The sequence below is a fragment of the Myodes glareolus genome, chromosome 24 (assembly GCF_982192425.1).
Source record: "Myodes glareolus chromosome 24, mMyoGla1.1, whole genome shotgun sequence".
NCBI classification, from domain to species: Eukaryota; Metazoa; Chordata; class Mammalia; order Rodentia; family Cricetidae; genus Myodes; species Myodes glareolus.
In genome coordinates, this window is record NC_142049.1 from 30,463,473 (window position 1) to 30,598,563 (window position 135,091).

A 135,091-nucleotide genomic window follows, 5' to 3' on the forward strand; every position below is an offset into this window, starting at 1 on the left:
TCAGCTCCGGGGGTCTGATGCCCTCTTCTGGCCTCGGCAGGCACCTGCATTCACACACATAAAATTTCCATGGTCACAAACATTATGATTTTCCCCTATATTTATGACACCACTGAACTGCCAACCATTGTGGTGAAATCTGTTCTCTTTCAGACATTGTGTACATGTGTTCTTCGAAAGACGTAAAACACATGGTGTTGATTTGAAAGACACAATCTCATTAACAAAGATTTTGAATATTTTAGGTTTTTATTGAAGCTGAAATTACTACATACAAACAACAACAACAACAAAAACAAGGCTGGATGTCACAGGTCTCCTTGGTTTCAAATCAAGACCTTAGCAGGTCACGCTCCTCTCTAGGAGTCCTAGGTAGGAAACCACTCTCCCATCTTCCAGTCTCACGAGGATGGTCACAGTCCTCGGCTTGGGGTATCTGCCCCCATCTTCAGAGCCTTTCTCTAACCATAACAATGGAAATGTCTCTGATGTAAAGGATTTATGTGGTTACATGGGGTTCCCCTATAAAATCCAGGAGCATCTCCCCCATTTTAAATTCTTAAACTGTGATCACCCCATGAAGCCCCTTTGGTCCTGAGGCATGACAAACTCACAGGTTCTGGGCATGAGGTGGGGCAACTTTGGTGGGGCCGTCACTCCACTCACTATGATGCTAATGACTGTCATTTGTGGAGTAGATGTGAGCGCCAACAGTGAACCAAGCGCTTGACGGGATTAGCCCATTTAAATCCATTCTAAACCCCCAAGGCAGATACTCCCCTCGTCCTCATTGGGCAAATGAGAAACCAAGGGTGAGAGCCATCATTTAGAAGTTAAGGCTAACCTCCCGGAAGACGTGAGTCAGCAGCTACGAAGCCCTTTTACCTTATTTTCCCTGAAAACAACCCTGTAAACAGTGTAGATCCAGGACTCTTGCTATTTATAAACACCGAGTGGGCCAACTCTGTTCTGAATCATCAGTGGGTGTCATGTGCCCTAAAACCCTGAGGTGAGAAGCCACTCAAGCGAGCCAGGCATAGATGTCCTTGGCGGCTGAGATGGCCTGAGCTGCCATTTTGCCAAGACTGGCACATTTTCTTTTCATGGAACTGGATGTTGCTTTGTATGACTTGCGAGTTCCAAATAGTGCTTGGGTCCTCTTGAAAACATGTCCAGAAAACGGATTTTAAAGCAGATATAAGAGGCTTGTCCCATCTCGTTGGAGTGAAACATAGCGTCGTGTTTAACCCCAGAGTTTTCTGAGCAGCTCCCCTCAACAGACGTGGACATTCGGCACACTGCAAGGACACCGTGCTACACAGGACAGCACCTCTGGAATGGGTCTCACATTCTGAAGACAAGGCTGTGCCCCCATGCAGCAGGTGACAAAGGAAATATAAAGTACCAGCGTCTCCTTACTACTTCTGAGGCAGGTAGGCTGTCCCTTCCTCAGAAACAATGTGGCATTGCTGAAACGGTGTGATGTTAGTTTCTGGGGTGCAGGGCTGCCAGGGTTAGAAGGCAGAAACCAGGATGACCAGTTAAATTCGACTTGGATTGTATCTTCATATAAACCATGAATACTTTGTTTCACGTATGTGTCCCCAAAGTGGACTGGTCTCATATCCACATATAACATTGTTTTTTGTTTGTCTCACATTCAAATTTAACTGGGCAGCCTGTATTTTCTCTGGCAGTTCTCCACAGGAGGGAAGAGGCCTATTTCTAGCTCAGGCACCTAATGCTGAGAGTTCCAGCCTTGTGGTTTAACCTCTGTGACTCAGAAGGAAAAAGATTGATGTCCTCAGGGTCCCTCTCCTGGGGCTCCTTTACTTCTTTGCAGCCAATCTAAATCCTCCAATGCCACATGCACATCTTGTTACCTTCTCCAGGATGCCCTTCCTGATTTCCTTTCATCCACATAACTCAGGACGGAGGAAAGCCTCCAGTGTCCCCAAGACTGAGCACTGTCATGAACTTACACACTGACGGAAGATGTGGAGGAGAACCCAGAATCCTTCAAAGAATGTGGAATTGTTCAGAGATGTGGAGGACTGACCCTTTAAACATTAGACAAGTACATATGTGGTATCAAAACAGTGTGGTAGCCTATTAATACATGATTTTTAAACTTTTATGTGTCATCTAAAATAAATTTAAATTAAAAGAAAATCAGCCCGTTCATTTCCAGTTTTGAAGAAGATAACATTATTCTCTATTCGTGTCCCCATAAAGAAAGGAAATCGGAGTGAGATAGGGAAGAGTCATTATTTGGAGCTCTTGTTGCACCACAAGCTACCCCTAGGGGGCACCATTACTTTAGCTGAGCATCTATTAGTGTTTGAATACATAAAAGGGTCTGACCAGGATGAAGCGTGGTGAATTCTCTCTGCTCTAACAAGAAAGGGACTTGAGGGTGTCAGAACCTTCTCTCCAACTGAGATTCCAGGGAGTAGCCATCAGCAGTGGTCTCAGTTTCTAACCGAGTTTCCAGAGTATAAAATGTCCTTGGATCTACAGTTTCAGGGGACTGTAGCTAATAGCATGACTCTCCTCCTGTGAGGGGGGAGAAATCCCATGAAGTAGTCTGGCTCTCACTTCAGGGGTCACAAAGGGGAGACGAGAGGACAGGCTCCCCGGGTGATGAGAACAGTCAGGGAATTAGGGCCAGGAAACTGCAGCACGGGTCAGATCCAGTGTTTCCGGTCATGCTTTGGTATCAAATGTCTGACAGAAGTGAGACTGCGGAAACCATTTCTGTGAAACTAGGAACAGAAGCATTGAGCTGACCCTCAGGTTTCAAAGAACATACTAGATGCTTTAGCTATAAAGGAGTAAAATGTAAAACTACGTCCAAGTCTGTCGTGGACTCCACACTAGGGTCCAGAAGAGCTGAGGGGTCAGGGAAAGGAAGCTGATGGAGCTGGGGGTTGAGGAGGTGGGGGTTCAGGGGATGGACCTACACCGGGTGACAGGGGACTATGCCAGATGACAGCAGTGAGGTCTGGAGAGAGAAAGAAACGGAGAGGGAGAGGGGATGGAGAGAGGGAGCCAACGAGATCCAGGCTAAGGGGAGGGATGTGCGTCGTCGGAGAAAAACAGAGGGGTCCAACAAAAACCATGGGATCCAAGAAGCCAGGGAAGCCAGTGGGGGTTTGGAGAAGGGAGCATCACGTTCTGGGGCCTCAGGAGTCAGAGGCGGGTGTCAGGGCATCAGGACCAGGAGGGCTACTTGGTAAGGGTGAACAAGAGTGCAGGGTGTGGACAGACGGAGCTACTGTGTACCTCTGCATGTGAATGGAGGATGTGGATCCATTGGCAAAGACTTGAAGTTATAGGAAAGAGAGGTGGGAGTGTGATCAGATCTTCAAAGTCGGGTAAAAGCAATGTCTGTGAGCACCAATGGGCCGGTGAGCACCAGCCGGCCCGTGAGCACCACCCGACCCATGAGCACCCGTGGGCCTGTGAGCACAAGTTGGTCCGTGAGCACCGGTTGGCCAGTGAGCACCAACCCATCGGTGAGCATCAGAGGTCAGCAAGCACCAGCGGCTGAGGGGAGGCCACATCAGCCGTCAGGGAGAAGCCCCTCCTTTTACTCCTGGTCCTGCAGGTTTCCACACTCTTTGGAAATAAAACAGAGTAGGACTAAAATCCTTAGAGTTTTATCATTTGATTTTATATGTCATGTGACATTTTTCTCCAAGATGGGAAGTATTTATTCTTGGAAGAGAAATTCAGTCTTATATCCCAAATGCTTGTCATCCAGGAAAATGGTGAAGTGGTTTGCAGACAGGTTCTGATGTCTTTCTTCCTCCTTCTCCTGTGCTGGGGATCGAACCCAGGCCCTTGAATAGATACTCTTCCACTAAGCCGACGTTTCTCGGTTCTCAACCTGTGGGGTAGCGACCCCTTGGGGGTTCAAATGACCCCCTCACAGGGTTGCCTAAGACTATCAGAAAACACAGATATTTCCTTTATGAGTTCCTAACAGCAGCAAAATTACAGTTATGAAGTGGCAACAAAAATGATTCTATGATTGGGGGTCACCACAACATGAGGAACTATATAAAGGGTCTCAGTACTAGGAAAGCTGAGAACCACTGCTCCACGATATAATCCCAAATCCCAGTCAGGTCTTAATCAAGAGAAGCCAGTTGGGATTTCAGGGACAACCAACAATGAAATATTTCATGTGGTGACAAGGAGGGCCAAGTGTCAGAAAGAACAGAGCTGGGTGTGATATTAGTGTGGGTATTGGTTCTATACCATTAGGAGTACCCCACTGATACTCAGAATGTGAGTATTTTAAGATAATGTTTATATTTATTTTGTGCCTGTGTGTGATAACAGGCATGTGAGTACAGGTGCCATGGAGGCAAGGACCCTTGGGTCCCCAGAGCCGGAATTACAGGTAGTTATAAGCTGCCTGATGTGGGAACTAGGAATTGAACTCAGATCCCCTGAGAAAGCCATACACTGAGCCATCTCTTCAGCCTTGCGAGCGTGGTTTAAAACGATTGCTTTATGGATTCCCATGAAAGGTGTTGGTGTTGGCGCATCTGCGTACACCTCCCCAGTGATCATGGCAGGGAAGAACAGGTCAGTCGCTTCTTGTGTTCAGAATACAGAAGCGGCTTGGCAGCTCCCTGGGGAGAGACAGGTTTGGGTGGGCATCTGCTAATATGTGGGTCTCCCACTCACTTGGAGGCCTCTCGTTCTCTCTAGACAGGCAAGTGCTGCTGTTGGGGTGTCCTTTGGGAAAAGCCTTCTTAACACCCTTGAGATGCTACTACTTTCAGAGCAGGCCCCCTAATTCTAGCAAGAGTCTTGAGCAGATGAGGGACATTTGTCCTTAGCCTTGCCTTTGGGGGTTTTTGACAAGTTTCTTGAAATTATATCAGAGAAGGAATTAGTCTTGGCCAGAGCTGTTGTGTGTGCGTGTGTATTTGTGTGTGTGTGTGTGTGTGTGAATGCACACATGTGTGCATGTGTGTGTGAATTTATGTATGTCTATGTGTCTATGTCCTTTCATATTTTAAGTCGAAGAGTCTTGGTTTTGGCAGGTTTTCTCTACTCTGCAGCTTCCATGGAGAAACTGTGCTCAGATATCTTTAGCATAAAAGTGATTTCTCTGCCCTGGACAGGAAAGTCTGCTTCTCCAGGGTCATACTCTGGTGATACTTAAGATTGTTGCAAGATATTTGATTACACTGTGTAAAAATAGGTCACTGTGACTGGTTTAATAAAAAGCTAAATAGCCAATAGCCAGGCAGGAGGTATAGACAGGACTTACAGATAGAGAAAGCTCTGGGAAGAAGAAGGAGGTTGCCAGATGGATGCAGAGGAAACAGAACATGCAGGAGGAGAAGTAAAAGTCACAAGCCAAGTGGCAACATGTAGATTAATAGAAATGGGTTAATTTTAGTTATAGGAGCTAGTTAGGAATAAGCCTAAGCTAAGGCCAAGCTTTCACAATTAGTAAAAGTCTCTGTGTTGTTATTTGGGAATTGTCTAGCAGGACAGAGAAAAACTCATATAGTGTGCAAGGTGTGAGCTTAAATATCCAAACACAGGTTGTGAGAAAACTAAGAAAAGTTCTGGACAAGGAACCATATGTAGCTATCTACTCCTGTAGTCTCTCAGGTGGGCTGTTGCTCAGCAGCATACAGAGGTGTGGCTACAGGGTGCTGCCTGCAGGCTGAAGCCAGCCCCCAAGCCAGCTGCCAGTGTCATGTGTAAGCTGACAATGGCTGATATGACAGTTCGAGATTTGCTTTCTTTGTGGCAAAAACAAGCCATTTGGGCAAAAAAAAAAAAAAAAAAAAAAACAAACTGCTCTTACCTTGGCTGCTGACAGAATGCTGCCCAAATTGGACAAGCAGGACACAAAAATGACTGCTATGCTTTTCCAAGACAGGGTAGAATAGTCCTTTAAAATTCCCACTCCACAGAAAAGTCTGTCAGATATTCTAGGCCTGTGGGGTGAAGATGGATACCCCAATGTTGCAGAGGAATCTTGGGTGACTGTCCAGGTAGCCAGATGTTTCTATCATTTGTATAGTTTTGGAAATGTTTGTTCCACAATTCCTGTTTACTCAAGTAATATTATATCATTCTCAGGTCTCTGATGGAGTTGAAGACAAGGCAGTTATAGTTCCTTGTTACCAAGTTCAGGAAAAAAAGACCTCACAAAAGAGGTATAAGGATGATACATAAAAGCTTAAATTGTTTATCTAAGCATGTTTTGAGGTCTAAACATATAATTTTGGGTTGGCAATACAAGTCATGATAAAAAAAATGGTTAGATGTAAAACTTTGAACTCATCAAAGTAGGATAGATAATAGAACATTTCCTCTGAAATTGCTAAATACAAATGGACTGAATATTGCAAATATAATTCTTACCTGATAATTGTCCTTATTGTATATAGTTTCGCTATGTTAGACTTAAAACCCTTACTTTTTTAGACAAAGGGAGAAATGTTGCGAGATAGTTGATTGCATTGTAAAGCTATGTCACTGTGACTGATTTAATAAAAAGTTAAATGGCCAATAGCTAGGCAGGGGGGGTAGAGGCATGGCTTACAGACCGAGCTCTGGGAAGAAGAATGGGGGTTGCCAGCTGGACACAGAGGAAGCAGGATATACAGGAGGAGAGGTAAAAGCCATGAGCCAAGTGGCAGCGCATAGTTAATAGAAATGGGTTAATTTAAGTCATAAGAGCCAGTTAGAAACAAAACTAAGGCTGAACTTTCGTGGTTAGTAAGAAACCTCTGTGCCATCATTTGGGAGCTGGCTGGCGGACCAGAGAAAGACTCACTACAGAAGACACATCTTCCTAGGGAATATTTTCCAACAGGCTAACCAAGGTTAAGCCACTGCCAACTGTTGTTGCTGTGTTTCCAGTAGCTTCTGTTAGCTGAGGCTCTAACCCTAAGGACAATAGCAACAAAAACACCTCCCTCATTTCCAAGGGAACAAAGCAGCTAGCTACAGGAAAGTCACGGTCAGGTTTGCTGGCAAATCTAAACTGGTTTTGCAATCCCCGACCCAGTGGCACCAGTCAACCAGCAGTAGAGGATGCTGAAAGGACTGAGTTCAATGGGGCCCCAAGAGCACCTGCAGACCCCAGAGTTGTGCCTGAAACCAAGTGAAGCAGTGCCAAGAGGACATCATTAGACCTCCGTCCTCTGCAGGAAGACAGAGGGGAGCATGGGATTTCCTGACACTCCTGCCTGTTGTGCAATGAGCGTGTGATAGCTCCTGCTAAACCTTCTCAGGTGTTGTTTGCAAGTGGAGAGGATTGGAGTGTGGCACCTGCTTCCCCCTAGACACATCCAGGACTGGGCCTGCAGAATAGTCACAGGGCCAGGAGGAGGACAGGGACCAGATCGACTACATTCTGGTCATCCTGTGTCATGGGGCCAGCTGGAAACAGCATGAAGGCCCACTGTGTGAAGGGTAATATCGTCAACTTGACAGGGTCTAGAATCACTTAGAGACAGGGCTGAGGACATGCCTGCGAGGGAGTCTCTAGACTAGGTTAATTGAGTTGCGTAAACTCACCTCAATTGCAGGTGACCTCATTCTCAGGCCCGAGGACTTAGACTGAATGAAAAGTGAGCTCAGTGCAGCTTTCTGGCTGTGGAAGCAGAGCGAGCAGCTAGGTGTCTCGAGTTTTTCCGAGTTTTTCCGCCGTGACTCTCCCACCATGATGGACTTGAATTCTGAACCAAAACAAACCCTTTCTGAAGTTGAATTTGCAGACATGTTGTTCCAGCAATGCAGAAAGTGACAAAAAATGTTCTGTCTTGAGGCAGTGTGCTAGGATGATGCCTCAGAGCAGTGAGGGAGGAGTCAGTCAAGGTCCTAGAAATTCACCCTGGAAAAGATTCTTTTTTAAAAATTAATATATTGAGATAAATTTTACATTAAGTAAAATTCATTCTTTTTAGGTGTTGCATTTAATGAGCTCAGTGAAATGTCTTAGGTTCGATTCCCTACACCACCAGAAAAAAAGTTATTTCTATTTAATGAGTTTTTGCTGAAGGGTTATAGTGCTTTAACCACAGCTGTATCCTGGATACAGAACACGGAAGTCACTCCCACTCCCAAACTTGGCCCGTCCTTCTGCAGTTGCCCCTCTACTGGCCTGTCCCATTACCATGATGAGTTCTCTGTCCCCTGTTACCTTAATGAGTTCTCTGCCCTTACCGTCTTACCTTCTCAGGAATGCCATGTAAATGGAATCATGCAGTACACAGGCTTTGGGTCTGACTTCTTCCAGTCAGAGTAACCTCTTTCATGTTCATTCTTGCTATTGTGTACCTTGGCGATTTATTGGGGCTTATTGCTAGGCAACAGTGGGCTAGTCCGTGTTGCGGCCCTATGGTACTGTAGGGTGTGCCTATGTGAAGGGTGTTGTCCACTCATCTGTTGAGGGGAGTTTTGATTATATTTGACAGGAGGGTGGCTGAACAAAGTTTCCACATGCATTCACACAGGTATTTGTGGGTATATGTCTTTGTTTCCCTTAAGCACGTGGGGGTAGACATGCCAGGTCACAGAATGGCTCTGCCTTCAATGTTGTGAGCTTTTCCCATAGGGCCTGAGCCCTTTGCACCCAAGCAGGCAGCGTGGGATTCCAGTTCCTTTACATTCTCTCTGCTGACACTGTCCTGGTTCTAACCATTCTAGCCACGTGATGGCATCTTGCGAAGTATTCATTTGCATTTCCCTAATATCGAACATCTTTTCACTGATGTACAGAGCCAACGCAACCTTCATCAAATTTCCAACATGCTTCTTCAGAGAAATAGAGAACAATCTTAAAATTCACAAAGACCAAAGACATTGGACGATAAAAGAACTGTTTTTGGTGTCACCGTCCCTGACTTCCGGCGATGACACAGAGTTACAGCAAAAGATCAACACGGTACTGGCATAAAAATGAACACACTGACCAATGAGATGGAAGTGAGACCCACATGTGAACTCACACCAGCCACCTGATGGCTGATAGAGGCCGGCAGCACACACTGCCTGGGCTCCACTCTCACGGCCTCACTGACCGGCCTCTCGGTCCCTCTCGTCTCCTTCAAAAAGGGGCTCCCTGCCACACACTGCCTGGCCTCAGAAGCTCTCTGAAACCACAGAGGAAGATCCCACAACCTGTTCACTCTCCCATCCTTCATGATTTTAAAGGCAGCACCGCATGAACAGCCCTGCCAAGTCTGGCAAGCTATGTGTCGAGGTACATGCTGGTCTCCTTGCTGCAGCATTTGACTGCAATGTTCAGGGCAGAAAAGGCCTTGTACTCTCTTTGAAAACTTGGAAGCTTATCTGTGGCAGGGGAGGTCTTGCCTCAAGGTAACCCTTGCCTTTAATCCTACACTGAGCTGGAGGCCTTTCTTAAGGCACTAATCACCTTATCTCTTTCCGCACAAACCTTATGGCAGGATTAAGTTAACCAGTGTTCTTTTCCTCTCCAAAGCCGGCAGTTTGTGCTTCTTTCTGCCCCATTTGCTCTTTTCACTGTAGATCTGCATAGGAGTGATTAGTAATCACGTGACAGAGTCAATATCAGGCAATCTTGGAATTGCCTGTGCCAAAGAAATTAATCCATTACTGTTAAACTTAGCCTCAGGCAAGTTCTTGGGACACGGTCAGAAAGCAGTCACGTTTTTTAAGCAAAATATCATAGGACCGGTCTCTAGTACAAGTTGCTAAAATTGTTGCCTTCTGAAACCTCTTAGACGGATCCTCCACAGACCACACGGCTCTCAGCTCTGCTGTCTTACGAGCTCCTATTAGGATGTCCCACTAAGCTCGATTTGCCATGTTCAGTCACGTTCATCACCCAGAGTCCCAAAGCCTTCCACATTCCTACAAAGCCCAGCATGATCAGATCTGCCACCACAATAATCCAGCCCCTGGCACCCACAGACTTCCGTATTAGCTCCTCTTGTATTGTTCTGTTAAAATAACACAGCCAAGGCAACTTAGGGAAGGAAGGGTTACTCAGCTTGCAGCTCCAGGGGGACAAGAGGCCAGCATGGCCAAGGCATGCAAATGACAGCCACGGTGGCTGGGACAGAATCTGAGGGCTCACGGCTTGAACTGCTAGGGAGAAACACAGAGAGAGCTGGGGAGTGCACATGACTTTGAAACTTCAAAGTCCACCCCCGTGACACACTTCCTCCAGAACTTTTCCAAAAGATGCCAACAACTGGGGACCAAGTATTTAAACATTTGAGTCTATGGAATCCACTCGCATTTAAAGTCCCACACCTATATGCTAGAGGAGACTGGAGCCAATGTGTCCCACTGTGGGAGCCGTCCAGAGAGAGACAGAGGACACAGTGAAATAGAATATCTCCGTTCCCTAAAGTGTTCGCTGTACAGCTGAACCCGAGGCCAGATTTATGCTGCAATAAAACGTGGAAGGTTTAGCATAGTGTTTCCCCTGCCCTGTGAATGGACACCACCACAGTTCACCCGTGTAACCTCTGCCCAGGAACGAGAGGACAGAAGGCACAGGTGCACGTTTCCCAGGCTTCGTAGACACGAAGGTGTCACCCAGACCTACTGGGAACAAGACGCAGGCATTGGAGATCAGCATGTGTGAGAGATGGTCACACGTGTGTGTGGGGTGGGTGGAGTTAAGGGTGGGGGGATAGGAGACAGAGAGAGAGAGAGAGAGAGAGAGAGAGAGAGAGAGAGAGAGAGAGAGGAGTCTGCAGAGTGTCCTATAATTGATACTGTGACCTGGAAGTTTGAATGATCCTGGGTCCAGTCAGGTGTTTTCCTGACTACATGATCTAAGGTTGAGTTCATAGCGGCTTAGAAATGTGCAAACTGCCAATATCGAATCGATTCATTCCTCATAACAGATTAGAGTTCTGAGAAGCCAATAATAAGCTCCTCTTATTGATAGTTTGACTTGAGTGGCTATCATTCACACCATAGTCCTAATCAATAGATTATGACAGCCGAAGAGATGGTCCAAATTGTCTATTGGAAAAAAAAACACTCTGAAATGAGAAAAACAAGAAAACATTTTTTACTCAAACAATAAAGGTCTCCGTCATAGGCAGCTGTGGTTATAACCTGTAGGTTGAGATGCCAAGACATCCAGATTTCATCTCTGTGGAGGGACAAATGTGTGAAGGTCTCAAGTTAACTGACTCATGGGGAATGTTAAACAGCTTAAGTTTCATCAGATCAGAGATTTAAAGGAAAAATGTTCTGTCCATATAGGTAACACTATACAGACTGAGAAGATTATGCTTAGAATATATATATGTGCTTATGTGCATGCAATAATAATTAATAGAAAAAAGTCATAAATTGGAAAGAGAGCAAGGAAGGATGAATGGGAGGGTTTGGAAGGGGAAATAAAATGGAGAAATTTTATATATAATAATAATAATAAGCAGCTAAGCCAAGCATTATGGTGCATGCCTTTAATCCCAGTACTCAGAAGGCAGAAGCAGGCTGATCTACAAAGCAAGTTTCAGGACAGCAGCCAGGGTTACACAGAGAAACCTTGTCTTGAAAAACCAAAACCAGCAAACCAACCAAATAAATAATAAAAAGTATTTAAAAAGACAACTAAACTAAAAAAAAATTTAAAAAATTAGTTGTCTCGAGTCAGAAAACCTGTCCTAATGTCCCCGCTTGAGTTCTGAAGACACTGGGGCTCAGAACACTGTTGACATACTCACAGGGAATTAGTAACAGATTAGAGAGAGAAGCCCCACCTCTCACCCCGCACTCTCTCTCTGCTACAGCAGTGTCTGCAGAGGCAAGGATTTCAGAGCCGTGAGTTGACAGGAAGGAGCCAAGGAAGAAAAGAGGAGTGGGCTGCCATGGCGTGTATTCTATTTATGACCGTACTAGCGGAACCAGAAGGCAGAGGAGTGTCGCCGTGAAAGATGTAGTTTGCCAAACCCTCGTTTGCTATTCCTTTCTCTACAGCGAGCTATCAATCCAGAGCGGAGAGCATGGGTTCCCAGAACATTCTGTCTTCTACCCACATCACACGCTCTGCCCCTCCCCCACAGCTCTCCTCCACACAGATGGGTGACTGATGTGTCTAGCGGAAGCGTCACTTCTCCAAAGCCACTCACGCCACCACAGGAAAACAGAAGAAAGGAAGTGTGAGGAGCCTGTGCTGCCTGTCACAAAGATAAGCATCCTCAACAGCCAGGAAGATGGTCCTGAAAACGGCCAGACTGAAGATCTCCAGCATCAGCTTTTAGGGCTGCTTCCGTGAAGAACAGAGGTGCAGAGGAGAGAAACCTTCTTTGGGGCCCCTGACACGGTCCTATAGCAGCTTGTGTGTAAATATGGTCAGCAGCCAGCTTAGTGTAAAATCCCGTTGAACCCAGGGTTGGCTATCTAGGGGTTTGGAGTCTTTTCAAAGGTACACGAAGAACTGGATGACCAAGAACAGATGGCGTACTAGCTCAGTGAGAGAGTTTATCGAAGCAAGCAGAAACTATGGGTGGGGTCTCCAGAGCTGGGAAACCTTCAAGTGATCTCTGGGCTGCTCTTTGTAGAGCATCCCCGGGCTCTCCCTTCTTTGGGTCCCCTTTCTTCTCCCAATTCCCTCCTCCCCTCTCTCATTACTTCATCTCCTCCCTCCTGATGGTCCATGACCCGGGACAATAACAAAGGCGAGACAGGTGGCATGTCAGCTGCAGACTGGTGGTGGTGTCTCTTTTTACATCCCAGTGGCTACGTGGCAATGTTCTCTTCCCAGCCTCTGCCCTGGCTGCCTAGTCCCCGCGAACTCCTCACATTAGGAAATTGTATCTTTTTTCTTTTTTGTACAAAGGTTTAGAAAGCACACTCTGATGAGCAAACAGTAAATATCTGTTTCTTACTCAATGCATCTTCTGTAAATGGATGCTGTTTCACGGAGTCAATCAAATAGAACAGGAATCAGTGTTGGAACAAGCAGAAGCTACAAAACGGTATGCCTACTTCTTCCCAAACTGAGAAACAGTAATGATGCCAGCATCCAGGAGACGAGACTCCCTACCTACTGTGTGTTGAAGAAGAACACGGAGCCCAGCTGTCTACGAGAGAGAGCTCAGTGTAACATGAGGGCCAGCTTGTTGGGGTATCTGTTCCCACCCAGTACCCCACAGCTGGCAAACCCCAAAGAAACTCACACACAGGACTCCATAAGATTATAAACTGATTGGCCCACTAGGTCAGGCTACTTATTAGTTCTTATGACTTATCTTAACCCATTATTCTGATCTGTGTTAGCACATGGCTCCGTACCTTTTTCAGCTGGGCCAGTTACATGCTGCCTCTTCGGTGGTCTGAGCACGAGTGGCAGAGGAACCTCCCTTCTTCCCAGAATTCTCCTGTTCTCATTGCATCACCTCTACTTCCTGTCTGGTTTTCCCGCCTATACTGCCTGCCTGGCCAATCAGCGTTTTATTAAAATGTGATTGACAGAATATAGACAATTCTCCCACATCAGCTCAGAATTGAAGGCTTGGAAAGCAACAGAGCTCAAGGTTCAGTGGGTGCTGTAACGTATCTGTCTCCGTCTGAAAGACCCAGGCTTGTGGAAAGCGAGAACTTTCGAGTGTCCTTCTCAAATGGATGCCGATGCCAGTATAGGACCACTTCTCAATCATAGAAATGGAACTCCAAGAGACGTGGCAGAGGTCCAGATGACCTGCCATGGTGGGAGAGCACAGTGTGCTGCCGGAAAACCAGCACATGCCCTGAGGACAAAGGATGCAGGCTGCTCACGCCAGGCAGGCACCGAGGAGCCAGAGCAGAACACACAACGCCAGGGGTGAGGTGGCAGGGTGGTAATCAGGCTTAGGGTGGGCCAGTTAGGACAGAAGACCCACTGCGTGTGGCTAGCATAGTGTTTGCTCTTGTCAGCGCCCCCCAGTAATGGTGCGATTGGGAAGACCAGGGTGGACAAGACAACAGGGCAGTGGGAAGGGACCGGAGGGAGCACACCCGGAAAGATGCTGGATAAATAAGCTGGACCCCACCCAGCCGACATACAGCAGTAACTGGAGAAACCTACACGATGGGACGATGAGTGGATGTACCCATTTGCTAAGACCCCCTAACAAAATACTGCAGAGATGTGTTTTCTCTCAACGCGGAGGGTGAACAGGTGAGGGTATCAGCTGGGTTGGCTTTCTCTGAATGGTGTAAAGAAAGGATTTGGTGAAAGTTAGAATGTCAGTTCTATTAAAGTAAAACAAAAAGTAATGAACACACACACACACACACAGAGAGAGAGAGAGAGAGAGAGAGAGAGAGAGAGAGAGAGAGAGACAGAGAGACAGAGAGACAGAGAGAGACAGAGAGAGACAGAGAGAGACAGAGAGATTCCTAGGGGATAGAGGCAAGAGGATCATGAGTTCAAAACTATCCTGAGATAGAAAGAATGTTTGTGGTCAACCTGGTATTAAAGCAAAACCCTATCCCTCCCACAAACAAACAAAACAACACGAAACTCCCTCCCTCCCTCCTTCCCCCCCTTTCTGTGTGTGTGTGTGTGTGTGTGTGTGTTCTTCCTAACTTATGTTGTGGGAACTTTCTCTGTTAGCATGGTGTAAAGACCCAAACCAAGATGGCCCATAGAGTCTTGGACTCTCTCCATTGTGAAGGCAGCCAGTGTCAGATGTGTCACTGCAGAAGCACACAGCTGACTTATGGAGTAAAGCGCATCTAAAATGGAAAACTCGACACGCAGCAGTAGCCCCGATTACACAGAGATAAGGAGGTAAGTGGAGGAAAACCTCCTTAAAGAGCTCAGAAGTCCCTAGAGGAGTGAGAATTCGAAGTTTAACTGGAAAAGTACGAAAAGACTTTATCATGCATGAGCTTAAGTAGAGTATTTGATTTTTAAAAATACATATGTGGCATTGTTAGCAATTTCAAAACGATTCCTTGATCTCACAAAGAAATGTATAACCTCTGCTCAGGTCAAAGGCTATTTTCAAATAAAGTCCATACATCTAATTTTCAGAACACACTGCAAGAAAACATTCTAGGAGCAGAAATGGATCATGGGACAGCGTTGAATCTCAGCTGACCGAAAGGCAAAAGGCAGAAGGACATCATTTTCCTCTTGAAGAGTTCCCAACTTTTCCCAACTGAAGTGGGATTGTTGGTTGCTTGCTTGGTTTTTCAAGACAGGTTTTCTGTAGCTTTGGAGCCTGTCCTAGAACTCATTCTGTTGAGCAGGCTGGCCTCAAACTCACAGAGATTCTCCAGCCTCTGGCTTTCAAGTGCTGGGATTAAAGTTGTGTGCCACTGCTGCCTGGCCCCCAGGTGAAGCGTTTTAACTCTAGTCAACAAAGAGGGGGAAAACGTTCCTCTAACTTTAAGGTGTTGGCAGAGCTGGGCTTTCTGTGCCCTTGTCAGGGCATCAGCAGGCATGGGCATATTGGATGTGGATGAAGCTCAATTTGCCACGGCTCAGTTTCAGCACCCTTCCTGCAGGTTACACTGTGAGAATTCCTACCCCAGGAGACTTAAACAATGTCTGTCCCCTCCTTGTGAGGTTCCAGGCACAGACCAAAGTATAACTCCACCAAAGTTCAGTTTATCTCACACACAAGGTGTGAGAGGCTACGGGAGTGTGGGTGACCCAGAGCAGATACACTTGAAAGTCTTCACCCAGCATGACTGATGGTTTTCCTCACAGATGGAGCCCCTTCCCCTAGTCTTCTCCTGACACCATCCGTGTACCATAGGATGGAACTGCATACTAATGACTGGGAGGTGCGGGTGGGGGAGCAGCCGGAATCTTGGGGAGGCTCCAGTGACCCTCTCTACCCCATCCTCTATGAGAGAATGACACCAGTCAATAGGCACAGCCGATTGGATGAAGGGGGAAAGTGTTAGGGAGGGCACGCTACAACAGGACTCAGGGGTGGAGCAATAAGAATAGGAACAGCGTGGGGGTCCCCTAGTGGTGAGACATGGTTCTGCGACCATGTGTATTTTAAGACTTGGGGGTTAAGGAAGATATTTATTTTCTGTGTATCTTGAAAACAGAGACTTTTATTTAATGTGGTAACACCACAGTTTTCTTAGTAAGGGAATGGAGGGTTGGATGGAGATGTTAATGGGGATAGATTTACAAGAGGACTGGTTCTAGTGCCTAATCTACCTGTCTGGTTCTATATCCTTGCCCCGAAGAAGACCATATCTGTAGATCCACCATTACTTAAACGAACAAACTTAAAAGACACACTTCTAAATGTTCAGAACTGTTTGGCATAGCCGTAAGATGATATTGACTCACTCTCTGTTTGAAAGCACAAAAGAAACATGAAAACATTTTGACAAGACATAGCCTAGGCTCAATGGACATCTTCCTTCCTTCCTTATAACACAACCTGGACTCTTCAGTTCTCCACAGTTGTTTGTGCAGCCCAAAGCCTGGGCCTGTACTGGTCTAATCCAATCATGGCAGGTCTGGCCACAAACATGGAAGAGACTTAGAACCCAATTCTAGATGATGAGATGTCAGGAAATCCTCCCAGGAGGGATGCTGTGAGGGATTTCTGTGTCCTTAAAACAAGACATGAGGAAAAGACACTTTCCTCTTCTGCTCTGGACATTGCAAGGCAAGGGTATGGGGAGCGGGGCCCAGGAGCACTGACTGGCAGTTAGCTGAGGTTAGGAAAGGGCTAGTACCAACTGGCAGTTAGCTGAGGTTAGCAAAGGGCTGGCAGAAAAGAGGCCAGAGAGATGGCGGGGGTTGACTGTAAGACCAAAGCAGCCCAGTACTGCACTGCTATGGAGCTTGGTAGCATGTGAGCCAATCCATCCCCTTATCTTCTAAGTCGCCCCACGGTGGGTGTTCAATTACTTGCACCTGAAAGCATTCTGAGGGACACAGTGATCCCCATCTAAACACCCGTGATGGATTTTCAGAAAAGCCTGGATAAATCTTACAGAGAAAAGAAAATCCTAGAAAGCTGCCAGCAGGGAGAAGACAGATCGCCCTCAAAGGAATGAGAATCAGACAAGCAGAAGACGTACGGCGTCACCAGGAGCTGGAAACTGTGGAACAGAAACTTCAAAGACTGAAGGAAGATGGCATCAGCCCAACAATGCGGCCAAAGTGACAGCCAAGTGTGAGAGAGGATGCACATGGCGACCCCTCTGAGTAAACACCACTAGCCTAGGCTAGGGAGGTGCCTCAGCAGGTGAGGGGCCTGCTGCACAGCATGAGAATCTGAGTCTGGAGCCCCAGCATCCACAGGAGAGCAAGTATAGGGGCGCACATCTGTAATCGAGTACTGTGGGGGTACAAGTGTAGGGGCGCACATCTGTAATTGAGTACTGTGGGGGTACAAGTGTAGGGGCGCACATCTGTAATCCAGTACTGTGGGGGTACAAGAGTAGGGGTGCACATCTTGAATCCAGTACTGTGGGGGTACAAGTGTACGGGTGCACATCTGTAATCCAGTACTGTGGGGGTACAAGTATAGGGGTGCACATCTGTAATCCAGTACTGTGGAGGTAGAGACAGGTCGTTCCGGGGGGCTTCCTGGGTACACAGCAAGACTAGTCTAAATGGCAAGGCCAGGTTCCATGAGAAACCCTATCTCAAAGACCTAAGTGGAAAGAGGAAGACACTTTGTGTCAACCTCTGACTTCCATACTCATGCATGGGTAGGTGCTCCCATAAACATACAAGCATACTCCCAACCCCCACCCCCACATACATGTGCACATATACATGCATGCGCATAAATGCACAGACATAAACATAAGCATTAAATGATCATGCATTTTTCTTCTTTAAAAGAAAGAGAATATTTTAATAAAGCAAGACAAAGAAAACCACCAAAGGGAAACCAGTAACTCCTAATCTAGACAAGCAGACAGAAGCCCCAGGACTGCATCTGAGCTGCAGCCTGGTTATGAAGCACTTTAGACTGGAACCAAGGGTTGGCAAGCTCTGGGAGGGAGGATCCATAGCAAAGATGAACCACGTGCTGAAGACCTAGATGAATGGGAAGCTGTGCCAAAGGCATGGCACGTAAGAAGGGTGGGAAAAGGCACCAGTGCTCCATGAGTCACCAAAGAATGAAGGCGCATGATTATGTATGAAGCACTAGTCCAGCATCTGAGTAGGAGTGAGAACAAGAACGAAACTGGTGCTGAGTCATGTGAAATCTCAGAGATCTAGCAAGCTCATGTTGAATAAGGTCTACATTTCTTCACTCTCCAGACAGAATAGACAAGATATGATTTACATGCCAAGTTACTCAAGAAGTGTCATGGGTTTGGGTACAGCAGAAAACCCAGAGAGTCTGAAATTATTTCTTAGAATGTGCCAACGATAATGGCAGTAGACCCCCAAAGAAGGCCACGTTGACTGAACGTGATGGAGCGTATCTTTCTAACCCCAACACTAGGGAGTTAGGAGCAGGTGGGTCTCTGGGTTTGAGGTCCGCCAAGTCTACAATGCAAGTTCCAGGACAGCTAGAGCTGTATCATGAGGCCCTGTATCACAACCAAACCAAAGGAACAAGGTGAAGGAGGAGGAGGTCATATTGCCAGTCTACAGCATGACAGTTAGATGAGAGAGCTGGTGAGATACTGCTCAGTGGGGCGATGGCAGATGTCAGGAGTGCACTGTGCTCTTCAAAAGCCAGACAGAGGAGTTTGAAAGGTTTTTTAATCAAAAGAAGAGTCACAGATATTTGAGGAGGTAGCTGTGTTTATGAGCCAGACATAGTAAGACTTGTCTGCAATCCCAGCACCGAGGAATCAGAGGTGGGAAGGCCAGAAATTCAAGATCAGACTTGGATACATAACAAACTTGAACCCAATCTGAGCTACATGAGAGCCCTGTTTGACAAAATGGTGATGGTGATGACCATGATGGTGGTGGCGGCGGTTATAATGGTGGTGGTGGTGGTGGTGGTGGTGGTGGTACTGGTGGTAGTGGTGATGAAGAGCTGAGGCCAGGTTCTAGAACATGCCTTTGCTCCTTAAAGAATGGGACTTACGTGGTCAAACAGCTCTCTCTTTATTTCCCTCACCTATCAGTGTTCTCCCTTGAGCCCCAGGCTCAGATCAAGCCATGGGTCACCGTCACAGCGAGACTTGGGCTCAGAACAAGCCATGGCTCACCATCACAGCAAGCCTTGGGCTCAGATCAAGCCACGGGTCACCATCACAGCAGTGAAGGGCAGAGACTGAGTGTCTGGAAAGCAGAAGGCAGAGAGAGGGATGATCTCATGTGCAAAAGTGAAGACCTCGGGGACAGACTGTAGTTGCTGGGCAAAATACAGTAGATGTTGAAGACATGCAAATGTCACACACGTGTGACATTTTTGCAGTGATACTGGGTGTGCTGTGGCTTGTTTATTATTTGTGAGTAATTCCATCTTTTGGAAAACATTTTTAAAAAAAGTTTTCACACAGCCCCCGCCTCTCATTACTTTTCCATCTTTAACGTTTTACACCAGTGTGGGGTGTTTGTGACAAGCCAATGTTGACTCAGTAGTTTATGTATTTTGACTGAGAACATTTCTTATATTTTTGCTTATGAAGGATTTTTTATCAGGATAAGTGAAAGATTTTCAAATATAAACAGATCAGGCTGAATTTTTCCTTTTTAATATATAAGCAATATGTATTAATATTTTTTTGGGTTTTTTTGGGGTTTTTTTTTGTTTGTTTGTTTTTCGAGACAGGGTTTCTCTGTAGCTTTGGAGCCTGTCCTGGAACTAGCTCTTGTAGACCAGGCTGGCCTCGAACTCACGGAGATCCGCCTGCCTCTACCTCACAAGTGCAGGGATTAAAGGCGTGCACCACCATCGCCTGGCAGTATGTATTAATATTACTAATTTATCATGTATTGGTGATTTGGGGGAAAACAGCACCTTTGAGCCCAACCTCAGAGATCACATGCAAAAGTAAATTCCAGCTATGTTAAAGATCTAAATGTAAAACTCAGCCATGAAAGACTCAGGAGAAAATATGGGAAAATATCACTATAACTCTTTAAAACAACGTTTATAAAGAGAAACAAAGTTTGCCATGTATAGTGGGTCCAGGGTTAATGTGCATAGCATGCAAAAAAGGAGCTTCATGTCAGCAAGAGGAGAAACAGCTCACCCTGAACCCCCGGGTGGCTGAGGAAGGAGAGAACTGAGGTTGAAACCAACCTGAGTTTCAAAGTAAAACCTCAAAACAAAATAGGAAAGAAAACGAAAGAGGAAGAAATGGCCTACCAGGAAGGGAATGAAGGTCAGAAGCAGGCAGTTTACCAAAGAATTTCAAGAGTGTAGAAACCTGTACAAGTGCACTCGGTCTCAAACTACAAGTCCGAGCAACCCTTCAGAGTGGCAGAGATTGAAGAGGGTAGGGAGCTGAAGGCTCATGGGAAAGCGTGGTGGTCAGGGAGATGGCTTAGGAAATGGGGAGAAGACAGTACTACAGCCCCAGTTGAAGAGGACTGTCTGTGAAGAGACACAACAGGCCCGTGGTTGAGAGACACATGCTGACTGCTCACATCTGGGGGGCTGAGGAAAGTGGAAACCTAAGGGAGAGAAAGAGAAGTCCATGTGAGCTGCTTCGAAATAAAGATGAATGGCACAGGAGCAGATTGCCCATTACTAGCTACAGCCAGCAACTCAGTGTTGCAACGGACATGTCTTCATAGGACTCTCCCTGAATTCACGGTTGTGTAGGTGATGGTTCAGACTGGCTGTGACTAGACAGATGTCCTCAGAAGCATGGCCTTGATTGCAAGGTTAAATTCAGCAGTCTTCCTCAGGGGTTCTTCTCATCTGCAAAATACACACGAGATTCCCCCCATTTCGCGGCCTCCAAGACGCATCGAGCTTGGTTTTGGTATTGGTGACTCCATTTTAACATTGGCAACTTTCACAGATAACATCTAACCACCAGAGGATGATGGACATTTAGGACAACGGGGCCCAGCCCTTCCAAAGCCTTCTTCGCTGTCTGGCCTTCCTACATTTCAGCCCTCCCTGCATGACCCTCACCACTCCCTGCCTTCCACCCCCAGCAGAAAACTCAGTCTAGTTGCTTCCCAGTTCTCTGAGGCTCCGCCTCGATCCCATCTCTGCTAGAGCAGCGAAGACTGAACAAACAAGGTGCGAAGGATGAGCCAACCTCCGTGCTTTCCATGCATGTTGTACTGTTTAGGAATTTCCAAAAAATCAGCCAGTATCAACTCACCAGGAAAACAAAATAGGTTTGGGCTTGGTGGTATTTGTCTGCAATCCCAACCTTCAGAAGACTGAGGCAGGAGGATCATGAGTTTGAGGCTAGCCTCGGCTGCAGAGCAAGATCCTGTCTTTAAAAAAGAAAGAGAGAGCTGGGTGGAGCTGGTGCAGCTGTAATCCCAGCACTCTGGGAATTTGAAACCAGCCTGGTCTGCCGAGAGGGCTGTGGGACAGCTAGAGATACTCAGAGAACCCCTGTCTCGAAAAACCGAAGAGAAAAAGAGAAGGAAAGAAAGAAAAGGAAGTTCAAGAATAAATTGAGAGTAAATGCATCCGTTTATAAGCTGTGATTAGCCGTGGAGCACCGAGGAGAAAGCCCTCCAGCTCCCCTTCTGCTGTGGACCGACTTAGCAGGAATACCGCTACTTGCATTTGTTCCCAGCCCCAGAGCTATCTTGTTACCCAGCAACAAGGAGCGCGGATTTTAACCCTTCATCTTCTTGCTCCCACCTCTGGCTGCATCCTTGGGATTCCAGACCCACTTCTACTTACTCCCATCTCCTGTGCAGTCCTTCCACAAACCCTTCCTTGTGTCCTTGGCATATGTTGGTTATGGGCAAATCTTTCCTTCCCTCCTTCCCTCCTTCCCTCCTTCCCTCCTTCCCTCCCTCCCTCCCTCCCTCCCTTCCTCCCTCCCTCCCCCTCTCTCTCTTTCCCTCCCTCTCCATCTCTCTCTCTTTTCCTCCTTCCTTCCTTTCAATATGTATATATGTATTATGAAATTATCCTCCTTTTATTTTTAACTTTTGCTTAAGCCTTTGTCATAAACCAGATGTGCGGCCCAGGCCTGTGATTCTCAACACCCTGGAAGTGGAGGCAGGAAGATCAGTTTCAAGCGTTGTACTGCAACAGTGTAAAACTGAATAAAGGGAGAAAGAAGATGGAGTTGAAAGCGAAGCAAGCAGCAACCAGAGAAGCAAGATGTGGTGTAACAAACCACGAGCTTCGCGGTGAAATATAAACTAATAGAAATGGGTTAATTTAAATTGTGAGAGCTAATTAATAATAAGCCTGAGCTAATAGGCCAAACAGTTTTGCAGTTAATATTAAGACTCAGAGTGGTTATTTAGGAACTGGTGGGCGGGAGAGAAACTTCCAGTTACAGGATACAGTTACAATTCAATCAAAGCAAATCCCAAATGAAACAGTGTAAAAAGCCCTGTCTGATGTCTGGGACTTAAGATCTTTTGGGCTCCAAGGGGCTTGGGAGTTCCACTTCTCTGTCTGCCAACCGCAAAAGTAAGTAAGTCCTTTTAGAGCAAAGCACCTAGGACAGTCCCTGGGTGGTCTCACCATGTGTGTAGGACCAAGGATGGAAGGCAGCAGCTCTTCAAACCGCTTGAGCACTCTTTCAAGGAAGGACAGGGCGTGGAGGACAGTGGTGACATCCCGGGCACACTGGATGAACACCTGGATTTGGAGCTCAAAAGGACTCCGGTGCCATTTCTGTCATTCATAACTCTTTTCATTGCAAATAATGACACTCCAATTCAAAATGCTAATCAGTGAACCAAAAAAGGCAGGGAGCCAGGAGGGACTTACTGGCTTGTGTAATGGGAACATCCAGGGGAATATTGGGCTTCAGGCATAGCTGGGCAGCTATCAATAGCTCCAGGGTAGGCTGTGGTTGCCCCAGCTTCCGCAGTATCTTCTCATCCCAACAAAGTGAGTTCTCCAAAGGCTTGTTCTGAAGCAAATGTCAAACCCTGCAGCTAGAGTGGAGTGAGCCCCGATGAAGAGAAGGAAGAAGGGAATCTGCTGAAGAACAGGAACAGATGAAACACAGGAACCTTCCAGACGACACTATCTGAGTTCCAACTAGCTTCACGTCCTTAAAGGTCAAGAAGGACTTTTTCTGGGGTGGAAATTCTTTCATGGGGTAGATGACTCTTCTCTAGAATCATTTTTCTCCCCAGTTTGAGTGTTGGGCTCCACAAGTCTGCAGGGGCATATTAAAGCATAAAAGGCGCAGAAACAAAATTGAAAACAAAATTTATGATCCTTTTTCAGACCAATATCCCAAAGCTGACCAAAACAACCAATCAGATAGAGTTCTCTAAATTGCAGGAGAAAATTTAACGGGCACTTATATTAAACCACACACATACAGCAGAGTCCACTCGTTTCCTAGCTCCCCAGGGAAGGGATGAAGAATGTCTCAAAGACGTCACTTGAGAAGGGAGACAATATGAGATCGCCATCAGCCAGCTCATCTCTCCCTTCTTCCTGCTGATCTCACTGGTGATCATCTGTCACGGGGTCCTCAGGCCACCTTAGCAGGCTTGTGTTGCTGCAGAAAATTTCTGACGAAGCCAAAGAACTTCTTTCACTCTAGCTTAGAGGTGAGGTTGGTAGGACACTTATCTAAGGACACATAACTGGTCCATGATGTGCCATTCTTGTATGATAGGATGGCTTTTTTTTTTCTTCAGCTGTATGGAATGGGGGCAGTTGTCAGGGCTGCCCACTAACCCTACACTATTTGCACATGCATGCCCATGCACCCATGGACATGAGTGTACATGCACACACCATGAACATCCTCTCCAAGAGTGCTGAGGGAAGACTCCAAACTGCAGAGCTTTTGTCCAGAGAGCTCAAAACATTCTACAGGACTGGGGATGACTTTCTATAATGTCAAGACCCATCTTTGGTTCACCCATTAGCTGTTCTCCAACTTTCCTTGCCAACAGGACCGTGGTGTCTAGATAGCAACCTACTCAGCATGCTGGTTCATCTTCATGTGGTCTTTATTAGGGTCACTATCACTGTGATGAAACACCATGACCAAAACAACTTGAAGAGGAAAGGTTTTATGTATCCCGCCATTGAAGGAAGTCAGGGCAGGAACCTGGAAGCAGGAGCCGGTGCAGAGGCCATGGAGAGGTGCTGCTTGCTGGCTTGCTTCCCATGGCTTTCTCGGTCTGCTTTCCTACAGAACCCAGGACCACCAGCCCAGGGATGGCACAATAGCCTGGGCCCTCCCCCACCAGTCACTAATTAAGAAAATTCCCTACAGCCTTGCCTACAACCCCATCTCATGGAGGCATTTTTTAATCAAGGTTTCCTCTCAGATGAGTTTAACTTGTTTAGTTGACATAGAACTATCCAGCACAATTATCAACCTGATCATCATTAGCATCAACCTTAGCATCATTGTTGAAATGCATCTGAAAATGTCTGTGAGTGTGTTTTTAGGGAGATTCAAACAGAGAGAAGACAGACCCTGAATGTGAGAATCGGCACTCCACGGGCTTCTCCTAGACTGAATAAAAACAAAGAAGGTATGCAGAACATGAGCCTTTCTCTGTCTGCTTCCCAGTTGCAAAAGACATGTCATTCGTTGCCTCAGGCTCCGACTTGCTGGCCTCCCTGCCTCAAACTCAGATCCGTAACAAAGTTCTCCTTCCTCAAGTTCCTTTTGTCGGGTATTTTGACACAGCAAGAAGGAAAGTAAGTACTAAAATTTTCAACCTCGAAAAAATATCATGTGTTCCTCTATCAGCGATTGGGTTTGGAAACAAGCATGTGACCAGTCTGGTCAATAAAATATAAGGAATACATCTGCTAGAAAGCTGCATTCATTTCCTTTTCTAATTGGAGGGAAGGTGTTTCTATTTTGCTGCCCCCTTTCCTCCAATTGTGTATGCATGCTGTCATGCAGATCAGGAACAAGGGAAGATAACAGAGAACTATGGACAGATACAACTGAAATTACCCGGCACGGGTGAGAAGGAAACACGGAACAGACAACAAACCCACTTAGAAGCTTATTGGCAGGGCGTGTACAGGCCTGGGAAATCGGTGAACACCGAGAGAGAGAGACAGACACAGAGACAGAGACAGAGAGACAGAGGGAGACAGAGAGAGGGAGCATCCAGCTTTTCAAAAGCTGCCTACCACATGTGCACAGGGGGGTTGACGTGGCTACGTCATACGCAGATGATGCAGGTGACGCAGGTGACGCAGGTGACGCAGATGACGCAGATGACGCAGATGACGCAGATGACGCAGATGACGCAGATGACGCAGATGACGCAGATGACGCAGATGACGGACGGGGCTCACACAAACACGCAAGGGCTTAGCTGAGTCATAGTGGATGTAACCATGCCTGCGTGCACGTGGGTCACACGGGGCCCTTTAACATTCAGTCACTTCTGCCTGAGGGCTTGTCTGCACGGGCATAGCTCTAGAACCCGGAAGTGCTGCCTTATTTGTGGCTGAATAATTACAACAATGGCATATACTTATGAAAATGTCATGATGAAATTGATTATTCTGTATGCTAAATATTTTAATGAAAATTTGAAAAGTGACGTGGTGGGCATTATTCCCTACATGGTCACTTCTGCTACAAACCGAGCCCACCCCAGTGAGCATCCTGTTCCCCCTGTCCTACCCAGTAGAAAGGGCTCCAGACATGGGATGGCACTGGGCAGGAGGGAATGAGTGGAACACCTGGACAGACCCAGAAGTGGGTGGCCACTCACTGGAACACTTCTCTGCCTGTGCCTGCCTTTCCCCTGAAATGAGAAGGTGCGTTGTAATCACAGCACCTCCCAGAGATGCTCCCTGCCTGGCCTGGAGTAAGGACTCAGTAAATACAGTGTATTTAAAGTGTATTAAAGACTGTAGTTTGTCTTTCTCACCTCAGAGGTCCTGTGGTTGTAGTTTTCAGATCCAGTGTCTCCATCTGAGCTCTGCTAAGCAGACTTTAGGGACTTTAGAGACTAACTGGCGTGAGTAATGGAAAAATCAGAAGGGCTCAGAAACATCAAGTTCCATCATTTCCAAGCAGACGAGCTACACCTAGCACCTATCATAAATAAAAGATGCTATTTCCTTAAAGCCTTTTGAAAGCAGTCATCAAATCACAAAGGCAAGCATTCCAAATGCCCAGTTGAGTTAACAGCGCCTTCCTACTTTCTTCTGCTGTCTCTTTGCATTTGAAATCATTGTCTTTATTGTCTGCTGCCTGGATACCTGCCGACCCCAGGCTGGATTACAGAACCAATGTTTCTGCCGAATGCTCTTCCTGTCATCTACCGGGGCTTACATTTTGAACTGTTACTTATACTTTCTTTTTTTTCTTTTTCTTTCTTTTTTTTCCTTTTGTAGATACATATAAATTTAGAAACTGAAAGAACACTTTCATTTATATTGTGACTTCTGTAGGGGAGACAAGAAGAGGCTCTTTGTTATATATTGCACTTTTAGGTTTAAACCTCCCTTCTTCTTTGTGAATATGATGGAATGTAATATTTACCAGTAGCCGAGAATTCCTGAAGCACCATTGGCAGCAACATATTCGCTAGGCCAGTGAGGCCAGCCTGCACCTGTCCCCTCAGAATGAACCAATTAGAACATTGTCAAAGCCAGTGTTGTCCTCCCTTCCAATGAAAGACCTCAATAAATCCAGACCCCTCTAGCAGGAAAAATAGAGCCAAAGATCGAGGTTAGCCGGTTCAGTGACTCTGTTTCAGGAACTAGTTGAAGATAAAGTTAGATTATAATCTTGAGAATAATCTTGAGAAACAGGGAGTTACCCTCTTGTGATTATCACTGGTATTTTTGGAATTTTCCAATGAAACCCTCCCTACCCTCTTTGGATTACTGGGTTGTGGTTTCTTCCCTTAAATACCTCTTCTCCCAGCTCCTCGGGGTCAAACTCTCTACCCCTGTGTGGAAATGAGTTTTGGCCCCAGTGCACTGGCTCCTGTCCTGTCAATAAACCTCGTGTGATTGCTGCAAGGACGGTCTCTCATGAGTTCCTGGGGGGGTCGTGTTATCGCGAGACTTGAGTGAGAGTCTCAATGCTCTGCTCCGGAGGTCTTTCATTAAGACTGTCAGTCAAAACTGTTAAGGGTGCCTCTGGTGGGCCCATTGTGCTCTCTGAGAGTCCACGTGCTGTTTGTCTGTCCCATGCTCCCAGAAGTCCTGAGAAACCCTGCCTTATTTACTTATGTGTATAATGATCTGTTCTGTCTCTTTAAGAGACAAGCCCCACCCACTCCCCCACCCCATCTGCTGAGACAGACTGATCTTCAGCTTGCAGCCTGACTTTTTCCATCTCCTTCTCAGAGAGGCAGCTTCTACCTCTCCCACTTCTCCCCTTTCCCCCTTCTGTTTCTCCCTTTCTCTCTCTCTCCCTACTCTTCTCTTCTTCTCCCTTCCCCCTCCATAACCCATTGAATAAACATCCAACCTCACTCTGCATGGTGTGCCAATCCATGTCTCTGTCTCTTGCCCGCTGGGGACCAGCCACCGCTCGGGGACCTGCAGCCATCCCTGCCTGGGGCTGGCTGCTCTCAGGACCCCCTTCCCACTGCCTGCTGCCACGTGGCCCACTGGATCTACCACCAGGGATCTGTAACATTTTCAATAATCCATTTCAATGTGTACCCCCAAATCTAGCAGACATATATTTATGCATTATTTATATAATGTAATGGACAACCCTGAAAGCTATGGATAACTTGGGATGTCAACTTGGCTGAACTGGGGGACAGCAAGGGAGCAGGGAAAGCACACGTCAGCATGTGACAGCGAATGTTTCCAAAGAAGACTGACATGTGGGTCACCGGACCTTGTGGAGAAGGTGCCTCCTGAATTTGGGTGTGGCACCATTCAGTTTGCAGGGTTGGGGGGGGGGTCCCCTAACAAACAGAACAGCGGCAGGAAGGAGCTTCTGTGTCTATGCCTTTCTTTACAGTCCCTTCCTCCCTCCCTCCCTCCCTCCTTCCTTCTCTCCCTCTCTCCTTCCCTCCTTTCCTCTCTCTGGTTTTTCCTTCCAGAGCAGGCATGTTTCTCATGTTTCCACACTTGAACATTAGCATCCAGGTTCTTTGGCCTTTGGACTTGCTCTTGGGCCTTTGGTCTTACACTGGGGACCACACCATTGGTCTGTGCTGTTCCAAGATTTTCTGCTTCTGGAACTGAGCTCCAGCCCCAGCCTGCAGAAGATAGCTTCTCATGGGCCTTCTCAGCATTTATCAGGTTACAAAGTCTAATCCCTGCTCCCACCATACACATATATCTCCTCTTGGTTTTATTTCTCTGGAGCACCCAAGTCACAGTGAGGGCTCCCCATAATATTTTCTTAAATATCCTCTATGAGTTTTACACAGCCTCTACCTTGTGAAGTGTTGCCTTCTAAGCAAGCACTTTTCCCAGCATGCTGCTAGATCCCCCATCAGACATTGCATGGGTTTGTGACAACACTGGGATTTAAAGAGTGTCAGGCCAGGCAAGGCAAGTGTCTGCATGGAGAACGTCTGGGCCTCCGCAGTACCATGGTTCTGGAACCTCAGCCTCCTGAGTCCCAGTATATACATATTGGCTTTATTTATTTATTTTATGTTATGCGTGTGTTTTGCCTGAATGTATGTTTGTGCACCATGTGTATGCCTGGTGCCCGCAGAGGTCAGAAGGGGTGTGGGAGCCCCTGAAACTGGAGTCCTGGATGGTTTTGAGATACCTGTGAGTGCTGGGTCCTTAGCAAGAGTAACAAGTGCTCTTAACTGCTGAGCCATTTCTCCAGCCCCCAAGTCCTCTTCTTCTTCTTTCTAGCAAGGTTTATTTTCTTTCATGTGGGTGAATATTTGACTTCATGTATGTAAGTATACTGTGTGTGTGCCTGATGCTGGAGGAATCAGAAGACGGCACCGGACCCCTTGGAACTGGAGTGGCTGGTGGTTGTGAGGCGCCAAGCGGGGTGACTGGCAGTTGTGAGGTGCCATGTAGGCGCTGGGTGCAGCAGGTACTCATAAACAGCCATCTCTTTTACTATTATTTGTAGGGCTATAGTTTCTAGATTTTATAGATTTCATCAACTGATCTCCCCAACGCAAATCTAGTAGATCCCGGCAGCTCTAACTAGGCCCTTCGTTGGTACCCATGGTCCAGAAAAAAATGACTGCTGCATGAAAAGGTCCAGGTTTGTAGGACTCAAACTCATATAATTCAAAAATTATTTTATTGGCTTTACTGGAACTGCAACACTCTAATAAATACCCGAAATAATCAGCTTCACAAAGAGAAAAGCGGGGTGGAGCGATGGCTTAGCAGGTAAGAGCACTTGCCATGGAGGCCTGACAACCCGAGTTCCAGCCTTCAATGGTTCTCATTGAGCCAGCGTGGGAGGCTTCTCCTCCAAGGGAGCCTTTGGATTCCTCCACAGCCCTGGCCGACACCTAGCATGGTCTTGGGAAACAGAGAGCAGAGTCAGAAGTAAAAAGACACCTGGGTTTCCAACCTCGAGAAACTGTGGGATAATACACACTTCCTAATTTTTTTTTTTTAAAGCATTGTAGTGATTTGGGGCCTAAACGCTGTCTTGTTTAAGTTTCTAGGTTTCCCTTCCAATTCTAGGAGTTAAATGTGTTCCTCCCTTAGCAGGACCCAAGAGCATATGAGAATATCGTCTTTTTGGAGAAATGGTGCTTTTGCATGAGACATCACCTCAATTTTAAAATAGTCTCAAGAACTAAAGAGCACACTTTGAGCTAGCTAGCTCATCAGGGACAAAGAACCCATCAGCAAAAGAATGACATTTGCTAACACGTTCTTTCTCCATGCCCTAGGAAACTTGAGGCAAGGGAGGAGGTAGCTTTTCTTTATGTGCCAATGACTGACTTCCAACCCCACCCCCAAGGCCTTCAAGGGACTAAGGAAGGTCTAGGCTGACCACAGCAGATGCCCAGGAAGGTTTCTGCTTCTCACCTATCACATGGGCCATGGCTTGGCCAATCATGAGGCAAACCAGACCCGGAGTAATTTTTGCATTTCGAGCGTGCAAATGTGTTCAAGAGTGGGCAGAAACCTTCACCAAGTATGCCGAAGTTCAAGTTTATCTTTGGTGAAGAAGAGTTCTGCAGCTACTGATCAGCTAGTGATGCCTGCCTCATCTCAGGGATGAGAATTTGAGGAAGACTTTGCATTTATTTTCCAGCCATAGCTTACAAAATTATTTATGCTTCTACATTGTATAATATTGTAAGTTCTATAGAGAACATATGAAATACATGGAAGTAAATTATTATATGTTATATGTGAATACTGCATCATTTTCTAAGGAGCCATGAATTTTGGTGTCCATATGTACCTGGAAGACTCTTTCTCCAGATGCACACATACAATACACACATACAGACAGACATACACAGAGACAGACAGACAGACAGACACAAAGATAGAAACAAACAGACACACATATACAAAGAGATAGAGAGAGAAATGGTGCGAGAGAATTGTCGGTATTCTGTCAATCATATTTTAAATAAATGCTGATTGGCCAGGCAGGAAGTATAGGTGGGTCAACCAGACAGGAAGTAGAGGTGGGACAAGGAGAATAGGAGTATTCTGTCAAGAAGGAAGCCCATTCCCCCCAGTCCAGCCCAGACTACCAAAGAAGCAACATGTGACCTGCCCTGCTGTAAAAGGTACCAAGCCATGTGGCTAACATAGATAAGAATAATTGGTTAATATAAGCTACAAGAGCTAATAAGAAGACTGAACTAATGTGCCAATCAGTTTATAATTTTATGGAGACCTCTGTGTGATTTTCTTTGGGGCTTGCCAGCTGTGGGGTATCTGGTGGGACAGAAACCCCAACAAGCTGGCCCTCATGTTACAGAGAAAGACAGACAGACACACAGACACACAGAGATAGACAGACACACAGACACACACACACACACACACATAGAGAAAGAGAGACAGAGAGACAGAGACGGACAGGCACACAAAGATAGACACACACAGACATGCACATACACACACATAAAGTGACAGACAGACAACACACAGAGACAGACACACACACACGTACACACACATAGACAAAGACAGACACACACACATGTGCACACACTTCACAGCTAGTACTTCTGTTAGCTTAGTAGACAGCACGTCCATCTCCCAAAGCTCCACAGATAGTCCGTTCTCACCGATTGCTTTTGTTGAGGTTCTTACATTTTTCTTTTTGAAGACGAGCCCCAGGCTGGCCTGGAACTTCCTTCATCCTACTCTCTGACTTCTCAGTACTGGGGTTACAGGTCTGACTCACCGTGCCTCCTGGAACTTTCGTTGAGTTTTGCCAAATTCTTGTGCCCACAGCTAACCCGTGATTGCGTGTGTTTTGGATATGGGAGCCCTTTGAGGTTTTCTTTTATGTCAGTCAGAGAGACAGCGAAACGAATGTTGGACCTTCACTTACTCGTCAAGGTTGCGATGACTTCTATATTAAATCAGATCAGGTCAGTGTTCTGGAATTTTCTAACCCCCCCCCAGGCAATGGACTTCATGTTCTCAGATATTTCTGTTTGTTTATTTTTATTATGCTCATTAAAATATGTGATACGGTAGTGCTCTCCCCAAGACAGATTGCTCCTAACCCACAAACCTGTGATTGTTACTGTGTATAGTGAAGGGAATGTCAATAGATCAAAGATCAGACAGGGATTGTCTTAGTTAGGGTTTCTATTGCTGTGAAGAGACATCATGACCACGGCAACTCTTACAAAGGAAAACATTTAACTGAGGTGGCAGCTTACAGTTAGGAGGTTCAGTCCATTATCATCACGGTGGCATGCAGGGAGCTGTGGTGCTGGAGAGGGAGTTATCTCAGAGGTAACAGGAAGTACTGTCTCACACCAAGAGAAACTTGACCAAAAGAGCCCTCAAAGCCTGTCCCCACAGAGACACACGTCCTCCAACAAGACTACACCTATTTCAACAAGGCCCATTTTCCTAGGAGGGCCACAGAGATATTTGACACAGATTGAGAAGGCAGATTGAGAAGGCCAACCTGCTACTGAAAACTATGATATTACATAGATTTGGTGTGTATGTCATAGTATGAATGTGGAGGTGAGAGAAACTTTTGATTTTGAGAACCAAAGTTACCTTTTAAGTTTTAATTAATGTGCCTAAGAGATCCATGAAACAAAAATGCCTCTGATCTGCAAGCCCCCTTGCCCAAGGACAGAGAGTTCCTGAAATGCTGGAGGCTGTTGCTCATGAAAAAAGTTACTTGTTTTCACTCCCTAAGCAAGTTTGAGCCAGCTGCACCAAATGCTCTTGATCACATATGGGAGGGAGGTCCATGCAAGAAATATGTAAGGATGTGTACCTGCCCATGATTGGACCTGGTGGGAAATGCATAGCCTTTTAGGTTTCCCTGTCTGCAAAATGTGTCTCGCCATTTTCTGGGAACACTGGAGTGGTCTGGGCCAGAGTCCACCATCCTGGCCAGTATTTAATTAAAGCTTGCTTCAGATTTGACTGAAAATTGTAGTGGTCTTTTATTCTCAACCACTGGGCTTATCAATTCTCAACCCTGGGGCAATGACTGAGATGCCATTAACACATTAAAGCTGACACTGGCTGCCAGGTTCTCCCAGCATCCCTCAGTCTATCTGTTACAGGGCCCTCCTGCCTGGCATGCCTCACCATCTACCCTGAACTCTCCTGCCCAGGTATTGGGCTGGGCTTCCCTCCTGCAGCTCATTTGGCCCATTTATAGTTCAGCCATTTTGGTTATGCCAGTCTCTTGGCTCAGGGTGCCCCTTTTAGTTGGTGGCTCTTCTCCCCTCCCCACTTCTCACATGGCCAGGCTCAGGGTCATGTTCACTCTGGACTCGCCCACAGTCTCTGCCTCTCCCTTTTACTCTCTCCTTCACCATACCTAGGAACTGTCATGTCCTTTCCTTTCGTTTCTTCTTTCATTCAGAAGTCAGTTCTCTTTTGCTACCATGCGTGTCCCTGGCGTAGAACTCAGGTTGTCAGGCTTGGCAAACAAGTGCTTTTACCTACTGAGCCATCTTGTCAGCCCAGAGCTGCTACTTTTGACAATAGAAATATGACTCCAAGCTGCCTGGGGGGGGGGGCAAAGAAGTGGTTCCCTCCTAGAGCCAGAAGAGTGTTGTATATGGAAGTTTCTGTCCTGCCAGGTTCTGCAGTCGTTCAGTCCCAAAGAAACACACAGAAGTTTATATTCATTATAAACTGTTTGACCTATTAGCTCAGGTATATTATTGATTAGCTCTTACAACTTAAATTAACTCAAGATTTTTGTCTGTTTAGCCATGTGACTTGTACCTTTTCTCAGTGCAGCATTCTCATCTTGCTTCCTCTGCATCTGGCTGGTGACTGCATCTCTGCCTTTCCTCTTCCTAGAATTCTCCGAGTCTGGTTGCCCCGCCTATACTTCCTGCCTGGCTACTGGCCAATCAGTGTTTTATTAAACCAATATGAGTGACAAATCTTTACAGGGTACAAGCCCACAGCAGAGTGGCCCTTCTATTGCCTTGACGACTACAGCCAAAGTGAAATTTGAAATTTCTGATCCCCAAACTGCAAGAGAACCTATGTGAATTATTTTAAATAATCAAACCCATGATAGATTGTGGATGGGGCTCTCTGATGTTTCTGAGTGACTGGGGGAGGAGTCGGCAATGCAGATGTGAGGAGATCTGGTGGAGTCTGCTGGGGCATCCGGCTCAGCTCACTGCCCATCTGCAGCCATGATGGGTCAGCTTTCCCTGCTCAGGTACCAGTACACAGCCCCACCATGAAGCCTGGTGACTCAGGCCACAACAGTGGCAGGACCTCTGTGCAGCCTCCCCACTCAGCACCCACAGACCCCAAATTTCAACTGCTGATCACCTATTTTCAGCCTGCGCACTTTGCTCTCAGCAAAGTGAATCCCTTCTCTACCATTCTGTAGCTGAATCTCACTCTGTCCAACAAAGTCTGCATGCGTAACAGCTTTATTTCAAGTGTGGGTTCCCTAAGTCCCCTAATAAGTTGTCCTTTAACTGTGGTTAGTAATTCTAGATTGAATTCCTCCTGATTAGATCCAGGCTACCATGTATGATTTCATGACCAACTTTTAAGTTGAATCTGTATTATTATTTCCCATTACAATTTATAAAATCAACAAAGCAATAGCTAAGTCTTCACTTGTGGTGCTGGCCAATTCCCATAGTGTAAATCTCCCTTCCACTGCTAATTTCCAGCCACCAACCCATCAAGAACATGGGCTTAGAAGGGATAGATGTCTTGTGGCCATAATCTCCAGTTTCCATTGGATTGATATAGTACACAGATACAGGCCCTAAGCACAAGTAATTTTTAAAAATGTGGTCAAAATAATTAGGAAATGTTTGCTTTCATAGTGTTTGTTTTCATAAAACATATTTAATTGCAAGTTCCCATAATTAATTGCATGTGTATAACAACTGGTTCACAAAATTCCAGACCACTTGAGAGTTGGCTCTCCTTGAGCAATACAAACCAGCTGCAGGTCAGCCCTGGGACAGAGGCCGTGGGCATCATGCCAAGGGTGCCGAGTGTATTTCCAGCCAGAACTGGCCCCTTCTAATGGCCCTCTGGGGTGGAACCTGGGGCAGGAGGAACCTCCATTGGCTCCATCTGTCTCTCCTGTCTTCCACTGTGGCCTCACCTACCTTTCATCAGCCTGGAAGCAGCCGTACTCCTGAACAACAGTGTAACCGTGCCCTATGCATCTTAGAGCAATGAGTGTCTTGGTGACCACTGTTTTGTTCCCAACTGTGGTCGGCTAAGATGACCGTTATCAGGCAACCATACCTAGGTGTGCTGACTGGTTGGCAAAGGGACTCTGAGCCTATCATTCACCACTCAAGCATGCCCGATGTATCAGGGGTCCAGTGAGGGTGGGACTGAGTCATGAAAGCCAGGACAGAACCCGATAGCTGAAGCAACTCTGCTGGGGCCCACTGTGCAGTCTCTGGGAAAGCCTATTCCTGGGAACCAGCAGCGGGCCCAGATCACAGGACACTATCAGATAGCCCAGTTTCTCCCCCCTCCACGGAAAACTAAATGCAGGCTAGCCATCTGATCTTACTCTTGCATCTTTCCCAGGGACCAAAGGGCCTCTAACATAAACTCCAGATGAGCTATTTCCTCATAGAGATAGAAACATTCCCCATACCCACCCCTGTGACCTTCTAGGGCATCCTTGGTGAGGGTGTGATCACTGCTACCAAGCAGCCAGCTGCCTGGGAACAGAGCCTCGGTTGTGGTTTCTGCCTGCTGCTGGCCTGCATCCTGGGCTGTCCAGGGAATGAAATGCACTGAGCCTCACAAGCACCGACCAGGGTTCAGCTTGGGCGAGGTCAGTGAAAAGGTGGCCTCGGCCCGGCAAGGCACTAGGGAAAGGTTCTGGGAAAGTGATCCCCAAGCATGCCTGTGAGGTTAGCTCAGAGACACAGGCAGAGACCCTAGATCCTGGCTACTGCCAAGATGATCCACTTCTTCCAGCTAGGTCCTTTCCTTTCTACTCCCTGGCTCCTGGTTGCTAGGGCCCACCCTAGGTTTAGCAGTTCAAGCCTTAGCGAACTTCACACTGCGACATGTCCTCAAAGGAACAAGGTCTTTCTCTGGCAAATCCAACCCAGGAGGACCTGAAAGGGATATAGGGAAGGTCTTAAAAGAGATTCCCACACCCTAGACTCCTCCTGGCTTCTAGCCACCCCTCCCCGCCCCGCTCCTATGGCCTCTGTCTGCTGGCCTCATTCCGAGGTCCCCCTTCCCTAAAACCCCGTCTGGTTTAGTCTGAGAAAGCTGGCCTGGCAGGAGTGACTGGACTGTGGGATCCTGCTGTCCAGGAGCCTCCTGTGAATTCAATTCTTCCTCTTTTCACCTCTGCCTTTATCCCAAGTGTGGCCAAGTCACCAGCCCACAGACTTGTTGGCCAACGTGCCTTTTCTTGGTCTCATTAATGAAAGACAGATGAAAGGGTGTAAGGAAGGCTCCAAGTCACCAGAAGGTTGTTTAGAAGGGGTCACAATCATGATGGGGAAACCCACAGAAACAGCTGACCCAAGCTAGTGGGACTGATAGCTGGGGAACCTGCATAAGACTGAACTAGGCCGTCTGAACGTAGTGACAGCTATATGGCTTGGGCAATTTGTGGGGCCACTAGCAGTGGATCTAGTTTTTATCCCTAGTGCATGAACTGGCTCTTTGGAGCCCATTCCCTATGGAAGGATACTTTGCTCAGCCTAGATACAGTGGGGAGGGCCTTGGTCCTGCCTCAAGTGATGTGACAGACTTTGTTGACTCCCCATGCGAGACCTCACCCTCTCTGAGGAGTGGATGGGGGTGGGGTAGGGAGCAGGAGGATGGGAAGGAGAGGGAACTGGGATTGTAAAACAAGATTATGTTAAAAATAAAGTAAAAAATTAAAAAAGAATAAATAAAGTGATGGATAGAAAAATACCAGCACACTGATATACATCCTTACATAACTGTGCCTACGTATCTATAGTTACAGACATCCATATATGTATGTGTGTCAATGTACAGCTTTGCGTGAATACACTGAGAGGCAGGCAGATCTCTGTGAGTTTGCATTCACTTTGGTCTACAAAGCAAGTTCTAGAAACGTCAGGGTAGTTACACAGAAAAACCCTGACTGGAAACAAGAACAAAAAAACCCAACCAAACAAAGTCTGAGTTGGTGTCACTCGTCCCTCTGCTCCTGCCTCAAGACGGTGAGTGTTCTGATCTGCTTCCTATTGCTGTGATAAAACAGGGGCTGAAAACAGCTTGGGGAAAGAAAGGGTTTAGCCGACTCACAGGTTACTGTCCATCATTGAGGGAACCCAAGGTGTGTGCTGCAGCCAGGGCAAAGGTGGTCCTGCAAAGCCTTGCACAAGGTTTGGGGCTGCATAGGGACATGCTAATGGGAATAGAAAGGTGAGCCTTTCCACCAGTTTTGTCCTATTTACTACGTTCTGGTTGTCGTTGCAATCCTTGCGACCCGGCAGGGAGAGCACTGCCGTACTTTTACATGCTAACCCTGTCACCAGCCTCGTTTTTCTTAGTTTTTCACACGCGTATCATGTCATCGGCCTTATCGTCTAAGCATTTTTCTTGTGCCTGTCATATCATCAGTCTCATTTTCCTGGAAAAGGCAGTTAACTGTGGACGAGGAAACAGCCCCCAGTGAGCAGGCAGACAGGCAGCCTGGGAGGCGTTGCTCAGGAAACACTGGTGCTTTAAGAAAGGCAGTTGAGTTTGGCACTGCGCAGGGAGATAGCCTCTCTAGCTCTGCTTGGACAGTTCAGCCCATGGCTTATCCTTCTACACCTCATCAGGAGACTAGCTGTCCTCAATGTGTGTCTAGGGATTCCGAATCCTGAAGGCTGTATGAGAGACCCAGGCCCCAGAAAATCCCTGATCCGCAGCTCCTATATAGACCCTGAACCGACTCCAAGCCCCAACACAGCAGAAAAAACACACCCTGAAAATGGGACCAGAGCCAGGGAAAGAGACACTTTGTCCCCAAACCTAGGGCCAGAGAAAAGTCCCTGAACACTGAAACCAGAACCAAAGAATGAACTAAGCCCCTAGATTCAGAGCATACCAAAGATGTTCACACTGATCCCAAAACTATGGTCGAAAAGGTAAAAAGAACTAAAGAAAGAAACAGAGTTTGGCCCCAGAATGGGATCCATCTCTGCCTCTGACACAAAACCAGTCAATCCCTGAGCAGGAAAAACTGACCAATCAGTGAGCCCCTAGAGGCTTAGGCTTAGAATTCCCCTCAGGCCGTTACTGGCAGTTGGGAATTCTCCTCAGGCCTGGAAAGCCTCCTTACATGGGTGCAGCCAATCCCAAGCCTGGAAGTCTGGAATTCCCCCTCACTCCACTAGGGGCAGCCAATCACAAGTCCAGAGGCTTGGCATTCCCTAAACCTCTTCCCCTACATAAACCCCTTCTGTTTACCACCCAGGGTCTTCCTGTGTTATTCCTCTTCCTGCTGCTGCTGCTTCAGACCAACAGAGCGACCTGTGTTAACTCGCAATAAAGACTCTTTGTTTTTGCATCAGATACGGGTCTCGTGGTGATGTTTAGGGGGATCTGGACTTTGGGTGTAACATGTGGATATTGTAATCTGGGGGTGGCGAAAGGGCTTCTTGGTCTTTGGTTGAGTTCCATGAGCAGCCATATGCCCCTCTAAATGCTATGCTTCGATATGCTATTTCTCCTGCTTTGATCCTCCTAAAATTTCAATATACCAGAAACCCTTTTCCAGTCAGTCAGTCTACCTTCCACCTGCTCTCCTGTCTGGCAGAGACAGGGCCTGCCTTGGACAGCTCATCTCTTCTAAGCCCTTAGTCTGGCCTTCCTGTACCCCACCAGACCATCCTAGCAGCTCACGACAGTGTCCAGAAGAACACCCATTCCCACTCAGTCCTGGGTACTGTGCGGTCAGATAGGACTACACCCTAGTACAAAATGACACAATGAAGACAGAATATGGCCCTGGAAGACTCAAGCAGTGGGCACAGAGACCTTCAGAGGCTTCGGGAACAGAAGCACGAAGGAGGGAGTAGCCACCAACCAGCTCTATAGGGCAGAAAGGACAGTATGAGAGGAGTCTGTAATATAAACTCACATTGACATGGGTGGTGGCTGTGATGATCCCACCCACAGGGCACCTTCTCTCTATGGGATAGGAGGCTGGAGAGAGGAACCTCAAACCTGCCTGGGGCGCACCCTGACTCTGGGGTTCACTGACTGAGCACTCTGACTTTAGCCTGGAATCTTGACTGAGATCATCCAAAGCTATATAAATGAAACGAGGGGCAAAGCCAGGGTTCTAAGCACACACCGTTAGTTATGTCAATAGTGTGCCAGCATCCTTTGGCTTCTGAGTGTCCACAGATGTTAAGAAGATATAGCACTCACCAGAACCCTGTTTTCCCCCCTCCGTCTGTCTATCCACTAAGGCGATGTTCTGACCTGGTGCAGATCTCATGAAGCAAGTGTGGGGAAACAGTTTGCTTTTCGGCTTGCTTTGTCTTTGCTTTTTTTTTTTCTTTGCTCAGTCACTTAGCATTTTGAAGTATATAGTATATAGTATGAGCATATATGGTCTCATGTAATACCATAAGGATTCCATGTTGTATGTGTGACGCCGGAGCTGCACTTAAACATGCTCTGGCCACTCAGGGGACAACAATGGCACCTAACTGCCATAGGCCTCTCCTTTAAAGCCTTCTATCCGCTCTCCTCACTTCCCCTGCCCTACTCCTGCTTCACCCATTTTAAAGTTTATTTTCAGTTAGGTGTACGTGTGTGAGAGGGAATGTCCATGGGAGTACAGGCGCTCACAGAGGCATCAGATCCTCTGGAGCTAGCATTACAACTGGCTGTGGGTCACCGGATGTGGGCGTTGGGAATGGAACCCAGAGCCTCTGCAAAAGCAGTATGTGCTTTTAACCTCTGGAGCCATTTCTCCAACCACTGTCACTGAGTCACACACTGGAAATTACAAACTAGATCCTGGAAGTCACGCTTATAATGTGTATGGTTCCACCGTGGTTCCCTGATTGGCCACCGTCAGATACCCAATATCTCACTTGCCACATGGAGACACAGTGTCTGGGTGGATCCAAATGTGTGCTGAGTGTGAGCATGGGTGTGCACGTGAGTCAAGGCATATGACATCCGTGACAAGGGAGAGGTGATATCCCCTTATCCTGGATCCAAGCAGATATGTGATCAGTAGACACACAGCTGGACCCTTCAGTTTCAGGATGAATGGCTTTGGCTCTGGAGTCTGTCTCCTCAGAGTAAACACCAGGAAGAAGAACTTGACCAAAGAGGGCCCTAGTACTGCAATGGCATCTCGTTCAGTCCTGCCAGGGAATGGCAATTACCTCTGAAATCACCCTAACTTTCAAGTCAGCATTTTTATCAGAAACATGTTAACCTTAACCGAACTATTCAAAACACAATTTAACTTTCCTTCGAGACCCTGGGTCCTCCCAGTGAAAGGTGGGCTGTTCCCTGGGGTATGATGATGGTAACTTAAATGTGACCATCTGGTTCCCACAAAAAGGCTCCGGGTGACTTCATGCGTTTGTTCTCATTTTGATGGTCAGTTAGAACTGTGTGGCCACGGCAATTTACAAACACCCAGGAGGGCAGTTATAACACAATAGCCGAGGTGAGCTTTGCCATAGTCAATTGAATTGTTTTGGTGCAACTGACAGGCAATGGATCTTGTGATCCATCAGTTTAGGTTTGCTGAAGCAGTGGGAGTGACTGGAGGACCAAGGAGGCGGGGACGCTGCAGGGCTTCTTAGAAGGCGGCGTCTTCTGGCTCTGGCTGGGGCTGCACATCATTGCCTTCTAGACTACTCAGTGTCTTGGAGCTTCTGAAGTGGTATAGGAGGTTCTTCTGGTTGTATGTTGCTTTCATTGGTTGAGTAAAGAGACTGCCTTGGCCTTTTGATAGGGCATCCCTTAGGTGGGCAGAGTAGACAGAACAGAATGCTGGGAAGAAGGGAAGTGTGGCAGACGCCATGATTCTCCTGCCCAAGATGGACGCTGGTTAGACTCATGCCAGTAAGCCACGGTCAAGTGGTGATACAGATGAATAGAAATGGGTTAACCAAAATGTGAGAGTTAGCTAGTAAGAGGCTAGAACTAATGGGTCAGGCAGTGTTTAAATGAACACAATATGTGTGTTGTTATTTTGGGGTATAAGCTAGCGGGGCGGTGGGACGCAGCCCACTCCTCCATACTACAGATTGGCGCTCTCACTATAATCCACAGAAGGCTAGAGGGGCTAAATACCAGGCCTGGAGTACCTGCAACTGGCAGCTGTTCTTACCCATGGAAACCCCAACATTGTCCTGCTCTGTGGCTAGGGCCATGCCCATGAATTGGAGAACCATCTCAGGCCTCAGCCTGCTTCTCCCTTAGAATCTCAGGAATCAAGATACTATGCTGGAAGGTGCTGTGAGCCATGAGAAGAGATGGTCATCTTCTAATAAGAATGGGCAATACTTTAGTTTGGTTTATGAATGACATGTACGGGGTTTTGGCATTGTTTTATGTAGTCTTGTTGAATGAATGCATCAACCCCTGAGCTAGCTTGTTCCCAATTTGCAGAGACCAAGGTTCCAAGTAATTAAAGATCACAGTCATGCCTTTGAAGGCTCTGGAACCTCTTTGATTTCCTCCACTAGCCCTGCCTTCTGGTCAGATTGACCCATCCACTAAGTTTCTGACCTCACTTCAGGGGGTGAGGAGTAATTAGGATAAACTGCAACCTATTGTATGTGCACACTAACGCCAGCACTGAAGAGGAAGGCAGGGGGATTTCTGTGAGTTCAAGGCCAACCTGATCTATACAATGAGTTCCAGGACAACAAGGGCTAAATAGAAAGACCCTTCCTTAAAAGCAAACAAACAGAAAAACAAAACCTGCTGCCTTTTTCATCAGCATCACAGGCCGGCAAACTTTTGGAAGCAGTACCCACAATGTTTCCAACACGAGACCTCATATTAGCTGAACTATTTCCCAGGGTCCCCTTTCATGGGCTACACACCCATTGCCCCATCTCTGCTCACACTGTAGCTGATCCTGAGGGTCAGCTCAGGTAGAAACAGCTGAAGTGTGAGAAGGGGCATGCGGCCTAAACAGGGAAGGGATTTTCTTTCTGCCGTGGAAAAGATGAAGTTGGAGCTGGGGCAGGAGCGCCGCCATGTGTTCAGGGGACAGCCATCTTTCTGTTCTCTCTGAGTGAGACCTGGGGGCCAAGGTCTCCATCTCCACTGCAGCCAGAGGAAGCAGCAGGCAGCGTCCCCTCTAAAAGATGAAAGCAGGCAAACCGTAACTACACTGGGTGCGCCCAACACAACGGGGCTAATACAAGTTCAGGGAAAGTCTCCCTATCTGAAATGCTCAGGACCGGGAGTGCTTGGGAGTGTTGGATTTGGAAACATTTGCACAGCCTTTACTGGTTGGCTGTCACTATTCTGAAATGCTCCCAGCTCTGACACCCTCCATATACCGTGTGGACGCTCAGAAGACTTGGCATTTGGAGGCATTTTAGACAGCCAGCCAGAGGATGTTAATCCATACACAGAAAATGAAATGGGGGAAAGGGCAAAAGTGGGTACTTAAAGAAAACTAAGATTCAAAACTTCAGGAAGCAGCTGTGACCCCTGGGGCTGAGGGATAACTTTGGAAACAGGGACATGATAGCTCAAGGTATCCACAGTGGAAAGCAGAGCTGGTGGCCACGGCTGGCCTCTGCAGCTGGCACTGTGGGGCTCTAGGGACTCCTCTTACCCCACAGTTACCTGTAGTAAGTGGAAATTTATAACCCCCATTAAGTGTGCCACTCAGGGTTTAGCTTCACCAACATTGAAGGTTTTCCTCACTGCAGCAGCCGGAGAAAGCTTCCCTCTTTCCAGTGAAAGAGATTGCCTTGGTTCATTTTATTTTGCTAAGTATGAATACCACGGGCTGAGTAAAGGGATAGAGGTTAACCGAGCTAACAGTTCTGTAGGCTAGGAAGTCCAAGAGTGTGGTACCCATGTCTGCTAGGTGTCTGATGGGGGACATTACATGGTGAGACAGAGCAAGCATGCTAGCTCAGGTCTCTCTTTCTCCTCTGAGAAAGCCACTGATGCCATCCTGATTTCCCTACCCTCATGAACCACCCGAGTCACCTCCCAAGGGTTCCTCTTCTGAATACATCAACAGTGGACTTCAAGGTTAAGTTTCCAGTGCACACACCTGGGGGACATCCCCAGACTTCAGGAGATGTGTTCCTGGCAGTCCTGAGTCAGCAGGCTGCAGCAGGTATACAGGTGAGACCCCCGAGTCACACATACTGGGTAACTGTACCATACATGCAAAGGCTTTATGACATTGATTAACTTTATAGAATTTCTCTCCAGTATGTGTTCTTTTATCCTGACTTGAAAATCACACTCACAGTTGGTATCTGTATCAGTAACTCCTTGTTGCTGTGTCGAAACACCTGGCAACATCAACTTAAGGAAGTAGGAGTTTGTTCTGGCTTATGATGTGAGTGCACAGCCCATCATGGCAGAGAAAGCACAGTGGGAGGAGCATGAGGTGGCTGTCACACTGTCCCTGCCAGGAGCTCAGCGCATTCTTTCCTCTCACTCACTCGGGGGCCCCAGCCCATTTAATGGTGCTGCCTACAGTTGGGGTGGGTCCTCCCATCTCTGTTAACCCAGCCTAGAAACTCCCTCCCACTCACACCAAGAAGCTTGCCTCCAGGTGATTCCACATCATGTCTGTTTGATCATCAATATTCACCATCACGGGCCGCGCTGTCTGCGGCGATAAGTTTGAAGCTAAGATCCAAGGATTTCACCAAACTCATTAGTGAACTGAACGTTGTCCATTTAGACAGAGGGACAGAAGAGGCTCTCCTCAAGCCAGCTACCAGGCTGCTCCCTTTATAGATGGCCTCTTATAGGTAGCCCTGGAGGCAAGGAAAACAGATAAGGAAGAGGAGACTTCTTATGTCCAAACTTGCAACAAGGTAGTTTCTGAAGACGAGGCTTCTGGACATTCCCTCTTTACCAGGGACTGGTGTTCTCAGGGCTGGTCTTGGTCCAAGCTAAGGCTTCTTTCAGGCAGAATGCTAGCTTGCCCCACAAAGCAACTCTAACTCACGTGAATGGCATCACAGTTGGTCTGGAGGGATTGACTTCGGGAATACCTCCCTCACAATCACCCACATCAAAATACACAGGCCATCGAGTCTCTTACCTAAGTGATATCATGTCTGCATATAACCCATCACATCCTGCTATATATTTGCTATATATTTGAATTCCTCTATAGATGACGGATGATACCTGACAAAATGTAAGTTTCCCAGGAAATGATGGAAAGGGAGGAGAAGCCTGTGCATCTTGGGACAGACACAGGTGCTGTCTTTTTGTTTAATTCTTTGTTTGTGCGGTCGCCCAAGTATGACCCGGTTTCCATCTGGAATCCATTCTGACTTATAAGCCATTTGAGTTCAAGCTTGCCTGCTCCGCTCTCCCCAATAACCTGGAGGACTGTGAGAGACTTCTCATTTAGCCCACGGGAAAGAGCATTTTGTCCATGAGAAAAGAATGTTCTCTCTGGTAGAAAGGATACTGCTGACGCCAAACCTCAGGAACATCAAGATAGAAAGAAAGGTTGCTTCCGAGCAGCAAGCACGTGCTGGAGAGGAGGCTGCTCACTCAAGGACAGGAATGGTCTGTGGTTAGACACTGACTGACCATCAGTGCTGTGCTTTGTTCTGCTTTTGTGTATAAGCAAGTTCTGAAATAAACTCTGGGCTGTTTGGCTGTTTGGGCATGACCAAACAGACCTCCTGACTCCTATGTTTTCTGTCTCAGTTTCTTTCATCTGACATTTCCTTAGTCTTAATGTCCCCCCAATCCAGGAGCCCTAGCTGACTTTGTGGGAGCAGGCTCCTACAGGTGGTGGCCCAGTCGTGCGGCCTGAGGAGGGGAATCTTCGTAAGGCCACCTCAGGTTAAAAGAGCGCTTGGAAAAGTAGAAGTGCGGTAAGTAAATTTTGGGACTATTAATAGCAGTCGCGCAGTGTAAATAAAAACGAACAGCTGTACAGTCACTGTGGAAACATCAGCGGTAACCTGAGTTTAAGTGTTAATATAATTGTGGACCTAAGAAATAGTAGACAGTTGTTTGTACATTTACTTAGAGATATTTTAAAAGTTAGGCATGCCAAGGTAGGGCATCCACAAATGTGTAAGTTTTTAGAGTTTGTATATTTACTTATAGATATTTTAAAGGTTAGGGATACTAGGAAGGCCAACAGCAATTGCTCCGGTTTTTAAAATGTGTGAAGGATGTGTGTCCCTGGTTCCCTGCCGAAGGGGCCGTGAGTCTAGAGATTTAAAAAGGCGTGAGTGGACGAGCGCTCTTTGTCTTGGTCTGTGTTTTGACTGTTACTTGTTGCTATTCTGTTTTATGTGTTCCCGTCTTTGAAAAGTATAAGTGTTACCAGCACCTGTTTGTCTGGCATTGTTGTCTACTGCCTCTACCTCTCTGTACATTTTTATTGGCTCAGTTTGAAAAGTTTGGGTCCCGAAAGAAAATCTTCTCAAAAGGAGAGGCTTGGCAAAGGCCACCTCCCTCCGTTGTTCCTTCCCTCCCTTGTTCCCTGACCCACAGTTAGCCAGCAGCTCCTGCAGAGGGTGGGGGAGCACAGGCTTAGCTGGGCAGAGTAATGATTCTGGAGAGACATGTTCGTGAAAATGGAGCAGCAGGGAATCGACTGCTTGCAGTTGAAAAATTGCATGAATGTGAAACAGAAAACCTGAAATTGTGGCCGGAAAAATTAACAATTTTTTTTTCAGGAATGCTGTGCCCACCAGCGCTGCTCCCCATCCTTTCCTTCCTAGGTCAAGTTCTTCTTCGCTTGTGATGACACTCAAGGTCTCTTCTGCTGGCCAGCAGTTTCCCTTCCTAACCCTCCTCTGTCCTTATACTGCTTGAGAGAATGTCATCTGACATTTCCTTAGCCGTAACGTCCCCCCAGTCCAGGAACCCTAACTGATTTTGTGGGAGCAGACTCCTACAGTTTGTTTTGTTTTTTGGTGTTTTTTTTTTTTTTCATTTGCAGTTGACTGAATCTCTGGGTACAGACTGTGGAAGACTGGCTGTATTTCACCAGGGACATTGTACTTCACCAAGGATAATTCAAAATTGCAGTGTCCACTTTGGATAACCTGATTTAGACAATATTAATACTGGGGGCCATATCTTAAAAACAAACAGAAAGAAGAAATTTGAACAACCCACTGGTCTATGTTTTTCTCTTGATACAAGAAAACTGCTAAACTCAGTTCAGATTCTAAAATGATTTGCTGAAAAGATTTCCTAGGTTTCCATCAGCGAAGAAGCATTGCTGTGAGGAGAAGGCACTGTGCTGGGCAAGCACATGCCAGCCACCTCTGATTTCATCCACACAACTTGGATGAAGATGGATTAAGTGACCTGTCTCAAAACAGGACACTGGAGTACCAAACGCTTGAAGACAAAAATGAGCTAGGAGCTCCTAACAGGACACTGGCTGTCACAAACAAAAAAGTAAGTGAAAACCAATACATCATCTGAGTGCATTCATTCCATCATGGAGGGGTCTCTGAGAACTCACTTTGTAGACCAGGCTGGCCCTAAACTCAGAGAACAACCTGCCCCTGCTTCCTGAGTGCTGGAGTTAAAGGTGTGTGTCACCATGCCTGGCTATGGAAGGCTGTTAAGATTCAGGAAGCAAACCATTCACAGATCTCAGGAAGTTCCTGAAGTATATAGGATTCATGATCCCTTCCCAGGGTTACATAAGGACTGCTGGGTAGAAGAGACTGTCCGACCTGCCAATCTCACTGCATATGGACCAGGGAGCTCCAGGGTTGTAGCTTTCATGAGTCCTCATCACTCATGGCTGGCTTTTCAGTGATCCGGCTACCTGTAAGTTATTCATGCTCCTGATTCACTATGGTAGACTTGGGAGGAATCACTACTTTGGTCTATTGTCAATCTTTATCTGGAACGAATAGACTTTTCTTCATATCTCTCAGAAAGTCTCACAACAACAAATCATTGGGGGAAAGAACTAGAAAATTCTAATAGGTTCTGAACAGGTTCCTAGGCAACTGTAGTCATCTTTCTTTCATCTTCTCCATCTCTTACAGATTGATTATGACAAATTGTATTTTATGAAAATAGCTCTAGTTTTGTGGTGATTTTTCTCAAATCTTTTTATTTCCCTCATTGAGAGCTAGAGTTTGTCTATTTCCCCTAAATGTGGGTGGGGATTTGTGACTGGATCAACCAACGGCCTGTTAAATGACTGCTGATGATAGGATGGGCCATACAGCTGCTGCCTAGCCAACAGCAGCAGCCTGCTTCCTATTATGACAGGAATATTTGAGGTGAGGTCTATGAAAGAACGGAGCCAAACACACATTTAGTTCGTGTTTCTGAAAATCTAAGGACATGGCACTGCTCGTGGCTTTGGCTCTGATGAGGCCATTGTGGCGATGGCATCTTGGGCACATATGCCAAAGGGGGAGATCATGGTGTCAGAGAGTGACTCAGGAGTCTGGCTCACTCTTTTATAATAGCTCACTGCTGCAAGGACTGGTTTGGGATCCCACAGAAACCACCTTAGTCCCTCCAAGGACAGTACACCCCACAACCTGAGCAAATTCCACTAGAGTCCGCAGCCTGAAATTCCACCACCTCTTAACATCTGCACACTGGGATCATGTGCAATGGACAGAAACATTTAGGGGGTCAAAGTTCAACCATACTGGGGCTGAGCCAAACTACACCCACCTGAAGAGACCAATGCGGAAGACCCTCCAGCACATGACTCACAGATCGTCACATGATTAAGGCTCCAGCCTCTGAGTCTCCCTCCGTGAGGTCACACACATTCTGCTGTGCCTATCCAAATGCCAAATCCACAGGAAGCTTGGAAAATAAAGGACTGTTTTAAACCACTAAGACTTAAAGTAATTAGTTACATACTCATAGAAGTTGGAACATTGGGTAATCACAAAAACGTCTGTCTTTATGTTCATATGCCAGCACTAGCTAGGCCAGATAGACATATCTAACACACACATAATTTTTTAAAACCAAAGACAACACATTTCATGCTGTCTTATGAACCTATGGAACATGCTGCCTTGGTTGATTGCAGAAACTCCCCCCAAATTTAAATGAGACAATTTGAGGATTTCTAAAACAAAGAGGAGTGAAGTGGCCTTCCAATCACATATCAGTCCTGAGATTTGTTTTAAGGGAATAATCTTTACCCCTGGCTCTGCTGAAAACCTAGGTTGCAAAGAGAAGAAAGACAGATCATCCACAGCTTAAAAACAACTCTGTAAAATACATTCTCTCAGTCTAAAACACTGGTTCTCAAACTGTGGATATGACTTCTTCAATGGTCCAAAGACTCTGTCCCAGGGGTTGCTTAAGACCATTGGAGAACACAGATATTTACATTACAATTCATAATAGTAGCAAAATTACAGTTATGAAGTAGCAATTTTATGGTTGGGGGTCACCACTGTATTAAGGGTAGCAGCATTGGGAAGATTGAGAATCACTGCGCAAAAACAATGTAATTGAGAAACAACAAGAACACTACAATGATAGACAGACCTGCAGACAAGTTTCAGGGGTAGCAATTTTGACTTACAGCCTTCCCTTCTTGCTCCCATCCATGCAGAACAGGAAAAGCTGCAGAGATCAGTTACAAAAATGCACAGACTACACCAAAATTACACTTTGTTGTTGTTGCTGTTTTTGAACTAGCAGAGATCTGAGGATGCAAAAACATCAAGTAAGCTGAATCTCAAGCAGATCTGGCCCTACTAGGAAAATGGGTTCAAACCACTTTATCACACCCTTTGGCAGGGCATGGGAGACTCCTGTGGCCACCATCAGGTGTGAGGGCATTAGGTAAATTTTAGCAGGAAATCAGCGTCAAGTTTAGGCTGGAATGCAAGTTTGCAGCAGGGCAGAAGCTGACCTGAGGAGACTATTCACCCCGGGGTTACTAGTGGGAAATGTCTGCAGCTTAGAGAAGACTAAGGAGCTCCCAATCTCACAGGCTCTAAGTGTGCAGGTCTATCAGTCCCAGCCCTTCCCGATTCCCGATTGATTCTGCTGCAAAAGCCCTGCTCGGTTAAATTCCTTGCTTCTGAAGAAAAATAGATGCGAGCCCAAATGTCTCTGGGAGAGGCAGAAGCAGCCTTGAGCCCAAGCACACAGGGAAAGACCCAATAAGAGGACCAGAGACAAACGCGACTCATTTCAAAGAAAGGACAGGAAGCTACTTAGCAGGATCGTCCACCAATCCCAAGCAGAGGTCTGCTGTCTGCAGGTAGAGGGAAAACACCTGTACAAGAACCGCTGCAGACACAAGGCAGAAGTTAGCTTCCATGGGAGGGAGAGGCAGCAAAACCTTGAAAGCCCCACACTGAGGTTTAGGATCTGAGAACAAGTCTGTAGCAGAACAGCAGAGAAAACCACCCCTACCATAAGGTTAGCACTGAGCAACAAGCTGACATTCTTCCCTGAAGAAGAGGTAAGGGTATAAAAGCAGCCCTCTGTGACACAGACATGCGGAGCTCTGGGAAAACCATCTCCCTGTCTAGTTCCCATCTAAACACAAAGTAGAACACCCTCCACCCCTGGCAGAGACCTGTGAGGCTGTGGCTGTGCTGAGGGCAACAGTTAGCAACGACAGAAGCCAAACCCACCTCAGCCCCCAGCTAGGCTGACTCTACCTTGCACTAAAAGCGGGCTAGAACAGCGTGAGCATTTGCTGATCCGTAGTTATCCGAGTTCATACAAATGATGCTTGGTCTTTTCATCAAAGAGTCCAATTGAAGAAAAAAGGAGGAGGGGGCCATCTTGAGATGGGGTAAGTTACAGAAAGAGATGTCATGGCCCAGGGAGTTGGAACAACCAGGTAGGAATTATAAAACAACTCTGACTATGTTAATGCAGTGCTGCAAGTGGCACGGGAGCGAGTCAACAAGCACGAAGAGATGGGAATTGTGTCTGAGAGATGGGAATTGTAATAGTGAAGCAGAACACTAGGCACACATGTACACACACACACACACACACACACACACGTTACCAATGAAAATTAGATACGTAAGAAGAATAAATATAGCTTTCGGCAAATTTTAAAAAACAAAACAAAACCCTTGAAATTACAAAAATAGAAATCATTCAAATAGGAGAAGATACAATGAAAACAGCACAGACTATTCAAGAGCTATAGGGTACCATTAGATAGACCAACATATGTGTAAGTGGAGTCACAGAGAACAGAGCAAAAGCTATACGTGAAGAGATAATAGCTAAGACTGTTTCAAAACCAGCAATAAACTGGAGAGTCAAGCATCTCAGAGGACCCAAAGCCAAAATACGAAAAGGGAAAGGAATAAGATATCACAGTATATCACCACCACACTAGTCCCAAAACATGTCTACTAACTTGAAGTCAAATTGTCTAAAGCTGAAGGCAAAAATTATTAGGTCCCAAGCCCCTAAAATGACAGCCTGGGCTCAGCCCAGATTAGATGCTGATAGGACAAAAAATAAAAATTGCTGGCCAGATAGATGAAAGCTGGCATCCACCATCCTCAGAACAAGATCCACTTCCCTAGTCCCCTCCCTCAAGCAAATGGGGCATCTAGTTACACATCACAACCCCAGATAACTCAAGGCTCCTTTGAACCTGCACCTATAATGCATATCAAAGTCCCTGGGCTCTGTAGACATGAAAGTCAGTTTTCAGACTCTTCTGGTTTGCACAACTCCCTCCCTGCAGCTACCCTCACCCTGTTCTTTTCATAGCTAGCCACTCACCCCACCCTGTTGAGCATGCCTTTGCTCCTCTCTGCCTCCCAAGAGGTAGCCATGGCGGCTTTGAAGTCCTCCAAATGTCTGCAGCTATTCTCTCTCCGCCACCTGTGTGAGATTCCCCCTCTCTGTGAATGCTGTGAATAAGTTTTTATTATCATTGGTTTATAAAGAAGTTGCTTTGGCCCACAGCAGGGCAGAATATAACAATGCAGATAATCCAAGCAGAGATAGAGGAGGAAAGAGAGCAGATTCAGAGAGACGCCATGTAGCTGCTGAAGGAGAAAGACATCAGAACCTTACCGGTAAGCCACAGTCTCGTGGCAATACACAGATTAACAGAAATGTGTTAATTTAATATATAAGAGTTAGCTAGGAATACGCCTAAGCCATTGGTCGAACACTGTTGTAATTAATATAGTTTCTGTGTGATTATTTGGGTCTGGGTGTCTGGGAAATGGAAACATAGTCTCTGTTTATACACCTGAGTGACAGTCACACAGCAATGTCATATTTACACTAAACTTTCTCCCCCATGGAGCTGTCCGGTCTGGTGGTTTCACTACACTGTTGCTTGCAAAGAATAAACCTTGAAGGTTGTCAAAGAAAAGGCACACCTCATGCAGAACAACAAAGGTAAACGCCCAAGCAAAAAAGCTCATCACCCAGAATAACACATTCAACAAAACCATCTTCCAGAAAGGAAGGCAAAATAAAGGTGTTCTCGGGCGAAGGAAATGGAAGAAAATGTGTTTTTCTACTCTAAAACAAAGCATGCTCAGGTGATTTTTTTTTCAAACAGAAAGGATGTTGATAGCAGAAGGGGCCTCAGAACAATGGGAATGAAGGGATATGTATTAATTAGGGTCCTCTGAAGAATCACTAGAAAAAAAGATAGATAAATAGACAGATAGATAGGTAGATAGACCGTGATGAGAGATTGGATAGACTGGCTCACATCATCAGGGGCAGAACGCTCCTCCAGTGGCCCTGTGCAGGCAGGAAAACCAGGGAAACCATGGTGTGCTTGGTCCACAGGAATGGAAGCCACAGGAGAGAGATCAATGATGCTGTCCATTCCAAGGCTGAAGGTCTGGAAGCCCTCTAGGGAGGACCTCGGGCATAGACTCAAGAAGCTGGGGTGGTGGTTTGAATCGGTATGTCCCCCATAGATTCATGTGTTTGAATGTTTGGTCCATAGGGAATGATACTATTAGGAGGTGTGGTCTTGGTGAAGTCGGTGTGGCCTTGTGGGAGAAAGCATGTCATGGTTGGGGCAGGCTTTGAGGTCTCGGGTGCTCAAGGTATGCGCAGAATGGTGCACAGTCTCCTTCTGGTGCCTTTGGATCAAGAGGTAAAACTCTCAGTTGCTTCTCTAGCACCATATCTGTCTGCACACCACCATGTCCAACCGTGATGATCAAGGACTAAACCTCTGAAACTGTCAGCCAGTTCCAATTATAGATTGTCCTTTATAAGAGTTTCCATGGCCATAGTGTCTCTTCACAGCAAAAGAAACCCTAACTCAGATACCTGGAGTCTGATGTATACAGGTGAGGGTAGCAGAAATGCACTCACACCAGCGAGATACACACCTGTATCACGTTCCCAGGGTCTCAAGGCCTTCAGCCTCTTAGGTGGTACCTTCTACATTCAGGGCTGGTCTTCCCCCTTAGCTAAGCCTCTCTGGGAACATCTTCACACACACACATCCAAGGGTGCATTTAATTAACTTACTAGGGACCTATAAATCTAATCAAGTCAGTAATCGAGACCGATCATCTCATAAGTCTAGAAACGGACAACATGGTTGCTCTATAGTATAGCTAAGATTTTTATTGTAGATACTAGAGAGAACTGTCAGAGGTATCTGGAAAAATCTAGAGTAGAGAACCTGGCCATGAGAGACGCAGGAACAGAACTAGGAGAATGGGAATGGGGGTGAGACAAAGATAAAGGAACATAGAGAGGGTGAGAGAGTGTGTATAGAAAATAGCAGGGTGATAGGGAGAATGAGCTGGGGAGGGAAGCCCGTGAGCGGGAGGGAGTTTAGGACAGGGTGAGGTGAGCATGCTAGGATGCTCCTAGCATGGACTTTGGAATGTGTAATAGGGATTCAGATACTGAAGAAGACTGGAGGCCAGCATGAACTCTGATATTCTGATGGTCATCACAGGTAGCCATTTGTCCAGCCAGAGCTAAGGAAATGACTTCTTTTGGTAGAGGGAAACTCCTTTTGGTAGTAGTTGCTGGGAATGCTGGCTTTTATTTAACCAATAGAAATCCACTTAGATCCCAGGATGAGCAATTTCTGGATATTTAGACTGCCTTTTGGGGTTTGGAGCATTGGGAGTCTCCTTTGGACCTGACAATAAGTAAAGGGATTTAAAATAGCCCTTTATTTTATTAATTTATGAATCTTATTAACTTAATGGGTATCAAACTCAAGGCCTTGAGCATGCTAAAAGAAAATACATTTTGAAAAAATATATGTGTTAAATATTATATATAAATAATAAATATATATTTATAATATAAACATGAGTTCATACTTGGTGCTACAAGGTGTCAAAAGGTAGGGGCTACATATTCATAACCAGAGTGTTTATTCCAGTGAGTTCAAATTCATGTCCCCTCCATGTTGGAAGGGCTCCATGAAATCAGTATCTTTATGCCAAATATAGATTTTTGGCACAAGAGTACATGATCCCAAGGGGATGGAGATATGGCTCAGTGGTAGAGTGCCTTACTATCACAGGCAATATCCTAAGCATGACCCCTACGACCACAAAACCTTTCATTTTTTAATTTTCAGGTTTTTTTGTTGTTTTTCTGTTTTCTCTCATATATTACATCCTGACCACAGTTTCCCCTCCTTCCTCCCCTCTCCCCCATTCCAATCCACTCCTCCTCCTTTCTCTTCAGAAGAGGGCAGGCCTCCCAGGGACATCAACCAAACATGGCATACAAAGTTGCAGTAAAATTAGGCACCTCCCCTCCTATTGAGCCTAGACAAGGCAACCTAGGATGAGGAAGAGGGTCCCGAAACCAGGCAAAGAGTCAGAGACAGCCCTGTTCCCACTGTTAGGAGGCCTGCAAGGAGACCAAACAACCATATCATATATGCAGAGGGCCTAGGTCAGACCCATGCAGGCTCCTTGATTGTCAGTTCGTCTTTTTTGTTTTGTTTTTGAGACAGGGTTTTGCTGTGTAGTCCTGGCTGTCCTGGAACTCAGTCTGACTTCGAACTCACAGAGATCTGCCTACCTCTGCCTTCCGGGGTTAAAGGCATATGTTGCCACTGACCTGCCCCCCCCCCACCCAATGCAAAATTTAAAAAAATATTTTAATTATTCTTCAAAATATCACACAATATATGAATATTTTATCATATTCATCCCTCCCCAGCTGCCCCCCTTCCTATCCAGCTTCATATGTGTTCTCCTCTCCACCTGACTCTTTCTAAAACACACAAATAATCCAGAGTCCCAGTATACATTGGCTGACCATTCAGGTACAGGAGTGGTTGCTATACCAGGTATCACCCCACTGAAGGGAACTGCCTTTCCGTTCCCAGCAACAGTCAAGTGTCAATGACTGCTAGGCTAGGCCTGAGATCTGTGGGTTGTTTCTGCACGGCTGCCATTAGGAACGATGTCATGATGAATAGGGTTGTGAGTGTATGCAGTTTCACTTCTGGACTTGCATCTCAAAGTATAATTCCCCAGTCACATGGTTATTCTATTTAACACACCTAAGAACCATCATGTTGTTTTCCAAGATGGTTGATTCATTTTATAACCACAAGAACAGTATCTGAGGGTTGTAATTTCTCCACATTTTTGCCAATACTCATTATTTTTCTTTTCTATAATTATTCTTGTTCTTGGGTGATGCCGACAACTTCACAATTATATGAATAAAGTCATCTCTCTCTCTTTTTGTGTTCCACTCAGCATCCTGTGGGCTAACAGCTAGAGGTGATGGAGAAACGGAAGCAGTATTTTACCCTAATGTATGGACCCTGGCTCACCTGCTAGAATTTTCTCACTATCCTGAACCAAGGTTCCCTGGCTTGTGTTGGGAGGTTCTCGCAGTGTTCACCCCAGGCTTTGTTTCTGCCTCTGATCCCGCATGGAGACTCCACAGGTTTCAGCATCTCCATCCTGGAGACTCCACATGCTTCAGAGTCTCCATCCTGATGGTCACCAGCCCTCTCCCCAGCAGGAAGAGAGAAAAGATAAAGCCATTGTCTCTCTTCTGCAAATCAATCTATTCCTCCTTGCCAGTGAGCCCCTGAATTCTACTGAGCAGCGCCATTTCTAGTAGTTTTAAATTCCTGATCATTTCCCCTCTTCCTTCACCATTATTTTTTTGGTCATTTTGTTGTCTTTTTCTTGTTTGCTGATCTTTGTCTGTTTGTTTGCCTGTTTGGGGAATAATGTGCTGGTTCCCACGATTTTCTCTGTCTTTTAAAATTTTTTTTAATAGAGAGATGTTAAGTTCTAACTGTTCTCTACCAATATTTAAAAATCTCTTAAAAAAGATTTAATGTTAATTTTGTGTATGTGTGTATACATGCATCTGTGTATGTGCCTAGGTATTCGGGTGCCTGCAGAGTCCAGAAGAGGGTGTCAGATTGTCCCGAGCTTGAAGTTACAGACGGTTCTGGGCCAGCCAACATGGCTGCTGGCAACCTTCCTCAGGACCTCCGCAACGGTTGTGTGCATTAACTTCTGTGACATCTCTCCAGCCCCTCTATCACCTTTTCCAAAAATTTTAGAAATGCTTGCAGGTATCCAGAGGACTCTCGAACACATGCAATTGTTCACCCATTGTTAGGCACCGTTCTGCACGTGGGCTTTAGCAGAGAGCCAGTCTTCTGTTCTCACAGCACATCAGCATGAATTGTGCTCACATGAAGCAAGACTTCATTATCTTATAAGCAAACACTGTGCTTGTAGAAGGTAAGTTCAGTACCTCTAATTCAAGAATGTCTGCTAAACTTCTGTAGATTATCAAGTCCATATACAAGGTGTTCTGGATTGAATCCGAACTGTCCCTTAGAGGCACATGTTTTGAATCCTCATTCCCTAACTTGTATACTGTTTTGAAGATTGCATAGATTTTAGAGTGTAAAGGACAAACCTAGCTGGGGTTCTATGTTCTCCACTTCCTGTTTGTAGGTTATGTATAGCAACTGCCTCATGCTCCTGCATCTATTCACGTCGCTACTCTGGAGGCTACATCTTCCTGATGGACTGAAACTTCTGTGGAACCAGGAACCAAAACAGGTCTTTCATTCCCAAAGTTGTTGCTGTTGGGCGTTTGGTCACAGAAAGGATAAAAGTAGCTGCTGTAGAAAATTGGTCCAGGAGAAATGGGGCTGCTGGTTTGATGACCTAACCGTATGATGGCCTTTGGAATTGGTTTGCAGGAAAAACTTGGAAGAGTTTGGATCTGTGGGGTAGAGAGACCTTTGGATGCTACAAGCCCCACTCAGTGGGTAATTATGGGTAGACCAGAAGGCTAATCCAAATGCAGCCGGCGGAGAATGTGCTCATAATGTTTTAGATGGAAACAAGGCCTCAACGGGGAATGTGGTTAGAGGCCAGTTATGGTACCTAGTAACAAAAAATATTGCTATAGAAATGTGTGCTGAAAATTAGAATGAAGTTGATTTTAAAAATAATGAGCAAACTTACTTGGAAAACTGGAAGGTGGCATAGTCTCCAGGCTGGAATATGGTGAACGCGAGGTACTTTTCAATGGACTACAGCGCTTTGATCTTGGATCACCTAGGCCTCCAACTGGACAAACTATGAGCATATAAAGCAAGTTACACCTTTCATGAGACCAGCCCAGTGAGTATGGGAGAGTCAGAAAGTCAAAACCTGGCACCTTGCTGCCAGCAGGCTCCCATGGCTCTGTGCCGAACTGTGCGGTCTCTGGTAGCCTCTGCAAGTGCGGGTGTTCCTGTGGGTTCTCTCGGGGGTCAGGCATGAGTTTATCACTGTTTAAAGTTCTTTGTTAACATATTTAAAGGATTTGAAAGACTTTATCTCAGATCTCACCGAGTAAGCCTCTGAGCACACCATGGACTAATGCTCTACTGGTGTCAAAAGCTTTCCCTTCCGGCAAACTTTATAGTATTTGGGGAGGAAGTTCACTCGGGACTCCTTTTCTCAATGTTTGCATTTTCCCCTTTTAAAACAGCCGCTTTGTTACCTGAGACCCCTGAGGCCATAAGGATGGCCAACTGTCCAGCAAGTTGTTAATTATTTCTTTCATGATCACGTTTCAGTCAGTCACATCCAAAGAAGTCATTTTCCTTGCTTCACCTCAGGCGGCTGTTCAAATGAAAACGCTTACAGTCATTTTCACAGAGCTAAGGGGAGGAAGAGATCATTGGCAAAAGGCTGCTTCTAGGGGAAAAAAAAAGTTATTTTCTACATAAATACCTGCTCAACCAAGTCTCACAGTGAAGTAATCACTGATCCTTAGAAAGAAAAGTCCACACAGCTGCAAGCGCCAGCTCCTGGGTGGAAACGCAAAATTTAGCATTATCAGCAAACAGCATTGGAACATAAAAATAAGGGGGAGGCGCCTTCTAGTGGCTAGAACTGGAACTGCTCCCAGTTACACCCACATGCCTAATCAGAGATCAGAGAAGTATTGCCTCCTGGATTATTTTTCTTTTGAGACGGTTTGTCTCTGCAGATGGTCTGGCTGGAAATGTACTACACAATCCAGGCTATCCTCAAAGTCACTGCAAACACCAGGATGATAGGCACAAGGCACCATGGCTGGCTGCCCCATGAGATTTGTGGACATAGTCCCCAGAGATATTATATGGCTTCTAGATCTGGCAAGTTGGCTAACGTCTTGTGCCGATACGAAGAGGAGAACTAATGTTAATGTTTCAAAACCAACATTCAGCAAGGCTCCTTCTGGACTAAAGTGTTATTATTTTCTCTTCCGTGAAAGGCCTCCAATAGATCTGCAAACATTCAAAACTCCTTGCCACAGAGAAGTCCATGTTTAAAAAAAAACACTTCCACTGTGTCAGTGATCCAGATAACTACGACCACCTGTTAGAATGAAGGGGTGTGCTGGGGGGAAAACCAACGCTATACTTCTACAAGCAAGCTAAGATACTAATTCAACATTTCAGCACAGGAAGCACACAGAAAGCTGTTCTGGATATAAAGTGGTCTGCATTTTCATTAATTTTCAGTACTTTTGCAACTGTTCATGACGCTGACAGAATCCAACATGACAAACTCAACATAACTATTTCTCTGCAGTCAGGTCACACTCGATGGCGCTCCATTAGTGACTTACAGATGATGGAAGTCTGTGGGAAGATCTTTAGCTGACAGAATAACCCACCCCACTCCTGATGGATGAAGCTGAAGGACTGAAGGTGAGAGATAAAGGGACACAGTATGACTTTCAACAGTGGGTTTCCACCATTTTGTTTCCACTGGCTTTAAGAGGAAGGTTTTTGTTTTGTTTTGTTTTTCCACAGAAACAAAACAAAACAAAAAAGGATTTCAGGCAAATAAAAAAATAGACTCTAGGTAGTCATGGTTCAGTATTCCATTTCTTTATTTTACCTTCATCAAGGCAAGCCAAGTACAGATGCTGTACATTAAAAACATAAATATACCTCTCACACCACGTCCATTTCCACACAAAGGACTTGTCCATCTGCTGCTCTCTGAAGTGCAGATCCACAGTTAAATGTACAAAGAGCCATCCGCCGGTCCCACATAGCCAACTCCAATCAGCAAGACATCGATTAGCGTCCATATTCCCAGGCCACCGAAGCTGAAGAGCTTGCCGAGGCCTTCACGCCACTGGCCCAGGTAGAAGCGATCTGCTCCAAATCCCCCAAGGGTGATGCTGCAGAGAAAAACAGAACAGTCCTGACTCCGTAGGTGCAGTCAGGTAGTTAGCACCACGGTAGGAAAGGGTCCGAGAGGATCTCCCTCATGATTACACATATACAACACCAAATAATCACGGACAAGAAGGCAAAAATAAACAAAGAATTCAGCATGTGTGACACCCTGGGCTCGATTCTTGGTAGCAGAGGAACATCAGGAAACACACAATTTTTAGCTTTGTTGAAATCCAATGCTTCCTCACTGTGGGGACCCAGCTTGCAGTGCTGGTGTGGAGTCAGAAACTGAGTCTCGAGGCACTTGACATACCTAGCAGACTGGGATCAAGTCACCTGACCTTAGTTACTTCTCCCTAGAGAGGGAGTCTTAAAGTTCCTTTACATTCTAAGATCTAACAAGCTGGAATACAAGGGAGAAGCTCAAGCACACAGAACAGTGCAAAGGAGGGGAGCCCGTGGGCCAGCCCCAGCAGGCACCCACCCATGGCCAACTCTGCTGGGGTCCTACACCCTCCCCCGGTGCAGAGCAGCCTGTATCCAAAGGAAGCTTCTGCATCTCAGCCAACTGAATGGAATACTTAAGAGAAAAAGTCTGCATCTGGACTGAGCAAGCACAACCTTGTCCTGTCATTACACCCTAAACGGCAAATGACAGCATTTACACTGGATGGCACGGGCCATCTCAGGATGGGAGGTGCATGCGCCTGGACAAGTACTATACTACTTGATAAAGGGGACCTGGAGTGCCCATGACTTTGGTATCTGAGGGGTTGAGGAACCAAGAGCATTCTGGAGCAAAACTGCAGACATCTTATCTTCAGGGTGAACATTCTGAAAAGCCTATGCTGAGCTGTGACAAAAAGCGCTGACAATTCCAGTCAGCTGTTCAGTGCAGCGTGCGGTGTGAATGCTGACAGTGGAAGGGACCCCAGGTGAGGGTGTCGTGGGAATGCTGTCACTGCAATCTTTCTGTCAGACCACACTGCTTCAAATTAAGATGAGATCTGGTTTGTTGTTTCACCAGGCCTGGTGGCTCACACCTGTAACTCCAGTGCTTAGAGGCTGAGATAGGATCATTGTGAGGTTGAGGCCTGTCTGGATGACATCTAAGTTCCAGGCCAGCCAGAACTACATGGTAAGAACCTATCTCAAAAAGCAAAATGAATGAACAGAGCAATTTGAAAGTCAGCCATGAATTTTAATTTCAGCCACTGCAGACAAAGCCGACGGACAAGACAGTTACTGGATCGTACTCGTGTTTCTGAGCTCCACCATGGAGTCTTCTTTTAGTTTTCAATTATCCCCTTTCCCAGACAGGGTCCTTCTCTTTCCTAGATCCTAAAACAGAGGCACTGTTGCCACCAAGGGGGACCTTCGGCAACATCTGCAGAGATTCTGATTACCAAAACTGACAATTAGTAGTAGCCTATCAGTAGGCCAGCAGGCATCCCAGTAGGCACAGGACAGCCCCAAGACAAAGAATTTGGCCCAAAATGTCAACAGCAGATGGAAGGGGAACCCTGCCTAGTGTCACACACTACAGGCCTTGGGGTCTCGGGCCTAAGACTTCAGATGTTCAGGGTCTAACTTTCCAACATCACTTCACTGAAGTCCCTCCTGGTTTCTCCTTCCATGGGAAGAGCCGGTATACTTCTTTCAGACACTGTTGAAAGTTTAATAATACACAAGTGTATTTCCTTTCCTTCTGTGCATGCAGTGTGTGGTATATGTGCGTGTGCAGAGTGGGGCCATTGGCTCACCCGAGCTGCCTTGCTCTCTTATTAATCACCTCATCACCTGACTATAGGCGGGCAACCAGGCAGGAAGTAGAGGCAGGGTGATGAGAATTCTGGGAAGAGGAAAGAGTCAGTCTGCAGTCATCACCCAGACACAGAGCAAGTAAGATCTAACTGCCTTGCCATAAAGGTACCAAGCCATGTGGCTAACATACACAAGAATTATGGGTTAATATAAGTTATAAGAGTTAATAAGAAGCCTGAGTTAATAGGCCAACCAGTTTATAATTAAGGTAGATCTCTGTGTATTTCTTTGGAACTGAATGACTACAGGACCGGGTGGGACAGAGACCTCAGTCAACAAAATGGTGTGCCAACATGGGGCTGACCAAATCCACTTAAAAGCCTGAGAGAGCGTGGGAAGTTACTCTAGTAGAAAAGAATAGAGTTAAGCCCAGCTTCTTGACAGCAGCACTTTCCCAGGTGGGCTCTGCTTCCTAGAGGCAAGAGCTCTCATTTAAGAGAGGCCTCCTGACTCAGCTTTAGCTGCCACGAAACACTTAAATGGTGTTGATGAAAAGCTGACCGCATGCTTTTTGGTGGTGGCAGGGACCTGGAAACGCCATAGAGTTGTAGCAATAAACATGGCTCCGGCCAGTACCTCCACCATGATGCTAGATGCTCAGAAAGCTAAGGAATGGGATGGATCCAGCCATCAAACCCATGGCTTTAATTCTAGCCATATTGTTTATCAAATTAAAGACTCATGTGGTCAGAAAATAAGATATATACAGTAAAGATAGATTCAGACCAAAAAAAAAAAAAAACTCTAAATGATTTACAGTATGTTTAAAAGTATATATGTGGGCTTGGGAGAGAAAAGAAAAAGGTTAAAGTTCTTAAAATAAAAAAAGAAAAAAAAGAGAGTACTTGGGTGTGGTGGCACACACCTTTAATCCCAACACTTGGGAGGCAGAGGCAGGCAGATCTCTGTGAGTTCAAGGACAGCCTGGTCTACAAGACTTAGTTCCAGGACAGCCAGAGATACAGAGAAACCCTGTCTCAAAAAGCCAAAAATTATAAAATAAAAGTAAAAGAAATAGAGTTTAAAATAAAACCACATAAAGATGAAAAATACACAGAGAGTCTGGATGCTGTTGTGTTGTCTTTGAATTGCATGACTGCTAAGGAAGGAGCAACAGCTGCTAAAAGACATTTGACTACAAATGCTGCTGAATTAATCCAACATACATATTTTGAAAATGAATTGACCATAAAGTTGAAGTCGAAAGATATGCTACTTTGGAGAAGAGGTTTTTGTTTTCACAAGAAATGAGGGACTGTGGATTCCTTCTGCATTAAGAAAAATCAGGTTAGACCAAGGAAGATCCCCTGAGGAATCTTCAGTAGGAGGAGTGGCCTCCATGTCTCAGTTCTACATCCAGAACAGATTCAAGACTGCTGCCTGAGATGATCAAGCCTCACAGGACACTCCAGTTAGGACTTGATCATAATTCTAAATTTTCTTTAGATCCCCGAAAGATTATCAGTGCCCCCAAGCAGCAGAAAGCATCCTGGAAAACTATGCTCACATTCCCAAAAGTGGATTATGTATGCTTGTCTTTGTTTAGAATACTGGTTACAAGTTGTTATGGATAATGGTCAGTAGAAAAGCTAAACAAACGAGATCAGATTCAGAGTTCTTGCTTAAAAAAAACAGGGTGGGGGGGTAAGTACTGTGGGACAATGGTCTGTACCCTGTCACTTGTATTTTAAATAAATGCTGATTGGCCAGTAGCCAGGCAGAAGTAGAGGTGGGGCGACGAGAATTCTGGGACGAGGAAAGAGTCAGTCTGCAGCTGTCACCCAGACACAGAGCAAGCAAGATGTGACCACCTTGCCATAAAGTTACAGCCATGTGGCTAACACAGCCAAGAATTATGGGCTAATATAAGTTATAAGAGTTAATAAGAAGTCTGAGCTAATAGGCCAACCAGTTTATAATTAATGTAGGCCACTGTGTGTTTCTTTGGGACTGAATGACTGCAGGACTGGGTGGGACAGAAACCTCGGTCAACACCTGACTGCACCCAAAGCTCACCCAGCCTCTGGGAACCACTGGACCCAGCATGCACTGCTGCAGGGGCTGCTGGGATCTGAACTCAGGCTCTCATGCCTGTGCAGCAAGCACTCCACATACTGAATCATCCATCTCTCCCGAATACCCACTCATTTTTATGCAAGAGTTATAGGTATACAATTTCTAGACAGGAAAATTATAGGTAATTTAAAATATTTTTTGTTTTGGGCCAATTAGATGGCTTAGTAGGTATAGGTGCTTGCATCAAAAGCCTGGTCCCAGGTCTCACCCCCAGAACCAAAGCAGACGGGGAAGGAGAGAATCAACTCCACAAGATTGTTTGCTGGCCTCCATACGTATGCTGGGCAAGCACTCATACACACTTACTCATGTATATATACACACACACAGCAAAACAAAAATGTTCAAATTAAAAGTTTTTTCTTTATTTTTCTAGTTTTCAGTTTGGGCACACTTCTACTGTCTATAGTAAATCACTGACAATACGCATTACAGACCTGTATCAAACAGTCTGCAGCATTTTAGGGACTCAGGTGGCTGCAGGCTGTGAAACCCTGGTTGTCTCTAAGAGCGTGTAACAGTAGTTCCAGCAAATCACATTTCGGGGGGTGGGAGGCAAGTGGAGGGCGGGCAGCCAACGCTGCTCAGGTCCACAGAGCTCCAGCGACTGTTCCACTCTGGTCTCTTAGCATCTACCTACCCTAAGTGGGAGGCTCAGGTGAAGACCAGACTGGCTGAGTATGATGTTTAGAAGATTCCACAGACCCCAAAGACACCCTAGGAGCATTTAAACTCAGCAGGACCAAAGCGTACCTCAGAGCCAGAGCAGTTGACCACTTATAGCCTCCGGTCCAGTTGCAATACAGCAGTTTTGGGAAAGTCCGGTTACCTTACACAAAAACAAAAACAAAACAAAACCATGGGTACATAAAATACCACTCTCACAGAGACTTATGAACATTGGTATTGTAATTTAGAATATGAAAGAAGTTAAAATCTTTTTACAAAAATATTTACTATGTCAAACAATATAACGACATAAAACAAAATTCTTGTCATTTAATGAAAAAATGCAGTGCCTACATTAGTTAACTTAGGGCTAACCATGTGGAGATAAATATAAAACTGAATCCATCTTAAATCATCTATCAAATGAATTCCAGAAGGATCATAGACCTAAATATGAAAAGCCAAACTTGGGTTTTAAAAGAAAATGCCTTTGTCTATATGAATCCAGAATAGAAAAACAATAAAAACACAGGCAGAACGGGCTGGTTCTGAAAGGAACTCCCACTCTGACTCGAGTGCATGTTAGAAGTGCATGCGTGCAAGCATGGGAACCAGGGTTTGCATCTCCAGAGCTCACAGATAAGCTGGGCAGGCACACAATTCTAGCACTGAGGAGTCAGGGACAGGAAAGGCCTGGGTCAGCTGACCAGTCAGGGCTGGAATTGGTGCACTCTGGACTCAGTGAGGGACCCCCCCTCAACAGAGTGGAGAGCAATCACGAAAGGCACACAATACCAATTCCAATTCCAGGCCTCCAGGTGACCCCCGCCCCCCAACACACACACACACACACACACACACACACACACACACACACACACACACAAGGTTACGAGGCAGACACTCTCCTGAAAGGAAGCAGGGTATAAGTTCAGAAGATGAGTCATCTCTGCAAAGGTGGAGCAAAGGGAGAACCTGTTACCTCAGGCAGATAACAGTCCATCTGCACTGATGGCAGCTAATGCCAGTGAGCTTCAATTTGTCTTAGACCTGAGAAAGTTTGCTCACAGTTCCCTCAGACTCTGCTCCTTACCCAAGCAATGAATGTGGTCTCGCACCGTGCAGTTAGCAAGATAGCGCTGCCGAGGACAGGCCACTGTCATGCAGCTGGTGGAATTGGTACACTCATAGTCTGTTTCGGGAAGCTGCCAGCAAAACCTGCAAGTCATGTTGATGATAAAGTTCCTCTGGGGTTTGAGGTCTTGATCCTAAGGACCAGAGCACAAAGTGAATCTGTTACAATATGGGGCTGTTAGAACATCAACAGACTACAGTCACATGACACCAAATTTCTAAAACATTTATATTTAGGACCTAGCAGTAAGTAAAGGAAACAGGTTAAGTAGCATCAAGGGGGGAAAAATCTATATAGGTTACTTATAGGAAAATGGCTATGGACTGGGTGTGGTGGTGCCTATTTTTAACCCCGCACTTAGGAGGCAGAGGCAGGTGGATCTCTGTGACTTCAGGGCCAGCCTGGTCTACATAGTGAATTCCAGGATAGCCAGAGTTATATAGTGAGACCCTCCTTCTTGAAAACAAAACAAAACAAAAACAATAAAAGAAAGAAAAAAGGAAAACCCCTTTTAACCCCAATAAATACCTCGGAGGCAGAGGCAGGTAGATCTCTGAGTTTAAGGCCAGCCTCGTCTATGCAGTGAGTTCTAATACAACTAAGGCCACCCTGTCTCAACATCCAGAAAGTGTTATTTCAGTGTGGTATTTCACCACTTTTGTTAACCTTTAAATAATGTATATTCATATTTTTATATAAGAGTCTGAAGAAATGGCTTAGTGGTTAAGAATGACTGCAAACAGGGTTCCAATGCTGAGAGTGGGGAGTGGACGGCTCCCACCCCTAACCAAGAAACTATCTATAACTGGTACCCATCTTCAAAGGAAAAATTACTCCTCTCCAACGGCATCTCCTTGGGCACATTAACTACAATACAGGGTAGGTACCAGGTCCAGGAGTAGATGTTGGCCAACACAAAATCACAAAACAGACTCAATGGTATTTTTGTAGACTTTTTGTCTCAGATAGCTTGGTTTGGACATTTTTTTGTCTTATTGGTCTTTTGTTTGTATATTCTGGTTTCTAATTTTGTATGTGTGCATTGTGTGTGTATGTATGTAAGCTTCTTGAGTTTCTGTTTGCTTGTGTTTATAAGACAGGAAAAAAAGGGTGTGGAGTTGGGTGGGTACAGAGTTGGGAAGAATCTGAGAGAGAGCATGATCAGAATATATTGTAAGAAAACTTTTTCTTTTTCCAATTAAAAAAGACACCCCCCCAAGAACACTGACTGTTCTTCCAGAGAACCCAGGTTTCATTCCCAGAACCCACATGGCGGCTCACAACCATCTCTAATTCCAGTTCTAGAGGATTCCTTGCCCTCTTCTGGTTCCGAGGGTATCAGAGGCATGTGGCTGCACAGATATGCATGCAGGCAAAACACCCATACGCTGGAAAAAAAATTGAAGAAAGAAAGAGGAGGAAGAGCAAGAGGAGGAGGAAGAGCAAGAGGAGGAGGAGGAAGAGCAAAAGGAGGAGGAAGAGCAAGAGGAGAAGGAGCATGACGAGGAGGAGGAGCAAGAGGAGGAGGAAGAGCAAGAGGAGGAGGAAGGGCACGACGAGGAGGAGGAAGAGGAGGAGGAAGAGCAAGAGGAGGAGCAAGAGGAGGAGGAGGAGCAAGAGGAGGAGGAAGAGCAAGAGGAAGAAGAGCAAGAGAAGGAGGAGGAGCAAGAGGAGGAGGAGGAGCAAGAGGAGGAGCAAGAGGAGGAGGAGGAGCAAGAGGAAGAGGAGGAAGAGCAAGAGGAGATGAAGGAGCAAGAGGAGGAGGAGGAGGAGCTAGAGGAGGAGAGGAGGAGGAGCTGTGTGCTTTCTATCATACTGTAGCACCTCAGGCTCAGAAGAAACAGGATACAGAGAGCTCTGCGTGACTGCCACCATGTGGCTCTCAGGTGAACTGCATTCTGGTTGACATGACAAGTGCTCATGGAGCATAAGTAACAACCCCAGAAAGACTGAGTCAGGAGAGAGTGAGGACACCTTAGCACTGAGGAGGGGCCATGTGCTTTGCTTACATAAGGACCAGACTGGGCCCAGAGCTCGGTGTCTCTCAACAAAGACCACACCTGATCTTTCCATCTACCTGGAAGGTTTGCTCCCTTACTTGCCCAGGGAGCTACCAGGTATGCCATGCACCTACTCAACCCCTCTCTATACCACCAAGAAAGAGACCGGATAGAAAGAAGGAAAACATACGAGAACACGGGAAGGGAATGAAGTTCCGTGCTCTGAAATCTAGTTTATGTTTCCCGCAGGCTGATAGTTAAAAATGTCAAGACAACTCATAAAACCAAAACTGTCCACAGGGGCAATGCTTCCTTCTCTAAGACAAGGCCAGTACTCACTCCGGGCCAGAACGTCTGGAGCCTTGGCTGCACCTGTATTAGGGCTCCTCTTTCACCTCGAGCCCTAAACAGCACCTTCCACGAAACCTCTGCAATTTCATTTCTAAGGTTGTGCTTTAGGAAAACTAAGTAAACCAGGTCATACTTTTCATTTAAATTTTAAGCAGGAGATCCTTTAAATTTTTTAAATTACAGCCTTTAAATAACATAACTTAGAAAGTTACAGCCACTGTGAAGACACCTGAGCTCAGCTCTTTCCTGAGAAACCAGGAGTCTGACTTGGAGTATGCAGTGTCCTTTTCTTCTCTCTCTCTCTCTCTCTCTCTCTCTCTCTCTCCCCTTCTCCTCATTCTTAAGTCTAAATTACGCACATCACATATTTCTACTTTAATAAACTTTGCTTCGCTCTGACTTGGCCTAGTCATGGATATGGCTTTATCTAAGTGGGAAGTCCCTAACAGGGCACTGGTCACAGTACTGTGCTGCATCCCCATCACTGACGAGAGAAATCCCTTTGCAAGTTCACCTGGGGTAAAAAAGACATTACCATCCCTCTGTACACTAGTTCTCACTACACACTACACATGAGCTCGTGAAGGACTTAGGCTAGGAAACTAACACTCCCAATCCCATAGAGCAACGCTGCCCCCCAAGAACACCCAGTCCACCTGTTAACATAACCCAAACAGGGAAACCCAGTATGGAAGGAAGTGGAAGGTTTTATTTATAATCATGCTTCTTTCAGTGTGTGTGCGCTATGTATGTGCTCTCATGTGTGTGCGTATGTGCATCTGCATGTGGAAGACAGACTGACATCCATCCAGTGTCTTCCCTGATAGCTCTTTACTGAACTAGAGTTCCGTACTCAGGTCCTTAGGTAGGCACAGCAACCGCTTTACTGACCAAGTCAACATCCAGTGCTAGTTCAGCTAAAAGGAACAGTCAGCCCTCAAGGTCCTGTCTGTCTCTCCAGCGCACACAGATTGTGGGATTATGGGTGCGTACAGCCATTCCTAGACTTTTACAGTGGCGGTAGGTACCAAACTCCAGTCTTCATCCTTGCACAGCCAGTACCGTACCAACTGAGCTAGCCTCTAGCCTCTCAGCCCAAGATCTTCATATTTTGGAAAAAAAAAATGGCAGTAGGTCAGGGATTGTTGAGGGCAGGGCCTCATGCATACTAAAGATATGTTCTACCACTGAGATATACTCCTAGAACCAAATGCAAGACTTAAAAAAAACTTTGCACTGCAGTCACAAAAGACCATAATCCAATCATTTCTAGATATCCCCGGCCCGCGTCTGACCAGTGTAAGCCACATTTTTAATGCGATACTCCACGCAGTTGGAATAAGTAAACTGCAATACTTACAATGCAGGTAACAGAAGGTCTCACGGTACAGTCAAAAGTGACAGGCTTCCCGTAAGTACAGGAGAAATTGGTCGCACAGTCTATACAGTCTGCAGGAAGGCGGCTACACAAACCATTGCTTGGACACTTCATCATGTAAGGGGGGATTTCAGTACTTTCTGTGAGGTGAGAGAACATCTTATTCTCTAGGAATAGTGATGAGAAGAATAGCGAAAAACAGTGGAGAGACTAATCATTAGCCAGGACACATGTACTGGAATTCAAACAGCACAGACTTCGGGTCTGGGACACCCACCAATCTAGGAGGGGTTCTGTCACCAGCTAGCTAGGACCTGGTACCCTGGTTGGTGATATTAGCAAAAAGCACTCCATCCCTGCCTCCCAAGTGGCTATGAAAACCGAAAGTGCTCATTGATATACAATGCCAGCAAAGTGCTGGGTCCAAGTTTGACTCAGCAGCTACAGGCACAGGGGAAAAACTAAAGCTTGGACAAGGCAGAGTCTGTGCAAAACCCCAGAGGAAGTATTTGACAGAACCGGAATCAGAACACACATCTCTTCAATGTCCTTTTCATCAGAATTTACTGATAGAAAAATGAAGCCACTGACACTCAATTCTAGAAAATACTGTTATTAGTATGTATGCCCAAATAAGAATCGCTGAAATACCTCTGTCAGCTTCAAGGCTGAGTCATTGAAATAATGGAACTCCAAAGAGAAGAACCTACAGAGCCAGCATCTATTTAGCAAAACAGAAGCACTTGAAAGCTGGCCTAAAGTGGCCAATTCTATAAAATTATCATTACCCCTCATGTTTCTACCTCCATGTGACTGGCTGGTTCAAATAACAAAACTGAAATGGCCATAGGTCTGGCTAGCTACAGTGGCTGCCAGAGAAACTGAGGAAAGAAAGGCCCTAAGGGGGTAACTTCCTCAAGCTCCCGATAGCACGACCCCACCAAGTTTATAACCACGGATTTATCCGACCCTTCTAATCGCTGTGTATCGCACAGCATTAAGGAGGCATTGTAGACTCTTTTTTCATTCAAGGGAAAACAACAGTGGTAAGGAATTGGGAAATAATAATAGGCAATAATAAATAAATAATAGGCAATAATAAATAAACGGAAATGAGGAGTGTGGTGCTGGATTAAGAGGTGAGTCAGGCTTCAAAAAGGAATCAAACAGCAAACCTGTCTAACTGAAAGCAGCCCTCTGCCCTTCATTTACATATCTAAACAACAACAACAACACATCAAATAGCCAAAACCAAAAGGTGACTTCGTAGAGTAAAGAAATGCTTATCGGAAACAGAGAGAGTGGGGAAAACCTACTCCAGGGAAATATGCACATTTACTAGAATAGAAAATGTCTAGTACCTGCTGCCCTGGGAACTACTGTGAATATGCCTGTTGGGCCCGGATCCTTTACTGCCTGAGCCAGCGGCTGCGAATGCTCTAAATTTAAGGATCCTACAATTAGAGAAACATGTTATCCTGGGATATGGTAGCCTTGGTTTATGTGCTTAACAGGTAGGGGCTGCGCAGGGCACATAATGGTTCATGAAACGGAAACGACCGGGACGACTTGGGTTTTGGGTTACCGCGGCCCGGAGGGCTGTGGCGCCCGGTCGTCTGTCGCCGGCCTTCCGCGCTACTGGTGCCACCAGGTTGCCCGCTGCGGTCCCCGACCTTGAACTCACCGTCGCCCGACAGAACGTAGCACTGGGACAGGAAGAGCAGCACGCGGGACAGGAGACGGACAGACCTCAGCGGCTCCGCCGCAGCCTCCATCTTGCCGGTGCGCGTGCGCACTTCCGGGCCAGTAGGCGGGACTGGGGGGGTGCGCCGAAGGGGGCGTGGCAGGGCGTGGCCCGCAGGCGCATTGCTGCTGGGCTCCGCCTGTGGCCATTGCCCGGTCCCAACTCTGAAGTTGGGTAGCCAGCGGCTGGAGGTGGCTAGGAGCTGAGCCGCCCTCACACCCTTTGAGGAGACGTCCCTCTCTTTCCACTGGGAGTCTGGGAGAGGGCGGTGATGATGTTAACTCATTTTATTTCAGTTGATCCATGCAGCTAGGAAAGTAGCTCCAAGAGGGTCAGGTGGCTGGGGTCCCAGGCTCCAGGACCCAGGACTCCTGCGTTGGGTTTCACCCAGTCTAACTTTGGGGGGAACATGCGGTTCTTACAACAGTTCCTCTGAGACTGGGAAAAGCAGGTCAAGCCTCAGGGGTCTGGGACAAGAGCCAAGGGTGTGGGATTTTCATGCAAGAGGAGAGTCCCAACGCTGTCCAATCAAGAGACCACCAACAGTGAGGAGGGGAGCTGACCTTGGCGATCTGCACTGTTTCCATCATGCAAATCACAGGATAAGCTGTTGACATGCCTCTCTTTTCTATGCCTGTATTTTGTTGACATGCACTTTGGGGTCCTCAAACACCCCATTCCCCCACTTGTACATTTGATAAGTGAAAACGTACATAAAATGGTGTCTGGCATTCGACAAATGCACTCTACATCGTCACACTGGTCTCATCTATGACACTAACTGATGGTTCATTCTTAGTTTTCCCAGGAAGTTAAATGACTACTATGTCAAAGACAGATTTCTTTCTGCATCTAATTTGAATTCTGCAGCACCTACTGAAATAAATCCTTAACTAAATTCTCTTTGGCATAAAGCTATTTTAATTAGGTTCCAAGACAGTAAAGTTTGGAACCTAATTAAGTTCTTTCAGTTAAAATCAGAAATATGGGGGTGGAGCGATGATTTGGCATTCAAGAGCACTGGCAACTCTTACAGAAGACCTAGGTTCGATTCTCTGCACCCACACATCACCAGGGACCTGGTACCCTCTCCTTGCCTCTGTAGTGCACAGACATACAGGCAGACAAAACAGTCATAAACACAGAATAATAATAATTTTAAAAATATCAGATACAGTCCAGGGGTACAGACAGGTAAATCTCTGTGAGTTCCAGACCAGCCAGGACTAGATAGTTGAGACCCTATCTCATTAAAAAATAAAAAAGTCAGCAATACACTTGATTCAGCAAAGCAGTGAAACACCCCATGAAAGCAGTAATTCAGCCCTAGGAAAGCAATGTAACCGGCACACACACTGCAGAGGTTCTCGAAACACCATGTGATGTATTTTATTTGGGACTTTATTTTTTTCTAATGATAAAGAATTATGATTTAGAAGCATTAAAATTGCAGCTCTTAATCTACAATGCAAATAACAAATTCCACGAAATTTGAGGTCCATAGTCCTTTGCCACTAACACAATATTAGTGCTTCTCCTGCCATTGCTGGCTAAATGATCTAATGATTCTGACTTTGGACGTGAAGTTTCAGTGTGAACTTTAGTAAAAGAGCCCTAAAAATACCTGAGACGTGTGTATTAGAAAATAAGACCCCCTCCCCATGGGCTTTTATTTAAAATCTATTTTCGTTGTTTGGTAAGAGGCGGTAGCTGCTGGGGACTGAGCCCAGGGCTTCATACATGCAAGGCAGATGCTCTAGTTATAAACTACAGCCCCCCAGCCTGGAAGTGTGTCTTTTGAAAAAAAAAAAAAGAAAGAAAACTTTTGATAATTCTCACTAGTGTTTTCCTCTTTGAATGAATACCATTTTACCAGTGAGGTCTCTGAAGTTTTGATCTCTTTGAGTTTTTCCAACTTCTTCTGTTTAGTCTCAGAACACAATGAATTAAAAATTTGTATATATCAAATAATCATTGCCCATTAGGTGAATTCATTAGTGGCCTACCAGTGACCCCAAGGTTCTGAGAAGTACTAATATCTTAAGTGGTTAGGAAAATGTAGAAGTACAAGGAACAGACTTCAAAAGTCTTCCTCAGCATTTAAAGTGCGTGATTTTTTTAGGTTCTTCAATTTTTCAATGACAGAAGCTAGTGAAATTTCTCCATGAATTTTGTTGTCTCTTGTTCGAACATTTACTGCGTTATTTATCTTTTCTTTTTCACCAACCACTGTAGAAAAGAAAATGAAATAAACATTTTTAAAATTAATGATTCACCTACAGTTAACAGTCATTTTGATACATACCTGAGTTTCCCCTCAATATTACTTACTAAATTACAGTCTAGGGAACATTAGGGTCTCCCTCAATAGTTAAGTGTCTTGAAGGGAGGGGATGGTGTCTAAGCCCTTCTCCTGTCTACTTGAGGACACAAATGGGAAGGGAGCTTTTACCAACATCTGGTTCTTCCTACCCTATTTGATGATGCCAAGGAAACACGGAGTGGTTGGATCCAGGCAAGTCAACCAGAATTTTCTAGAATGTAGGGGAAAGCCTGCTCTCTCTAGTGACCAATATAGTGAGTGGATGCAGGAACATGCATTCAAGTTTCCTGCCACATAGAAAGAAGAGACTGGTAAGTGGAATAAAGTGTAAAGGATCAGAGCAAAGCAGGAAACAGAAATGGAGAGACACGGTCCTAGTGAGGGCTGCGTTCCCAGTTACTCTTTCCACAGCGTGGTTATTAATTCCACCTTTCTGGTCATTAGTTACTCTGGTACCTTTCCAATCTGCTAATATGAGATTTACAATACAAGGCAAACATTGCCAGTGAACAACTGTTGGCAGAACAACTCTGGGCACTTTTTTTTCTTTCTGCTACACAACCTTTTAGCTTTCAGTCACATCCATACTATGCCTATATGAATAGGCATAGCAATTTCAGTTTCTCTTGATATCATTGCTAATTTTCATTTATTTCTTTTTTTAAAGCCATATTTTGGATTACACCCAATTACATATCTCTCGGAATGCTACTTATTCATCTTTTCTTTTGATAATTTAAAATTTGAGTCTTTTCTACACATAACTTAACTCAAGCTTTCTAATAAACCAGAAAACCAAGGGGGAGCATCTGGGCTTTGTGTTGGGGTCGGGTAGAAGTAGTGCAATTCCACTGAAGAAATAATCTGGGTGCCTATCTCCATTTGGGCTTAAACATTAACTGTCGCTAGCAACGCCACGCCACGGACCCCACGTGGAGCGAGTGACGCTGCACCATGGGCTCGGCGTGAAGCTGCAGGACACTTCCTTGTGCACTACCATCAACAGTCAACTTGTGATAAGTAGTTACACCATTTCCCTCCTTTTTATTTTCCTTAAGTAAAACCCCAAGCAGAGTATCTGAAAAAGTGGACTTAAATTACCCAAAATAAAATTATACTGAGCCAGTTGTGCGTTCCGTATCTTCTTATTTAATGTACAGCTGTCATCTAAGTCCACATCGGCCATAAAGCCTTCTTCAAAACATTCCTTGGACACCTAGAAGAAGGAGGGTATTTCTGTCATTACATCATAGCCAGACACCACAGCAGCCCCGTTTCCCATCTCCTCATACCCTGCACAGCGACTGCCACTTTGTTCAGACTTTGTCTGTGACTCAGAAAGGCTTGGAAGGGAGGGCGTGTTACTACTGAATCTAGGTTGTCAAAGCCTGCCACTTCACTCTCAGACCCCTTGCTCTGGAGGGCATTCCAACAGCCTGAGATCATACAGGCTCATGGTGCCTGTGTCCTTAGCTGCAGCCTCACAAGATGCCACACTAGAAACAACCAGCTAGGGGCTCAGCAGTCAAAAGTAAGAATTGCTCTTGCAGAGGATGTGGGCTTGGTTCTCAGAACATACATCATGGCTCAGCCCCCATCCCCGCTAGTTCCAGGGGCTCTGGGAGCCTCTTCTAAACTTTTTAGGCACCAGACACAAATATGGTGCACATACAGACAGGCAGGGAAACACTCATACATAGAAAATAAATGAGCCAGGTGTGATGGTATATGACTTTAATCCCAGCACTCAGGAGGCAGAGGCAGGAGGATCTCTGTGAGTTCGAGGCTAGCCTTGTCTATGTTTCAGGACAGCAAGGGCTACATAGAGAGATCCTGTCTTTAAAAAAAAAGTTCAAATAACCATTTTTTAAAAATTTAAAAGCTGCTCCCAGACCTCTACCCTAAATAAGATGAGGAATATCCGTTGTTGTGAACCGCAGATAATAAGGTTTCTTTTCCCAATAAAGACATGTAGGAAAGAGCAAGTGTCAAGGGCTCAAAAACATAAGAAGAGGACTGATGCAGCTCCACAGACATAATTCACACATTGCTCCCCACAACTGAGAGCTCAGGCTGTTAGAAACATGCTAGGTAGGCATTATCTTCAATCACCAACCTACACGGTACATGGCAAGTTATTATACACTTTGAAGTCTGTCATTCTGTCATCGTACCTGAAGTGCGTAATCTTCACAAGTTGGACCTACAGGGATGACCATTACCTGGCGAGGAGACAACCAGAGAGGCCTGAAAAACACATAAAACAAGTATGTTTAAAGGTATTTAAAAGTGATCACTTATGTGGTTAAAAGTAATCAACACTTTCTCAAGGTGAGCTTCATGAGACAGTGGTATTGGTAAAATGGCAAAGAAGCAAACAAAACTTTAAGCTGGGAGGCATCAGAGTAGACAGAAAAGGAATTTTGAGAGGAAAAGAAGGAGGACACATTCTTGTACTCCTAGGCCTTTATCCCAGTAGCCTTGTGACTACACAGCACCTCACACTGCACACTGTAGCATTGTGACTACACAGCACCTCACACTGTACACTGTAGCCTTCTGACTACACAGCGACTCACACTGTAGCCTTCTGACTACACAGCGCCTCACACTGACAGCCACAGCAGCCTTGTGACTACACAGTGACTCACACTGTAGCCTTGTGACTACACAGCGCCTCACACTGTAGCCTTCTGACTACACAGCGCCTCACACTGTAGCCTTCTGACTACACAGCGCCTCACACTGACAGTCTTGTGACTACACAGCGCCTCACACTGACAGTCTTGTGACTACACAGCACCTCACACTGACAGCCACAGCAGCCTTGTGACTACACAGCACCTCACACTGTACACTGTAGCCTTGTGACTACACAGCATTTCACACTGTAGCCTTGTGACTACACAGCGCCTCACACTGACAGTCTTGTGACTACACAGCGCCTCACACTGACAGCCTTGTGACTACACAACACCTCACACTGACAGTCTTGTGACTACACAGCACCTCACACTGTAGCCTTGTGACTACACAGCACCTCACACTGTAGCCTTGTGACTACACAGCACCTCCACACTGTAGCCTTGTGACTACACAGCACCTCACACTGACAGCCTTGTGACTACACAGCGCCTCACACTGTAGCCTTGTGACTACACAGCACCTCCACACTGTAGCCTTGTGACTACACAGCACCTCACACTGTAGCCTTGTGACTACAAAGCACCTCACACTGTAGCCTTGTGACTACATAGAACCTCACACTGACAGCCTTGTGACTACACAGCACCTCACACTGTAGCCTTGTGACTACACAGGACCTCACACTGTAGCCTTGTGACTACACAGCACCTCACACTGCACACTGTAGCCTTGTGACTACACAGCGCCTCACACTGACAGCCTTGTGACTACAAAGCACCTCACACTGTAGTCTTGTGACTACACAGCACCTCACACTGACAGTCTTGTGACTACACAGCGCCTCACACTGACAGCCTTGTGACTACACAGTGCCTCACACTGACAGCCTTGTGACTACACAGCGCCTCACACTGACAGCCTTGTGACTACAAAGCACCTCACACTGTAGTCTTGTGACTACACAGCACCTCACACTGACAGTCTTGTGACTACACAGCGCCTCACACTGACAGCCTTGTGACTACACAGTGCCTCACACTGACAGTCTTGTGACTACACAGCACCTCACACTGTAGCCTTGTGACTACACAGCACCTCACACTGTAGCCTTGTGACTACACAGCACCTCACACTGTAGCCTTGTGACTACACAGCACCTCACACTGTAGCCTTGTGACTACACAGCACCTCACACTGTAGCCTTGTGACTACACAGCACCTCACACTGTAGCCTTGTGACTACAAAGCACCTCACACTGTAGCCTTGTGACTACATAGAACCTCACACTGACAGCCTTGTGACTACACAGCACCTCACACTGTAGCCTTGTGACTACAAAGCACCTCACACTGTAGCCTTGTGACTACATAGAACCTCACACTGACAGCCTTGTGACTACACAGCACCTCACACTGTAGCCTTGTGACTACACAGGACCTCACACTGTAGCCTTGTGACTACACAGCACCTCACACTGCACACTGTAGCCTTGTGACTACACAGCGCCTCACACTGACAGCCTTGTGACTACACAGTGCCTCACACTGACAGCCTTGTGACTACACAGCACCTCACACTGTAGCCTTGTGACTACATAGCACCTCACACTGTAGCCTTGTGACTACACAGCACCTCACACTGACAGTCTTGTGACTACACAGCGCCTCACACTGACAGCCTTGTGACTACACAGTGCCTCACACTGACAGTCTTGTGACTACACAGCACCTCACACTGTAGCCTTGTGACTACACAGCACCTCACACTGTAGCCTTGTGACTACACAGCACCTCACACTGTAGCCTTGTGACTACACAGCACCTCACACTGTAGCCTTGTGACTACACAGCACCTCACACTGTAGCCTTGTGACTACACAGCACCTCACACTGTAGTCTTGTGACTACACAGCACCTCACACTGCAGCCTTGTGACTACACAGCACCTCACACTGACAGTCTTGTGACTACACAGCGCCTCACACTGCACACTGTATCCTTGTGACTACACAGTGCCTCACACTGAGTCTTGTGACTACATAGAACCTCACACTGACAGCCTTGTGATTACACAGCGCCTCACACTGACAGCCTTGTGACTACACAACGCCTCACACTGTAGCCTTGTGATTACACAGTGCCTCCACACTGTAACCTTGTGACTACACAGTGCCTCACACTGCACACTGTAGCCTTGTGACTACACAGTGCCTCACACTGTCAGCCACAGCAGCTTTACTTAGTACAGCTCTGACTGAAAGTCCCAATTGTTCTTCAGTGGGTGAACCGTCCAACATGGTCAACCACACTTTGGAACACCTAGAACAATCCCAGTGAACCGACAGAATAAAGACGGCTCTTACTTCTAGCAAATGAAAAATAACCAGTCATAAAATGATATATTACACGACCCATTTATGTGACATTCTTGAACTGACAGAATTGTGGAGAAAAAAATGGTGTACGGTTGCTGGATTAGTAGATTGCTGTGGGATAGAGCATGTGTATCCATAAAAGGTCAGCATGAGTGTTTGTTACAAACGATGGCATCTTCAGGACCATGACTGGTGGTGATGACTTCATGTTTACATGCGATACAATCTTATGGAACAAAACACAGCCATGCATTGAACTGACCACACAAGAAATGGTAATATCAGGACAGGGCTGGCAGCATTGATGCATGGTTGTGATTACTGTATAATTCTGCAACACGAAACCACTGGGGGAAAGTGGGTAAATTATACATCTCTCTGCACTCCCTCTTACAACCACATGCAAACCTATGAATGTGTCCAAATACAATGCTGTTTTAAAAAATACAGAGGGCGATGTTTGCTGTGAGACACAGTTACCTTTTTCTTCATCATGGTGTGGTGGGGACACTTCCCAGCCACTACTTTATTAATATTCAGTCACATACTTCTATGCTCTGGTCTCACCCTACCCCATCCTACTGCCCCAGAGAATCTCATTTTCTGAGACATTTTCATCAAAATCTGGCAGGTATTTGAAGCTGATACACAAAGTGTGGGGAGTGTGGCTGTCCCTGACAGAGACCAGCCACTCCATAGAATCACCTCTGTCCCCTTCTGCACGTCCTCATCCCACCAGCTTCCCTTAGCTTTTGACCCACTTCACTATTCCATTCTAATCAAGACACATCACTTTACCTATTTCTACCTGTTTAAACCAGAGCCAACCATTTAGAAATATAAACATGCTAATTCGTGTGTATTCCTCCCTGCGCTTTGGCTTCTGTAGAGCTGTAATAGTTTATAAGCTCTGGGAGATCACAGTACATTGCTCTGGATGAGTTATTGGGGACACATAGACTTTCTAGGTACGCAGGACCTTTGCAAGATGCTCAGTTCAGGAATGTCCCACTTACTTATACTGCTCAGTCAGATGAGCACAGCATGTTGCCTGGGGACCGTGTCACCAAGAAGGCAGCATCGCCTGGCAAGGCTGATGCAATGACACAGAACTTTTGGAGGAAACAGAGGCAGGGGCCCTGGCAATGGCACCCAACATCTACTGCAGTGGCTGCAGGGACAAGAGCTCTGGAGACAGCAGATTCTGAAGGCAGAACTAAGCTATTAGTAGACAGGAGCTAGCGTTCTGCTGGTGCCTTCTGGATTGCAGCATCCCAGGGTGTGTTATATTAGTACCAGCTCTTACCGTGGCTGTTGGCAAGGCAGCTGCCTCTAAGCATGGGGTTTAGTGAGTCCCATGATGCTGGCTCACTCCCTCACTTCTCTAAGAAGTTGCTCCATGGCACTGCTGGCAGAACAGAACAAAGCAACACCCAGAGCTGCCGTCTTTTCTAAGGAAATCGCTATCCTCGTCACTGGCCTTGCATAAAGAAAGGGACACAGAACAACCACTTGCCCCAATGTAGCTTGTTGCTCCCCTGGATTAGGACTGCTGAGAGTCGATTCCTCAGAAGAGTTTAGCAATGCGGAACCTAGTGAGGTCACATTCATGTGGTAGAGTCCATGACTCTCCTGTTGGCCACAGTTCATGAACCAATGATTGGGTCCTCTTGAACATTCAAAAGCTCAGCAGTGCAGGCCTTCTGCTGGGCAATACCAGAGCTGTCCTAGTTCTGCTGCTGAGATGGAAACCATGGCGAAAGCAGCCTGAGGAGGAGGGTTTATGTGGCTCACACCCACATCACGTTCATCACTGAAGGACAGGAACTCAAACAGGGCAGGAACTTAGGGGCAGGAGCTGATGCAGAGGCCATGAAGGGGAGCTGCCTACTGGCTTGCTCAACTCAATCTGCTTTATTATAGAACCCAGGATCACCACAATGGGCTGGGTCCTTCCCCACCAATCACTAATTAAGAAAATGCCCTACGACCAGATCCTACAGAGGCACTTTCTCCTCTCAGATGACTCTAGCTTGTGTCTAGCTGGCATGAGGCCATCCAGCACAGTGCCCCATGGTGACACATCCTGCAAACCTGTCGCCTATTTTCAATCTGACTACTTCTCCAGATTTGGCCTTGAGGTCAGAATGGCACTCACTCACCACACCTGTGGCCAGCTTGCCTTCCAGGAGACCCCAAGCTGCAGCACGTGAAAACATTTCCTTTTCTTACTGGGCCTGTACCGCTGGGGTGGCTTCTCTACCCTGGTGCTGGTGTACTGTGTGTGTCATATGAGGGCCAGATGCACATGCTGTCCTCTGCGGTCACTGGCCACAGGGATCCCCCACGGGAACAGGCGGGTGAACACGGGACAGTGGGAGACAGGACATGTTTCCCAGATGGAACTGACGCTCTGGTGGGCTTGGGAAAGCTGAAAGGACAGCTCTTCGACACCCAACTTCACGGGCCTTAAAAGGCAATGGTGCAGTTTTATGTCAGTCTGCCTGTGCTCTTCCATTTCCCAATATGGAAAATGGAACAAGACTTCTGCATTCGTGGTGTGGATACTTGCTAATTATGAGGCAGAAACGTAATCCGCTCAGACCTAAGATGGAGGAGAGCCGCCAGCTTTCCCTCCACGTCACCTACCATTTCCCGCCGTAGTTCTCTGAGAGAATGGCTATCATCCTCTCCACAGAGCCCAGGATGGCGCGGTGAATGATCACAGGCCTATTCTTCTCATCTCCATCCTTACTAAAGAAATGAAAAATGCACATTAGGTATTTCCCTAAGGCCAGCAATAAGTTTATCTCCTAATCCTATATTTAGTGTTGTCTGTTATTATTATTATTATTTTTTGGTATATTCATTAGGAAATTGCTTTTATTGGCAGCTTTCCTCAAGACTTTATCTTACTCACTAACCTTCTTCATTTATTTTTAAGTCACTTTATCAGAGAACACCACAAATACACAAAAGCTGAGCAGCACTGACCCCACATGCCCTTTCTGAGCTTCACAAATACCCTCACAGACAATTCTCCCCGCATCCACTCCCCCACTGTAAGCCTTATTTTTCCAAAATACTTCTGATACTTTAAAAGTCCACCAGTCAACTTTTCCTCACAGACCAACACACTATCATGACATGGACTTTACAGTTCATCATTGCCCAATAGGAAAAAAACTATGACTGCCAACTTCAATGAAGCAAGACTCACCAAGACCTGTGTGCACACCCTCAGAATGCAAAGCTCGGTTCATTCAGCACGCAAAATCCATGACACAGAAGTTCTTTTGAGAAACTTTTTTCTCAAAATTATACCAGTTAGCACTTCTAAACCACACTCGAGACAAACAAACACAGAGAGATCCTCACTTAACCCCAGTGCACATGTGTCAAAGCTGGACACGGTCACTGCTGAACACTTCTGCTGATGGGCACTGCATGCTCAGGCAGAAGTCTGCGCAGATCCCAGAGAGCAGTGTGGGCAGGGGACACTCAGAAGCAGCCTGAGCTCACTCTGTGTGGACCTATGCAGATGTCACATACGCCACATATGGAACATAATGGAATATTCCTAGATGTTCTTGGCTGTTCTGTGTGGGAAATGGAAGAGACGTAGGCTAGCCTCAGTGAAGGCTTCCGTGTGTCCAACATTCTCTGTCTCATCAACTAGTGACAGAAAGTTATGCTCACACAGTTACATTATCCCACAAACCTAGAAATGCTGAGTCCCTCCAAACAATCGCAGTGAATTAGACTTTGTATGTAAATTAGGAGAGAACCAGTACCTCTGCCATGTTGATTCTTCCCATTCCAATAAAGTGGTTCAAACCTTCTCATAAGTACCTGTCTTGCCTTTGATACAATCTCATGATGGAAGCACCATATAAATATCACACACTCTATCCTCCTTGACACTCCATGCAACTGCTTCTGAAATGCTTTTGTCTTGTTTCTCCCAGCAGATGATCGCTGACATGCATGGAGGTGGACTGGACATTGCGCTCTGGAGTCACTGGTTCTGAGGCCTAGACACCTGATTTGCAGGATTTTGGACATGAGAGCTTGTACAAAACTTTAACTGTCTGTACTCCTGGGACAATTCTGGGCAGTAATAAAACAGATAATATATTCACTGCCTTCCTGGTTCTGGGGAGATGCTGTTGTTTGCTGATAAATGTTCCTTATCATAATTAGGAGATTTATTTGCATCATTTCATAGGATGACTGCTGAGTTTTACAGAAACCCCTTCCTCCAGGCTGTGTGCAAGAGGTTAACATGTATTCCCGTAGTAAGCCCCCTTGATATCTTAAGATAAAAAGTCATGGTGATCCGTCGCTCTCCTGCTCCCTACACTTCAAAAATCACATCAGTCCCTTCTCCAAAATTCACAAAACATTGCCATTTGGTTCATCTCTCTGATGCCACTTGCTTCTAACCATCACCACCCTGATCTGTCTACGGACCAATGCTCCCCTAGTTTTACCCTCCACACACTCCTAGAACGATGGCTTACCTGGATGATTGAATTCCCCTCCACTCCTCCCTCAAGTGAAACCCTGATAGGAAAATTATGGGATTTGAAATGTGACAGTAATTTCCCCCTAAAGGGAAACATATAACTGTGGGCAGTTTCAGTGGGAACTCCACCAATTATCTATAAGAGAAATAACACCAAATTTACCTCGTCCTTTCCAGAAAACAGAACAGAACAGAACACTTCCCCACTTGTTTTAAAAGACCAGCATTCTTAGATACTGAGATTGAACAAGGCTGCTACAAAAAAAACAAAGCTACAGACCAATTTCCTGTAAGAATACACATTCAAATATTCTCAACAAACTAATGGCAGGTCAAGATCCAAGTAGATCTTATCCTAGAAGTGGGTTAGGGTTAGAGTTCTAAATAAACACTGTTCACCACAGAAATAAGCTAAAGAAAAAAACAACAGAATTCTTGATTAAAACAACTCTTCGGCCATTAGAAATATTGGGAAACAATTAGGGGGGAGAGTGATGAATCCAAGGCCTGGCAAAGGCTGAGCAAACACTCTATCACTGAAGTCCATCCCCAGCCAGGGAGGAGGCAGATTGAAAAGGTCTGGCAAGCGGTTAAGTCAAGCAGGATACCCCAGGAAGGGACTACCATAGGTCTCACACAGCTAGCTTAGCTCTCAAGAGAGCAGGGCCACCACATGTACTTGATGTTGTCCACACAAAGCTACTTCCTCTTCCACGTCTCTGCCACATTGAGAAGCAGTGAGAGACCTGTGATGGAAGCCTGTGCCAGGCAGAAGCCTGTGCCAGACTGTCTGCACTTTAGAACTGCCAGAATTTTAGCCAAATAAATCTCATTCCTTTATAAAGTATCCAGGCTTAACTATTTTGACCTAGCAATATAAATAGATGAAGAAAATCCCCATATTACATAGAAGTCAACAAATGTATAGTGCATAACATAGACACTAGAACTCAATAGTGCTTATTTGTGTATTGCCCATGATCTTATGAAAAATAATGAAGATACTAGAATCACTCACCTAACATAAGTAAGATTAAACCTAATGGGCAGTTGGAAGTCCAGCTGAATTGTAGCACACTGATGGTATCTGCCAATAGCATCTTTAATTTTTATGTCGATCTGTAAATTAAGAAATGCTTGCTTAGAGACAGTTTTCATGTTTTGTTTTATTTTTTTACCTTCTCTCTTTTTTTTTTCAGGCATATGTTCTACTTACTTTAGGGCCATAGAATGCTCCATCTCCTGGGTTTATTTTCCATGGTTTTCCAAATTCCATCAAGCTATTCTGCAGTTGCTATTTTATTTTTTTAAAAAAAGAGATCATTAGAAACTTCTGCTTTATTTCATATTCATCTTTTTGGCTATATAGCTTACAAGTATCTATACATATTAATCACACCCTACCTTCATTCAGTGCACACTACTCAAGCATCGTTTGCATTCAACAAACTGCTGAGTGAGAGCAATGCAGAGATGACCACAGTGGTTCTGTCTCTGAAGTGTATGTCCCTCTTGGCTGGGGAAAACACACTATTTCCTAAGTTGTTCCTTCCAGAGCAGGCCCTGTGTCCTACACACTGACAGCAGTGGCTCCTAGTTGCCTTCTCTGCTGCTGTGAGGAGACCATGACCACAACCAACTCGGGGAACAGAACAGTTTCTGTCATCCTACAAGTCCCTGGCCACAGCCATCACGGAGTGAGGTCAGGGTAGGAGCCAAGAGACAGGAATTGAAGCAGAGGCCTTTGGGGACACTGCTCACTGGCTTGCTCCCGGGCTCGGATTCAGATGCTTTTCTTGTACCTTCCAGGCCCTCCTGCCCAAGGATGGCACCATGCTCAGTGGGCTGGGTCCTCCTCCCTCCCACATCAGCCAGCAATCACGAAAATGTCCCACAGACATGAGACATGCCTACAGGTCAATCTGATGGAGGTGATTCCTCAACTGCGACTCTCTCTTCCAAGACAAGCTGACAAAACAAAGCAGAACACTATGTCTCCTAGTAGTGCGCCTGAGACCTATGTCTTCTTGGAGGTGGGTGAGCCTGACAGCTTTGGTCCTGCTTCCCTTTCTTACTGTGGATGGTGGGTAGGAAGGCGGAGCCAGAAGACTTTGCCACTGCTTCCCTTTGTGTTTCTTTGAGTTCTGCTTCGGTTGGGGGGGGGGACGCTTATGAGTTACTGGGTATGAGGATGGAACCTCACTTTTGTCTTCAGCCTAAGCCAGTTCAGGCTTTGGATGCAGCCTATGAAGATTGCTTGGTACTTACTTATGGTGAATAAGTGTCCAGATAAACACTAATAGAAGAAGCCTTGGGCCAGTTTCTCTGGAGAGCATGAAACAAAATATATCAAATCTCCACCCAGGTTCCTGTTATAACCCCATACACTGGTGCTTAGGAGGGGGTTTGACAATTGGTAATACAGGGGGTCTTTGGGAAGTCAAGGCAACAATAGTACTTCTGAGCTCCAGCTGGAATCACCGAGCAATGGATTCCTGGGGTCACGGTGGGCTTTTCCAGGGTCTCAGTCATGACATACTCTTGACAGAGAGAATTTCATTCCTAAGATGCCGGCAACACCCCTAGGGGACCTAACTCTACAGGAACAACCTCTCCTTGCTTAGCACCAAGAAAAGCCACCTGCATAGAGGTACTTCACAGGCTTGGGAGGTCCCTCCTTGACTGTACTGTTTCAGTAGGAGGAGGGATACTAGATGGAGAAACTGAGGCCCTGTGACAACAATTGGAGGGTTCCAGCGTTCCTCAGGCAGGCCACGGTTTTGGAGAAGACTATGAAGTGGAGGTCACCGAACTGTTACCAGGGTCCGGGACGAGGATGAGGCAGGCAAGGGGAGCAGAGCTGCTATGGAGAGGGCTGGGAAAGCTCCGGCAGTTTTTAAGTCATCACACAGACTTGTGAGGATGGCAGGGAAGACATCTCACTGGCTCCCAGACCATCCAAGGTGCTCACTTGGGAGAAAGGCCCCAAAGCAGAGGAAGAGGCCCATCCTGTAACTGCCATGCTCCTGGGAGACTTCAGGCTTCTCTGCTAAACTTTAGCCATGCCAATCAAAAGGAGTAAAACTGGCAAGACCTCTGCCTCATTCTTCCCATGCCAGGTCCATCCCTTCTTTAGTCCCTGTAACCCACCCCATCCTGATGGCTGGAGTGAGGCAGATGGTGATGACGGCCCAGGGCCCACCATTAGTTCATATACATGAATTCACTTAAGGTCCCGAGCACAGCCGTATGCAGCAGGTACTGTCCCCTGTGCGTAGCCACCACTGTCACATCTCATGTTCAGTCCTGATCCTTAGAGAGATGCAGTTCCCCAGAGAACTGACTGGGAGAAAGCAGAGCCACCGAGCCACCCTCTTTTTTTTCTCTTTCGACTTCCATGTGACTTTTAGGTAAACCAAGTCAGCACCCTTCCCAGGTGAGGAGACCTCAGTGGACTTTGATCCTCCACTCAGTAGGTAGGGAAGAAGAGTTAGGGCACGGGGCAGGAGTATGTGTGAGGAGGAGACCCTATTACAGCTCATGCCTAGCCTGTGGCTGTGCACCTCTACCTGCACCCATCTTCTCCCTAAGTGAAAGTAACCGTTACACTCTTCATACAGTGTTCCCCATTTCCCTGCCTCCTGGTGCATGCTTAGCACCTGTGAGTGTCTAGGAAAGGCTGACTAGGACTGAAGACTATAAGCAAAATCCCGCGTGAGCTTCAGAGGGTGGGGCAGATGGTTACTGCAGCGGTAAGAACTGGCTAGCCCCAGCCATTGTCCACACACTCACACCCCAGGGAAGTGCATTCCCTCAGGCATGTGGGACTCGCCACATGCTTACCCTTTCAGCTTCATCCCACATCTCGGTCTCTCCTAGGAAGTGCTCGGGCCGTGTTGACAGGTTTAATTGAAAGGAGAAGCCGAACGTTGAGTAAACAGACTGCAAAAAGTGCAAGCACCCCTTTATCTCTTCTTCAATCTGAAATTAAAGCAGTTGAAACACTCAAACAGAATGCCAATTTAAATTAATTCATGATAGTTTTAACAATACGTTATTTGTGTTAAATAGTAATAGTCAAATCAGTAGTCAAACTGATTTGAAAAGCTTTTTAAACTTTTTATGTGAAAATGAGTGTTTGCCTGTATGTATGGGCACCACATGCATGCTTGATGTCTGCAGAGGCCGGAAGGTATCAGATCCCTTAGCAATGGAATTACAGATAGTTGTGAGCTATGCGGTAGGTGCTGGGAACTGAATCTGGGTCCTCTGCAGGAACGGCAGTGTTCTTAACCAATGAGCCATCTCTCTAGCCCCACATCCCGCAGACGGAAGACGGCACCTTCCATTTCTAACACTGGCTAGAATTTCTTTTAGACTTACACGTAGGCATCTTAGTGTATCTCTGCATATATGTTTTTAGTGTTTCTTTGGGTTCCTCATAGTATTGTATCCTGCAGGTGTCAGGATTTACAAGTTCAAATGGGTGTAGAAGCCCCACTTCCTCTATTAATAGTGACATTTGCTTAAGCATCTCTTCTCTGCATTGTGGGACCAAATCAGGCAAGGGTATATTTTTCTTCAACCGTTGACTATAACTTGGAAAACTTATAAGGAAAAGAGAATGTTTGCCTATTTTTACTTTCACAGCTTTAAAGTCATTCATGTTCCAAGCCTCTGCCTACCACTGCCTACCCATAGCCGTCCTTCTGAAGGAGGGCTTATGTCTTGACTTCTCCTTCACTCCTGAAGGATATTTTCTCTAGAATGGGAATTCTAGTTGGCAATGCTATCTTTTAGTGCTTGAAAAAGACTGGACCACTGCTGACCCTGTGCAAAAAGCCATCATTGAAGTTGGGATTTTATTCTGAGATAACTCTTCATTTCCTCCGCTCTGCCTTCCATTTTCTGTCTTTTTATTTTTTTCACGTTTAACTCATACCTTAGTACAGATTCTCTGGGTATGTCCTGCTTGGAGCTCACTTGACTTCCCAACTCTGGGGGTTTGTATCTTTTAATGGATTTGACAAGTCCTCAGCCATCATCTAATACCCCTCCCACCTCCCTGTGGAGGGTGATGGCATGGGGGTCAGGAGGAGGTCAGTTATGGCCAGTCCCTGCCCCAGTTTCACTTCCTGCTTTTCAGATTCTACCTTTATTTTTATATCTATAGATTCTTCCCGTCTCCTCTGTTCCGCTCATGAACTCAATTACTAAGTTTTTATTTTGGTTTTTAATTACATATTTCATTAAATTTCTCTACTATGATCTCTATTTCTTCCTTAGAATATTCCCTTTTCTGAGTCTTGAAATGGTTCTCATTGATTTGAAATGGTTTTGTAACTGTTCCCAAAAATATTCTTACGATGACTGCTTTGGTATCTTTGTCATGGAGCTGGAGAGACCACTCAAGTTGAATTCCCAATACCCACACCAGGAAGTTTACTACTGCCTATAACTTCTAGCAGGGGTGGGGGTCTGACACCTTCTACTGGCCTCTGTGGGCACCTGAATCTCTCTCTCTCTCTCTCTCTCTCTCTCTCTCTCTCTCTCTCTCTCTTTCTCTCTCTCATACACACACACACACACACACACACACACACACACACACACACGAGAGAGAGAGAGAGAGAGAGAGAGAGAGAGAGAGAGAGAGAGGGAAGAAGCAATCTTGAAAACCTTCATCAGATAGTGCTAACATGGCAGTTATCTCTTCAGAAGGAAGAGAACTTCCTCAACCTAATGGCAGTCGCTTCTGAAAAAACCTAAACAGGAGCAAGATAAAGGTGTCACCTCTCATGGTTTTGTTAGTGATGACTGTCCTGGGGACCCTCTTGATGAAGAGCGATAACAGTGTTGGACAGCATTGTTGGTCAAGGGCTGTCCTTTTTCACTCAAGGTGAGATTCTCCTCATTGTTGGCACAATGAATGTTTTTAATTCTGAGTCCTGGGCGTTTAGGATAAGGTTCTAGATCAGAAAATTGTTCTGGCTGTTCTTACTAACATTGTTTCAGTCTGGTTACTGCCGGGTGGGAGTGGAGTTCTTTCTTCAGGATTCCCAAGGATGAATGGGCTCATCCTTGATGCTCAATGACTAGGTAGCTCTGACTCTAGACCTGAGAGTACATGGCCTCAAAGGTACTGGGCATGGTCATACAATATGCAAGAAAAACATTTCAATTTTTCTTTCTAATGTGGATGTTTGCTTACTTGCCTATTTATCTCTCTTGCATCAAGAGATTCCCCAGGGTAATAATTACCAGTAGAATCAATGAGAGGTAACATATTTATCTTGTTCCTGTTTAGGTTTTTCAAAAATGCTCACCATTGGGTTGAGGAAATTCTCTTCTCTTCCTTCTTTCTTAAGGGTTTTCAATGAGAAGAGAATGCTGGGTTTTGCTTTTCCAGCATCCATTGATAGAATAATATTGAGATATGCCGTCTTTCTGTTTTAAAATTAGTTTTATGTGCATGAATGTTTTATTTGCATGAATGTCTTACAACATATGCATGCAGTGTCTATGGAGGTCATATAGATGCTGGGGACAAATGTGGGCTCTCAGCATGAACAAGAATAGCAAATGTTCTTCAGCTTCAAGATAAATTTTTTTTCAGGTGGATAATATGGTAAATTACAATGGTTTATTTTGTAATATTAAACCTGTATAAATCTAGCATTATATATCTTCCATTTTTGGGACAGAGTCTACTTGGTTAAGATGCATTGTTCTTTGTGTGCCACACCCAGATCAGTCTTTTCTAGAAATGTCTGTGTCAGGTGTTTTTTCAGAGCACTGAAATCCTCCTAGGATGAGCTGGTAACGACTTCTTCCTCTTCAGGTTTCTTTAAGATTCTGTCTAGAATTTCCTTTAGTGTTTGGAGTCAGTGAAACAAACATGCACTGTTAATTTAATTTCTGGGACGGCCTCAAGGCTACTCATTGACTTCTACTTGAGTAAAGGCTGACAGTTTGCAGAGATTTGTCTACTTTCTGAGTTGCCACATTCACTGGCATAAGGTTATTCATAGATTTGCCTGAATTATGTGACTTTGGACTTTGGTGGCTTTCAAAGGCTTGGTGGCTTTCTAACTAAATCTTTAGTCTATTTATTTGTTGATTAATGAAGTCTTTCTGCACTGATAAGCACATAAGCCTTATGTCCTGAGCATCTGCAGAGTCTGCACATTTTTCCTTAAGTCTTACAAATTTTATTGATCCTCTCAGGTAACCAGCTTTTGGGTTTTGTTGATGTTCTCTTATATTTCTTTGTTTTCAGTTGGCTCTGCTGTTTCTGGAACTATGTCAGTTCGAGCATCCTGGCAAGGAGCCTGTATCAGAGGCCAGCTGTGGAAGGGGGTGTAAGGCTGCTCGGGCCTGGCTTTCCAGGGCCTGTACTGTACTATCCTGGGGAGGCCATCTGTGTAAGAATGGGGAGCAGATTCTCTGGCTTGTTTTCCCAGGACCTTTCCTGTTCTGGGGAGGCCAGCCATGGAAGAAGGGGGTGTAGTTTTCCCATTAGGACTCAAGATCCTTTCAGGGTGTACCCCATGACCTAACTTCCTCCAATAAGGTTCTAATTCCTAAGGTTTTCACCAACAGCCGGGGGCCACACCTTCAGTAATAAAGTTGAAGAGGAATTTAAAAACCAAACAAGTCTCTTGTTTGCCCATTGTCTTAGATAAGGCTTCCATTGTAAGGAAACACCTTGACTGACAACACCTTGGGGAGGAAAGGGTTTAGTTTGCTTATACTTCCATATCTCAGTCCATCACTGAGGGAAGCAATGGAGGAACCTAGAGGCGGCAAGTGAAGTAGAGGATGTGAAGGGGTTCTGCTTACTGGCTTGCTCCTCATGGTGTGCTCAGTTTCTTATAGAATACAGAACCATCATCCTAGGGGTGGCTCTGCCCACAGTGACCTGGGCCCTACCATATCAGTCATGTACTAAGAAAATTAACCACGGGTTTGTCACAAGCCAGCTAGTAGAGGCATTTCTTCAACTGAGGTTCCTTCATCCAAACTAACCCTGGCTTGCATCGAGTGGCCATGAAAACTAGCCAGCACACTCATTATCTCTTTGTTTTTTTTCTTTGTCTTACACTGGATGTAATTGGCTCTTTTTCTTTTCCTGGTTTCTTAAGTGGAAGCTGGGGTTCTGTATATGTCCCTGTAGATATCATACTAATGGCATCCCATAATTTGTGATACATTTGTTTTCGTTTTATTACATAGATCACATTTTCTAATTTTATTTTATATTTTTCCTTTGATCTATGGAACATTTAGAAGTGTGTTATTCAGTTTCCAAATAGGTTTCTGATATTGGTTTTTATAATAATTTCAGTAGTTGGAAAACATTATATTTATCAAATCCTTTAAGTTTCCCAAGACTTGCTGTACAGTGTAGCATCTCTTGGCAGACTTTCCATGTGCTGTTGTTCTATGCCAGGTCAAACTGACAGTGTTTATCAGTGATCTTTGCATGACAATTTCAAAGTTTGAACTGAAAATATAAAACCAAGTTGCAGGCAATACATTGAAAACAAACACCCCAAGTTTCCCTAAGATACCCAGGTGTGGGGCTGGAGTTAATAAAGTGGAGGAAAGCAACAGAGTTCACTCTGGGAAACGACCAGAGGACCAGTAAAGGTCTTGCTCAGTGGATGGGCAGGGACAGGGGCACACCTCGCACTGCACAGCAGCTGGAGGAGACCGAGCTGTGGGTGTGCGAGCCAGCCCTCCCTGGTTGGTGTCTTTGCCTACCTGCTCCACCATGCAGAAGATGTGAGCGTCATCTTGCTGGAAGCGCCTGACTCTGGTTAAGCCACTTAAAGTTCCCGAGAGTTCATTTCTGTGAAGAACTCCAAAATCAGCAAACCGGACAGGCATTTCCCTCCAGGATCGTGGGCGATGCGCAAACATCAGACTAGAAAAGGCATGGAATGAACAGACTTTACATGATGGAGAGAAAAGTGATCATCTTACATGCTGAAGCTAAGTCTCTAGATGTGCAAATGCCTCGTGCTAGCTCTTAGATCAACAGGCAGTTTTTCCCCTATGACTATTTTTTATTTATCTTTTTGGCCCAGAGATGGAACCCTGTGCCTCACATACTAGGGATGTGCCACACAACTGACTGACAGCCCTAGCTCTCTTCTAGGAAAGACAAAACTGAGCTGCCATCACTGCAGCACTGAGAAAGAATCCTGTCCACACCATCTCTTCCTGAAATGCTGCCCCTGTCAGATCATCTGCTGAGGAAGGTTTTGTGCATCTTATTATAATCAGCCAAACAGTGTGTAAGAATTAAATAGCCGGTGAACATGTATATTTGACGTATAATAATTCGGAAGACAAATATAACGATCTGTAATATCAGTGCACACTATTACCCTCTGAGAAGTGCAGAAAATGAGAGTTCCCAGCTAACATTTCATGCCTGCCAAAGACCAGCACACTTTAACAAGGAACTCCATTCTCTAGGATGAAGTGATGAGGTACGACGATTAACGGCCTCCACTCTCCCCATGACAGGAAATCCCTTTAAAGAGCAAAGGAATAAAATGCAAAGCTAACTCCAATGAGGTGCTATGTCCACGTGCAGGGTCCCCTTCATATCCAGTACTCACCAGTGCCCTGGACAGTTCATGGGTTTGAGGGCAAAGGTGTCCTTTTCAATATCAAAGGTGAACATGTTGTTACTGTAATGCTGCCAGTGGCCCGAGGTTTCCCAGAGTTTGCTGTTGTACATGTTAGGAGAGAGTACTTCCGTGAAGTTGCGCCTGTGATACTCCTCCTTGAAGACAAACAAGGTTGATGTTAAAATCTGCCAAGCTAAAGCACAATGCCAAGCAGAGAAATACTGTGAGTAGCTATTGCAAAACTGCAGGCCCCGTCTTCCGTTAATTCTTGTTTCCTCAGGCTCAGGTGTGACTGGTTTAAGGGTGGCAGCTTCATGGAGTATGAACACAGAGTCTGCACATTTCAGTAAGCTTTTCATTAGTCTAGTTCTTTCACAGCACACCATAGTACTGCCTTTGGACATGAAGTATCCCCTAGAAGGCTCGTGTGTTGAAGGTTTGGTCCACAACTGGCGGACTCAAGCATTGAGATGACTGAGCTATGAGAACTCTGACTTCATTGGTGGATTCCTGATTTGATGACATCGCTCTCGGATTCCTGATCTGATGACATTCTTGGGGGTGATGGAAACTTTCAGAGGTGGGGCCTATTTGGAAGACATACATCCCTAGGATATCTCCTTGGGGTCTGTGTCTTCTGAAACTGGTCCCCTGCACCTCTCTTTCCTCTGTTCCTGGCTGTCAGGAGGTGAGTTGCTTTGTTCCTCCAAGCCCTTCTACCATGATGCCCTACTTCAGCACAGCCCCCAGATGGCAGAGCCAGCCAACAATGCTGGGAGTCAAAATGAGTCCTTCCTCTTTTAAACTGTTTCAGGTATCTTACAGAAGAAAATTCAACCAGATACAAATAGTATAGACGCAAATGTTTCAGTGCTTTCAAACTTAGTAACTGTAATTCCATATACAGTTACTTATATTTATTTATAGTTCTTTCACTATAACTAAAAACTTAAGTCCTATGTTCTTAATAAATTCTAACACTTTCCCCCTATGATTTAGAAAACGTAATAATTTTATAACTTGTAAATCTGAATGTCAATATCCCTGTTATAGTACTGGCCCATTTAGAGTTAAGAAGAAATAAAACTGAGAATTTTAATTTGCAATACATCAAGTAGTTGGTGTCTACTAAGCCATAGATGTTTCTCTCACCTCTTAGCAGCTTCCTTTATTAAATCCATGAGACTAAGAGAGAAGAATCCCCAAATATTTTTAAAGTTTTATTTCTATTTTTAAATTTTAACATATCAGTTTGGTTGATTATTCCTTAGATACTTTTAAATAATTTGTAAATAATTTAGTGAACACATGACACAAATCTAAACCACCATACTTCAGACAAACTAAAAAACATTTCTCACATATTTTTTTAAAAAGTATACTTTTATGACGTAGAGAGCTTCCCCTGGTGTTTTTCATCAGAATACATTTCCCAGTGCCATGGCAGACATGCTGGCCCTCAGCTATCCAGCAAGGCGCTTACCCACCTTTCATGTTTGTCCAGATTAGAAACTCTTGACAAAGCTCCATGTCATGTAAATGGCAGTGAATATTTGGTGGTTATGACAGAGACTCTCTACACTCAGATAAAGATGGTCTTGGAAACCAAGGGTGTGTGAACATGCACATGTGAGGGTACTGTGTTTATTAAGAGACATCTTCTAAGGTTGGTCTAAGGAGATGTTCAAAAAAAGTTATCCATGTTGAATACACTCACATTAGAGATCAATATTTTATCAAGGTGTTTAGAAATTATGTCAGACTATTCTTGAATAAAGTTTTGTGTTCTCTCTTCAAATTCATATGCCGAAAACTTAACCCTAAATGATGACATTAGGAGGTGAGGCCTCAAGCAGCCGATTGGGCCACAAAGGTACTAAAGGATTAGTACTTTTATCAAAGGGACCTCTGGGGGTCTTTCTGTCTTATGGAGCTACCAGAAGAAGGCAGTAGCCTGTATCCCAGAGCAGGCCTCAACAGACCTCACTTTGTTGGGATCCTGATCTGAGTCTGTGAGAAATACTTGTGTACTATTTATAAGCCATTAAATCCCTAGAACTTTGTTATGGCACACAGGACCAACTAAGACAATTTTCTATGACACAAAGCATCAGTATTTATGAATTTTTATTATTTATAAATGAACCTTTTGTTGCTGTTTAGACAGGGCTTCACCATTAGCCCAGGCTGGCCCTCAAACTCATCATCTTCCTTGCCTTGGCCTCCCAGGCATACCCCACTATGCCTGGAAGTCAACAGATGCTACATTCTTAATATAAAATACACACACAAAGGCAATATCTATCTCTCTGTAATGCATAATATAAAACCACATATAGCATAGCATAATCCATAATGCTACCAACTGATACATCCCAAAGAAAGTAATGCTTGTTCACTGCACCTTTTTCTATGGATTTGAACTTTTCAAAAGAAAAAGTTGAGGGAAAATATGTCTGACACTGTGCTGTCAATTTCTCAAGAGCAAAGAAAGATAATAGCTGAGAAAGAGCAAGCTCTTGGACCCCGCCATCTCAGGTGCTGTTTTTATTGCTGTGATGAAACACAGCCAAAAAGAGTTGGGAGGGAAAGGTTCATTTGCCTTACTCTTCCACATTGTAGCCCATTACTGAAGGAAGGCAGGACAGGAACTCAGACAGGGCAGGAACCTGTGCAGGAGCTGATGCAGAGGCCATGGAGGGGTGTTGCTTACTGGCTTGCTCAATATGGCTTGCTTCACTATGACTTGTTCAGCCTGCTTTCTTACAGAATCCAGGACCACCAGCCCAGGGATAGCTCCGCCAATGATGGTCTGGGCCCTCTCTCACCAATCATTAATTAAGAAAATGCCTACAGTGCCATGTTAATGCCATTAAGGCATTTTCTTAATTGAGAGGTTCCCTTCTCTCAGATGAGAGCCTGTGTGTCAAGTTGACTTAAAACTAGACACCACGCCAGCACTGTCCATGATCAGCAGCATGCACCTCCATCTAGTCTCCTGCAGAATCTTGACGGCTGAGTGCTGAGAATCACATCTCCCCCTGAAGTAACAGTTTCCTGCCCTATCTCTCTACCTGTGCCTAGTGACCTGAACACTCAGAATCATCTCAGTGGGCTCCTAATTATCAGTACTGTTGAAAAAGTTCTCACGTATCTTCTCATTATGAAAGCTAAAGCAATTCCACATCAATAACCCTTTCACTAAGCCCCACCAAAATATTGCAGTTTGTGTAGTGTGTGTGTGTGTGTGTGGCGCCAATGCCCACTCGTGTGTATCCCACGCCAGTGGCTGACCTGCAGCTGAGATCTGGAGTGAAACTGAGCTGAGATCACTTGATGACCCAAGGCTGAAGAGACTGAGGAAACAAACGCCACCATCCAGGCAAAGGATGAATGGGTGCTAAGAGGCACAGGGATGTTGGTGCTGGCCATGCTCACTGACCCCATCTGCCCCACCCCAGACCCATCTGCTGTGATGTTTAGTTCTTTGTCAGCTTGACTCCACTAAGGGGTGCTCAGGTGAAACACTGCTTTGGGTGCATCAAAGGAAGTGTTTCTGGCTAGACTGATTAGCAGACCACCTCCAGGACACGGATGAGCATCAGCCAATCCACTGAGCATGCACAAAGGACAAACAAGGTGAAGGAAGGAGACACTTGCTTCTTTGGCTCCTGCCTGCCCACTGAGCTGCCAGGCCAGTCTGCTGTCCTTGGGCTGGACTTCCATCGCCACCTCTCTCGATGGCAATCCCGCACAGCCAGTCTCCTCTATGACCCAACAGGTCTAGCTCTCTGGAGAATCCTGACTATGTCTCTTGTGACCAATGGAAAACTGAAGATTCCAAGAGCAAAGCTGATGCACTTGCCTCTTTCCAGTTCCCTCTCGGCCTTGAGCTTACACTGGCTCTGACACTGTTTTCCATGTGAGTTCTGCTCTGCTGCTTTCAGCACTCCGGTGTCTCTACTCCTCTCCCTCTTCAGCCCTAACAGTGAGGGTGAACAACGTCCCCTTGGGGCATCCTTGTGCGCGCTACCATCCCTCTTTCAACCCTCTTGACTAGACAGACTCCTCCGTCACTATTTCCTTCAGCGGACTCTTCAGCTAAACCATTGAGTGCATCCCTCAGGACCCTCATTGTGGAAAGGAAATGGTTTTTCTTTACATTTCTTTACACGTCTGCAAAGAAATCCACTGCCTCGATGAGGAAAGAGGAGGCCCGCAGGCTCCGGGGGAGGGGGGCTAGTCTGATGACTAGAACCTCTCCTCCCCTCTCCAGTTCCTAATCATGCCTCAGTGAGTCAGGCAGATCTGGAAATTCAAAACACATGGCTCACAAGATTCATAAAGGGAACCCCATACAATGCTAGAAGGAATACAAAAATAATAGTCACTAAGAATGGAAATTGGTGTGATGTTTTCTTTCTCTTTCTTGTGTTTATTTTTATTTTTGGTTTTTCGAGACAGGGTTTCTCTGTAGCTTTGGAGCCTGTCCTTTGGAACTTGCTCTTGTAGACCAGGCTGGCCTTGAACTCACAGAGACCCGCTTGCCTCTGCCTCCCGGGGGCTGGGATTAAAGAGTGTGCCACCACCACACTTTTTCTTTCTTTTTTGTGGTTTTTTAAAGACAGGGTTTCTCTGCGTAGCCCTGGTTGTCCTGGCTCTCACTCTGTAGACCAGGCTGGCCTCAGACGCAGAGATGCACCTGCCTCTGCCCCTGAGGGTCGGGAATAAAGGCATGTGCCACCCCTGCATGCCTAGGTTGATGTTTTCTTCTAAAGTTCACCATAGCTTGCCATGAGACCCTGCACTGACTCTCCTAGATATTTGCTAAAGTAAAATGAAAATTTACACTCATACAATAACCCACTTATAAATATTTATAGAAAATTATTTCCAATTACCTAAACTGAAAACAAATATCCAAATGACCTTAAGTCAGGAAGAAGATAGATAGGCCATGGTGTGTCTGGAAACAGAACACCACTCAGCAGTACAGGGGTGGGCCACTGGAAACCTGACAGATATGTGAAGACAAAAAAGTCATTTCTAACAGCTTATCCTGTTATAATTCCATTTCTATGCCAAAAGTCTAGGGATAGAGAACGAATCCACTGAATTTACCTAAGATGGGAGTTGGATAGGGTGCATCTCAATATGGGTAGCTGGAGATCATAAAACTGTTCTATATCCTCATTGTCACAGTGGTAACAGAGTTCACATGTTATCAAAAGTTTATACTGCACTGCAGGAAATTTTAAAATTAAGAAAGATTCTTTTAAGGATAAAGAGGTAAAGGAAGTGGCAGTGGATGGCAGTCTCCAGGATGGGAGGAAGAAGAGTCAGGCAGAAGTGACGGCATAGCACCACTGTTCAGGCATGGCCTGTTGTCAGGACAGTGGGCAGCCAACATAGACAAAGACAGCTCGCCTTAGGGACTACAAGTAGGAGTCACCTTACTTCAGAGATTGGTAGCTCTCTTTGTGTCTGGAAGGATGTACCAGCCAGCCCAGGTGGCTGCTGTCATGATCTCCCACAGAAATGCAGTTCTGGCTCAGAGGGGACAGGTCCTGCCCACACTGCTTCCACAGGGGCTCACTGTAGCCACCGATCTCCTTGCCCTCACCTGGGCTGACAAGGACTTGGCATCAAGCCAGAGGCTGTTGATCTTGGACCGGCAGATAGTCTCAGCAGCCCAGCACTGCCGAGAATCCGTCCTGCATGCATGCCTTCTCTGGAACAGAGGTTCACAAAAACAGGGGCTCTCGAGGGAGAGCACAGGAAAAAGGAGATGTAGGTAGCCAAGCGCAGGAAAGTGAACTGCATAGTATTCCTCTTACAGAAGACATAGTTTAAGTAAAGAAGCAGAAAGAGGAAGAAAATAAAGACATTATGTAAAGTATACAAGAGCTGGTTTGCCTATATTAATAATAAAACAAACTTTAAAAGTCTGTAAAAGGGCAAATATCCTCTTATTTCACTTCTGAGCAACTCCAGAAAGCAGAATGGTGGTGCTAGATCAGTGGTTCTCAACCTGTGGGTCGTGACCCCTTTGGGAGTCATCTACCTCCAAAAATATTTATATTGTTTATATTGTGGTTCGTAACAGTAGCAAAATTACAGTTACGAAGTAACAATGAAAATAATTTTTTGATTGGGGTCATGATAGCATGAGGAACTGTGTTAAGGGTCACAGCACTGAGAACCACTGTGCTAGACACTGGGAGGAAAGAGACGTTAGTGTTTGATGAGTACAGAATTTCAATTAGGGATCATGACAGAACCCTGAAGAGTTCAAGTCTTCTAAGAGCAAAAGTTTTCTGGAGATGGATGGTGACAATTGTACAGTGACAGAAACATGTGCGATGAGAGAGGGCTGCATGTTTCACATGTCTATTTGCCAATATTGATCCTATGTATATTTTAGCACAACACAACCTTATTGGGGTATAATTTATATGCAAGAAAGCTCACCAATTTTAAGTATATAATTCAGTAACATTTGGAGAATACTCTCTCACCATAAGTAGCAGGATGTTGTTCCTTTTGGCTGAGGAGTGGTCTACTGAGGCCCAGCCTTTCCCAAGCTGGTTGCTTTCTGTCACTATTAAGAAAGCTGGGAACATCCCAGTGAGGTCATTGTGTGGCAATACCTTTTCATTTTTCTTTGATACACAGATAGCAGAAGAATTGACTGCTTATATATGTTACATAATCAAAAGAGGTGACCGACTATCTTATGTTAAATACCTGTTTAATTTTAGGGAAATTGCCAGCCAAACTAGGCTGGAAAGATGGTCCAGTGAGGAAAAGCACTTGTCTGATAAGTCTGTCAACCTCAGTTCCATCTCTAAAATCCATGTTTTTTAAGCTGAGCAGTGGTGGTGCACGCCTGTAATCCCAGCACTCGGGAGGCTGAGGCAGGTGGATCTCTGTGAGTCCCAGACCCATGCTTTTTTAAAAACCTGCGGGCAGCAGTGACCATTTTTAATCCCAGAATTCCTACTTTAAGAGGGGAGGTGGAGGCGGGAGAGCTGGCCTCAAGCTTGAGGACCAGACAGCCTGGAGTATGCAGTGCAGGGCAGGGGCGGGGTGGCCAGCAAAATCTTTCTCCCATTCTGCAGATTGCTCTCCACTTGATTGACTATTTTCTTGGCTATACAGGAGCTTTCCATGAGGCCCCATTTGTCAAGTGCTGGCCTTACTTCCTGGGCAAAAGTGTCCTACTTAGGAACTCCTCGCCTACACCTACGTGTGTCCTGTAGCATGTTCCCTAGCTTCTCTTCTAGCAGTTTCTCTTTCGGGTTAATGTTGAGGTCTCCGATCCATTTGGAGTTGAGTTTTGTGCAGGGTGAGAGATGGGGATTTAGTTTCATTTTTTTCTACATGTTGATATCCAGGTTCAGCTCTCAACATCTTCAATGAAGATGTTATCTTTGCTCACTGTGTATTTGCGGTGTCTTCGAAGGACTTAAATCTGGGGTTTTTATTTCTATTCCATTGATCTTCCTATCTACCTTTGTCCCGGTACCATGCTAGGTATTTTGTTGGTCTGAGACAGGGTCTCATTATGTAGACCAGTCTGGCCTCAAATTCACAGGGATCTACCTGCCTCTGCTACCCACATGCTGAGATTAAAGGCATGTACTATCACACTCAGTCACCATGCTTTTACTATTATCACTACTGTGGCTTTGTAGTATAAATTGAAATTGGGTATGGTAATGCCTTAGCATCCCTGTTCTTTATGCTCAGGATTGCTCTGGCTATCTGGTATCTTTTGTGCTTCCATGTGAATTTTAAAAAATGTTTTTTCGATTTCTGTGAAGAATGGGGATTTTGATTGGGATTGAACTGAATGTACAGATTACTTTTGGTAGGACATGATATTAATTCTACTAATACATGAACATGGGAGATTTTTCCATTAAAAAATCAAAGTCAACCTAAATGGACCGTGTCTCAAAATGTAATTAAGTACTGTATTCAATTTCTACTACCCACTCCAGCACATAAAAGAGAAAAGTATGGAAGAAAAACAAGTTTTACCTGGGTGTGGTGGCATGCATCTTTAATATCCAGAAATGGGAGGTTGAGGCAGGAGGATTGAAATCCTAAGGCTAATGTGGATATATTAAGTCTGTGACTCAAAATCAGTCTATAATTAATAAAAATACCTTGTGACCAAGAAATTCTACTTTTAGAGAATACTAAAAGACAAAATTATAATAATTTAGTTATCTTAAATGGCTTAAGTCTCTGCTCTAGAACTGAGCTGCCCTTCATCCCCCTGGGTAGTGCCCTGACAACTCAAGAAAGGCATCTGACTTCAGGGGCAGGAAGACTTAAAAAGGAAACAAAAGCCAAAAGCGAATCGCTCATCTCAAAATTATTTTCCTTGCCAGGAGACAGAAATAAGGAAACAACTGAAGGGGCAGCCTTGTTTATTCTACATTACCTCATTTAAGAGAGGATGCAGAGGGAAATGTCACTCTCATGCCAACAGAAAATGGCCTGGTTAAGGAGCTTGGCCAGTCCCTCTCTGACCCCAGTCTCTCTGAAGGTGAGGTAAGGAACAGACCCTTGACTTGGTGATGAACCTTAGCAGGCTGACTCCATTTGGACATGTGAGTCTAGTACAGAACCTTAGCATGGTTGACTCCATTTGGACTTGTTAGTCTAGTACAGAAGTTTAGTCCAAACAACTGTCTTGTGATTTCTGTTTTCCAGAAGCGAGCAGTTGCATGCACTAAAAGACAAGAAAGTGCATGGTGGACTGTGTATGGTAGCTCTACATTGGAAGTCATCTAAACACCTACAGGATAATGGACTATCATGTACTGCACTCACAAAATGGAGTACCTGAAATAACGCAGCCAGTCCCTATCATACTACCTCAGCTTGGCTGAATCATAAAAACAGAACAAGTACCGTGAGATCCCACTCACATGAAGTTTAAGACCAGGCAAAGCTAATCTGTGGTGACAGATGGCAGCACAGGAGAGACCAAGTGGGCACAGGAACAACGGATAGACATCAGAATGGTCACCACTACAGCCTGATCGCCACCAAGTGCCTCCTACCCTCCCCAGCCATCTCTGAAGGGAACTGTCCACTGCGTCCTTTCCCTCCATCATCTTCACGCAATGTGGGCAAGGAGGGAGGTGGCCAAGAGGTGTCGCGTATCTTCCACTCAAAGGTCTGAAGATGGAGAGGGAATGTACTTGCTACCAAGGAACCTCATCTGCACTCGAACCAGATCTCATTGGACACTCAGTGGTGTGGCAATCAGATGAGACTTGGAATAGTTTGCTCCTCTGAAGCAGAACACAGGAGGGGGCAGAGCTGACTTTCTTCTGGTCAGTTGGAGCTGATGAGAGACCCAGAGCTGTCAGCCTGTCAAATGGAGACCCAGAGGACTATGTCCTTCCAACAGGATGAAAGCAAACCATATGGACCTCATGCAAAAAGCCCCCTTTTGGGGGGAGGGTTAATTCCACCTCATAACTCTCAGGTCATATTCTATCACCTAGGGAGGGCAGGGCAGGAACTCAAGGCAGGAACCCGGAAGCGTTGGAGAGGTGCTGCGTACTGACTTGTTCCCCATGGCTTTCTCAGCTTCCTTTCTTAGACAACCTAGGACCCTCTGCCCAGGGACGGCACCATCCACGGTGAGCTGGGCCCTCCCACATCCATCATCAATGAAGAAAATGACCACAGATTTGCCTGTAGGCCAGTCTGAGGGAGGCATTTTCTCTGAGGATTCTTCTTCCTAGACGACTCCAGTTTGTTTCAAGTTGACAAACAAACAAACAACAAATCAGGACGCTGAGTTATCCTTTTCCATCTTGGCAGAGGTGAACATCCTACTGGAAGGTAGCATCATTGTGTCTAGCTATTTTGTTTACTATATAAGACACATAATTGAAAAATTATTAGAGGAGGAAAGAATCAAAACCACATAATTGAGAGTTAGGACGACAACTAGCTAAGGTTGCCGGGCGTGGTGGCACTTGCTGCAACCTCAGCACTTGGGCAGTAAGGCGGGAAAGTCGGGAGTTCCTCTACCCTTGGATATGCAGCAAGTTCAAGTCTAGCCTGGCCGATATTAGTCCCCTTTTGGAAAAAGCAAAAGCAAGTAAAAAACAAACACTAAAAAAACCTAGCTGAGGTCATTGTAAGTTCTTTTCTGTATGATGAGACCAATTACTTCACACCAGGGTATCTGAGAATTTAAGGGGCTCAGCCCTTACCTTAGACTTAGTGCCCACTGGGGTTGTGTATTTAAATGCTTTCCAATGCAGCAACCCACACAATCAGACTTGGGCCTGATCATCAGCCATGTCTGTCTTGCATCTATAAAAGATAAGAGAGCCCTTTAAGGCCACTGTAAAGGCTCTGTGTTTTTTTTTTTCTCCACCATTCGCACCTAACCTGGAGTTTCAGGTACCATAGCTGAAAGCAAAGAGCACAAGGCGGCAGCAGTGAGTGGCCATCGCCACCCACCAAAGTCTCCAGACTCTTCAAGAGTCCTTCAGGCTTCACTCCCTGTCCGTTCTACTGTCTTGTAGTAGTCCTCATTGGAGGAAATGCAGGCCAAGTGCTACTCCACAGAGGCCAACCCAGCTCCACAGGCACCATGCCAGAAGGGAAGAGCAGAGCTGCAGCCACAGTGACAGCCCAGCACATTTGATGGATGCACCTTTCCACAGAAAGTTCCTGAAGAAAGCGATCCCTTGAATGAGAGTTAGGGAGAAACAAACAAGAGGAAGACATGCTCAGAAAAGAAGGATTTCAGAAGCTGAGACATGAAGACAGCAGTCAAGGTGAAGAAGAACAGGAGGGGATGCTAAGTAACATGTGAGGTCACAAGGGTCTAAGCGTAAATGTAAGACGGGAGAGCTTTCTTCATAACAGAAATGAAGAAAAAATTTCCTAAGCCAACTGGAACCTCTGCAAAAAAAGGCTGTAGGAGCACAGCCGTTTTTGGCGGGAGCACAGTGGTCTTCAGAGGGAGCACGGCAGTCTTTGGAGGGAGCATGATGGACTTTGGAGGGGGTCTGAGATTGACCAGCAATCAGTACACAGAGCTCAGGCAGCAAAACTTCGGCAGATCACACTCTGGGTGTTTCTGAGAACCGCACTGAGGGGCAGTTTGTGGGAACATGAGTCCCCTCACACAACTCAGAAAACCACAGGAACCAAATCCTACAGGTCCATAAGGCTGCCCGCTATAGTCTGGACAATACACTCTTAAGGGATCACCATAGATATGTCAACAGCAGGCGACAGTGCAAGGCTGTAACTGTTACAGGAAAGGCTGAGCAGGAGAAGACAGGAAGGTTAGGTCCAGCAGTCCAGATGGCCCACCTCTGAACAGTGCCTTCAAGGTCCCAAGCCTGCAACACTAAGTATGCTCAACCATGGGGTGAGATACAACTTCCTTCCCCTTCTGGAGACGCGTGGTTACCTGGTAGTTACACTGTCGTGAGCAGAAGGCACTGGGGCCATTAGTCACTGTTGAGAAGCAGTGCCTCTCAGAACAGTATTCTCTGCCACAGGAGAGCTACACTCAGTAGATCATTAATGCTTCGCATCCTTCGAGACTTAGGACACGCCTGTATTTTGTGAAATTCAAGAAAGTAACCCATCTCCATGTCTTCAGGTAGAATATGGCATTTTGTTTTTAGTTCCAAAATCCTTATATTACTAAAAAAAATCAATGGAAACACTTAATTATAAGAGAAGATAGTAAGATGTAGACTGCTAATAAGTAAGAATATTTCCAAAACTAACTTACTCGTATGAAATCTGTAAGTGTATTATAAATGAAGGCTCCTCTTGGGAGAAAGAAGCAGCTTCCGGGGCTCAGGTCATGGAAGAAGAAAAGCTCTTGTTCCTAGATTGAAACAATAATTGCATTTCAAATTTCGTCTCTTACTTAATGTTTATCATACCTGATCTGACAGTGATAAAATGTCATTTTATCCTCCCATTGTCTATTTCAGGGCATCCCAAGGTCTCTCAGGATCTGTCCAGACATATAAGTATATAAATAGCACATGTAAAATGACCAGCTTTATTTATGATCACTTAGCCTTATCTTTGGCCGTTTTGTTATCTTTTGTTCTTCATTACTAATTTTTTTTAGTGTAAATGAAAAGTAGTTAATTGTCTAAGTTTTCATCATACATTTAGATATAGGTCTCATGTGGGGACAACAGAATAAAATGAGAAAGAAAACTCATTGCAAAAGGCAGGTTTCCAGCGATGTGACCCTTCTTACACTGCCAGCCCCTGAGAGTCTGTCCTGTGCATGGGGTGTCTCCTAGCAGCCCTGCCAACTATACCTCACAACAGATGTGGTCAGACGAATGGTTTGCCCATCATGTGACACAGCTCGATTCTGGCAGGATGGAGATTAAAACCCTAGGTCTACTGACTTTGCTTTTATAACATGCTAAAATAGACTCTCTCAAGAGCTTTTAAAGCTCTAACAAAAGATAGAGGACAGGAGCTGGTTAGGAGACTTTCGGAGTGTGGATGTGGAAGAACTCAGCTGCAGGAAACAAGTGTCAACAGAACAGAACACAAGAGAGAAGAGGAAATATTACTCTTAAGATTTTGGTTTGTGAGGTGCAGCCATGGGCAACAATGGTGTGTCTATGTGACGATGGTTTGGGCATACCTTCCCGATTTTCCTGTGGTCTCGGCTCTTTGCTTCCTCTTGGAACTTCTCCCAGCCCTTCATCATTTTGCTATCAGGAAAGGATATTCCATAGATCCGCTGCAATGTCTCCATCTCAGGATTGCCTTCCCAATACGTTGAGGAATTCTAAACATTAGCAAGGCATTGCTTTTTAAAAAACCAAACGTTTAGAAGTAACACCACTCTACAACCTATATGCAATTTCCCATTATAAAATCCACAATGCTCAGTTACAGATATCTTTGTAGTGCTTGGAAAAGTCTTAAATTGAGTCTAATAAGAATCTTTTCATCCAAATTATAGCACTAATCAGTAAGTTCCACAAAGAGTCTGTTGTGGCTTCTAGGAATGAAAGTGACGGAGCACAGGAGGGAGGGGGCCGAAGAACCAGAAAAGGCAGAGGTCCATGGAAGTGTCAACTTCTCTGGTCTATGGCTCAAGGGGACGAGCATCAGTGGGTGATGGGTAATTAATACCCATGTTTCACATTGAGAAAACCGAAGTCCAGAAAGGCTAGGGCTTCAAAGTCAGCCCCACTGCTTATGATTGCCAGGGCACAGCTCCACTCCCGCTTTTCTCTTCTGCCAGTGGTACAGTCGTCTACATGCAGAAAGATGCTTTTGTCCTCACTGGGCTTCTTCGGTGTCTGGACAGGACTGCTGAGGAATGGGCTTCCTTCTTCCCAGAATACTCCTTTTCTCATTGCCCCACCTCTACTTCCTGTCTGGTTGTCCCACCTATACTTCCTGCCTGGTTACTGGCCAATCAGCGATCATTTAAAACATACCTGACAAAATGCAATTGTCCTGCACCATAGGCACAATTTTTTTTTACAAATATTTCATCTAGCAGTTGATTAAATCCACATATATGAAACTTGTGAATACTGGGGCATCTAAATAAGAACAATATACTTAAAAACTGTATAGAGGACTAGAAGGATGGCTCAGTAGTTAAGAGCATTTGCTGCTCTTGCAGAAGATCTGACTTCAGTTCACGTTCGTGGAAGTTACTGCCACGCTAGGCAGTAACTTCAGTGATCACACTTCTGACCTCTGCAGGAACACATACATACACACATGCCCGCACAATAAACATAAATCTTTAAGACATGGCCACATAAAAAGATATGCAGTACTTAGAGTAAGATTAAAACTCAAAAACTATATAGTGTTTTAATTATCAAGACTCTAAGACATTACTTTTAGTGAAATAAGAATGAAGGGTTTAAAATACCATCTTGTTCAGACTATAGAAGACGTGACTGACTAGGGGCTGGAGAAATGGCTCAGAGGTTAAGAGCATTGCCTGCTCTTCCAAAGGTCCTGAGTTCAATTCCCAGCAACCACATGGTGGCTCACAATCATCTGTAATGAGGTCTGATGCCCTCTTCTGGCCAGCAGGCATACACACAGACAGAATATTGTATACATAATAAATAAATAAATAAATAAATAAATAAATAAATAAATAAATGAAGGCGTGACTGAAATCCCAGATGTAGTTTATTTTGTCTGCAATATTTATAAACTTAAAAAATCCTTACCTTGAAAATTTTTATGGCTTTAATTTTTCCAGTGTGTCTTACATGGGGGCCTTTGCAAAGGTCAATTAATGGACCACACCTATAATGAAAGATTGAAGACAGGCCCAGACATATTCATAACTTTTTGGACTGTTCACTACAAACCACATTATCATATTGTGCTAATTAGCAATAACTGTCAATTTGACACAGCCTAGAATCACCTGAAACAGTGTCTAATTGAGTAATTGTCTTTATCAGGTTGACCTGAGGACTTGTGTGTGAGGGATTGTCTTGTCTTAACTGACACAGCAGGGCCCAGTCAAGCATGGGAAGACCTTTCGGGCAGGTGGTCATGGACCGTGTAAGAAGTCAGCAAAGAGCAAGTCAGGAAGCAGGGTTTCTTTCTTTCTTCTTTCTTTCCTTCCTTCTTTCCTTCCTTCCTTCCTTTCTTCCTTCTTTCCTTCCTCTTTCTTTCTTTCTGGTTCTTTCTTTCTTCCTTCCTTTCATTTTTCTTTCTTCCTTCATTTCTTCCTTTCCTTTCTTCCTCCCTCCTTTCCTTCCTTTCTGTTTTTGTTTGTTGGTTTGTTTTTTTTTTTTTTGAAACATATAGTCCTGGCTGTTCTGGAGCTCAATGTGTAGAGCAGACTGGCCCTGAAGATAGAACTCTGCCTAACTCTTCCTCCCTTCTGCATGGCTTCTACTTCAAGTGCCTGCTTGGGTTCCTGCCTTGACTTCCCTCAGTGACTGGCTGTGACCCACAGATGTAGGCCAAATAAAACATTCCCTCCACTAACTAGCTTTTGCTCAGCTGGCGTGTTTTATCACAACCGCAGGAAGGCAGCCAGGGTACACAGGTTTTATATGTATGGGGTTAGCTTTAATTCAGGGTCAGTGAGAGGAGGGACTCATCGAGACTCAGATCACATCGCTCTCTCTATGCAAACTCGAGCCCCTAAGAAAATCTTCTGAAGACACTGTGCATACAGAGACATCCTTTTTAACTGTCCTATCACTGTGGGAAAACCAGAGAGCCATCCTGTTCCCCACCAGGACTCGGGGCTGCTGCTGCTAAGTCCCAGGACCCCACTGAGACACTTAACCTGGTGCACACAAACCTGTAAACAGTGGTTGTTGGGGTGTCGACTTTCTCCTTCAGAATCCGGCACTTAAATTTATTGTACTACAAAGAAAATGTTACACATTATTATAAAAATGTTTTAATGGGAAAACTATTCTTTTCAAAAAGCTCTGAGAGGCGTTTACTCTGTTCACGGTGTTGGGACCCTATGGACATGCTGTGCTCACAGCAAAGAGTGCCACTGTCCTGTATGCGACTCCAGAGTCACGTGGTGGGTAAACTCTCACACATGATCATGCCATGTGTTAGGACCACAGACGTGGAATGCACATGTTTCTTTATATCAGCTATGTATTTAAAATTAATTCCATTTTAGTTTTACCCTTAAAACATAGCTGTCATGTGATTCAGGTTTTACACTTGGCTCAGATCCTACTGGACAGCACTCTTCTAGAAGATCCGATTTCAACTACATAAAATAAATCTAGTTCTTAGGGCACATTTCCATTATTTACATAAAAGCAAAGTTTACATTGCAGCATTGCATTTGCTAAAAAGCCATGGTATCATTACAGTTAGCAAACTAAGATAATTCATCCTTTTCTCTGCTTTTATTGCAATAATCACAGTACCAAGTATTAATTCATATTAAATAACTAAAGACAGTTGTCAGGAGAAACAAGCCCACATTTGTACAATGTAACTGTTTCATCCCAATATGTTCAAGTGAAACCATTGCCTTCACAAAAACTGATATGATCACTTCTTAGGAGTAACCAAAAAGTCAGGGCAGCCCGCAGAACAGAAGCAGCATCTGTAAGTGACTGATGTTTAGAGACAGACACCAGGAACATATAAGCTGCTATAATGCAAACCAAACCAAAGATGAATATACTCTTTCAAGGACAGCAAAGAGGCCTTACAGACTCCCAGGAAGGTAAAAAATGGCCAGTACGTACATACACTGAAAGAGGCTCAGTATCACTATGCCCTAAGAAAAATGAAAATCAAGGCACAAGGAGACACTATTTTATACCCCATGGATGGCTGTTATAACAAACAACATCCAGAAAACTTGTGTGGGCAAGAATGTGGAAAAACTGTACAGACTACAAATGCTGAGATTGTCATGGAAAATTCTATAGACGGTCCTGAAAAACCAAAACTGAAGCTCCCCGTGATCCAGCAATTCCATTTCTGGAATTTTAAACAGAAATCTCTATGCTCACATTCATATCAGTATACACACAATTGTTAGAATGCAAACAATTCCAGTATTTATGAGCAGATGAGTAAACAACCACAAAGACACACACACACACAAGGGAGGGGTGATAATTTAGCCTTAAAAAAAAGAAAGAAATTCTGAAATGCTCTGCAGGGCCTTGCAGTGAGTGAAACCAGCCAGTCACAAAGGTAAGTAGTGTGTAATTCATTGAACTGAGGTTCTTGACAAACTCACAGCACAGTAAAAAGAGGGCTGCATGCCAGGTGGGTAGCGGAGGGAATGGAGAGTGGGTTTTCACTCTGGTGACGAAGCCATTCTGTGAAGTGACAGTGGTGATGTTTTCATATATGCTTAATGCCACCAAACTGTGCATTCAAAAATGGTTAAAAGGTAATCACTGTGGTAGCTTGAATGTAATTAGCCCCCATAAGTGTTTGGCTGGGGGCTTCACCCCAGCTCCTAGCATAAGCTACCTGCCCTGGGAATTGCCTCAGTCCAAACTCCACCATCGAGAAAGCCCGCCAAACGGTGAACCCTCCCCAGAGAGGGTCAAGAAAGCCCTCCAAATGGTAACTCCTCCCTAGGGAAGATCGGGAACACTCCCACAGGCCACCCGGAGAATGAACATGTGGTCTCTGGGTTTCGTGTGGTTTCCCCTTTCCTCTCTTCCCCTCTTCATGCTTTCCTGGGGCCCCCTGGGAGCACTGCATTAAACATGGACATCTTTTTATTTGGTCTGATTGGGATTATTTGTGTCGGTGAAGAAGCTCATCTCAGAGAAAATACTTAACAATAAGCTCATAGGGAGTGGCACTATTCGGAGGTATTGATGGGAATATTATCTTAAGGTGTGCTACTTTTGTTTATGTAGCATTTGGTTAACTCTTTGAAGCTGTGATACTTTGCCTGTCTAGAACACCTGATCTGGTCAAAAAAGATTAACTGGTTGCTTCTCAGCTTCGCTGATCTAGTAGGTTTTCACCCCAACATCTGACTTCCAAGTCTTTATTGGTAAACAGAAGGATAGAGACTTAGTAAAAACCTACATTTGGTGGCCATGGCTGAGCTAGTGCCAGCAGGACAGAAATCCCAGCAGGCCACCATCTGAACAGCAGGTGCTGACTGCTGGGCCACGGGGCACAGATGGTAGATAAGACATCAGTAGATTCAGGTAACAGTAAAGACAACACTAGTCTATGTTAACAGCTTTCAATATTCCTTTCTAGTGAGAGAATTTTGGGCTGTTTCCCCAGTTACCTTAAACATTTCCAGGAGTGAGTCCTTTCTGACTTCCAATCTTTCAAATGGCTGCTTCTCTTTGATGATAGATTTACATATATTCTCCAGGGCAGACAACTCAGTGCTGGACACCACTCTAAAAAACAAAGAAGAGATCCTGAGCTTCAGTACGATCTTTCTCCTTGGTCCTGTGCCCTTCACTACTAATTGACATGCTTTCTAAACTGAGTTGGTGCTTCAGGCATGTGTGTTTTTGTTCAGAAACCTGTACGACGGGCTCCCTATATCCCTGCCCTTGGTGGCTGGCAGAATCTAGCCTCAGAGGAAGGTATGTGTGAGCAGCATTTGAAAGGTTGAGAGCCACTGCCTTAGACTGTCAGGTAAATAGTCAAAATGCTCTTGCTGCCCACATGAAACTGGGGGTATGGTAACAAGAGAGGGCACTGTACACACTGCTGTGATAAGAGAATGTCTTGATCAGTAACTGTGCCTTAACTGTACTAATGACATGAAGGGGCCTCCAGAGACTAAGGCATCTCTAGAGGTGTGGGACGTTAGCCCCAACCTCACTCCAGAAAGGGAGAAGGAACAGAGGAGCCTATCGTCAATGGCCAATAATTACATTGAATATGTGCACGTTACAAAACATCCATTGAAAATTACTGAACAACAAGGTTCCAACAGTTGCCAAGCAGGTGGTACAGCCTCAGAGACCTGGGAAACACCACAGCCTTCCAGTCTGCTCATCTGTACCCTCTGGAGCAGCCTTTAAAATAAATCAATAGCTTTCCGTGAGCCAGTCTATCAACTAACTACTGAACCCAATTAGTGGGTTGTGGGTCAGACAGTAGAAAGCCTCAGTCTGTGACTGGCATCAGCACTGTGGCAGCCTATTAGTGCTGAGACTTGAGTTGAAGGTCTGGGTTAATACCTAATTGGTATCAGTAGTTACATGGGGAAACAAACAAAAACCCAAGACAAATAAAAACCTCATATACTTAAGGTCAAAGTATTATAAATAAACACACTTTAAACCAGTGGTTCTCAACCTTCCAATGCTTTGACTCTTTAACACACTCTAGCCCAGTGTCTTAAGCCTTCCCAATGCCTGAACCTTAAATATAGTTCCTCATGGTGTGCTGACACCAACCACAAAATTATTTCATTGATACTTCATAACTGTAATTTTGCTACTGTTATGAATCATATTGTAAATATCTGATATGCAGGATGTCTGATATGTGACCCCAAAAGGGTTGCAACTCACGGGTTGAGTAGCACTGCTCTAACTTATAAGCAAAACAGTTCAGACTGGAAAAGACTATAAAAAATAGTGACATAAGCCAGGCATGGGGGCACATGCCTTTAATCCCAGCATGAGGAAGGCAGTTTGGTCTACACAGTAAGTTCCAGGCCAGCCAGGGATATACAGTGGAAACTATGTCTCAAAAACAAATAAACAAACAAAAATTAAAAATAAAAACAAGCCAGGCAATGATGGCTTTAATTAATTAATGATTCTTTAATCCCAGTACTCAGGAGGCTGAGGCAAGTGGATCTCTGTGAGTTCGAGGTCAGCCTGGTCTACAGAGTGAGTTCCAGGACAGCTAGGACTGTTTCACAGAGAAACTTTGTCTCAAAAAATAAATAAACAAACAAAAAGACAAAAAACAAATAAAAAACCCCAACTACATGATGCCAGATACACTGTTAGGGAGGTCATTACACAGCATGAGGGTGATGGGAAAAGGTGAAATGTTCCACATTTGCCCAAGCAAGAGATGCTGTGAGTCTGAGTTAAAGCACAAGTGAGAGAAGATAGAAATGTTTAGGACATAAAACTGGAAAACTAGACTGGTGCAGGAGAATTGTCTGTATTCTGTCAATCATATTTTAAGTAAACACCGATTGGCCAGGCAGGAAGTATAGGTGGGTCAACCATACAGGAAGTAGAGGCAGGGCGATGAGTACAAGAGTATTCTAGAAAGCAGGAATCCCAGTCCTCAGCAGTTCTGACCAGACCACCAGAGAGGCAAGATGTAAGCTGCCCCGCTGAGAAAGGTACTGAGCCGTGTGGCTAACATAGATAAAAATAATGGGCTAACATAAGCCCATTATTATTATAAGAGCTAATAAGTAGCCTGAGCTAATGGGCCAATCAGTTTATAATCTTATGGAGTCCTCTGTGTGATTTTCTTTGGGGCTTGCCGGCTGTGGGGTACCGGGCAGGACAGATACCCCAACAGGGGCTGCTAGATGGGGTGCTGAGGAGCACAGGGGAATTTGAACTGGACTGGGACGCCGGATGGGGGTGTTAGGAAGTATAGAAGAATTAGAAGGACCCAAGGTTTCAGTTTGGGCCCCTGGTGGTGTCCCTAGGAACTGTGAGAGATACAGAGCAGGGTGGACGAGGCCAAGGCTGTAGGGCCATGATTCCACGCACAGACCTACTGAGTGTGAGACCCCTGTGAACACCACCACCTGACTCAAGTGTGTGCGACGTCCGGTGAAGTGGACAGTGCCTCGACCATCACGGTCAGAAGCGACAACTGTTCTCCAGCATGGAGCGCATGATTCTGATTTGAATTAGTGTCATGCTCTAACAAGTATGTTGAAAGCTACTCTCAAATCTGAGCTCATTTGAAAAACAGTTTTCATAACTGGCTAACCACGTGACAATTACACAATACACTGTGACTGAGCTATAATATGTAACCACTCTAAAACAACGGCATGTACACATGCCATCAGATCCCAGTGCTCGGCAGCCTTACCTGTCTTCAATGAACATGTCGTAATAAAATCCATTCTCGATGGGTGGGCCGTAGCACAGGTGTCCCCCATAGTAAAGTTCCATGGCCTCCCCCAGGATGTGCGCACTGGAGTGCCAGTACACCTGCAAGATGTGGACGGATGGGAGAGTTGTCAGCAACCAGGACTATCACAGGACATCGGAAGCAGTAGAGCAAGTGAATGGCTGTTGAGGGGGTAATACTGAGAAGAGAGTCTAATGCCTACTTGGATGGGAATGTTCCCTGCATCCTCCTCCGCACTCCCGGAGAACTTAGGTCTAGCTCAAAGTTACTTTGCTGAGCACTGCAGCTACAGTGTAGCTGCTCCCCACTTTCCTTCTGTGCCTTTGACCATTCGCTCAGAACCCTGAGCTGAGTAGCCACACGGAAACTGGTGTAGGCTTGGGGTGGGAGGGAACTGGTTCCTTGCATGTCTCTAGGACAGCCTCTCTGAACTCAATACAGACAGAGAAGTGGCTACTTGAGGATACTTCCAGAGTCCAGGAGGCTTCACATCTGCACAGCAGTCTCCATATGCTGACCACGTGACTGTGGAAGTTTGAAAGAGTTTGAAAGATGGCTAAGGAGGGAAAGATGAAGTCAGGCAGTATTGCTGGCTGCTGGAGACCCTGGAGGAATATGTGTGTGCACTAAATTACCATAGGCAAAGAGCAGGTTATCAGCCCCACAAATTCAGAAAGCTGAGCTGGTTTCAAATTCCCAAGGAATTAGTATTATTTTAAGGCTAACTAAAACAAATAAAATTAGTTTAGCTTATAAGGAATTAGTTTTAATTTACCTATGAATTAAAATTAGCCAAATCACCAAATAAATACCGATGACAAACATGAATGATAATTGAGTCCAGGTCAAAACCTTCTCCTTTGTTAAATTAACTACCATTCGGTAAACCAGAGCGGAAAGGGGTAGCTGCAGAGAAGCTGTGTGTAACCCTAGTCTACTGCAACAGGCTGGACATGCTCTGGGGACAGAGCCAGCGGTAAGTCCTTGCAGCGGAGTACCTGGACTCAGGGTGCTGCTGAAATAGCAGGCATTGTCCTTATCTAGGTATTTGTCAGACCAAACAATTGCTAGATACAGGAATATAATAGCTAGTGACAGAAACAGAGACAATGCCCTAGTGGCAGCTATGGGGAGTGACACACAATGGCAGGCCAAGCAGACACACCTCAGTTCTTTGTGTGTTACACCTGAGTGGTGTGGTAGCCATGAGGTGAACATGGCTCAGTAATAAAGAATAAAGCCTGCATGCACAGTGCAGGAAGGTCTGTGTGCCATGTGTGAGAAGAGGGGAGCTTACCAAGGTCTGAGGGGTGAGGAAGAACCAGTAACATGCAATCCATGGCAAGAGCGTGAGTTTTATGAGCTTAAAGCAGAAACCACTGAGCTCACATTTTAAAACAGCTGTGCAGGAATGGATTTCAGAGACAAAGATTAGTGGGCAATTTGGGTAGTGATGATGAAACTGGCTGAGTGTAGGTTTGTAGCCAGGGGTCGTAGAGATGGAGAGAAATGAGCAGCTTCTACAGATGCTAGGAGGGTACAGGCGACTGGGCTTCCCATAACTTCAAGATATGACTTGAGGAGAGGAAATAAGCGTGCATAACTGCTGAAGGTCTGGCCTGAGAGAGCTGAGCATGTGGCGGGTACACTCAGATGGGCAGACAGCAAAGGAGTAAGAGTCAAGAATTTCATGGTGGAATTCTAGCTCAGCACCCTCATGGAGATGGCACTTAGGTGTAACACACAGCACTGAGGTGTGTCTACCTGCAGATCACTGAGTGTGGGCAGTTTATGGACTTGCAGTTTTCAGAATCACTTTTGAACATGGTTTTATTAATATTGCATTGCTTAACAATTTTACTGTTTTATACTTGATGTAGTGGTTTGAGTGAGAACTGTCCCTTCTGGGGTCAAGGATTTGAACACTTGGTCCCCAGTTGATGGCACTGTTTGGGGAGGTTGTGGAACATTTAGGAGTTCACACCTTGTTGGAAGAATGACATCACTGGGAAAGGCTTTGAGAGCTCACAGTCTTGCCCAAGTTCTCTCTGCTGCCAGCAGTTAGATGAAATATGATCAGCCAGCCTCTCATTCCAGTCACCTGCTGCCACACCTCCCAGACATAAAGGACCACCCCTCTAAGCCCAAATAAACTTGGTATGGGAGGTTCTTCTGTCTATGTGTTGCTTTTATTGGTTAATGAATAAAGAACTGCTTTGAGCCTATGGCCCGGAAGAACAGAACTAGGCAGGGAAAGTGAGGCTGTATGCTGGGAGAAAGAAGGGTGGAGTCAGGAAGACACCATATAGCCAAGCCAGAGACACTGGAACTTTAGCCGGTAAGCCACAGCCATGTGGCTATACACAGATTAATAGAAATGGGTTAAACTCAGATGTATGAGTTAGCCAATAAGAAGCTAGAGCTAATGGGCTAAGCAGTGATTTAATTAATATGGTTTCTATGTGATTTTTTTTTTTTGGGTCTAAAAGGCCAAGAACCAACAAGCAGCCTCCTTTTTACATAAACTCTTTCTTCCAGAAGCTGCTTTTGGTCATGGTGTTTTAACACAGTAACAAAAAATAACTAATAACCCCGGCATATTGAATCAGAAATTATACAGCTCTTATCATCCAGAAAGCATAACAATAGAACCTCAGCTAGCTGGGTTTTTACAGTGAAAGGAGGCTACATGCTAAGATGATATGCATATCAGAGACATGCACTTACTGTATAAAATACTGCATTTACAAGTATTTAAAGGATTTTTCCAAATTCCCCCATGGATATTAAATTACAGGTAAACACATTTAAGAGTTGACTAGGAATTAATTTTGAAAACACACTGATCTAACCTAAAGAAAGTATTATTTTAGGAAATAACAAACATGGGCTACTTATTTGAGTTCACATTCTACAAATAGTCATTAGCTATTATTAGATGCCAGGTTGTAATTTGAAATGTTGGAAGACTGAAAGTGTCATCACCCTTGATTTCCATGTGTGGTTTTTCCCGTAATTTTTTTTATCATAAAGATCCAACTCTGGTTTTCAAACACTTACGGCCTGAGCTTCCTCATTGTCAAACATCAGCAGCTCTACAGTAGAGTCCCCTTCCAACGGGCGGTCCAGGTCCCATAGTGCACCATTCACTTTGGCAATCACTGCATTTTCAGCCAGTTCTCGACTAATAGGAGAAAAAACATTTGTGGTTAACGTTCATTACATTGTAATTTATTGTAAGAAAATGCTTAAAATAATTGTCAGGTCTTAAAAAGGTAGTTAGAAAGTACAAATACGATCTAATAGGATCAAGATCTTTTATTTTGTAGCAATTATTTTATATATAAAAGTCATAAATGTTTGCTATTTTTTAAACTTGAAAAATAAAGAAAGCACAAATAATAAAATTAGGATCTCCCATAAATCTTACCCCTTATTCCTAGAAATAACCATTTACAACATTTTGGCACATCACTCCCTAGTCTTTTCTATATCAGCTTCTCATCCATGTTAAAAAAAACAGTTATGAACATAATTTTATAGCCTTTTTTGTTGCTATGCAATCAGTCTAGAAGTGTCCTGTTTGCTCCGGCTTTTGCTCTTTGGTCTCCTTCGGTTTTGCTCTCTTAGGGGACTCCTGCAGCCATCTAAGCACTGCCTCCTTGTGCCCCCATAAGTGCACAGAAATGGAACGATAGGGTGAGGGCAGGCACATCACAAGATCTCTGATAAATACAGTCTGCCACACTTACACTCATCCGAAGCGATTTTCAGATCTTTGTTAGTGTGATACTAAAAACTGGAACTTGATTTCTTTGGTGATTAATTTTGCTTTTAATGAACTGTCTACTTCCTTTACCTATTTTCCACAGACACCGACCTTCCTTCCTTTATATTTTTAAAATAACCTTATGGTTTGAAAACTACTGAGTAACAAAGTTATAAGAAGAAACCTAGGAAAGCACGGGATGGGAGTGTGGGATACTTGCAATCACATTTCTCAAAAATGACTGCGAACATTTTGACCTATACTCTTCTATAATCTTTTACACATATACCAATATAAAATTTTTAATACTTTCCTTTTGTACATGTTACTTTGTAACACACTTTGTAAAGGCAGTATAGCACTATCTTTATCTGCACACAGACTCCCGAAGCATATTATTGAATCATTACAAGAAAATCAAGACTTGCTGGGCATCTTGGTTATACTGTGTGGGCTTTGGATTATTGCTACTGTGATGAACATTCTTGAGCACATATGTTAGTAGTCAGTCCTTTTCTCAGGAAAAAAAAATTCAAAGCAAAACTGTGATGTCAGTGGCAATGAACTGTTAGTGGTTTATGTCAGGACACAATGCCAAACTTCCCTAACAGAGTCCCTTCCCAATGCTCTCAAAATCGGTGCTAGGAAACTGTATTGGCCCTCAATAGAGTTCTAAGAAACAGGGCATAGTCCCCCTAGGAAAAGGGAAGTCACACGAGGGAAGAATATTACACCCTCTAAAACAGTAGGTAGCAACTCCTTTGGGGGTCAAATGACCCTTTCATGAGGGTCCCCTAAGATCATTGGAAAACACATTATGATTCATAACAGTAGCAACATTACAACCATGAAGTAGCGACAAAATAACCATGACGTGAAGAACAGCACTAGGAAGGTTGAGAACCACAACTCTAAAGGGAGGATGGGCCTTCATCTCCAATGAGGGTGGCCCTTGAAGGCTGATACTTTCCAAGGTGCCTTGGTAAAGACCGCACTCAAACAACTGCAGACAAGCATCGTGATAGCCTACCAAATGAACCTGGGCAGGGTGCAGTCATAGATGGAAATAAGCAAAGGTCAAAGAACTTGTTTCTGTCACTGGGGTCCCGGGACTCACGACATATGTGGCCTGATAATGCAGCATGGTGTGAACACGGGCAGTCTTCACCTCACAGGCAGGGGACATTCCTAGAGCCACAGCTAAACCTCTCCAGCTGCTCTGCAACATGTGGGCATCTAAGATGCTTACAGTCTGTAGAACCCAAAGCAAAGCAGGTAGGTGAACCTTCTCAAAGACTTAAATGTCTTCTGACATGGGCTGATACCTTCACAAAAGCCTACCCCTTGTGGGCTAAAACAAATTTATTCTCTAGAATAAAATGTGGGGGTTTCCACAGCTTTGTAATTATCCTGAACACAGATGTCTTCCACCTGCAAACTCTTGAAGGGTGCAGAAATTCTCTGCGGAGCGAACAAGGGTGCCTTACCTTCTTAAACATCAGGGTGAGTCCCATTTACACATCTCCCAGTGCTGCCACCTGCCTCTGGGTGCCGTTTTCCCTCTTTCTCTTCTGTCACAGTTAGTATACGACATATACTCAGTGCTTACAACCTCACACCATGTTCCTTTTACTCTCTTCTGGATACTCGACTCTTTTACTGGATTCCTTTTTAAAATTGTTCTTTTGTGTTTTGCCACATTGTTGGTGTATAACAAAGGGATCTCACCCTTGGGAACAAGGTATATGAAGATTGCTCTCTGGGGCCAATTGTAGCCATGGCTTTTCTGATTCTTGCCCTTTGGGGACCATTGGTTGGCATAACCGTGTTGTTCTTGTTTGGACCAGTGTTTGTAGCACCCTTGTAAAATGTGCATCTTTTGGGTTATACTAGTTTCAGACTAGACTCCTTGTGATGCAGGGGTTCCAGTAACCCCCTACTACTCTCTAGATTCTCCACAGAATAAGCACAGGGTGAGAGTTTCCTGGTCCTCTAGGCAGGGGCTATGTCCCTAATCACTGTGTAAGCAGTTTTGAGGTGACTGAGGTAGGAGTGTAGGGTGCAGTGAGGTGTGTGAGAGCCAGGCTGTAAATTAGCATGTGAAAAGCTGTCCACAGAGAAAGCTAACCCCTACCCCTGCTGCTCCCCCAAGGATGGCAGAGAAAGGCCAGGGATTCAGTGATCCAAAAGCATACCTGTAATAGGGAATTTAGAAGTCCCAACTTTTGGACTGTGTTTGCCACTGAGTGTCTAACCTTTCTCCCAGCTCTGTCCGTGTCTCCCTCCTTGTTAGTAAACATGTGTCTAAGTTCATGCTCTGCTCCTAGACAAGAGTCCGGTAATCTGGCAGGTGTTCACCAGACTCCAACACTCTCCAATAACACCGTGTAGTGTGGCTGTCACCTTGACACATCTAGAAAGAGAGGGACCTCATTTGAGGTACTGCCTCCATCAGATTGGCCTGTGGGGTATTTTCTTATTGCTGTAGGAGGGCCCAGCTCACTGCGGGCACTGCCATTCGTGGGCAGGATCTAGGCTATACAAGCCAAGGGCGAGCAGCACTCCTCCATGGTCTCTGTGTCAGTTCCTGCCTCAAGTTGTTTCCACCCTGGCTTCCTTTCACAACGGACTGTAACCTGTAAGCCAAATAAACCCTAGTATCTTTCCCCAAGTCTCTTTTGGTAATCATGTTCATCACTGCGACCAGAGTCAAATAGGACAAGCAGGAATTTCCACTAATCAAGACTTTATTCATGTATCCAGGGCCTAGGAAGGATGAGAACCATTCTGTGACTGCCAACAGTAGTGTCACCTTGTGTCTTTAAATTACAATTTGAAAAACCGTAAAAATTTATGAAGATGACTTGATATATGAATAAAGTCAGTATGGATGGCCTGTCAAGGGTATATTTTTTTCTCTAGGATATATTTTTTATTAGAACTTTAAATTTTGGACCTTTTACATGGGACGAGATCATGATCCTGTATTCAATTATGTGGTCTTTTTAGGAGTCAGAGGGAAATTTAGTTAGCTAGCTGAATAAGAAAAAATGGGGATACCAAGCGGCTTGACAAAGTTTCAGTACCTGGACAACTTGGGCTGACCCTTCACTGCCCTAGATGGAATTTGGCACACAATTCTTGCCCATGTTTTTGACATGCTTAATGTTTGAATTCCTCGCTGTTAAGGACCTCTCACCGAAGGCTAGCACTGAGACAATGTAACAATTCTTATCGAAGCTGATAATAAGAACAAAACTCATGGTAGTCCCCTAGGAGAATCAGCTATGCAAGAAATTGAGTCTTCTTTAGAACCTGTTACTTTAGTGGCGTTGGTAAGCATAAGACCCAGGATCTGAAAAAAATCATTACTATACTATAGTATGGAGTATTTCCTCTCCAAATATATTCACAACAGGGAGGGAGGGCGGCAGACAAATGCACAAGGAACGCGTGTGCGTGGGTGCGTGTGTGTGGATGTCAAGTGCGTGTAAGCGGGCAAGCGCATCTGTGTGTGGAAGGGCTCTCACCTGATCTCGGCGACCACCTGGTAAGGCGTCGTTCTCCACCTTTCCCCTTGCACTGTTTTCCCGCCAGCCACCCTCACTGTGATGGCGCTGCTTGCGTTCTTCCTTTCCTGGGCAGCAGGGAAGAGCTGATGCTCTGTCTTCAAGGTTTCGAACAGCTTCAGTCTTTCTTTGATAAAACCCGGCTGCTTCACCTGAAAGTCATTGGCTCACAGTAAGGCGGCGGCTCGGCCCACAGAGCTAGCTGCTCGGCAGAGTCCCACTTTGCCTCAGCGATGCTCACCCTCTCTCCACATCCCCCTTACCCAACTCCTCTCAATACTGCATGGACCTCTCCCTCTCCCATTGTTTCCAGTATATAAAGGCAAGGTTATACAGTATAGCACTTCTTAATATACAACCCTTGGTACCCTCAGGAGGGGATTCCCAGACCCCCATGGATGACAAAGTCCTTAATAAAGTCCCATAGTACTGGTACATCTTCTCACAGCCTCCCATATACTTTAAGTCCTCTCCAGATTACTAAAAAAAAACAAATACAAGGCTTGGAAAATAGTTGCTATACAATACTATTTGGGAAGTAATGACCAACAAAGTCAGTACAGAAGCATTTTCCCAAGTATTTTTGGGTTTAAAAATCCACAAATGAAGAACATGTATATACACATGACAGAGGAGAGGGTAGGTTGGCTGTGCCCTCCCAGTCTGCCTCTAGTTGTTGGTCTTGCATTTGTCGGATTGACATGGCTAGAGTAACATCTGTGAGACCATTTCTCTTTGGAGCCTAGCAAGTGTTGAGTCTCCATAAGCCCTTGCTGCTGTTTTAATAATTTCTTTAGTTTTAAAGGCAGGTGATATGAAAGCAGAGCTGTTATTTCACCTGAAAAGGAGTGGAGAGTACTTTAATTCCAGTCGGTGTCCAGCTTGACTCTACATCAAGAGGTTACTGATCTGGCCCAAACAGTAACTTCATTAGTAATTATGTTCTTACTGCCCCCCAAGTTCTGCAGACCCATGTTTTAAATGACAGCGAACATTTTTATGTTGTTTCCATAGCAACGACTTACCTCCCTGTCAGGCTCACTCTCTTTCAGTCTTTTCTTTTTGGTATCCTTTTCTTGGTTTTGAGTAGGAGGCTGAAAGATAAACGGCATAGCAATGGCAGATAAGAGAAATACACTCGAAACCCAAGGAAAGAGGGCACCCAGGCAGCTCAGGGCAGGGGGCCCACGGTTTGAGAGTCCCTGATAGACTGTGGGGACTAAGACCTACTTATAACCCTCAGGGATCAGGTTTCAGAGTTCAGCCCTTTCTGTCCAAGGATATTAAATATATTGGGACTTTAAAATGCTTCAAATCAAGAGCTAGGGATGTAGCTCAGAAGTAGAGCACTCGCCCAGCATGCAGGAAGCTCTCTGTTTCTCTCTCTCTCTCTCTCTCTCTCTCTCTCTCTCTCTCTCTCTCTCTCTCTCTCTTTCTCTCTCTCTCCACTAAACTTTCAACAAATAACATCACTAGAAAGTGTGTGGATGCCACCAGACTTCCATAGTCTGCCTTTCTGCCTTTCATTAGGTGTTACCAGTGCATTTGGCAAAGAACTAAAAAGCATGTCAGTTTTAGAAAGCCTTCAGAACTTAGAAAAATACTCTTATAATTTGCATTTAATAATCTTCTAAAAACATAAAAATTTTGTAATCAAATAATCCCGCTAAGCCCTCAAAGTAGACTGCCAAAACAAGACGGTAAACATAACCTGTCTTGGATAGCATGGAACCAGCCAGCAGCGGGAACAGAAATTGCTGGTCCTCTTCCCTTAGGAAAACATGAATCTTAAACACTTTAGCGGTCTTTTAAAAGTTTTATTTGAGACAGTGTCTTGTTACTGGGTCGACCTGGTACTCGCTATTTACCCCTAGCCTCAAACTCTCAGTCATTTTCCTGACTCAGCCTCTAGCTAGCATTCTGGATTCGAGGCATGCACCTCAGTCGTTCCTGCCCCTGGAGAGGGGAAAGTGTTGCCAGTCTATCCAACGAAGGGCTGAGAAATGACATCAGTTGGTCAGTTAGGAGGTTGGTGAAAACCTAGCGGTGCCCCAGGCCGTGGGCAGCACGTGCAGCAGCAGGGCGCCGGCGGGGACACACCCTGCAGCCCTGCCCGTGCCGGGGTGCAGAGCTGGAGACCACTGAGTGCGCCTGGGCCGCGTCCCCAGAAGCCCGCCCGGTTACCTCCTGCGCCGCCGCCCGGCCGGCCCCGGGGCCACGCTGCTCGGCCAGGCGCAGCCGCAGGCCAGACAGACGCTGGTGCAGGTCTCGGTTCTCCGCTCGGAGCTGTGCCACCTCCCGCGTCAGGCGCGTGCCCTCGGCTTCTCCCAACTCGGGCCCGCGCAGCTGCTCGTCCCTCAGGCGCTGCACCTCCGCACACAGCCGACGGATGTCCTCCTCCTGCCGCTGCAGGCGCAAGGCCACGGCCTGAGCCGCCAGGGCCTGGGCCGCCATGGCAGCCCCACTAAGTCACCCACCGGCGCCCGCTGGCCCAGCTAGAGTGACCAGGCGACGGGGCGGGACAGAGCTGAAGGGCCTCGGGAGGCGGGGTCTGTAGGGCAGCATCACTCTAGGGGCGGGGCGATGGAGAAAGATGGGAGGGGCGATGGAGGCAAAGGGGCGGGCCTGAGGCTGGGTAACCCTGCATGGGGCGGAGCCATGCCTGAGCGACAGTATAGGGGGCGGAGCGATGTGCTATGAGACGAGGTGATATAAGAAGGCGAGGGGCGGGGCCTGAGCCGGGCATCGTAAGGGGCGGGGAGATGAGGGCAGGGCAGGGCGGGGCAACACTGCAAAGGCAAAATGATGAGACAGGGATGGAGTATAGGCATCAAAGCTGAGTGAGGGTGATGAGATGGCTGGGCAATACTTCAAGTCGTAAGGAGAATGCGCAGGGGAAGGGGGCCATGGATAGGGACGTGGCCAACGTTGGTTGCACTGGAGGGTTGAGAACTATGCCCTGAACCTAGGCAGTAGAAGTGGGACCACAAGATGGGCTTCTCTAGCGTTCGGAGGCGTGTCCAGGTGCCAGTGCCAGAGTGCTCGGCTGAAGCTGGTGTTGGAGAAATGGAAACACAGAGAAGGTATGCCTCCTGACCAAATCGTCCGAAGTGTTGGCGAAGCCCGATGAAGTTCTCTTCTTTCCCTCTTGAATTCTTGCAATCGCCACAGTGTGCCAACAGGTTCTGAAAAGTGACCATTGAAAACGGACCTTCATGCCAACCAAGGCTGTGCAAATACAGCGGCCACTTGACAAGGACACACGGAAGAGCACAACAAAAGCTTCAGCCTGACAAGCGCAGCATCGCTGACTCTTTGGGTCTGGAACAAACACGGCCTGTAGCTGTCCTGCCAGGAAAGTAGACGATTTGAAGTAGAAACATTTGTGCTACCAGACTATGGAAACCATAGTGTGTGAAGAATTAAGTTTCCTCCCAGGCAGCTCATCCTGGAGAAGGAAAAGGCTGAAACCCCACCACTCCCTCCTCCCCCACCCCAGAGGAGGAATTGTCCTAGGGAGAGTTCACACCGCCCTCACAACTTTCCAGACCACCTTGCTAGCAGACTAAGCCAACGATGGGGAGGGGGCACTCCTCCAGCAGCACTGCTTAATGATGCACAACTTTACTCCTCTACTTAAACCTAAATCTTATATTAGTACCCCAAAGATGGGCTTGGGTGGGTCACTGAACCCATGCAGATGTTCACCTCTCCACTGTAACCACAATGAATAAATCCCCTTTTTCTGCTTTTTGCTGCTCACTGCCCCCTAAATCGGCACATTGCGAGGCATAGCTGAGCTTATCTAGTTGCGACTTCCAGCATCCAGGCTTGGATGCTAACAGCTCCAGTAAGGAATTTCACATGCGCCTTTGTGTCCCTTATGACCACAAGCAAGAAGCTTCCTGTGGCACAAGCGGACTTTTACTGTTCTTACATCCTAGGATGTGCCAAGACTGGCGTGGAGCTGTTTGCAAACAGCCGCCCCTTAAATCTTCATCGTAAGAGACGCTATCATTTATATCCCCATGTAATGGAGAAATTAGGATACAGAGAATGTATGTCACTTGATCAAGGTCACAGAGCTGCTGTGTACAGAGTTGGGTTCCAATACCAATGTCTAAGCAGGTACTCGGGTGTCTTGCACAATTGGTAAAATTTAGTCAAACATGTCTTGTGGTGTGATATGGGTAATAAACACCCCAAGAGTTCTGAAATGGGGTTTAATCTTGGGATAGGTAGTTCAGAGGTTGGGAAATGACTCTGGGAAATGAAAGTTGGGTGACGTCAGAAAAGTGGACGGACAGACGGATAAATGTTATTCTGGAGAATTGGGTGGAAGGAGCTGAAGAGCTAAGGTTAATCGGAATCGCAAACCACTCCCAACAAGAGACTCCATTGTCTCCGTTGAAGGCCACCTAATAAACATCTGTGGGAAGAAGAAACACAGCTGGGTGTGGTGCACATCTGTACAGAGCTCCAGGAGGTGGAAACAGGGGCATCAGTGACTCTTGGGCTTCATAGCAAGATCCTGCTAAGATTCAAAGAAGAAGAAGAAGAAAGAGAAGGAGAAGGAGAAGGAGAAGGAGGAGGAGAAGAAGAAGAAGAAGAAGAAGAAGAAGAAGAAGAAGAAGAAGAAGAAGAAGAAGAAAGGAAAAGAAAAAGGGAATAAGAAAAGGAAAGGAGGAAACAGAGAGGAGAGGATAGCTTAGTTGCTGACGTGCTTGCTTTGAAAGCATACAGACCAGAATTTGATGCCCAACACTCTGTGGCGGTGTGTGCCTATATAGGTCTGTGCCTATAATTCTAACACAACAAAATGGCCAGAGGCAGATGTATCCCTGGAGCTTGCTGGCCAGCCAGAGTATCTTAAATGGAGAGCCCAGGTTTTAGTGGAAGGCTTTATTTAAAAAACAACACAGAGAACTCCTGAGGAATATGTGCATGGCCCCCACATACACATGCACACATATATACACATGCATCTGCACACTCATGGCTAGGCACAACACACTTCTGCACACACACACACACACACACACACACACACACACACACACACATACACACACACGGCAGGGCGGGAAGAGCGAGGAGAGGTACGGAATTTAAGATGAGGACAATGAAGTGCTACAAATGTAAGGAGTACATGAACCTGAGAAATATACTAACAAACATCAAATTGACAAGAACAAAAGGATGGAAGTTATCAATTAAAAACTCTAGGCAATGGCCAGCAAGACAACACAAGGATGATATCAAAGAAAACTACACATAGTTGCTCCCCAATGTGCATGGATAATTGATTCATGGGGAAGAGCCCTTCCCCAAAGATAGCCCACAGATGCTTGTCTTTCACATAAAATGTCCAGATATTTGCATTCACCTCGTGCACTCGATCCTTGCATCATTTCTAGTTGCCAAGCAGCACCCACCAGTGTAACTGGGTGTGAGGTGCAGTGTTGTATAGGAAGAGGGAGAAGAGAAGAGTGTTCCATCTCTCTAGACACTTCCAGGCTGTGGTCTGCTGATCTAAGAAGCAGAATGAATAGAAGCAAGGACCTGTTGTATACATGTCTCTTCCAACCCGGCAATCTCACTGCTGGGGATTTACTCTGAAGATACATTTCTAAGAACACAGAACTGCATTTGTACAAAAATTCAATTTAGGGTTATTTGTGGTTGTAAAATTCCATAGGACATTGGTATCATCAGTTATAACACACAGACAATACTGGGTAGCTGCTTAGAAGGCATTAGGGAGATTTCTGTAAATCGATATGGAGTCATTTCCTGGAGGTACTGTAGCATGAAAGAGCTAAGTTCGAAAGAGCTTATGTGACATGTTACGTCATGCAAGAAAGAAGAGAAAATAGAACATGCCTATATCTGCTTACCAGTACAGAGAGAAACCGAGGGGGAGACTAGCAAGCAGTGAGGTCAGCTATCTACAGAGGACCAGGAAACGGGTGGGAGTGGAGCCTGAGAATCATACTTCTCTGGCTGCATCCTTTGTAGCCTTGACTTCTGAAGGCCTATAGTCTTTGTACTTAAAACTGAAAAAGTACCAAATTCATTGAGAGCAAATTGAAGCAAACTTAAAATCAAACCACCGTCATCCAAACTGAAGACAGTAGAGAGGAGAAAAGAATGAGTGACCTGTGAGAGTCTTGGCCGAGGAAGGGGGGAAGAACTGTGAGGAAATACTGACATCACTTTAGGACAACTGAGCTCAGTCAAACAAGACCGAGTACCCTGACTCAGGGATCTGGCATTCTCGCTGGGGAAGAAAGATACTGTGAAAGGAGAGGAGTGAAGAAGTGAATACCCAGTGGCAGTTAGGGCATCTGGCATCAAGGTCTTGCCCTCTCGTGCCTCTCTGAGCAGAAGACAGAGCTCCTGGGAGGAAGGGCTGTATCAAGGCTGGGGCATGTGGACGGGAGATAAGACTGGAGGAGCCTGTCTTAATGGAGATTAAGGGAGGGCTCCTCATTACATGACAATAATTTTATGTCACAAGAAGACAGGGCTCGCAGGGCTTTGACTAACAAAATTGGAGCCATTTGGACATAAAAATGATTAAGTACAATAAGGATTATAAGCCACTGAAAAACACTTATTCATATATTCACACAAATAATTCTTTGAAACCAAAAGAGAAGCAGAGCTTAGCTCATGAACCAATGTCAAAAACGAAATGGAAAATCAGCAAGCAAAGCACTTAACCTCATGAAATAAAAATAAACAATTTAATTAAAAATAGTGACATCTTAAAAGACTAAGCCCATAGAAAAATTCCAAATTAAAGAGAACCGTTGTCATGACAATCAAATGCAATATCTAATCATACACTGACTCCTGGGTGGGATAGAAACTGTGGGTGGTGCCGTTCCTTGCCAGATGGTTCTAAACTGTATAAAAGGTAAGCTAGCAAACCAGTGAGGAACATTATTCCATGGCTTCTGCTTCACTCCCTGCCTCCAGATTCCTGTGTTGAGTTCCTGATTTCCCCTCATGAAGGACAATAAGCTGTACAATGAAACAAACACTTTCCTCTGTAGATGGCTTCTGGTCAGAGCATTCTATTGCAGCAATAACAAGAGCAAGCTAAGACAGCCAGATAAGACACTATCTGTAATCTTCGTTTAGAAAAAAAAATCAGGCTGAGGAGTTATATCTAGTCACAATGGAACTATGTGCAAATGGATCAAGAAAGAAAATTGTAGAAGAGTGAGCAGATGGTACAGGGAAGTTAAAATAGCAACAAATGTAAGATTTTTGTCTTTAGTTAGGGTTACGATGAAATACCACAACCAAAAGCAAGTTGGGGAGGAAAGGGTTTATTTGGCTGACACTTCCATATCACTGTTCAGTCCTGAAGGAAGTCAGGACAGGAAGTCAAACAGGGCAGGAACCTGAGGCAGGAGCTGATGCAGAGGCCATGGAGGGGTGCTGCTTCCTGACTTGCTCATCATGGCTTGCTCAGCCTGCTTTCTTACAGAATCCAGGACCACCAGCCCAGGATGGCACTACCTGCAATGGGCTGGGCCCTCCCTCATCAATCACTAATTAAGAAAATGCCCTACAGGCTTGCCTATATCCTGATCTTAAGGAGGCATATTCCTAATTGAGATTCCCTCCTTTCAGATGACTTTGGTTTCCCTCCAGTTGATATAAAACTAGCCAACACACTTCTTTAAAATGTCTGTCTGATAATGTTCCACCCATGGGTAAAGGTTGCAAGCACTTCCCATCTCAATCGAAGCATGTTAATTCTTTTTGATGTTGCTGTGATAAAATAGATGGATAGAAAGCACCTGAAAGGTGGAAGGGGGGCTGGAGAGATGGCTCAAAGGTTAAGAGCGCTGGCTGCTCTGCCAGAGGTCATGGGTTCAATTCCCAGCAACCACATGGTGGCTCACAACCATCTATAATGAGATCTGGTGCCCTCTTCTGGTTTGCAGGAACACATGCAGGCAGAATACTGTATTCATAATAAATAAATACATACATATATACATACATACATACATACATACATCTTTTTTTAAAAAGTGGAAGGGTTCGTTTTGGGCTCAAAATGAATAATTCAAAGTTCCAAGGGACAGTCAGTGATGGTGGGGAAGGCTAGGTAGCCGATTAGGCAGGTGGTCACGTGACATCCACAGTTAGGAAACAGAGCGATGAATGCCCAAAGCTCAGCTCACTCTTTCCCCTTTTATACAGTCTAGGATCTTAGCACAGAAGATGGTGCCACCCACAGGGAACAGTTTTTTTCAACAACAATGAACCAATTCCAAATAATTCTCGATAAGCATGTCCAGAGATCGCCCATGTGATTCTATGTCTCAGCAAGGTGAAGTTGAGATGAACTCACCACATGCAGAACCTACCAGCCAGCAAGACAAGGTGCCCAGTGCTCTCTAATACTGGCCATGTCTGACCCCACCCCACACCCTGAAACCCCTCGTGCTAATTCTGAAACCCTCTCAGACCCTCAACGCTACTCTTTCTAGGTACTCATTAATGTTGGCTGTCCTCTCTCAATATCTGACTTCTTTTCAACTTTGTTAAAATCAGTGTGTGTATGTGTGTGTGTGTGTGTGTGTGTGCGTGTGTGTGTATGTATGTGTGTGTGTGTGTGTATATTTGTGTCTACATTGTACGTGGAAGTCAGAGGACATCAGAAACCAGTTCTTTCCTTCTACTGAATAGGCTTGGCAGCAAACACCCTCACACACTGAGCCACCAACCCTGTATCTAATCTATTTTCAGGCTGGAGGCTTTAGCTCAGGTTCCTTCTCCCCACTCTGTTTGAAGGAGCCCTGCCTATAGTCTTTCCAGCTGTGTGGTATCACTAGTTCATGCATTTGCCTGTTTGATTTTTACCTGACCCTACCTGTACCTCTTCCTTGCAGCTGAGAGGTTGGCTATCTTACCATCATGATTCTCTATTATACATCCAACATCGATAAAGTGGATTGCTGTGTAAGACCTTTGAGTAAAATTGGCCTGCCACAAAAGACATGTTGCCAGGGTCTGGGTGGGGTGCGGATGGAGAACAGAGGTGTCTAGGACGGTGAAGCAGTTCTTTGAGGCGGTACAGGGTGGACAGTTGTCATTCCTTCTTCCAAACACGTGGACCGCACACTGCAGAGTGAGCCTGAGTGTGCCAGGGCCCTGGATAGTGATGCCACTGGAGCAGTGAAGACTGCTGGGAGATGCGCCAGCACGTGAGGCCGGGACGTGGACAAAAGTGAGGGCACATGTGGACAGGCATGTGAAAAGTCTGTCCCTTTTCCTGAACTTCACCGGGAGCATAAGAGAGCTACAAGTCACTAACTAAAAAAATAGAAAGAACTAAAAACCAACCCCAAACCTAAGGGACCAGAGGCCACAAAACACCACCAGATGGCACCGTTTCTCTCAGAAGTTTGAGTGAGGACTCCAACTAGGGAAGTTGCTGGTGCTGAGAACAGCTGGGATTTCTGCTTCCTCTGCCTTGGCTCTGCAGCTCATAGGCCTTCACCGTATTGTCACGTCCAGCCCCTTTGTGTACTTTCAATGGGTTTTTATTAAGCGTAGATTTTATTACTACCCAGATAAGGGAAAGCCAACAGATTAGTGGAAAACCTTATTGGGAAGATGGCTCATTCCAGTACTCCAGAGAAAGCACATCCCAGCTGGAAGCAAGGAGGGGAGGAAATGAAGATGTAGCCAGAGAGTTTTGTTGTGGTTTCTATGATAACAGTGGATAGTTGGTTTAGGATTTGGTTTGAATGATTTTAGGTCTCTGGGGCAAGTATAGGGGTTGTTCCTTGTGGCTGGTACCTAGGGATGAGGGCAGGTGGCCACGTCTAAGAGCCTGGTAAAGAGGTGGTTGGGGTGGTCTCTGGATTGATTGGCTTGCTCATGAAAAGTGAACTTTCCTAAAAGTTCGTTGCTATCTCCAGGAGTTGACTAACCTAGGAGGGGTGTTTCTCCAGGGTCAGCAAAGCAATTTATCATACCACGCGAACCCAAGATTGAAGCCACAGTCAAGCGAAGTATTTCCTTGTGAACCTTCAGATCATTCGAGGGAGCTCGGATTTACTGCCGAGCAAATCTTCCAGACACGGGCTGTAGAAAAAGCTCTGATTTCTTCTCTAGCCCAAACCAGCAAGCATGTTCACCAGTTCCCTGCAACACTGGAGCTTCAGATGGCTCCTCATGACAGGCTCGTGGTCACATGAGGGCTGAGAGCGGGAGAAGGACCCTGCTGCCACGATTCACCTGTCTGCAGAAGCGCAGCGGACCAGGACAAGAGTCTGCCTGCAAGGAGCAGCCATCCAGGATGCTGCCCTGAGGTGACGCCAGGGACACAGAGTTTCCAGGTGGGTGTAAACATGGAGACTGGCTGGGCACAACTGTAGTATAGCTGCACGATCTTGAGTGACACATTGTTTGTGGCAGCAGCCCGCCCCAAGCCAGCAATAATCCCTCCTCCTAATCTGGTCTCATTAAATGGTTACTAGGCTTAGATCAGCGGACAGGAGTCCTGGATGCAACCGAGCTACTTAATCAGAGGATCACTTGGAAGTTTTTAAATTTATTTAAAAATGAGAGACCTATGATCTTAAGAAACTGTGCAAGGGATAGCTTCATAAAGCAGAAAGGCTGTTATAGTTATACTACAGCTGGGTTTGTGTAGAAGGAGCTGCGGGCAGGCCTGCTTTTCATCCTGCCCAGCTCCCGCACGGCTAGCTTAGTCCCAGAAATAACAACACACAAATTGTATTCATTTAAGCACTGCCTGGCCCATTATCTCTAGAGAGTTAGTTACTGACTAACTCTCATATCTTGATATTAACCCATTTCTAATAATCTCGTGGCACCACGAGGTGGTGGCTTAGCGGGAAAGATTCAGCATGTCTGACCTGGTGGCTGGCTCCATGGCTTCTGGCTCATTGCCCTCTTCCCAGCATTCTATTCTGTTTACTCCGCCTACTTAATTTTCTGTCCTATCAAAGGGCCAAGGCAGTCTCTTTATTGACCAATGAAAATAACACAATAGACAGATAACCCTCCTCCATCAGGTTTGACTTCTCACCTCTACTCCTGTGGCTTTACTGCAAGGCAATTTCAAGCCCCCAAATGTGTGGTGGGGCGTACACCCATCACATAGAGGTAGCAGTGTACCTCCCTGGTACAGCTACCAATATTACGATTTAAGTTCAGTTTGTGAGCATGGCAGGCTCATTATGTCAAAAAGAATCAATTGTGGCGTGAAGTGCCAAGAAGATGATTATTTGGAGGTGGAAGGAAGAACGGGAATTGAATGGACTTCATCTAGGCTGTCTCCTGTGTATGCTTTGAAGTTGGCTGCTGCAAGGGGTTAAGGATTAATGAGTGTAGCACAATCCTCTGGGGTCAAGACCATCTTCGCAGCATTCTCCCTGGGGTTAATCCGATGCCCCCCTCCTCCCTGCAGACCTATATCAACTCCAAACAGCGGGATGCCTTTGCTTCTAGGATTCTGAGCGTGTGGGTCTCTGAGAGGCCTCAGAGCAGCAGCCACCAGGAGGGAGACTTGTCACCAACTCTACGCGGCCAAGTATGCTGGAGAGAGGAGTCACCTCTTGGTTTTATTCCTGTGAAACAAGGACGCAGAAGGAGAAGGAGACGAGGAACCGATGGCTCTCAGATATACTGCCGAGGTACAAAGAGCAGATGCTGAAGGACGTCCCCCTGGGCCAGGTACTCCCCTACTTGGTGTATGATGGTGTATTCTCCCTAAAAGAATACAGAGAGATCCTCTCCCAGGACCGCTACCCAGAAAGAGTGGAGTGTTTTCTCCTGAGGCTTTTCTCCAAAGGCCCAGGGGCTTTCTGTGCCCTCTGCTCTCATCTGGAAGAGTTCAGCCCTTACCTGCTCACCTCACTTTTCCTTTATTACCAAGGTAAGAACACGATTCACTCTAGAGATAATAAATGTAACAAAGATGGCCTGATCCAGACTTTTGTAATAACCCCAGCTCACCCTGTGGAATAAGGAGTCTCAACACAGCATTGATTTAGAGCTCACTAAAAATGTACAGATTGCTACCAGAAAAAAAAAAATCACAGTGTAGAAGCAGATACTATGATACAAAAGAAAATCGTGCACAGCTCCTGACGCAGCCTGGGGGTGTCTAAATATCTAAAAGACTTCTATATTTCTTCTTTCAATGATGATTTCAAGTGCAAGCCGGCAAGTGCTAATGGGTTAAGGAAGACAGGCTGAAATTTTGTTCACACACACACACACACACACACACACACACACACACAAACTCAAATATTATGATGCTTCTTTAAAAATATCAGAGTTGTCATAGGACTCAGCAGTTCTACTCCTGGGCACCCACCCAGAAGAAATGAACATGTGTCCACACAAAGACCTGCATAACAGTACAGGCAGGAGCATTGTTCATGGCTGCCCCAAACAGAAATGTTCCACGTGTTCATCACCCGACGAGGAACGAATTGTGGTCTATCCAAAGGGGGTCCTGCAGTTGACTCGTCCAAATTCTCGACTTCGTCCTTCTACAAAGAAAGGACTGTATACTGCTGAGGTGTGTTTGGGCCGCCTAAGACAAGAATGAAAACGAGGAGGGAGACAGGCTGGAAGAGGACACCGAGCCAGAGCCTGGCTTAGGAAAGTGACGGTGACACGCGTTCTGGGGCAGCAGCAGGACCAGTGGGGACAGAGGCAAGTGGAGGGGACTGCCCTTTGCGAGGCTGTGGCCTGCAGGAGTGTGCAGCAGGAGGGCTGAAGATTCTGGAGTGGTGTTCGGTGGCTGAGTTCCGTTTGTCTGTGACTGAATCATAAGGGCCCAGCTTCCTAGAAGTGTCTTTGAAGATTTGTCTCTGTAGGAAGTGTCCTCAGCTTTTAGGGTCATCATTGCGGATTTCAGGTTATGGTAGGATTGCCCATCCTACAGCCTTGTAGCTCTCAAGAAAACAGTCAGTATAGAGTCAGTAGACATAGCATGTCTAGATCAGTATTTATGAGCGACTTCTTCCATTAGGATTTAGTGTAATATAAATTTCTATGTTATAGACGTGTATGGATCTGATCATTTATCCGTTGTTGTATCTAACTGCACAGTGTCTACTGTGTATTAATGCACTATGATCACTAAAATCTATTTATATGGCCAAATACTTTATTGTTATTGAATATTTATTATACCTTTGAAGACTGATTCAGTGTAATTATTCAGTGTAAATTCAGTTTTAAATACTGATAAGTAAAACATAAGCTACATATCCATTGGGGTGACTACCATCTCCGGTAAGGAGCAAACACAGAGTGAGTTTGGTTCATTTGTCTACATCATTTTTTTTTTATCCAAAGAAATAACCGAAACTGAGAAGGAAGAGAACCAGGAGAACAGTTCAGCTGAGATTTTTACTGTATCTTTAATATTTTATTCTTTAAGACAATCCTAACATATATGTGTCAAAATGTGGTGTTGCACCCTTGTAATCCCAGCACTTGGGAAGCAGAAGTAGACAAACTTTGAGTTCGGGGCCAGCCAGGTCTACAGGGTGCGTTCCAGGATGACCAGGGCTACACAGACAAACACTGTCTAGAAACATCAAAGAAGTCCAAAACTAGAAACATGGGTTCCCATCACATTAGTTTCTGTCTTTCCCTGCACATTTTAAAGTGTTACTAAGCAAAAGTAAAAATAAATAAATGAATGAACTAACGATAAGAACTTATTTATTTTAATTTGAGGGGTAGCAAGAAGGCTCAGGGAGGCCAAAGCGCTTGCTGTGCCAGCCTGGAGACCCGAGTTCAAGTCTCACTAACCAAGCCTGGAGACCCGAGTTCAAGTCTCACTAACCCAGTAAAGGTGGAAGGAGAGAGCCAACTCCGCAAAGTTGTCCAGTGGCTTCCACATACCCTGACATGCCCCCATTACACACACACAGACAATAATAAATAAATCCATCCACAAATAATGTCTTATTTGAAAATTAAATAATCTAATTATAATTACACAAATTGCACACCAGATAGAATCCTGTGGAACTGCAAACACACCACGACAAACACCATAAAGACCAAGGGAAGGTGAACAACATCTGCAGTTCAGTGTTGTGCTGACATCGATTTTCTGATTGTAACCAGTGTACGGTTATAAAAAATGCTATTATTAAGAAAAGTTGAGATGGGATTTCTCTGTGTCATTTTTGAAATTTCTATGGCACTCCAAAATGACTTAAAATTAAAAAGTTGCAAAGGAAAGATAATAGCAATGATGTAACCAAAATTGGAGAGCATCTTTTGTTTTTATTTTGTGAAACAGATTTTTGTTATGTAGGCCAAGCTATCCTCAAATTCATGATCCCCCTGCCTCAGCCTCCCCAGTGCTGAGATGAGAGGTTTGTGTCAGCATACCCAGCATTGGAGAGCTAGTTTCTAACATTCGCTTTGAAAACTAAAATTTAAAAAATATCCATGCTCTCTTAACACTTGAATGTCAGAATTTGAGTTTCAGCTTGAAGGTGTAAGGGACATTCTCCGGTGCTAATTCCGGCACGTTAGGCACGTTATCTGCAGAGACTCGCATCCTGTCCCCCCGAGTTGGGTCACCCACCTTTGGTGGCCCAGAATGGCTGCTTTATGATGAGCTGTGGTGACCTCTGCCTTCTTTCTCTCACTGCATGCGGCTAGCCTCAGTTCAGACTAACACCGAGACTTCGTAGTTCTTACAATCATAAGGGGCTAGCTGCTGGCGTTCACGGGTTATTAAACACATTCAGGCGAGACCGAGTGAACCGCTCTCAGGCAGAGCTCTCTGACGGAGGCAGAATAGTCTACCTAGTAAGAAAGAGGAGCGGGACTGGAAGGACAATTCAGGTGTGAGCATATGAGGGAACATCCAGGAGGGCCGTCTCCAGTCTGTCTTTCCTATAGCTCATCTCCAGGATAAGCCTCTCCTCCCCTGGGTTTTAGCATAGTCCACAAATCATATGTCTGTAGTGGGCAGGCCTGGGGTCAGGCTCGAATGTCTGTAATTGCTTATCTGTTGCTGTGATAAAAACACCATGAGGTAGGCAGCCTATAGGAGAGATTGTTTATTTGACGTATGGCTCCAGAGATTAAGAGTTCCTCGTGGCAGAAAAGCACAGCAGCACACTGCAGGAACTGGATGCTGAGAGCTCATATCTTGAACTGGAAGCATGAAGCTGAGGAAAGAAACTGGAGGTAGGATGAGGTGCAGAACTGTCAAAACCCAGCCCTCATGACATGCTTCTCCCAGCAAGCGATGCCTTCTAAACCTTCCTGAACAGCTCCACTAACTGGGAGCCAAGTGTTCATGGTGAGCTTCATGAGCCAGAGGAACTCCCTGTGACACACTCCCAGGCCATGCCAGGCCACGATGGGAAAGGCAGGAATATCAGATCAGGGACCGAAGAGGTCATGTTTGGAAGGCATTCTGATGCCCCTGTTTCCTTCTTCCCTTGTCCCCATTTTTAAATGTTGCAAGGAAAATTGGTATTTTTTTAAATATACATTTTACTTGCTGTTGTGTGTGGGGGACAGAAGACAATTTAGAGAAAGAGTCAGAGCTATCTTTCTACCCTCTGGGTCCCAGGGGTCAAACTCAGGGTTGATGGCAGGTGCCCTTAGACACTGAGCCTGCCACTAGCCCCCAAATGAGTATGTCCCCCCAAAACCTCTATATCTAGAAAAAAAATGTCAGTATGTCCTTTTGGAGAGAGGGGTGGAGGGAAACGGGGAATGGGAGGCAAGTATTGATTTTAAATAGTTAATGACTGTTTTAGCTAGGGCCTCATGTACCCCAGGCTGGCCTCAAACTTGCTAACCTGCAGATGGTCTTGATCTCCTGATCTCAAGTGCTGTGTTCACAGCGTGGGCCCCGACACCTTCTTCAGAGAAATATGAACCTGGTCCTATTTGTTCCTTTGCGTACAGTCTGAGATGGCCAACAAATACATTGTTGCAAACTTAGAGAAGAAGAGAGG

At 45.4% G+C, this 135,091-nt stretch overlaps 2 protein-coding genes and 1 long non-coding RNA gene across 6 annotated transcripts; all 3 read right to left on the minus strand.

Annotated features, from left to right (window-relative positions):
* Positions 1–3,917: 3,917 nt before the first annotated feature.
* Positions 3,918–8,320, minus strand: LOC146889920 (uncharacterized). Its single transcript, XR_014999597.2, has 3 exons — positions 8,223–8,320; positions 7,567–7,882; positions 3,918–3,949 (listed from the first exon to the last, which is right to left on the minus strand). It is a non-coding gene; the product is annotated as an uncharacterized LOC146889920 (long non-coding RNA).
* Positions 8,321–58,124: 49,804 nt separating this feature from the next.
* On the minus strand, positions 58,125–69,678 carry Tm2d3 (TM2 domain containing 3). Of its 4 annotated transcripts, none has more exons than XM_048434773.3 (6): positions 69,561–69,677; positions 69,238–69,330; positions 67,859–68,016; positions 64,106–64,280; positions 63,097–63,172; positions 58,125–58,445 (listed from the first exon to the last, which is right to left on the minus strand). In XM_048434773.3, exons 1-6 carry the CDS (start codon positions 69,649–69,651, stop codon positions 58,280–58,282), a joined length of 759 nt encoding a protein of 252 aa, XP_048290730.3. In that variant the 5' UTR covers positions 69,652–69,677; the 3' UTR covers positions 58,125–58,279. The 4 variants fall into 4 exon arrangements, with proteins under 4 accessions (XP_048290730.3, XP_048290729.3, XP_048290731.3 ...); XM_048434772.3 differs by having other exon boundaries at positions 67,859–68,043; XM_048434774.3 differs by lacking the exon at positions 69,238–69,330 and having other exon boundaries at positions 69,561–69,678.
* Positions 69,679–70,984: 1,306 nt separating this feature from the next.
* On the minus strand, positions 70,985–121,582 carry Tars3 (threonyl-tRNA synthetase 3). The gene is made up of 19 exons (XM_087901570.1): positions 121,254–121,582; positions 120,095–120,163; positions 119,031–119,221; positions 114,792–114,915; positions 111,690–111,811; positions 108,934–109,051; positions 106,486–106,550; positions 105,389–105,467; positions 103,822–103,968; positions 102,934–103,032; positions 91,125–91,291; positions 90,259–90,421; positions 85,336–85,473; positions 82,709–82,786; positions 82,511–82,611; positions 79,614–79,718; positions 74,118–74,190; positions 73,045–73,159; positions 70,985–71,849 (listed from the first exon to the last, which is right to left on the minus strand). The coding sequence occupies exons 1-19, from the start codon at positions 121,521–121,523 to the stop codon at positions 71,701–71,703; spliced, it is 2,373 nt and encodes a 790-aa protein (XP_087757696.1). The 5' UTR covers positions 121,524–121,582; the 3' UTR covers positions 70,985–71,700.
* Between the last annotated feature and the right edge of the window lie 13,509 nt (positions 121,583–135,091).

Bases quoted from the DNA above. Each gene is read 5' to 3' on its own strand.
- Tm2d3 (XM_048434772.3), bottom strand. From the start codon at position 69,651: ATGGAGGCTGCGGCGGAGCCGCTGAGGTCTGTCCGTCTCCTGTCCCGC. The intron at 69,331-69,560 runs GTGAGTTCAAGG...CTCTAATTGTAG, and splicing joins CTACGTTCTGTCGGGCGACG to GATCCTTAAATTTAGAGCAT. The intron at 63,173-64,105 runs GTAAGGAGCAGA...TTTTTGTGTAAG, and splicing joins AGACCACATTCATTGCTTGG to GTAACCGGACTTTCCCAAAA.
- Tars3 (XM_087901570.1), bottom strand. From the start codon at position 121,523: ATGGCGGCCCAGGCCCTGGCGGCTCAGGCCGTGGCCTTGCGCCTGCAG. The intron at 109,052-111,689 runs GTAAGGCTGCCG...TTTGTTTTTTAG, and splicing joins GACATGTTCATTGAAGACAG to AGTGGTGTCCAGCACTGAGT. The intron at 73,160-74,117 runs GTACGATGACAG...TCCTTCTTCTAG, and splicing joins GTGAAGATTACGCACTTCAG to GTGTCCAAGGAATGTTTTGA.